The following is a 139658-nucleotide window of genomic DNA, read 5'->3' on the forward strand; positions in this document are numbered from 1 at the left end:
ACACGCAGGAAGCACAAAATAAGGAAAGTCTTGTGTGTTTTGCTTTGTTTTCCTTCCAGAATGTGCGGAGCGCTTGTGGCTGAACGCTTCTACCCCTTTCCTTCCTGCTGGTGGCTTGCTTGGTAAAAGTAGAAGCGCGCCCTCTCTTGCATTTATTTTATCAAACTGACTTGATCTCTCTGCCTCAGCCAGAGACATCTGTTTGGAATTTTTTTTTTTTTTTTTTTTTTCCGGAGCTGGGGACCGAACCCAGGGCCTTGCGCTTCCTAGGCAAGCGCTCTACCACTGAGCTAAATCCCCAGCCCCTGTTTGGAATTTTACAAGCAAAACTGACAGCAACTCACAAGCCACAGCATCCTGTCTTGTCCAGCTTAAGAACCAAAGGCCTCTAGGGCCACCCTGCAAACCACTTGTCCACTGCTAGCTTTGGTGGGTGACCTTCTAGGACTACTGGACACACCTACAGTCTGAAACCTGAAGCCACTGTATGTCCTCCTGGAGGAGCCTGGAGGTGCTTTGATCTGGCTGCTTAGCCCACACCCCACACATCCTTCCGGAGACCTAGAGTGGCAGTTCTTCCCAGTCCTGCCTCCCTTTCAGTTTCACTTCCCTTTCGGGAACTGTCCCACCCACAGGCTTTAGCAGAGGACCTAGTTCGTTAGAACGATGTCAGTTTTGAGAAAAGCAACATTATGGAGGGGATAGAAGGTACAGACACCGGCAGGTGGTGCTGGCTCTTTGAGGACCAGGTAGAGAACAGTCCAGGCACACTTCACCTGTGGAGGACGGGAGAGGACAGGCTGATGGCTAAGGGGGACTTGGATATGTCCTAGCCTTCCCGAATAGCCCCTTCCCAAGAGTCCCCTGCTCACCTCTGCAGAGGGGTTGTTCCCAAGCGTCCCTGTCAACAAACCACAAGTGCAGCCTGCAGTGGTTCTGGGTTTTGTGGTTGCTGTGTCGCTGTAGCTCTGCAGGCTAACCTTGTTGTCACCGGGCTCAGCTTGGGTGGGTCTGGAGGCTGGCCCTGGTGATCGCATTACTGGGCTGCGGACTGGCTCTGGCCTTGCACGTGATGAGAAAAAGTTTAGGTCTGTGTGGGCTGGAAACAGAATGCCTTTCTTTTGGAAGGACATGTCCTTAAGGAGAGAAACAGGGCATGGGCCAGATTCTGCTCCCCTCGAACTTTTTTTTTTTTTTTTTGGTTCTTTTTTTTCGGAGCTGGGGACCGAACCCAGGGCCTTGTGCTTCCTAGGCAAGCGCTCTACCACTGAGCTAAATCCCCAGCCCCTCCCCTCGAACTTTCTTTTTCCCTTTGTCCTCTCTGATTGTAGAAAATGTTAATAAACAGGAAACCTGGATGAAGAAAAGATGTGGGTGGTAAGCAATGGAACAGTGAGTCCAGACTGATAAAAAGACTAGAGGACTGACTGCCTCAGTTTACCTTTGCTCTTCCCTTCCCTGTCCCTCCCTCCCCCTCCCCCTCCCCCTCCCTCCCTTCCCTCCCCCTCCCTCTTTTAAAAATATATATAGTGCATGTATTTAAATTTTTAAATTTCCATTTTTAGGGTTATCTGAGACAGGATCTCTCTGCATAGACCAGCCTGTCTTGGAACGATGTAGACCAGGCTGTCCCGAAACTCAGAGATTCCCTGCTTGCTGCCTCCTGAGTGCTGCGATCACACACCTTTCTTTACATTTACCTGTATATGTGTCTATCTGCTTGTCTGTGTGTGCACCACTTGACTGCATGTACCCACGGAGGCCACAGATTCTGATCGTCTGATTCCCAGAGCTGGATTTACAGGCTGTTGGGAGCTGCCCCATGTGGATGCTGGGAACAGAATTGAGTCTTCTACAAGAGCAGCAAGTGCTTGTAACCTCTGAGTGATTTCTCCAGCCCCATTGGTCGTTCTTTTTAAGACAGAGCCTTATGTAGCCCAGACTGACCTCAAACTTACAAAGAAGTCAGAATTGGCCTCCAACTCCTGATCCTCCTACCTCAGCTGGCTGAGAACTTTGGGACCACAGGCATGCACTACAAGGCCTGCCTACAAATTACTTCAAAAGAGAGAACTATTAGAGCATATGCCTGACACTTTATGATGGGGGAGGTGTCACTCTTTAAAAGGCCAGATCCCACAGCCTGTCAGGATCAAGCCTCCCTTCAGCTCTTTGTCGGAGAGACTGTCTGGGCTGTGACTTCACATTCTCAATTTATGATACCTGGCTCCTCCAGGCTCTCTGTGACAGACTCCATGTTGAAGTAAATTCTGTGTTCTGAGACTCCCGTCAGTTCCCACAAACTCTTATTGCTGGAGGGAGTGCTCTGAAGAGGTTTCTCTGGTCTCTCTCCCCCATTCATCTCATGTAGCCTTAGCTGGTCTGGAACTTGGTATGTAGATCAGGCTGATCAAAAGCTTGCAGAGGGGCTGGAGAGGTGGCTCAGTGGTTAAGAGCACTGACTGCTCTTCCAGAGGTCCTGAGTTCAATTCCCAGCAACCACATGGTGGCTCACAACCATCTGTAATGAGATCTGATGCCCTCTTTTGCTGTGTCTGAAGACAGCTACAGCATACTTATATATAATTAACTAAATCTTAAGAGAAAGAAAGAGGGGTTGGGGATTTAGCTCAGTGGTAGAGTGCTTGCCTAGCAAGCTCCGAAAAAGAAAAAAAAAAAGAGAGAGAGAGAAAGAAAGAAAGAAAGAAAGAAAGAAAGAAAGAAAGAAAGAAAGACAGAGAAAGAAAGAAAGGAAAAAGCTCGCAGAGCTCCTCTGGCCTCTGCCTCTCAAGGGCTGGGAAATAAGGTTTGTGTTACTATGTCAGTTTTAGAACCCCCCCCGCCACACCCACTCCAGTAGAGTCTGTGTGACGTGAAGCTTTTGTGCTTCGTTTCTATCCAGAACAGAGGCCTGTGCCTAGAATGGCTCGGCCTCCTGGAGGTCCCTGGCAGTCTCCCTACAAAAAGATGATGACTAGGGTCTATGCTTGTGGTGGAGGTGCCTTCTGTGTTCTAGCCTTGGTGATCTTAGCAACTTTAAGCTGTCAACAATATCTGATTTTAAGAATATAGCAGTGTGGGAAGATGGTCACGTACCTTTAGATGTCTCAGGAACTGAAAGTTCAGAGACGGAAATGTCTCACACCATCATGATCCTGATGAACTCAACGGCTGCGATGAATTCAACTGCTGTATCCATTAGCTCCCAGTAAATAGGAGAGCAATTAATTACAGTTACTAACAACATGGCTGTTCCAGAAAAGTCTTTTCCCCCTTTTGGATAAGTTTTGATTAGCATGATTCAAAATAGTAACGATTCTTTTAGAAAGATCATAGACAAGTTCCAACAAGTTGAACAAACTTATCAAGAGTTAACTATGGTTACAAAAGTTTCCTTACTAATCTGAGGGGCCATAAATATAGAGTTTAAACTTTATTATGACAAAGATAAATGATGAAAACATACCTGGTGCCCACAAATCTGGCAGTATAACTGCAGTTTTCTAAACTATTGTTTGCAGTTGAGAACTGTTTCCTAGACTGTATGTTTAGCTTTCCTCTTTGCAAGGGACATTGGTGGGGTAATGAATAAGAGCTGGATGACTGCCAATTATGATGTACCTGTTCTAACTGCTTAAATCTACGCCAAGAAGTAAAGCTTTTTGCAGCAGCACACACCTCGAATTTGTGTCTGTCTGTCATGCCGAATCCCTTCTCTACCTGAAATCCAAGCCTTGGTCTCTCTGCTGACACACTCCCCTGGGTGGTCTGTGGCACCCCCCCATATATCACATGACTACAGTGGCATTAGATTCCCTGATGTTGGAAATAAAGGCAATCGTGAAGTCTTCCATGTAGATGCTAGGAACCACATTCTCTTCCTTTGCAAGAGCAGCAAGCGTCTTAATCTCTGAGCCATTTCTCCAGCTCCATTCCTCAGTTTTCTGAGAGATAGGTCTTCATGTAGCCCGTGGGCTTTGACTTATTGTGAATCAAGATGGCCTTGAGTTCTTGATTCTCCTGAGCTCTACCGACAATGGTGAGATTACAGGCATGTGCCAGGCTTCTTCGGGTGGAACATGGCCTCATGCACACTAGGCCTGGACTCTACAAAATCTTTCAGAAACAGAGCACACTTTCTGTGTTCTTTATTATGTTTTAATACTGATTGAGAAGTATCGATTAGCCAGGGGGTGGTAGTGCAGACCTTTAATGCCAGTGCTTTGGAAGCAGAGGCAGGCTGTGTGGTTTGAGGTCAGCTTGGTGTACAGAGGAAGTTCCAGGACAGGCAGGGCTACCCGGAGAAACCATCTTGAAAAAACAAATAAATAAGTGCATCTTTTATTATGTGTGTATGTGCCTGTCTGTGCGTGGGAATGTACACATGTGGGTACAGGGGTCTGCAGAGAGCTGGAGTTGCCTGATTGGGGTGTTGGGAAATGAATTTGGCAAAAGCAGAAAAAGTTGGCCAATCTCTTCAGCCTCGACTGATTGAGACAGGATCTCAGGTGACCCAGACTGACCTGGAACTCCATCTGTAGAGGATGTCCTTGACTCTGGTCTTTTTGCCTCTTCCTTCCTGAGTGCTGAGATTACACCTTGATTTCTTAACGTTTGAATGTGTGGAGTTTCCCAGATAGTATACTGAAGAGTTGCTGTGTTTGCTGGGTGTAGTGATGCTTGCTTGTGACCCCAGTGTTCAGGAGAGACAGGAAGGCAGACTGAACGCTGGGTGGCCAGGGTTACCCAGTGTGAGACTTTGTCTCAAAAAGCTAGTGTGTAGTCATGTCACACTTTATTTGGCCAGCAAAAGGCCATGTTTTTGTTTTGTTTTGTTTTTTTTTTTTTTTTTTGATTGTCAATTTCTTTTTTTCCTCCCATCTTTATTAACTTGGGTATTTCTTTTTTTTTTTTTTTTTTTCTTTTTCGGAGCTGGGGACTGAACCCAGGGCCTTGTGCTTGCTAGGCAAGTGCTCTACCGCTGAGCTAAATCCCCAACCCCAACTTGGGTATTTCTTATTTACCTTTCGAATGTTATTCCCTTTCCCGGTTTCCATGCCAACATCCCCCTTACTTCTCCCCCTCCCCTTGTCTATGGGCTTCCCCTTCCAATCCTCCTCCCAAGAATCCCATTCACTGGGGGTCCAGCCTTGGCAGGACCAAGAGCTTCCCCTTCCATTGGCGCCCTTACTAGGCTATTCATTGCTACCTATGCAGTTGGAGCCCAGGGTCAGTCCATGTATAGTCTTTGGGTAGTGGCTTAGTCCCTGGAAAAGGCCATGTTTTAATCAGATTTTTCTTGGATCAGTTTGTTGTATTAGGTCAGGGCTAGGTAAAGCATCCAATGCTGGGTTAAAAATTAACTATGTGGTCAGGTACAACTTGTTCAGGGCTTTCCTCATCATTGAGAGACACCGATACACTTTCTCCCATTTCTTAGATGTTTACATAATGAGCCTATTGTGTGTACTGATCAGATGATGTCAAGGGTCCTGGTGCTGTTCAGTGTAGTTCAGTGGGTAGGGTACCCACCTACCATGCCAGAGGCCCCGAGTTCCGGCACCACCTAAACTTACTCTGTGTCCTCTCCTGACTCCTTGTCCACTCCCCCACTTGCCAGGTGTCACTGCCATGGGCAAACTTCCGTTGTTCACTTACAAAGATGCACAGGAAGTTTTTGATTTTTCCTCACCTTGGCTTGTACAGCCCCTCCCACTCAGGATGTTTCTCTTCTTCCCACCCACTCTTTTTTTTTTTTTAAAGGTTTATTTATTTTATGTGTACACTGTAGCTGTCTTCATGCACACCAGAAGAGGGTGTCAGATCCCATTACTGATGGTTGTGAGCCACCATGTGGTTGAACTCAGGACCTCTGGAAGAGCAGTCAGTGCTCTTAACCACTGAGCCATCTCTCCAGCCCCCTTCCCACCCACTCTTATGCCTCTGGTTCTTCCTGTGGTTGGAAACTTCTGTGAAATTCGGAAGCCCTTGGGGTCCCACTACTAGACCATTATAGAATATCATGATTCAGAAAACAGTTCCTATTTTTTATACGTTATTCTTTCTGCATGTTTAGTGTTTTGCTTGCATGTAGTCTGTGTGAGGGTGTTGGGTCTCCTAGAATTGGAGTCATAGACAGTTGTGAACTGGCATGTGAATGCTCGGAATTGAATCTGGGTCCTCTGGAAGAGTAGGTAGTGCTCTCAACTGTTGAGCCATCTTTCCAGCCCCCCCAAAAGGTTCTTTTTTTTTTTAAAGATTTATTATATATACAATGTTCTGACTGCATGTATGCCAGACCTTATTACAGATGGTTGTGAGCCACCATGTGATTGCTGGGAATTGAACTCAGGATCTCTGGAAGAGCAGTCAGTGCTCTTAACCACTGAGCCATCTCTCCAGCCCCCCCAAAAAGTTCTTAATGCTGCTCATTTAAAAATAAATCAGGGGAGGAATCAGAAGCCCCCGGGAGGCAAGCCACTTTAATCAAGCCATCTAATCCTTTCTGTGACAAAGGAGGATCATTGGTTGAACACCTTTGGAAGTGATCTCATTTTGATACTGTCTCATAAAGTAGCCCAGGCTGACCTTGAGAATGTGGCAAATCAGGGGCTGGGGATTTAGCTCAGTGGTAGAGCGCTTGCCTAGGAAGTGCAAGGCCCTGGGTTCGGTCCCCAGCTCCGGAAAAAAAAAAAAAAAAGAAGAAGAGAATGTGGCAAATCTCCTGCCTCTGTAGACATATATTACATCTTGCCTATTTTTTTTTTTGAAGTTTTTTTTTTTCTTTTTTTTTTTGGAGCTGGGGACCGAACCCAGGGCCTTGCGCTTCCTAGGCAAGCGCTCTACCACTGAGCTAAATTCCCAACCCCTTTTTTGAAGTTTAAAATTCTCTGAATAGTATAAGATTTGAAATGCTGTGGGTTGGGGATTTGGCTCAGTGGTAGAGTGCTTGCCTAGCAAGCGCAAGGCCCTGGGTTTGGTCCCCAGCTCCAAAAAAAAAAAAAAAAAAGAAAAAGATTTGAAATGCTACTTTAGGGGGTTGGAGAGATGGCTCAGCGGTTAAGAACACCGACTGCTCTTCCTGAGGTCTTGAGTTCAAATCCCAGCAACCACATGGTGGCTCACAACCATCTGTAATGAGATCTGATACCCTCTTCTGTGTGTCTGAAGACAGTTATAGTGTACTTATACATAAAATAAATAAATATTTAAAAAAAGAAATGCTACTTTAGTGGATTATGAAGGAAAGAAAAAAAATCTAATATAGATAAAAACAGATTTAATATAGGTTATAGGCTACCAAGAATGAAGTAGGGGCTGGTGCTGGGACTCAGGGACAAAGTGTTTGCTGGGAAGGTCCTGGGCTTAGCCTCCACCATCACCACACAAAAAACCTGAAATCCTTACATAGGAGTCCCCCACCACCTTTTCAGCTACAATTAAATTGTTCAAATATCTAGAAAGAAATATGCATGTATCTGGAGGCTAAAAGAGGTTTCATTGAAATAGCTGTTTTGGAAATGTGGGAGGTTAAAAATTTCTGCCATCTTTGAAGGCGCGGATACAAACTTCAGATTTAAACAGAGAACTGGGTCTGGGTGAGAGGTCTGTATACTGAGGCAGGCTTGGGGAAGCATGGTCTGGTCGGTCTTTATCTAGAGGAGAGTCTATGGGACGAAGCAGGGAAGTGTGATCTGGTTGGTCTCCGCCTAGGAGACATTCCATAAATTATAAACAGGCCCACGTTCACAGAAAGACAAAGGAGCCAGGTGTAAAGTGAAGGCTGGGTACCAGGACTTTAAGGGTTTTTGAGACAGTGTTTCTCAGTGTTTCTCTGGGTGTCCTGAAACTCACTGGGATTAAAGGCATGTACCACCACATCTGTCAGTTTAAATTTTTTCAGGAGTATTTATTTGTGTGTGTGTGGTCATTGTGGCTCACACGTGAAGGTCAGAATGTGGGTCCTGGGGACAGGCCTTTCTCCACGCAACCCTCTCACTGACCTTTAACCTGTCTTTATATTTACTTTTTAAAAAAGTATCTATTTTGGGGTTGGGGATTTAGCTCAGTGGTAGAGTGCTTGCCTAGCAAGCGCAAAGCCCTGGGTTCCGTCCCCAGCTCCGAAAAAAAAAAAAAAGTATCTATTTTGAGACAATATCTCCTGTTCAGTCCTGTTTGGCCTGGAGCTTTTGGTAATCCTCTGGTTTCAGCTTCTTCAGTTCTGGGATAACAGGCATGAACTATCTTTTTTGAAAAATTAAGAAGGGCTGGAGAGATGGCTCAGTGGTGTTCCAGGACAGCCAGGGCTACACAGAGAAACCCTGCCTCAAAAATAAAAAAAATTTTTTTTCTTCTTTTTTTTATATATATTTTTAATGTATGAGTGCTCTTTTAATGTATGTATGTATGCTGCATATATACCCACATGCCAGAAGAGGGCATCAGATCCCATTACAGATGGTTGTGATCCACCGTGTGGTTGCTGGGAATTGAACTCAGGACCTCTGGAAGAGCAGTCAGTGCTTTTAACCACTGAGCCATCTCTCCAGACCTGTACATTTTTCTTAAGATTTATTTTATGTATATGAGCACACTGTTGCTGTCTTCAGAAACAACAGAAGAGGGCATTGGATTCCACTACAGATGGTTGTGAGTCACAATGTGGTTGCTGGGAATTGGCCTCAGGACCCTTTGGAAGAGCAGCCAGTGCTCTAAAGTCGCTCTTTGTACCTTTTTTCTTTTTGAGCAAGGCATACCTTTGTTTAGAACTGGAGACAATAGTGATAGGTTATTTTCCTGCCCCTCGTGAAATGAGCGCCAATTTAAATCAGATTAGATTAAAGGCAGGTTTATTGGGAAGTTCTGGTTGGACCAAGGACCAAGGTCATTTTAAGGGAGAGGGGCGATAGGGGAGGGAGAAAGAGAGAAAGAGGCACTAGCCCAGAGAGAGGAAGAGGAGGAGGTGAGAGACCAAAATGCTGGATTATATAGGGAGGAGCCTCTGTGGGAAGGGCAGCCCAGCCCCTGGGCTAGAAAGTTGAAGGTTGGGGCCAGGGTGTGCCAGGTAGGGACTGAGGGATGCTGGGAGAATTTGGAGGCCAGATCTGCTTTGATGTGTAAAATATGCACTTCAATCCCTTGTCCCAGGGTCCAAAACCAAACATTTAGGAATCCAGGCTGCCCATGGAGAGGTACGGCCCAGCTCTTGAAAAGATCTATGTTCTAACCATGTTTCTCTGTACTTTCAAAACTATGCTTTTTCAGTTGAAGAAATTTGTTCAAACTTTAGTTTCTCTTGTTTGCAGTTTGAAAGTCACTCCAGTTCCTTCTGAAATACAATTAACATTCTGTGAAAAGCTCTAGGTGAAGGGTGTCGGGGGAAACCAGGTGTTTCCTGTTCAACTCTTTCAGAACACACCAGGCCTATTGGTGGCAAGAAAAAAAAATTCCATGCTCTTCACGTGACTAGCACATAATAGGTCCAACCTCTCCTGAATCGGATTCAGAGGCTGCTCCTCACATGACTAGCACATGCTAGGTCCATCCTCCCCTGAATTGAATCACAGAACAGAGCACAGACTCGTACTGAACCAGCCAACTGAGGGAAGGCAGCATTTAACTAGCCTAGACAACCCGAACACGTCAAAAGAGGCCAGGCGTGGAGTCAGTGCCATCAACATTGTTGCAGAGTTAATCTACGGCAGTTACAGTTACTAACTACACAGACCTCTCATTCTTTGTGGTGATGGCTATTGCCTTCCTCATCACAATCTTTTTTTTTTTTTTAAAGATTTATTCATTTATTATATATAAGTACACTGTAGCTGTCTTCAGATACACCAGAAGAGGGCATCGGATCTCTTTACAGATGGTTGTGAGCCACCATGTGGTTGCTGGGAATTGAACTCAGGACCTCTGGAAGAGTAGTCGGGTGCTCTTAGCCGCTGAGCCATCTCTCCAGCCCCCTCATCACAATCTTATGTCTCTACAGATCCTGGAGAGAAGCAGCAAAGGTTGGGCTTCAGAAACTGTCCTTGACATTGTTACCCCAGAGGCTGGCTGTGAGATTTCACTTCTCTGGCTGGAGTAATAGTTCAAAAGGTTAGCTCTTATTTAGATAGTATAGCTCAGTGGTAGAGCGCTTGCCTAGGAAGCGCAAGGCCCTGGGTTCGGTCCCCAGCTCCGAAAAAAAAAAAAAGAACCAAAAAAAAAAAAAAAAAAAAACACTTCTGGGGCTGTAGAGATGGCTCAGCGGTTACGAGCACTGACTGCTTTTCCAGAGGTCCTGAGTTCAAGTCCCAGCAACCACATGGTGTCTCATAACCATCTGTAATGAGATCTGATGCCCTCTTCTGGTGTGTCTGAAGACAGCTACAGTGTACTTATACGTAATAAACAAATAAATAAAAGTTAAAAAAAAACTTCTGGAATAAAAGTTTAACATAAAAAGGGCAGAGTAACTGGGGGATGGGACGTCAGAGGGGGACACCTGCTGTCCGCCTACCTACAGAGCCCCTTGGAGAGGAAGCACCAGGGATGGAGGCTGGAGCTGCGCTAGAGGAGGAGGCGGTCCTCAGAGGCCTTAGTCTTCTCGCCGCGTGGGAGAGCACGAGATGGCGATGCATCCCAGCATGGCCTCGCTGCCAGCTGAACCCTCTCCGGGACTGGCCCCTCTCTCTGCACAGGCCCGGGTGCAGCGCTGCTTATGCTAGCTGGTTGCCAAGACAACGTTCCGTCTAGGTCCTGGGAGGCAGTGCTCAGCTGACCTCAGTTAAGACTTAATTTGGTGGCGCCCCCCAAACCCCCACCTAATGGCCATTCAGAAGGGGTTCTATGGATAGATGTTCTCTGAGTGAGGAGTTCAGGTCGCAGTAATCGAGGGTCAGGACACCCCATGTTCCCTGCACCATCACCTCCAACCAATAGTCCTAATACGCCCTGATGTCAGGAAGTGGGGCCAACTCTAGATTCCGTCTTCTCCCGAGGCGCGACTTAGGATATTTCAGAACCCAGAAGGGGATCCAATTTACACAGCTTGACGCCGTCTGAGGCCGCAGGGCATACCTCGTTTTGCGCACGCGCCCTCCGAAAACCCTAATTTTCTCGTTCTGCGCCTGCGCAAGAAGGCGGAGCGCGTGTATCTGAGCGCGCACTGGGGGAGGAGCCGAGACTGGCGGGCCCGCGCACGCCTCGAGTGACGCGAAGAGTAGGCGAGTCGGGAGGGCCGAAGGGTAGAGAGGCTCAACCTTCTGGTTTGTTGCAAATCGTAGGCCGCTCTGGGCTCCGGGGCTTGCGTCTCATTGTCGTGTTGGGTTCCTGGAGCGGATCCGGGGCAAGAGGGAGGAGAGCTCGGGGTCAAGGGCCGCTGCCGCCCGCACTCGGCGGGGCCGCCAGCCAGGGTAAGCAGGCTGGGTTGCCCAGGGTAGGAGCTCGAGGCGGAAGTGCCTCCGTGGCGACCCATCCTACACACGGGAACACTGAGGCTAGGGGGGCTCTTGGTCCCCTAAGTCCAGCCTGGAGGCCTAAGGAGGCGGGGGGAAGGCAAGAGGCCTCTCTGCTTGGATCTTGGGGTGCTGCAGCTTTGCGTGGCAGAGCCGCTCTCGGGTAGCCAGCAAGCTGGATGGGGTGCCGTCTGAGTTCAGGGCTGTGGCCTGGAACGCTCCAGAGGGGACCTGTTGCCATTTCTTCTAACGGGCCGCTGCTTCCTCCTTCGCCGGTCTTGCTCGGCTAAGCCTTTTGTTTAGTCTTCTGGAACAGGGAAGTGAAGCTTTTTGTTTCCCAGACGCTCTGGCGAAAACAAAACCAGACAAGTAGGAGACACTCAGCTGAACTGTCTGCAAGGCTAGCAAGGAGAGCATGTTTCTTGAGCTCTCACTTGCTTGCACTTCTTGCACTACTGCTCACCTGGGTGCACAGAGACCCTGCTCCGAAGTTTGGATAATCAGGAGCGGTTTCAATCAGGAGATTGTTTTGCTCGCTCGCATACACACACACACTCCCCCCCCCCTCTCTGTGTCTCTGTGTCTCTGTGTCTCTGTGTGTGTGAGAACACAGGGCAGGGTGTGCGTGTGTCTGTGGTGTATGTGTGTGTGTGAGAACACAGAGCAAGGTGTGTGTGTATGTATGTGAGTGTGAGAACACCTTTTGCTTTGCAGTTTCAAATGTAGCTGGATTGGGGATCAAGTTTTAAAGCCAGCCTGTGAGGCAAACATTACATGGGATCAAAATTTTCCTTTAAGGAGTTGGAGAGATCGCTTAGGTGTTGATGCACTCAACCCTTCTTTCACATACTCATAAATAAATGGAATAAAAATAAATCTTTAGAGGAGAATGCAGCCTCAACCTCTGAACCTTCCTGAAGAACTTTGAAGGATTTTTTTTTTAGGGATTAATGTTTATTAGTGTATGAATTTGCAATTAATGCCATGTGTGTTGGTGGCAAAAATAGGCCAAAAAGGTGTCAACGTTCTCTGGAGCTGGAGTTACAGGCATTTGTGAGCCAACTCACATGAGTGCTGGAAACCAAACTCTGGTCTGCAAGAGCAGCAAGTGCTCTTAACTGCTCAGCCATTACTCCAGCCCTCATTCTGCTTTAAGCTTTATTATTATTATTATTTTTTTTTTTTGTTCTTTTTTTCGGAACTGGGGATCGAACCCAGGGCCTTGTGCTTTCTAGGCAAGTGCTCTACCACTGAGCTAAATCCCCAACCCCTTTATTATTATTGTTGTTGTTGTTGTTGTTCTTGTTATTATTGGTGTACACATGTGCCAAGTTGCATCATCATCATCATCTGTGTGTACACATGTGCCAAGTTGCTCAGCTGGCTCACTGACTGGTTTAGTTTGCTTTCTTTTCTTTTAAAAACAGGGTCGCAGCTGGTTGTGGTGGTACTTGCCTTTAACCCCAGCAGTTGGAGGCTGAGGCAGTTGGATCTCCGAATCCAAGGCCTGTTTGGTGTACACGGTGAGTTCCAGCACAGCCAGGGCTACAGAGAGAAACCTGTCTCAAAGGACAAAACAGAACAGTGAAATAAAAGCAGGGTCTCCTCCAACTGGCCTGGTGACTCCTTTCTCAGCCTCCTGAGCGTGGGATTGCTGTCTTATTTCTGAGTGTATATAGCTCAGGATGCCATTTTTTTTTTAAGTCGTGAAATTCATTATTGCTCTTCTGGTTGTAACCTAAATAATGAGGTTACTTCAGGGGCTGTTATACTAATAACTGTACTTGAAAACATAGACTCACTTCATCTGAGGTATGGGAAAGAGAGGCTGAAGAAAAGAAGTGTGCTGCTTCTTAGAGCCTGGGCTCCCTGGGTGGAAAGTGGAGGAGGCTGGTTGCCTGTGTGGAGTTGCTGTTTTCTCTCTTCCCTGTGGCCAGCATGCCAAAAAGTTCACTTGCTTAGTAAAATGTGCCTTATGTGATCTCCCTTGTACGTCTGCAAAGGATCCCTTGTGGATCTATCTGAATTATAGGGTCTGAAGCCAAGGCTGATCTGGAACTTTCCAAGTTTTAGCACAGGCATCCTCTTCATTGGAAAGGATCTGCCTTTCCTGGGCTGAAATCTGCCGATCGTATCTGCACAGATTTGCTAGGGAAAGGTTTGCTGCAGGGATGACTTGTGTGTCTTTGCCAGTGTCTGCTCCTGTGTGGCTGCCCTTTACCTGATAATAATGTAACAGTAGCTTTGAAAGTGGTTGGCTTCCCGAAACAAACTCTTTCTTTAGGCAGTTTGTTTCTTTATGCCTGTGTTTTAATGGAAACAACTTTCAGCAGTCCAGGACTGACACCCACTTCCCTGCTATGTAGTTTATGGCTTGCTTAGGGAAACAAGGTTGTTGTTTTCAGTAACCAGACATGGGAAGTGACTTCAAGAGCCAGGTGCAGTGGCTCATGCTGATAGCTGCAGCACTTGGGAGGCAGAAACAGGAGGATTTTTACAAGTTCAGAGGCCGGCCTGGAGAAGTCTGGAGTAAACATTTTCTCAGTTGTCAGGAAGTTGAATTTACTGGGCATTCATTGTGAGTGAGCATCTTTCCTAGTCTCTGCTAGTTCACTTGCCAGCCTTTATTAATAAAAGAAAAACCGGAGAAGAAATGGATTGTGCCTTCAGGAGGCAGCTGCCACATGTTTCTTTATGTTGAGAGCCACCACTCAGTGTTCAGTCTCAGGGAAGCTCCTGCGAAGAATAGATTGCCTTGAGTGAACGAACGGGTCTCTTTAGAAGTAGCCAGCCCTGAGGATGGTCCTCAGTGTCTTCTGGAGTCTACTGTATGTCAGTTCTAGAGCTGGAAGACAAGGCTTTTCCTTCCTCTGGGCTTTGGAAACCCCTCACGTTCATTTACTGTTGCTGAAGTTTTCACGCATGTGCACTGCAGCTCACCTTTACCTGTCCTGTTGAGGATCCATACAGTGGGCTTCGCCTCATAAGGAAGCTCTGTGCCATTATGCACCTCTCTCCCCAGGGTTTCCCTGTATCGCTACACTGGCCTTTAACTTGTGTTTAGGGGTGTGCGTGTGTGTGTGTTTTGGGGCCAAGGATCAAGCCTGAGGTTGTTAAGCGCTATCAGAAGCCTTTTCTGTTCTGTTCATAAGTGAGCCTTTTGTGCTGGTTTGCTGTAGTGACTGGGAGCTGAGGTGATGTTGAATTTGATCCTGCTGAGTACATACTGTGGTGTGCGCCATCAGCCAGTCTGCTCCTGTTTGAATTATTTTTACTGGCCACCTCTTCTTTTTTAGTTATTTTACTTTATGTGTATAAATGTTTTGCCTACAGAATGTCTGTGTACCATGTATCTGTTTGGTGCTTGTTGGGGCCAGAGGAGGGCATCAGATCCCCTGAACCTGGAATTATGATTGAATGTAAACCACCATTTGGGTACTAGGAACTGGACCTGGGTCTTCTGTAAGAGCCACCAGTGCTTTTAACCTTGGAAGTATTTCTTCAGTCCTACCACCCTTGTATTCTTATTGTATTCTTATTATTATTAAAAAAAAAAAGAAAACAAAAAAAGGGATGGGAGGGTCTTGTGTCTACATTTTTTTTTAAAGATTTATTCATTTATTATATATAAGTACACTGTAGCTGTCTTTAGATACACCAGAAGAGGGGATCGGATCTCTTTACAGATGGTTGTGAGCCACCATGTGGTTGCTGGGAATTGAACTCAGGACCTCTGGAAGAGCAGTCAGTGCTCTTAACTGCTGAGCCATCTCTCCAGCCCCTTTTGTTTTTCAAGACAGGTTTTTCTGTGTACCCCTGGCTGTCCTGAACTTGCTTTGTAGACCAGGCTGGCCTCAAGCTCAGAGATCTATCTGCCTCCTCTGCCTCCGAGTGCTGGATTGAAGGCAAGTCCTACCACCACGCCCGGCATAACTTTCCATTTTTAATGTCCTGTTAAGGGCTCAGGTCAACAGGTAGCGTTTTCTTTGTATGGAGAGAGAACAAACTTGACAAAGGCCAGTGCAAGCACTCCATAGGTAGTGGGTGCCTAATGCACTGTTAATGAAGCTATGGTAAGGCTGGTTTGTGTGTGTGTTTTCAGGCAGGGTCTTGCTGTGTAGCTCGGGTTGACCTTGAGTGGACTCAGTATGTAGTCCACGCTGGTCTGAAACTCTGCATCCTTCTCCTGGGCCTGCTGAGTGTTAGGACCTTGTGTCCGGGTCACTGAGTCAGCCTAACACTGATGTGTTTACATCTTACACGACGATGTAAACTTACTGTGGTTTCTAAATGTCTTTAAATCTAGATTGGATCCAGTGTGGAAGATTAAATCAAGCAGAAGGGGGCTTGTTCTTTTCATAGTTGGCTCACAGTGGCTCCTCAGGTGCCTTCAGGATGCCTGCGGCACTTGTAGAAAACAGTCAGGTCATCTGTGAGGTGTGGGCCAGCAATCTTGAGGAGGAGATGCGGAAGATCCGGGAGACTGTCCTCAGCTACAGCTACATCGCCATGGTGAGTAGGCCTTCCCCACCAAAGCCAGGGAGGCTAAAATGACTGGAACCTGCATGCTTTTGTGAGTCAAGGCAGCTAGTGTCTCTGAGGAGGGCACAGCTTCTGACACAAGTTTTCGTAATATTCCTCTGATGGAAAGTTTTTATATTTTTATTTTTGCCTAGCAGGCCTTGTGCTTGTCCTCCTGCTTCTGCCTTCTTGGTGCTGAGATATGTGTGCACCATTGTGCCCAGTGTGTGTGGAGCTGGGCAAGTCCTCTAGTGTCTGACTTGCCCCAGCCCCTTAGACATAGTGAACCTGAACACGTGGTATTTATTTATTTTTTAAATTTGAAGACAGGGTTTTATGTAACACAGGCTAACCTTGAGCTTGCTGTGTTTCAAGAGGATGACCCAATTTTCTGACCCTCCTGCCTCCGTCTCCCAAGTGCTAGGATTATAGGCATGTACCAACATGCTCGGCCTGTGTTTTCAAAATATTCACACATTTTATTGCTAGCACGAACTAGGCAGGCAATGTCACACTGCAGCTCTGGCGTCTCTGGGTAAAGTGGGAAGGACTGGTATCAGTGCCTCATTTATTTTCCTGCCTGATGTCGGGTCAGGTGGTGCTTTTCTTAGGCTAGCCCCTGAGCAAGCAGGTGTTCAGTTCCACTGCAGGCTTGGCGCTTGCTACTGTCTGTCTTCAAACCCTGCCTTCACTCCTCTGTCCAAAAGAGGCACTAGCCTCACAGGCCTCCCAGCCGGTTAAGATCCTGTCATCCCAAACAGTGGGTGTGAGGGTGGGGATCAGGAGTTCAAGACCAGTGAGTATAGGCCAGTCTGAGCTTTACAAGGATAAAAAGGGTTTTATGTACACAGGGCAGTGAAATAGTCACTCAAGAAAAAGAAAGGCTGCATTTATCCTTCTTAAAAAACAAGAGACGGGGTTGGGGATTTAGCTCAGTGGTAGAGTGCTTAAGGCCCTGGGTTCAGTCCTCAACTCCAAAAAAAAAAAAAAAACAAAAAAAAAACCAAACAAGAGACCAAGGTGGGAGCTCTGAACAGTAGGCTGTCAGCCAGGCTTCTCGTGCACCGAAAGTCACAGCAGGAAGCTGGTGTGAAGGGGTGAAGCTGCTGTGAGCACCACATCTGCGTGGCTGCATTTGTGTTTAACTCGTACTGGAAGTTCCTATCTGAGGCTAGAGAGATCACTTGTTCTTCCAGAGGACCCAGCCGGGTTCAATCACAGCACACACATGACAACTCACAACTGTCCTTAACTCCAGTTCCAGGGGACCTGACACCCTCCTACAGACATACATGCAGGTAAAACACTAATGCATGTGAAATAAATGAATAAATTTTTTTTCTTTTTCTTTTTTTTTTCCCCCGGAGCTGGGGACCGAACCCAGGGCCTTGCGCTTGCTAGGCAAGCGCTCTACCACTGAGCTAAATCCCCAACCCCATAAATGAATAAATTAAAAAGTTCTACCTGACTTCACATCTCATAGTTACCCAGGCTTGTGTTGTGTTGTGGGACCTTGGGGAGCTTATCTTGGGGCTTCTGTAAACTGAAGAGCAGTTCTGCTCAGGAGTTGCTGAGCACCCACTCTTAGGTGAGACTTAATAGTGAGAGGCTTTTGTTCCCAGGACACAGAGTTTCCAGGTGTTGTTGTACGACCGATTGGTGAATTTCGAAGCTCCATAGATTACCAGTATCAGCTTTTGCGGTGCAATGTTGACCTTCTAAAAATCATCCAGCTGGGCCTTACATTCACAAATGAGAAGGGGGAGTACCCTTCTGGAATCAACACGTGGCAGTTCAACTTCAAGTTCAACCTGACGTAAGTGTCTTGAGAGACCCTTAGTGTTATTATTAGATGGCTGCATTTGAGTGCACCGATGGCCATTCATATTACTAATCCTGGTTTTTGGGGGTGAGGTGGGAGGAGACATGGTCTCTCTCTATTATGTTGCTCTGACTGTACTGCAACTTGCTTTGTTGATCAGGCTGGCCTTAAACTCAGAAATCCACCAGCATCTGCCTCCAGAATGCTGGGATTAAAGGTGTCCATGCCTGGCTAATTGTATTTTTATTTTATTGAACATAGGTGAGACAGTCAAGGGGAGTTTTTTCTTTTTTTAAAGATTTATATTATGGATATGAATACAGTGTAGCTGTCTTCAGACACACCAGAAGAGGGCATCAGATCACATTTACAGATGGTTGTGAGCCACTATGTGGTTGCTGGGAATTGAACTCAGGACCTCTGGAAGAGTAGTCAGTGCTCTCAACCACTGACCTTCCTCTTCAGCCCTGCCTTTTGTTTGTTTTAGAAATAAACTGGAGTTTTAGTTCTGTCTCAAGTTTGTTTACTGTAAATGATATAAAGAAGTATAAATATGAATGATCAAAAATTTTAAAAAAAAGGGCTGCACAGATGATAACTCAGTGGTTAATAGCACAGGCTGTTCTTCCAGAGATCCTGAGTTGAGTTCCCAGTAACCACGTGACCACTAACTGTCTGACGGGATCTGAATGCCTTCTTCTGGTGTGCAGACATACATACAAACACCCATATACATAAAATAAATAAATATTTAAAAAATTAAAACAATTAAAAAAACGTGTGGCTCGGTGGTAAGCACTGACTACCCTGGCTGCTCGATTCCCAGTGCTCAATGGTGGCTCACAGCTGTCTAGCTTATTCATTTACTTAAAACAAGCTTTAAGTGAGAGAATGTAGATTTTTGTAATTAGGAAAGACAGATCTGCTGGCTGCAGTGTTTAAGGAGTGCTGTGTTTCTGAACCCTAAGCTAGCGGTAGTATTTCTCCTGCTTTGGTCTCACTGCCACCAGCTCACAGTGACACCTTGTTTTGCAGAGAGGACATGTACTCCCAGGATTCCATAGACCTGCTAGCCAACTCAGGGCTGCAGTTCCAGAAGCACGAGGAGGAAGGGATCGATACGTTGCACTTTGCAGAGCTGCTTATGACGTCGGGAGTGGTCCTCTGTGACAACGTCAAGTGGCTTTCATTTCACAGGTCAGTCCATGGGGACTATGGCATTCCTGTCTCTTCCTCATAGCTTCCCCTTCTGACTTTAGGCTGCGCTGGGGAGGAACTAAGTCCTTGTTGATTTGGGTCCTCCTGGCTGTTTGGCGGCAGCAGTGGGAGTTGGAGGTGGTGCTGGTGCTGTCGGGTGTTAGGAGCACTTGAGCCTCTCACAGGCTTGCCCCACGTGGCCTGCAGTGCTTTAAGTGGCTGTGCAGAGTGGCAGCTCCGTCCCAGCTGGTTGGTGGCTGCTATGGGCTTGGTTATTTTCAGTCTGGTGTGGATTGTCCTTTGAATATACAGATACTCTTTCAATACTTTTGGAAGGTTTTTATTTTCAAAGGGTGTGTGTGTGTGTGTGTGTGTGTGTGTGTGTGTGTGTGTTGGGGGGGAGAGGGACAGGGAGAAGAAGATATGAATATGAATAGATATGTATGTGTGTTCGCACCAATGGAGTCCAGAAGAGGATGTTGGGCCATTGGAGGCGGAGTTGAGGCATTTGTGAGCTGTCTGACATAGCTGCTGGGATTAGAACTCTGATCCTCATAATTTCTCTTTTTGAGTTTTGATTAATCGACTTACACAAACTCTCAGGTTCTTCTGTGTTTCCCACAGTAGCTTTCCCTATGTCCTTACTGAATGTAAAGTTCAGATCACTTAGTGTTCCTCTTTGAAAGGTCCAGCCCCCAGCCCGAGGTGGTGGTTTTTTAAGCCATGAGTGGTTTAAGGCTGGGCCGAGGCTACTTTTAGCATCTGCTTCCTCCTTCCTTTAGTGGTTATGATTTTGGCTACATGGTGAAGCTGCTCACGGATTCTCGCCTGCCAGAAGAAGAGCACGAGTTTTTTCACATCCTGAATCTTTTCTTCCCATCCATTTATGATGTGAAATACCTGATGAAGAGCTGCAAAAATCTTAAGGTAACAGCCGGCATTCTCCTTAATACTAGCAATAAAACAAGCAGACTCCCAAACTCAGATTTGTTCTGTGTTAATAATGTATTCAGCATGCTTTCTTGAGGCCTGCCAGGTGCCAGACTTCTCTAAAGAGGATGTTAATCGAGCTTCTTTCTTTTTTTTTTTTTTTTCTTTTTTTGGTTCTTTTTTTCGGAGCTGGGAACTGAACCCAGGGCCTTGCGCTTCCTAGGCAAGCGCTCTACCACTGAGCTAAATCCCCAGCCCCCGAGCTTCTTTCTTAACTGTCTTTGTTGGTGACTCAGGCACCAGAAAAGCCCTATTTCTTGCATCCTGAGGCTGGCTGCCTTCCTCTTAGGCTTGAGAACCTCACAAAGTACTTGGTGACATGAAGCCACACGCAGTATGTTGTGACTGTCCCACATCCTCTGTAAGGTTCTTTTTTTTTTTTAACATTTATTTATTTATTATGTATACATCATATAGCTTTCAGTCTGCATGTATGCCTGCAGGCCAGAAGAGAGCACCAGACCTGATTATAGATGGTTATAAGCCACCATGTGGGAATTGAACTCAGGACCTCTGGAAGAGCAGTCAGTGCTCTTAACCTCTGAGCCATCTCTCCAGCCCTGAGGTTCTTAATTCTTAAAAAGTTCAAGTTGGTCTTGTGAGATGGCTTAGTGGGTAAAGATGTCTGCTGCCAAACTTAATGGACCTGAGTTTGATCTCTGTGACCCATGTGGTATGATAGAACTGACTTGTGAAACTTGTCTCATCTCTGCATGCAGCAGGGCGCATTGTTTGGGAAGAATAAGAGTGGAGGTCTGAAAAATGGCTACCGAGGCCTGTTAGGTGAATGGCCTATCCCACTGCTAAATGTTCATGTAGCCTTAGCTGAGTCCGGAACAGTGTTGGTTGTGACACCTGTTTTCTATCCCTTAGGGAGGCCTTCAGGAGGTGGCTGATCAGTTGGATTTGCAGAGGATTGGAAGGCAGCATCAAGCAGGCTCAGACTCTCTGCTGACAGGGATGGCTTTCTTCAGGATGAAAGAGGTAATGTTCCAGAGTGAGGCCTCTAAGTGCAAGGGGCTCTGAGACGACAGTTTCCAGGTGTGTGAAACCTGAGTTTCGAGGCAGTGTCCCCTTTGTTTTTTTCTGCTTTCTTCAGTAGGAATGTTATTTGTTGGTCTACCCACTTAGGCTGAGTTCTGTTAATTACTGAATATTATTTCTCTAAGGAAAAGTGAATTCGTTCTCTTCTAGGTTTTTGTTTTGTTTTTTAAGATTTATTTACTTTATATGAGTACACTGTTGTTGTCTTCAGAAACACCAGATCCCATCACAGATGGTTGTGAGCCACCATGTAGTTGCTGGGAATAGAACTCAGGACCTGTGGAAGAGCATTCAGTGCCTTAACCGCTGAGCCATCTCTCCAGCTCCTCTTTTAGTTTATGTACCTTTTCTTTTATGTTTTAAAATATATTTGAAGAGGAAGACACTTTAAACAATCAGAGTAAAAGCTGAGTGATGGTGGTGCACAACTTTGATCCCAGGACTCAGAAGGCAGAGGCAGGCAGATCTCTTAAGTTCAAGGCCAGCCTGGTCTACAATCAAATTCCAGGATAGGAAGAGAAAATAAAGAAAAAAGAAATTACTATTTTGTTCTCTCTCTCTTGCTCGCTCTCTCCCTCTCTCCTTCCCTCTCTCCCTCCTTCTCTCCCTTTATTTCTTTATTTTATGTATATAAGTATACTGTTGCTTCAGACACACCAGAAGAGGGCATCAGATCTCATTACAGATGGTTGTGAGCCCACCATGTGGTTGCTGGGAATTGAACTCAGGACCTCTGAACAGCAGTCAGTGCTCTTAACCGCTGAGCCATCTCTCCAGCCCGGTATTTTTTCTTTTAGTTTTATTTAATTATTTAGTTGTTTGCATGCTTTTTTTTTTCCCCCCAGACCGGGTTTCTCTATGTAGCCCAGGCTAGCCTTAAATTCAAAGCCTCTAGAGTGCTGAGATCAAAGGCATGAGCTACCACTGTTGGAAGATTTGTTGATCTTTTAAAGGAATGAATGTTGATATTTTTAAGGAATGAGACATGGCATGGCTCTCGTTTTAGAGTGGAGAAACTGGCAATTCAGTTTTTTAGACAGGGTCTCACTGTGTAGCCCTGGCTGGCCTTATCCTCAGTATAGAGATCTGCCTGCCCTCTGGCTCTGCCTCTTGAGTGTGGAATTAAAGGCTTGTCCTTGAATCCATGGCTCTCTCCTTGCCTCAGCCTAAGGGCTGGATTGATGATAGCTGTGAGCTGCCTGCCATGCCTGGCTAGTAGTTCTTTTTGATGCTTTAACCACTATTATGAGTTCCAGTGTTTAATTAACTAGTTTTCTGTGACCATATCAAACAAAATACCCGAGGCCAAGTTCAAAGGACCAGTTTATTTATGTTTACAGCTTGGGACATTTTAGCCAGTGGTTGGCTGGCTCTGTTGTGGCAGACCAGAGCATAGTGTCTGTTCATCATCAAGTGGTTTGGAAACAGGAGGAGGCTGAGTACAGGGCCTGGCCCTGACAACCTCAAGGTTTTTACCATTTCTCCATCCCTATCAGGTGTGCTAAGCCTTTAACACAAGGACTTGTAGGGACATTTCGATCTAAAGAGTAACAAGGGTATTAGGCCAGTCCTTGTCGTCTGGCTCATTTGCTGATGTTCGTTACACTTGGCAGAGGCCGCACTTCTGGCCAGGGCTGTGCTCAGCATCTCGAGGCGATTGCAGTGGGCAGCTCCTGCCCAGTGATGTTAAGGTTGAGTTGTTTGCTGAGTGCCTAGCGTCCATGGTCACTTTCTCCTCACGGTAGTCACTTTCTGCCTCAGCTTCGCCTATGCTAGGATTACATGTGTGTGCCCCCACACCTGGCTTACATTACTTCACAAATAAGGAACCATGATGGAAGGGAACTGAAGTGACTTGGCAGGCCGGAGTTCTTAATAACTCACTGCCTTGCTTGGCAGGGTTGTTACTCTACACAGCAGCAGCCCAGAGGTTCCAGCACCGACAAGTCATAGGAATGCCAAGTCTGTTAAGGGAACAGAGCCCAGAAGTAGAGAAAGGAGCAGAAAAAGTCTGTGAGGGAGATATTTGGTGTCTTTGCTGAGTGTCAGGACATAAAGCTGGGAGGTGGCATGACTCCTAGCCCCATTCTCAGCTGGTTTTGTCCTGTTCTGCAGCTATTCTTTGAGGACAGTATTGATGATGCCAAGTATTGTGGGCGCCTCTATGGCCTGGGCACAGGAGTGGCCCAGAAGCAGAATGAGGATGTGGACTCTGCCCAGGAGAAGATGAGCATCTTGGCCATGATCAACAACATGCAGCAGTGATGGTGCGTGCACCGTGCTGCTTGCGTTGTCTGCCCAGCCATTGACCTGCATCTGCTCCGAGCAGAGACTTTGGGGTTTTGTTTAAAGATGCCTTTATTTTAGATCCAGGAGGGGCTTTGCTCTGAATTTGTAAACAAGTCTTCCTTGTCCTCATGCCCATACCCTTCTGCTGCTTCCTGCCACCAGCATCCATAGCTCCATGGACACCTTTTTAAAGCTCCAGGATGTCTCAAACTAACCAGTAAAACGTATCTGACTCTTGTGTGTTGTCATTCTTCTTTTGGCTTTGCTGCTCTCATGAAGATGCTCAGGTGAGCTGAGACTGCCAGAGAACAAGGTGTATATTCTTGGGAAGCAGGTCTGTGCCAGCAGGCTCTTTTGCCTTGTTTGTGCTTCTTCAGGACAGAGCAGTCCTGATGATACAGTAAGTGATCCCTTGTGCTGAAGTCTGGACACAATTCTGTCTCCTTCCATGTCGTTAGGCTGGCCCAAGCCTCACCTTGTTCACCTTGGTTTTCAGATGATGAACTGTTCTAGACTAGATCATACCGCAAGTCCATCTTGTTCTCAGCAGGGTGATCTGTCCGCTGTGCTCTTAGCCTCCATTTCCCCGCCTGTATTTAGCAAGCCTGAGATGTCAACAGGTGGTAGAGCTGAGCTCTGGAACTGGAGTCTTAGGAAAGGCACAGGAGTCAACTGTGAGCAGGACAGTAGGGGATTCACCTTGGAACCCGTGGAGTCATCCCCACAGCTGTGCTTGGAAGCCTGTTGACTATTATTTTTAAGGTTAGGCATTTAGGAAGCACACTGCTTTTTAAATGTTTACAGAAGGACAACTGTAAGAAAGTAAGAACTTGTTTGGAAGGCAGAGGCAGATGGCAGCAGCTCACTTAGGCAGGAATGGTCTTACCTTTTAAAAGCTTGTGGGAAACTGAATTTGAAATAACAAAATGTCAAGTATTAAAGCTGGTATTTAAGATGCTTGTAAATATTATTTATGTTTTTAATTTTGTAAAATAAAGATTGCTTTTTAACCATTGGCATGAGGCGTGGTCTTTGCTAGCTAGAATCTGACTAATGTTTGTCAGGATTGGCTCACCCAGGAGCCCTGGAAGGTATTGAGGGAGCACACATGTACTTCACACTTAATCACTCACAGCCTGCTGGCTGTTGGGTCTTACTAGAGGACCCTGGCTGCTCAGAGTGAGTTATAGTCAGTGGAATTCTGTCAGAAACACCGAACTTGGGGTTGGGGATTTGGCTCAGTGGTAGAGCACTTGCTAGGCCCTGGGTTCAGTCCCCAGCTCTGGAAAAAAAAAAAAAAAAAAAAAGAAACACCGAACTTAAGACTTCCTGATTTAGTTTTTTTCCCCAGCCTTTTCTGTTGGCACAAAAATGTTAAGTCAAGTACTGGGGCCCTTCTAGAGTTTGAGTCAGGGCCTTGTTCCCTAGGCCAGCCCTGACCTCCAAGCCACCATCCTCAATAGCAGTGTAGGCTTCCATCACCACACCCAACAAATCTACAATTTTGGCTGGCAGCAGAGTGGCTCTCAAACTAGGCTAAAAAACTAAAAAACTAAAAAACTAGGCTTTTCTCAGACTAACCTGTCCTCTAAAGTGCCCAGTTGAAGAAAGGGACTGTCTAAGCATTACATAGTGAGGTGCTGGAGGAAGGGTGCAGGTCTGTGAGAACTGGCAGCTATTGTCACTCGAGCACACAGGGCTATGCAATGGGTGGAGAGATGATGCTAGGAGAGAATGAAGAGAACAGCTTTCATGAATGAGCCTGTGTGCTGCTGACCTTGGATACCTGTCTGCAAGGTTGGGTGTCAACCTTAGGCCTCTTGTTAGCCAATGCTGGCATGTGAGAGCCCCAATGTTTCCAAATTTCCAACAAGTTTCCTAGTTTATTCAGCCAATGAGCTTCCATTAACTACTCACTAGATACTCTAGTAGGTGCTGGGGTGAACAACAGAGAAGCCTACCTTGTTGCCAGACAGTAAATGATTTACACAAATGTAATCAGAACTGTGTAAACTCATTTGAGTTTAAAGTATAGGGATTGGGAGTGTTTCTGGTGAAAAGTTTAAGCTGAAGTTAAGTGATAAGTCAGCAGCTGGGCCAGAATTGACACAGGATATGGTGCTGACAAGAAGCCAGGAGAAGGAATGTAGGCATCGTTGGACTAGGGAGCTACTGAGCAGATCAGAGCATGAGGTAGCCAGTAGGTAAGAGGTGGACGGTGCTGCGAAGTGGTGGTGCACACTAATCCTAGTGCGAGGCAGGCTGAGAGAGGTGTATCTCCGTGAGTTCGAGGCTGCTCTAGTCAACTGAGCAAGTTCCAGGACAGTCAGGGATATGCAGAGAAACCCTGACTGGAAAACCATGGGGTCAGGGGAACTGGACTGGTGGTCTAAACCAAATTGTTGATGGTCTAGAAAGGGATGACACCCCCTAACCCCAAAAGTTGTAATACATGTTTTCTGCTGGAACCTTGAGTGAATGCCTTTGCTTCTCAGGGTCTTTGTGGTTCTTATAATTAGGGATACAGAAAATATTCGAGTCATAGCAAGTTGCTATACATTATTGGAAAGAGCAAGTAAGAGGAAGAAAACAGTTGCCATTTTAATTTTCCTATTGGGCAATTTTACTTTGGCTTTCTTGTGGGGTTAAAACCACCCAGGTCCTGTGGAAGAACAGCCAGTGCTCTTAACCCAAGCCATCTTGCTAGTCTTTTAGATTATTGACTGAGACAGGATTTTGCTTCAGTGCTCAGGGTTGACATTAATTTGAATTCCTCCTGCCTCTGGTCTTCCTCAGCAGTGAGAGGCGTGCACAGTATGCAGGATTACTCCATCAAGGACTTGCAACCACAAAGCAGAGTTTGTAGTTTACCAACTGCTCTTTACTCAAGTGGAGGGAACCAACGTTTCCCATCTCTATAGATGATGCTACTTGGGATTATACAGTCCTCCATGTAGTCATGCCCGCTTACATCTTTGTCAAGACGCTTGCTTTTAAGACCAATGCATCTTCCTTGAGTTCACATGTAAGGAAACCATGTAAGGCGTGAGACAGTCTTGGCAGGGGTTAGTTCTTAGTGACCCTGCTGGCTTTTCCCTCCACTACAGGAAGCCACTTGGGAGGCACCAGGCAGGCTCCATTGTGTGAGCGGATTCAAGCTCCACTCTCATTGTACAGTATTTCCTTTTTGGGGTGGCTTAGTATTTTTTAGACCCCAAAGCTAGGTACACACAAATGTCTCAAGATGGTGTGTCCCAAGGATTTCCAGTTGGGAAAATTTCTTGATGCCCAAAGATGAAGCCTTTACAATGGACCTCAGGGAGAAATGGGAGAAAGGGATGCTCTTCCCACCCGACCTGAGCACATCTTCTGTTCTAGAAACCAGTGATGATGGAGGCACAGGTCTCTGACCTAGCTTGCTGGGTGATAACCCAGCCAGCCCAGGACTGGCGAACAGGTAATACTTGGGGCTCCAGGGTGTAAAGTAGGACTCTATTGTTCTAGGAGACATACAAAAATCAATATGCATTGCTCTTGCTCTCCAGGCTGTGTTTTAGTCCAAAAAAAAAAAAAAAAGGGGGGGGGTTATATGACCCCCAAAAGATTAAAAACCACCAAGAGTGATTTTTTTTTCCTGAGCAGTCTGACCACTTCAGTCATGTCACAACCTGGAGGACAACAGACAGCCTCATCAGCTCTGATCTCGGAAAGCTTTATCTGCTTGTCCATGTAACCAACTCCATAAAAAATGTCACCTAATGGTCCAAGGCTAGATCCTTTCTTTAGTTTTTGAGTGGGCAGGCCCAGCTAACAAGATAATTAAGAACCTCGAACCCCAACGGTGATAGGTGTGTGTCAAGTGTACCTCCCACAGAACGAGACACTTCTGATGGTGAGGGTTTATAAAGGCAGCTGCATCTGGGGTAGACAGACTTTGGGTAAATACAAAGGCTTCTCTTTGGGGAAACCATGTAAGGCGTGAGACAGTCTTGGCAGGGGTTAGTTCTTAGTGACCCTGCTGGCTTTTCCCTCCACTACAGGAAGCCACTTGGGAGGCACCAGGCAGGCTCCATTGTGTGAGCGGATTCAAGCTGCACTCTCATCTGTCAGTTGGATCACAGCCTCCTTCCATCGAAGGTCAGGGTGAAGGCCTGGTGAGCTGAGACTGAGGTGAGAGCTGTCATGGGTTGTGTGGCACAGCTTTATGGCCTCTGGAAGTTCATGTGTGTCGAATCTGGCAGTGTCTTCTGTAAGCTCTAGTGTGGCCATACTTCTGAAGGAGCTTCTGGGCCTGTTGCTGCATCTCAGGGTTCACAGCACCAGGACACTGGGACCCGATGTGAAGTAAGACGAGACAGCACTCCAGCACATCTGGAAAGGGCCAGGCCTATACAAATGACAGGACAAGTGTCTGAGAGGTGCACACTGACCATTCTGTGGAGACAGGGATGAAACTGGCATGTCTGGGGGCATATCCACATACCACTGTTCCCAGTACTATGCCACAGCCCAATGCTCCCCCTCCCCCAGTGCTGGGCACAGGCTCTCATCTAACACCTGAGTTGAATGTGTTACCCCTCAACCATATGTAAGTCTCGTTTGGTTTTCCCCAAGACTGCGCTGAAGCCTTCTGTGTGGTTAGTATTGCTACTTCACACATCAGTTTAGGAAGCTGAGGTAGACTAGAGCCTTATTTTCCCTTTTTTTTCTAAATAGTCTTTCTGTCTAGCTTTTGTAGCCCTGACTGTCCCGGAACCCAACAGAGATCCACCCACCTCTGTCTCCCAAGTGCTGCGATTAAAGGTGTAGCCCAGCACACCTAGCTCTTGTGTCCTAGAATCGTAAATACATGCAATGGCAGTAGATGTAGATGACCTGGGTTTGTGGCAAAGCTTCTCCAAACCCCTTACCTTTACACTCTCTGGAAACTCAGCTATTCTCTCGTTTGCCTCTGTGAGCCTTCTGGTTAATTCAGGGAGAGACACCGGTGCATTTCTTTCTTCTCTGCTTAAAGTAACAATAAACTGAAGTCACATATGGCGGTCACCTCACTTTTTACCCCAGATGTTTCAATTAAAAAAACAAAAAACAAAAAACTTGGGGGCTGGAGAGATGTGGCTCAGTGATTAAGAGCACTGGGTTCAAATTCCAGTACACGTATGGCAGCTCACAGCTGTCTTAACTGCAGAATCTGACACCCTCACACAGACATATATGCAGGCAAAATACCAATGCATATGAAATAAAAATAAAATCTTTTTATTGTATGTATATCTATGCAGTCATGGTTGCACTTGCTTGCAACGGCATGCATGTATGGAGGTCAGAGGACGACGAGTTGGGAAATGGTTCGCTCTCTCCATATGGAGGATTAAGTTCATCAGGCTTGGTGGCAAGTGCCTTTACCCACAGAGCAACTGGCCCTGCGCTCATGTTTTCATTACAGTAAAAACAGTTAAACCATTTCAAGCACCTAAAACATACCTCCATTCACCACGGTGTGCAACTGTCACTACCACCCACTACTAGAGCTTTTTCTTTTTGGGAAGGGCTTAAGGGAGGGTCAGTGTCTCATTGTGTGACCCTGGCTGGCCTGGCACTTCATCTGTAAAGCAGATTAGCCCGAGTTCTGGAATTAGAGGCATCCACTACCACACCTGCTCAGGACCCAGGCTCTTGTGAGACTGGGACTTGCCCTGCCGTGGTGATGCTCGTCTCTACTCACTGCTTCCAGGCCGTCCACACTTCTTGTACCATGGAATCATTGTTAGGCTATCTACCTTATACTATACGCCATGATTTATTTCCACTGAGTGAAACATACTGGGCGGCTTCCCCACTTCAGTGCTATTATGTACAGTGCTACAGATGCTTACACACAAAGAGTGGGATTTCAACTATTTCATTATCCCTGTATTTATTTAGATAGTATTTTCTGTGTAGCCCAGAGTGGTTTCAGACTTGGAGTCCTGTTTGAAGTCTTTAGACATAGGAGTCGAATGGCAAAGAGTCTCCCTTTCTAAGTCCCAAGGACTGCTACAGTGTTCCTCTCACCATGCTGCATGCTGCAGCAGCCATAGCACACTGGGATGAGTGCTATTTCACTGCAGTTCCAGTTTAGCTTCTAAAGGCAGGATGTCATGAGGCTGGCTCTGAACTGCACTATGCAACCTTACACTCTTGATCTTCTTGCTACCTTGATCCTACCCCACCAGTACTGGGATTACAGGCATGTACCACCATGCCCATTTTTTTTTGGTGTGGCGCTGGTGATGGAATCCAAGGCTTTCTGCATGCTGGGGGCAGCCTCTCTTTATTCAACTTAAACTGTGTCTGGCGAGTGACAGTGACAGTGACTGTCTTCCTGGGTTCACTGGTCATCTGTCTGTTCTTTCCTGTATTTCCTCAGTACTTTTTCGAATTCAGCCACTTGTTATGCCCGAGTATCTCCAACTCATACATACATAGATCAAGAGAAAGCAACAAAATTGGATGAGATACACACCTACGAAGATGTAGTTTGCCACTTTACTACTTGAGAGACAGACCATAGGGCTTTAGAGGAAAAAGACAGGAACAGCATCCTGTGAGCAAAGGTAAGAGCCAATCTGAGGCTTTACAGCATTTGTCTGTAAAAGCAAACTTGGCTGGGCATGGTGGTTCCCATCTATAATCCCAGCACTTGAGAGGCTGAGATAGAAAGAAGGCTGCTACAGGGAAAGATCTTGTCTTATACATAAATACAAAGCAAACCTCATCTGCCTACAGCTGGCTGGGATCTCTAAGTTACACATCAGACAATTTTCTAATTCCTCTGGAGACAGTCCCACATTTCCTAGGTGGCCACAGACTCAGTGTGACCTTGAACTACTGCTGAAGCTCTTGCCTCTAACTCTGGAGTCTGGGATTACAGGCATGGAGTTTGGGATTACAGGCATGGAGTTCTTCAGTTTTGAAGATACATTGTTTATATGTGTGCATGTCTCTGACTGGGTATGTGCGCATAGCAGCAGTATCCATGGAAGTCAGAAAAGGGTGTTGGATTTTGGAGCTAACATTACAGGCAGTTGTGAGCCCCCCATGTGGTGCTGGGAACTGAACTCAGGTCTTCTGAAGAAGCAGGAAACCAACTATAATCTGTCTCTCCAACCCCTTAAGTTTTTAAAGTCAATATAACCTCTGTAGATTTACTGAACTTAATGGTATTTTAGATTCTAGCCCCGGGAGTGTAGTCAGGATAAAGGGTAGTGAAGCATAGTGGCGCAGCCCTCTGACCTCAGCAGTGCTGCTGCTGTCGTAATCTGTACGGCACCAAGAGGCTCTACAGAGGAATCAGCTGCCCGGCCCAGAGGCCTAGTCAGTGATGTCATGTACTTATCTGGACAACATGTAATTGTGGTTCCAGGTCTAAACTTACGTTGGGCTCGGAGGTTGGGAAGGGGCCCGCTCTGCTTGCTGGCTGGGTTCATCTCTGTTGGGGCCGTTGGCTGTGGCCTTGCAGAGCTGACTCTTTTGGTGCTGGCGGATCATCTCTGCCAGCGTCTCTTGGACTTCAGCAACAGTCCTCTGGGAGGTCTGTAGGCTGGCATGCCTCTCTGAGAAGAGCTCCTTGCAGGCACTCAGCAAACGTTCACTCTCCGCACTGAGCCTCAGGCCTGGGCCTAGAGGCTGCTCCATGTCTTCAGCACTGGCACTGTCCCCTGGCTTGCTCTGTTTATCAGAGACTGTGCTTTCAGCCGACCACACCCAGATGCTTGATTCTGAGCCAGGCCCACAGAGTGACCACCAGACTTCATACAGTTGCCCATAAATGAAAAAGGCCTCTAAGCTTTTGAAAGCCGCCATGGTAGGAGATAGGTCACCTAGTTTGTCTCGTAGGTGGTCACAGCCTAGAAGAAAAGGACCTTGGGATATGATATGCATTTCTTTAGAAACCTGGCTTCTCACCCTTATGTTCTATAACCCCAAATAAAGGGACACCCTTTTGTCCAAAGTCAAAGGAACTAATCGTTTCCTTTCCCGCCTTGGGACAATGCCATCACTGCCACAGATGGCAACACTCAGCACTGTCTCACTAAGAACTCAGGGGCTGCACTGCTGGGGTTGGGGTGTGAACCATAACTGTGCTCTGAAAATTGAGATTAATTGCAGGGACTAATTACAAAGTGAAGGAACACTGAGCTCCATGCACCTGTCATCCCCCCAACCCCCGTCCCCACCTAGGATTCCCCCTATCCTCCTGTGGTGGTAGTTGTGAGTTGAACAGGATCTCATATAGCCCAGGCTGGACTTAAACTTACCATGTAGACAAAGGTTACTCTGAAGTGCTGATCTAACTCCCTCCCCCGACCCTTCACCATTCTGGGACGATAGGGTGCATGCACCCCATGCCATCCATTTCTTTACCTCTCCAACTGAGCTTTAAAAGAGTGAGCGGGGCCAGGCAAAGAACCCAGTAAACACTTTGGCTTTGTTTTTGTCTCACATTGAAACCTCGGGAAACATGAAAATCCCTACGCAGCTCAGAATTTGTGGTGATCCTCCTGCCACAGCATCATCGCCTTTAAAGATTTTGCCACTCCCAGTCCAGTACTATTTGAGGTGGTGATGTTGTGCTATAATGGGAGGACATCAGGCAGGGGTAGAGGTAGGAGTGTGTGTGTGTGTGTGTGTGTGTGTGTGTGTGTGTGTGTGTGTGTGCGTTACTTACCGCCTGGGAGAAAGGCTGAGTAGATTTCTTGCATGAGGGTGAAATTCCCTGAGGTGTAGCTCCGAACCACAGCCTGCAGCAGTGCAGGGACAGCCTCCTCCCAGGAAGCAGCCTGCTGGCTCAGCATTGCTAAGGTTAGGTCATGGCAGACATGAAGCAGCAGCTGGAAAGAGACCAGAATCTCATTCACCTGCTAATGCCCTCCTGTGGCAGAGACTGCAAAAGCTTGGTTCCATGGCTAGAAAATGCACTAGAAACCAATCACACATCTCCCTCTGGAAAGCCTTTATCTCCTACCCATCATCCACTGTCTGCTGGTAAAGTCTGAGCATGCTGAAGAAATCTACTGACAGCTGCACTTACTAAAATCAAAAGTGAAGGCACATGGAGGTCAGAGGTACAGTGTCAAGGTGTCTTTCCCCATCCCTCTCCATTTTATTTTTGGTTTGTTTTTTTAAGACAGGGTTTCTCTGTGTAGCCCTGACTGTCCTGGAACTCTATAGATTCGGCTGTCCTCAAACTCCGAGATCTGCCTACCTCTTTGTCCAGAATACTGGGATTAAAGGCATGTTGTGGCATAAGCCATCACTACCACCTGGCTCCATTTTATCTTTTGAGGCAGGATTCTCTCTGAACCACAAGCTCACTGATTTGGCTAGACTGGCGTAAGAGCCAGCCCTTGGGCTCGACCTGCTTCTCTAGGGCTGGAACACAGGTGTAAGCTGCCCTGTTAGGGATTAAACACAGGTCTCACTCAAAGCAGCTCACCTAACTGAGGGCACCATCTGTCTAGTCCTTGGGGTATGCAGGTTGAAACATTCTGACAAGTTTAGAGCTTCCACCAAAAGGCAGGCACAGAACCTCTGTCAGTGCAAACCATTTCAGCAGCACCGTTCAGTGACTCTCCCTTCACACTCCTTACAGTTTCTTTTTGTGCCTTTTGGTATTTCTCCCTAGAATCCATGTAATAGAGTCAGTTTCAGTCTATTGGGACTGTTAGAATACTTCTGGGGCTTGCTGATAATATGCACCACAAGTCTGTTCTTCTGTCACCTGTCTGTCCAGTTTGGCTGTTGTGGACAAAACATGTGCAAGTGTTTATATGCAGGGCTCTAAGTGGCCTCTTGATTTCATTTCCGCTATGAACCACCGGGTCACTGGGCTGCCTGGGCAGGAGTATGGATCTTTTTAAGAAACTGCAAAGCGGGGCTGGGGATTTAGCTCAGTGGTAGAGCGCTTACCTAGGAAGCACAAGGCCCTGGGTTCGGTCCCCAGCTCCGAAAAAAAAAAAAAAAAAAAAAAAAAAAAAGAAACTGCAAAGCTGTTCCTATTTTGTATCCATTTGAAGAAGTCTCCTTACTCAGGAGTACAATGTCTTTGGATTTAAAAATTAAAAAGTAGACAAACTGAGGTAAGTCCACAAGATGAACACAGTGGTATAGGGTATCAGCCTGACAGCTTTGCATGAGGATAGATGACTTTGGAGGCCGGTCCTCTCTCTGGTGAGTGGGTGTGTGTGGGCAAACAGTAGCTGAGGAGGAGAACAAGACTTCAACTTTATTGAAGGTAGTAGTTTGCCTGCATGCATGTCTGTTCATTATGCGTGTGCCTGGCACCCATGCAGGCCAGAAGAGAGTGTTGGGCCCCCTAGAACTGGAATTATAGATGGTTGTTAGCTGTGAATGAGTGCTGATAACCCAACCTGGGTCTTCTATAAGAGCAGCCAGTGCTCTAAACCACTGAGCCATCACTTTAGCCCCAAACTTTCTTGTATTTTAAAATTAAACAAATAGAGTCCCAAATGAATAGACAGCTCAAGGCTTTCATCTGTGGGGTTGTCACAAGGCCTTGGCTGCCTTCTTTTTTGAGGTGCAAATTATTCTATGATTTTCCTAGAGATGAAGAATCCTACACGGCTCCTGATAAGGTTGGGGAAGTGTCGAACCTGTCTGAAGGGAGTGTTACTTGTTGCTGATGGGTACTTGACATCCTGTAGCTTCTGCAAGGCGGCCCGACACTGCTCCGGGGTGTCCACACTGAAGGCGCTGCGCCACACACCAGTTACTCTCTGCACCAAGGTTCCCTCAGAACCAGTGGCCCACTGGTGGTAAATGGAAGAGGGGCCTCTGACCTCTGGAGGCTGTTTTTCCTCCAGGTGCCGGCATAGAAGCTCAAGGAGGCAGAACACCAGTCTCTGGCCCTGGGATACAACAACAAAGAGGCGTGACATGGGAAACCATGACACAGCTTGTAAGAATTCTTCATGGGATGCCCACTGAGTTTACAATCTGTACATGGTGTACCCAAGCCTGCTGCTCCACTGGAGTCATACAAAGGGGAAACACAGCAGCCCTGCAGGTGCCACTGCAGTCCAGGAAACTGTTTCTAACACAGGATCCTAATGACACCCAGTCTCTATCCTGGAAGTCACATTCGGGTCTAACCCCCAGCCCTATACCATCAGGCTCTCCCAGCCCGACAGTGCAGTGGTGTTGGAACATACAAGCTTGGCAGACTAAGGAGCTGGGCAAGCACAGGCCATGCCCTAAAGCTCCAGAAAACCATTTCTCGTTGCTGTAAGATGGCCGGTGCCCACTTGCTGCGCTCTTCAGTTAGGCCTAGAACGGCACTGGCCTCCAGTCAAAATGCTCTCACCAGGTGGGAAGGCTAGGGGCTGCTTTAGTTTTCACTTTGTCAAGGCTGCTGCACGGGGAAAATCAGATTTGAAAGAGCTACTGGGAAAGCCTGTTCTTAGCTATGGGCAAATGACGTGCTGTAACTCATGCTCCTGTGGCACTGCCTTCCGGTCCCACAGGAAGCTAACCACCTATACACCCCCTATGACTCTAAATACTCGGCTGGGCACTGCATTAGGACTCATTCCTACACTCAGGAAACAGGGGCATAAAAACTCCATGTCAGAACTGGCTTTGTAGTTCACGCCTGGAAAGCCAACCCCAGAGCAGCTGAGGCAGTAAGATTTTGAGTTTGAGGCCATCCTGACTGTATAATACATTTATGGTAAGCCTGGCCTACAGACTAGACCTCAGTTCTCAGGTGTCAGACAACTCAATGGTGGCAGTGGAGTCTGAACATGTCAGTGAAACCTGATGCTTGCAGAACTTGTAGGGCTTGCTAACTCATTAAACTGCCATTATTATCTGAAGTGCTGGGGATGGAAACCTGGCTACCCTTGGCAGGGCAATGTGATATCCCTAGGTACATCCCAGCCCGAGTCATTTAGATGCCTGTTACCCACCATAATCTTCCAGTCAGAGGTCAACCACTCTCCCTGCAGGGAGACAATGCTAATGCAGGAAGCCTGGGCTGGGCAGACGATTTGTACAAACTTGTGAACAGTGGGCTAGCCCTTACCCCAAACACGGTAACTAGCAAGCTGTAGAATTTTGGTGGGACAGAAAAGCCACTATGGCTTTCGGACATTTCTTGAATTGGAAGTTTGTCTACTGGGGACTAGTTTGGGCAGAGAATGACCCAGGGCCCCTCCTACCCTCAGACTCCAGAGACTGACCTGCAGGCTTTCATGCAGTCCCAAGGCTTCCTGTGCACCCACCCAGTTCTTCAGCAGAAGCAGCTCTTGGGCGCACCTAAGAGCCAGGGAAGCAGCCAGCTCACTCTCTCCTGCTATGGCAGCCAGCTCTGCAGCTGTTCTAAGAGAGGCTGCATCTCCCTTTCTGGCTAGGACTTTGGCTGCATCATAGGCGGAAGTGGCTCCTAAGTAGCTGTGGCAAGAATGAAAGAAACCCAATCACCAGCCATAATTGCCTTCCCACACCCCAGAGCCTCCCATGTTCATGTGACTGCCTTCTGGTGGCCCTGCTGTCTGTCGTGAGGCCACGATGGCCACATGCTGTTGACTTGTGTGCTGTGAAACTCCATAGGAGCAGACTGGTCCAAACAGGACTCACCCCGTAATCTGATCATCTGATCATCCGATCACCTGATCAATGGAAACAGGAGTGATTTTCACGTTTGCCACTGAGCTCTAGCATGTAACCGTGGTGCACGAAGTTGGGCTGAACTGTGTCTCCCTTTTACATTTCTCGTCACAGTACCTGTTTCAACACTCAAGTCTTTTATTCTGTTGTGTCTTGGCAGATACTAAGTTGGCCTTGACCTCTCGCTGCTTACCACTTGGCTGCAATTGCATAGTGGCCATCTCTCTCCAGGATGGACCCCCAGCTGAGGTACAGGTCCTTCAGAACAGGGTCCTCAGGGCGCAGCCGAGCCTTGGCAACTGCAATAGCTTCTCTGTAGAAAAATAAGCATGTTAGCCAATCTTTAAGGGCTCTCCCACAATTGTTCCAACAACCAGTAAAAACAGTAAGTGCCCTGATGAGGTAGTCAAATAATCTCATTGATTTAATCTCATCAAAATTTAGCCCTCACCATCACGAAGTGGCAAGAATGTTTTCTTTTTTCTTTTTGGCATTATTCTCAACCATGTCAGTCACCTCTGGGAAAACCTAAGAGTGCTTTTTACTTTTAATATTTGAGCGTGTGTGCAGTGCATTCGAGTGGATGTACCTGTGCCTGTGTGCACACACACAAACACATGGAGGTCACAGAGGATGCCAGGGTATCCTCTTCTATCACTCTTCGCCTTCCTCCCCTGTCTGTCTGTGGGCAGAGGTCAGACAACCTGCAGGAGTTGGTTCTGTAAGGCTTTCCACAGCATGGGTCCACAGGCTGGGCAGCCAGAGGGAGCCCTTACCCGCTGCCTCCTCACTTCTTTAAGACAGGCTCTGCCACTGAAACAGTGAGGCTGCCTGGTCAGTGAGCTCCTGCTGGGATGCTCTTATGCTCACCTGCTGACACTGGGGTCACAGGCACAGGCACCCATACCCAGCTTTTCACTGGGTGCTGGGAACCGAATGTCTCCTGCCTGCCAAACATTCTTCTTCTTCTTCTTTTTTTTTTAAAAAGATTTAATTGATGTGAGTACACTGTAGCTATTTTCAGACACACCAGAAAAGGGTATCAGATCTCATTACAGATGGTTGGGAGCCACATGTGGTTGCATGGGAACTGAACTCAGGACCTTGGGAAGAGCAGTCAGTACTCTTAACTGCTGAGCCATCTCCAGTCCAAAGCAGACATTCAGCCGTAGCTAGCTGCTTTGTTCATGAAACCTCATTTGTCAGAAAGCACCCCCAGGCTCAGTGCGAACAGACAGATCTTGGTGTTTCAGGCTGGCTGGCCAGGTCTACTGAGTGAATTTCAGAATGGCTGAGCTAAGGTGAAACTCTGCCTCAAAAACTGAATAAAACTAACAGATAAGTTAGCTATTTTAGCCTTGGGTATTTTATAGATATTTTCTCAAAAATGAAGAGAGTAAAGCATGTCATTTTATGTTGCTAGTGATAGTTTACATCTTCCTGGAAAATGAAATTTTTGGAAAACTTGTGACTGCCATTGGGGACTCAAGAGCATTCCAAAGTTGAAAACTTTTCCAAGGAAAATGATCCAAGACTAAGAGGTGTGGCATTTTTGGTACTTCAAACCAAGCATCTCAGTATGCAGTAGGTAGGTATCTGTGGCAAACAGAATCCAAGTCACCATGAGGCTGTAGGGTGAAAAAGCAATGTAAAGAGCATTTAAAACTACCTGGGGGCTGGGTGGTGGGTGCACGGTGGTGGCAGTGCACACCTTCAATCCCAGCACTCAGGAGAGAGAGACAGGCCCATCTCTGAAATTCTTGGGGCTTTTATTTCTAAGCACAACCCTTTAATCCAAAGACACAGCACCAGAGGAGAAAGCTGTTGAGACAGAGGTGGCCAGGGCTCTGCTTGTGGGTCTCTGCCATATTGGAAACTCTGAAAGGCCGAAAAAGGAAAACCACCAGGGAGTTGGAAACTAAATGATGCCCAGATCTTGCCGAGACTTGCTCACTAAATGAGGCCTGCCACAGAGAAATCAGAAGGTAGGAGACTCACAGCAGTCTACAGTATGGATTCTCTAAATCTGCTCTTCTGAAATAAGGGAAGGGTAAACAATCCCAGCATTCCAGAAGACAACATGGCTGCAGACTTGAGGCTAACACTGTTATACTTTTTCTCTATCTTCAAAAAGATGAAGGTGAAGCACAACAAAAAGTAGCATTCTTAAGGTAGCATTCTCTAAAAGAGAACAAAACCCAGACAAGATAAGCAAAAGGACCAGCTCACATGATCACATTACTGAAAATCAGTGACAAAGAAAAGCCCAAATAGAGAAAACCCTATCCTATCTTCTCATGCCGCAGACAACAAATACACCTGGCATGAAGTGTGCACCGGAAAACAAAGTCAGGAGTTCCAGGCTAGCCTGAAATACATTACATACATTAAATGCAGAAGCAGTCAGGAGTTCCAGGCTAGCCTGAAATACATTACATACATTAAATGCAGAAGCAGTCAGGAGTTCCAGGCTAGCCTGAAATACATTACATACATTAAATGCAGAAGCAGTCAGGAGTTCCAGGCTAGCCTGAAATACATTACATACATTAAATGCAGAAGCAGTCAGGAGTTCCAGGCTAGCCTGAAATACATTACATACATTAAATGCAGAAGCAAAGTTAAAGACAGTAGTGAGAAAGTCTGCAGTGTAGGGTCCTTTTATTTTGTTTTTTTTTTTTTTATTTTTTTTTTCTTTTCTTTTTTTCAGAGCTGGGGACCGAACCCAGGGCCTTGCGCTTGCTAGGCAAGCGCTCTACCACTGAGCTAAATCCCCAACCCCAATGCAGGGTCCTTTTAGGTCCTGGCTCCTCGAGGTGCTAGCTGTATGTGTGTATACCACATCTGACATTCCTCCCGGAGCTGTGCTAAGTGTGGACCACCACAACTTGAAACCATCTACAAGTTTAAACTTGGGAAAGATCTCTTAAGATGAAGTGAGGGGCTGGAGAGATGGCTCAGCAGCTAAGAGCATTGTCTATTCTTCCAGAGGACCTAGGTTAAATTCCCAACAACCAAATGGTGGATTATAGCTGTCAGTAACTCAAGTTCTAAAGTATTGGACACCCTCACACAAATTTACATGCAGGCAAAACACCAATGCATTTGAAATAAAAATAAATAAGTTTAAAAGAGACGAAGGTAAAATTATATGCTTTCATACACAAAAGTAGTTTTGAGAATTATCACCAGTAGAATATATTTTTAAAAACCAGAACTGGGGCTGGAAAAAAGGTTAAGAGCACTAACTGCTTTTCCAGAGGACCTGGGTTCAATTCCTAGCATCCACACAGAGGCTCACAATCACCTGTAACTCTAGCTCCAGGAGACAAATGGCACTGTGCAGTCTCTTCAAGCACCAGGCACCCTTGTGGTGCAGACAAATATAGGGACAAAACAAACGTCCACACACATTACAGTAAACAAACACATTTCATGTGGGCTGGAGAGATGGCTCAGCGGTTAAGAGCACTACCTGCTCTTCCAGAGGTCCTGAGTTCAAATCCCAGCACCCACATAGTGTTTCACAACCATCTGTAATGGGATCCGATGTCCTCTTCCGGTGTGTCTGAAAACAGTGAAAGTGTACCCAGATACATGAAATAAATAAATAAATCTTAAAAAAGCATTTCAGAAGATACGGCTAGGAAGTCAAAAACAGCTGTCTCTGACCTATAACTTTTTGGAAGCTGTGTTCCTGTGCATCCTACATACCCAGGTAATATTTATTTCTCAGGTCTGTAATGGGGTTGAAGACTAATAGTTATAGTCTCATGATTAAAGTCGTTCAGCATTTAGGAAGTTTTAAATCTATCTAAAAAGATATATATTTTTTTTTTTTTTGGTTCTTTTTTTCGGAGCTGGGGACCGAACCCAGGGCCTTGCGCTTCCTAGGTAAGCGCTCTACCACTGAGCTAAATCCCCAGCCCCCTAAAAAGATATTTTAAAGTTCATTATTGCACATTAGGATGGAATTAAGAGGGTTGGGGATTTGGCTCAGTGGTAGAGCGCCTGCCTAGCAAGTGCAAGGCCCTGGGTTCAGTCCCCAGCTCCGAAGGGAAAAAAAAAAAAAAGAAAACAAACGGAAGAAGCCAAAAAGAACAAGGAAGTGAACAATGTTCCTCCATGGCTACTGATTCAGTTCCTGCCTCCAGGTTCCTGCCTTGAGTTCCTGCCCTGACTTCCCTTGGCATTGACACTTACCCTTTCTTCCCCAAGTTGCTTTTGGTCACGGTGTTTATTACAGCAATAGAAATGCTAGGACAGTTATGTTGAATTCTTCTTAAATAAAAGTTGGAGAGAGGACCGAAGAAATCACTCAGCAGTCAGGCGCACTTACTGCTCTCCTGAACAAGACCCAAGGTTGGTTCCCAACATACCAACCCATAACCTCCTGGAATTTCAGCTCCAGGGGCATCCTGTGGCCTCTGTGGGCACCTTAGGCCATGTTTAAATACCCTTTACACACACATAAAGAAAATCTTTAAGGGAGCTCTTCTCGTGAGTCATCAAGACCCCAACTAGCTTGACGCTATTTTGTTCCCATTACTTGTCAACATTTTAGATCCCAGTATGTTGGATCCTGCCTGAGGCCCACGAGGCACAGACCTGTAGAGATGGTTTGACCTGAGAAGCTCCACAGCTTCGTACACTCTGTGGATGGATAGCAGGTAGGAGGCAGCCTTGACATACTGATCCTGGAAACACAGCTGCTTGGCAAAGGCTTCCACAGCCCACAGCCACACACTGTAGCCAGCTTAAAAAAAAAGAAAAAAAGAAATCAAGGGGGTGATCAAGGGGGTGTGGGTGCAGAAAAGGAGGTACACTTGATTTTAAAATGCCTTGTTTCAGTCACTGAGCAGGCAGAACACTCAGGTACGACTTCAAATAGCACTTTTGCTCCACTTCCCTCTGCACACTCATATTCTCAAACAGGAATTGTTTCTTTGACTCTGTCATTTAAGAGGTTCAGGGAAAGCGCCCGGGTGGGAGTAGACAATCACAATGAGACAGGGTGGCCATGGCTATGCACGCCTTCTGCTGAGGGTGCTGTGCAGAGTTTCTGGATGGGTTCATGACTGGTTTAAGTGTGGCTCACTTAGCTGTTCATCACAGCATCAACAGCTCCACCTCACAGCCATAAGAGATGTGCACACAATACTCTAAGGCATTTAGTCACAAGAAGACAAGCTTTTTTTTAATAATAATAAAAAAAATTCACCCTCTCCTCTACCTCTTCCTGTACAAGGGTGGTAGGATTCCTGGTACCAGCAAACTTCCCCTGTCCACTTCAGCTTTGCTGTGTTGGTGATATGACACTTTCTGTTGTCACTTCTCACCAGCTGTTTGCTCTTTTGAGACAGGGCCTCATTACGTACCTCCAGCGTGCCTGGAACCCATGGCGAGCTGCCTGCCTCTGCTTCCTCAGAGCAGGGACCCGTATGCAATACCATACCCAGCTGGTACCCAGCTTTTTACTACATCTCTAATGAATGCCAGTATTGGTGGTAGAGGGATGATGGTCTTATTTTAAGGATCTTAGGGGGACTTATTCTCCTTGCTTCCTTGAGCTGGACCATAATTCTTCATTTCCTAACCATAGTGTACTTCATCTGCCTTCATCACTTCACCAATCTTAGATTTCTCTTTGCCCAACTTAGTCTTTCACCTCTCACAGCACTTCTTAGAAAACTGCAAAGCCAACTAGGATGTCCAGTGTTTTCTTAGGAAGACATAGACAGACATCCTGCCCTTTGGTTTCTTGGGGTCACCTTTAGCCATCCTGACTGAATGGTTCATAGTTCAGCACAGGACATAGCCCGGCTCAGTGCTCCCAGGCTCACGCTAGCTGTCTCCGTGAACGCCACCTTTATTCTTCTTGTATACTCTGGAGCTCACTCATGGTAACTATACAAGGAAGGCTGCCTCAGTCTCTGGGTACCTGTAAGGGTTTCTATTCTGTCTACATGACTGGACAGGTTGTTTACTTATGGACACGGAGGTCCTTACAGTCTTTTGTTATGTCAATGAGTAAGAGCTGAGTTTATTTTCTATCATTAGAATTACTGGGTCAAAGGTTTTAAGCATTTTCAAATTTGTCATATATGGATCAATTGTCCATGGACACGTAGTTTCTCTCCATCAATGGCTTATGGGCTAGAGGCATCTTCAGAAACTAGGGACTGGTGGATATTAATTAAAAAACAGGTCAGTGTCCCTGGATAGACAGACTGACTAGTGCTGATGTGTGGAGTCATCTAATTGCCATGAGCTGCTAGAAAGAGTAAGGCTTGGCTCAATCTGCCTCACTCGCAAGGCCAGCCTGTCCCGATTCTGGTCTCGGATGCTTGTCTCATCAAGCGGTCCCTTTTACCTACATCTGAACACTGCCATGCTGCTGACCAGGAGGCCCCTGCCACCACTGAGCGATGTGGGCTCTGGCTCCTTAGCCTCTAGAAACTATAAGCAAAAGGAAGCTCCTATTTTACAAAGTGTGAATAGCTCTTCTGTCTAGACTGTACACAATGTTCCATGTGTCCCCAGCCTTTGCCTCTACTGCAGGGTCAGCTTCTGTAGAGCCATCTGTTTGTGTGAGACCAAGCTTAAGGCAAGAGCTGCCAAGTCATCTTTCCTTGTTTTGGCCCTGAATTGGTGATTCCTCTGCCCCAGCCTTGAAGGTGTTGGCACTGCAGCTGTGCACCACCACAACACCACACAAGTGCCAAGGCATCTTTAATGGAGACGTCCTGGAGGAGACATACCTTTTTAAGTAGCACATACCTACTGGTGCCACGGCCACGAGACTGTCTGTGAGCTCGCCTCTCTCTGCTGCAGCCTGGAGAACGCCTTTCAGATCTCCCTTCCAGAGCATGAGCTGGTGAAAAAGCTCGGGGTGGCCACTTTCCAAGTGACCTTTCCCTGTTTAGAAGAGACAATGTTTGGAAGCTATGTTGACCTTTATAAAACAAGTCACATTGGAAGAGACGTATACGGTCAGCCACTTCCAGATCAGGATGCCACGCACTAAAATGACTTTTAAGGTTTAAGCTAGTGTGTTCTGAGAACTGAACTCAGGTCAGGGCTGCACTTTTACCTCATGAGCCACCCTCTGCTCCCTGGCTTTTTTTTTTAAGACAGGGTTTCTCTATGTCGTCTTGGCTGTCCTAGACTTTATAATGTAGACTAAGCTGGCCCTGAACTCAGAGATCCCCCTGCCTCTGCCTCCTAAGTGCTGGGATTAAAATTCTGTGCCCCACCACCGCGTGGCTTTTATTTTCAAAGACAAAGCCCCCTCATAGCTCAGGCTGCCCTAGAACGCAATGGATGGCCTCACTCTTGTGATGCTCCTGCTTTAGCCTCCAGAGTGCTTCAATTACAGGAAGGAACCATGGACCAAAACCAACACATACGAATGGGACTGGCACCCAGCTGTCATCAGTGGCCTTTATGTGCATCATATCTGTTAGTGGCTACTGTTTCGAGTCTGATGACCATATAAAAGACAGATGGGTGTAGCCCAGATGGCAACATGTTTGTAAACAGACCAAACTGAATGACATGGCAATGTTTGCACAGAGCCACGTGTCAAAATTAGGGACAGTGAGGATGGATGGCTAAGAAGACTGAATGGGACTCACCCTCTGTCTCCATCATCCTGTACAGAGCAGCCCTGTCTGTGAAAAGGCCCAAGTGAAATCGTTCCTCAAGGTCGGCAGACACATCTTCATGCAGTTCTGCTAATTTAAAATGGAAAAAGTCAACACAGGAAGTGCTAACATGGCTACTAATTTCTGGATACATGCTCAACACCTACACTCCGGCCCTCACGTCCTCCTTTACTGGAGACCTGCTAGTCACAGGAAGTTTAAAGTCTTTAAAACTCAGCCTGGGAAAAATCCAATGATTTCTGTTTTGTAGTTTGGGCTAACAAAGGCTTGAGAGAAAAGTGCTAAAAGATGGTTACAGATTCAGCATGTCTTAAAAATAATGTTTTAGGGGCCGGGGATTTAGCTCAGTGGTAGAGCGCTTACCTAGGAAGCGCAAGGCCCTGGGTTCGGTCCCCAGCTCCGAAAAAAAAAGAACCAAAAAAAAAAAAAAAAAAAAAAAATAATGTTTTAAAAAATAAATCGAGGGGTTGGGGATTTAGCTTAGTGGTAGAGCGCTTGCCTAGCAAGCGCAAGGCCCTGGGTTCAGTTTCTGCTCCGAAAAAAAGAAAAAAAAAAAATCGAAATTAACCAGTGTCCCAAGAATTCCTTAGAACCAGTGCTAAGCAGACAGGAGCAGGAGGGTTTCAAAAAACAAACAACCTTCCTGAGACCTATCAAAAAAGGATTCAATATTCACTCTCTATCCTTTAAATCATTCAATTATGTCTGCGTGTGACTCAACGGTGGAGGACTTGCCTAGCACATGAAGGCTCTGGGCTCCACCCAGAGTACCCACTCTATCTGAGAATAAAAAAAAAAACAAACAAACAAAAAAAAACAAACCTAATTTCCAATAAGTTTAACTACTGTTAATCAAGGATGCTCTAAGCTGCCTCAAAACTCAAAAAACAGGCCATACCTACAAAAAACAGGGGAGAAAACAGCAGCAGGCAGTGGAAAAGGAACAGGACTTCCTTTGGATTCTTTGAATTTTTATTGTGCTGTTTTTTTTAACACACTGAATTCAAAACAAAGTTGCTCAGACACCCAAATAATGGGCTGTGACACACAGAACCAGGAGCCATGTGGAAATGGAGAAATACTTAAAAATACCTGCATTGTTATGGGGCATTTCTTTTTCTTTCTTTTTTTTTTTTTTTGGTTCTTTTTTTCGGAGCTGGGGACCGAACCCAGGGCCTTGCGCTTCCTAGGTAAGCGCTCTACCACTGAGCTAAGTCCCCAGCCCCGGGGCATTTCTTGAAAGAAAACACTTTTTCCAACCTAAAGACACTGGTAGGGTGGGCTGGAGAGATGGCTCAGCGGTTAAGAGCACCCGACTGCTCTTCCAGAGGTCCTGAGTTCAATTCCCAGCAACCACATGGTGGCTCACAACCATCTGTAAAGAGATCCGATGCCCTCTTCTGGTGTATCTGAAGACAGCTACAGTGTACTTATATATAATAAATGAATAAATCTTTAAAAAAAAAAAAAAAAAAAAGACACTGGTAGGGAAGAGGAGAGCAGGTTTACACCAGTCTGTGTAGATGCCTCACTGAATGTGGCACAAAGATATCTGGGTGACAGACTGGACACGGGAGCAGTGACTACAAGACAGGCCTATGGCAGTGGGGCAGGGAGGCCAAGGATAAGGAAAGCTGGGAGAAAAGGGGAGGCAGTAGTAATCTCAGACATCTGCCTGTTTCCTCATCACCAGCACCACTATGTCCTGAGCATGTGCAAGCACAAGGGCAGGTTCGTACCTCTGGCGTGTGTTGCCGTTGCTAGAACCAAACAGTCTCGATGGAGCTCCTCTTTGGACCTGTGGTCTAAGCTGGTGCTCAGGGGGAGCATGGAGCGAGCCTTCCTCTTCTTGAGCAAGGCTTCTGAAATGCACCAACAGCACACGGTGTCAGAACGACAGGTCAGACGCACTTACCCAAAGGCTCTCTGGAGCACAGGTCTTAGGAATGTCAGTAAAGTGCACTGATAGAAGACACCAACCTGGCTTCTCTTTAGGTGGCTCCTTTTTCAGTGAGGCGACTTTACTAGTAACAGTGACTTTTGACTTTTCCAAGCCTAAGGAGACAGCAGTGCAGGAAACAGGTTCTCCACAAACTACATCAAGAGAAAAACAAAACAAAACAGAAACAGAAAAGGTTTGAGACAAGAAAGGCAGCCGAGGGCTGGAGAGATGGCTCAGCGGTTAAGAGCACCCGACTACTCTTCTAGAGATCCTGAGTTCAATTCCCAGCAACCACATGGTGGCTCACAACCATCTGTAAAGGGATCTGATGCCCTCTTCTGGTGTATCTGAAGACAGCTACAGTGTACTTATATATAATAAATGAATAAATCTTTAAAAAAAAAAAAAAAAAAAAAGGCAGCCGACATTGGGACTCACGCCTGTAACCTCAGCATTCTGGACACTGAGGCAGGGTAACTGCCATCTGAAGCCAGGCCAGGACAACCAACTATGGTTATAGAGACTCTGTCTCAAAATGTACTGTGGGATCTAGCTGTTGTCTCAAGAGTATTAGCAGGCTCAGTAATCCAGTTCCCACAACTGTGCCTCAGCCCTTCAATCTGACTGTGACTCAGGAGTGTTTAAATCTATCGCCCTGACACTGACTGGAAACTGCCCGCATGACAAGCTACCTGTCAATAAGTTATGCTGCACTGCACAAATGGGAAAAGGCCTCCCTAACAGAGCAGGCATGTCCTAAGCACACACACTGTTTTCTGACCACAGAGGCAAAGGATATTTTGTTTAGCCCTTAATGACACAACGGCATTTAAAATTATCATCACAGTATGTGCTCTATGTATATGGCGGTCAGGACAGTTCTTCGGAGTCAGGCCTCTCCTTCCGTCTTCCATGGGGGTTCCAGGATCAATCCCAGGACATTTTGATAAGGACAACATATAAACATGGTAAGCTCTGAGTCTACCCAAATTACGGGTCCACCAGCCAGTCGGGAATAGAGGTCACAGACACCTCTACTGTGACTATTTCAATCCTGCCACATGGAAATATCAGAATTAAGCATAAATCAGATTATAGTCTCTGGTATTTAATCATTTTAATAGGTGTAAACACAAGATAGTTTGGGCTAAGAAAGTTAAGCCTTCCAAACTTAAAACAGTAAGAGAACAGAAGTGCTATTTTATCTATAACAGTTGTGGTAGTTTGAATATGCTTGGCCAATGGAGTGGCACTATTAGGAGGTGTGGCCTTGTTGGGAGTATAGGTGTGTCACTGTGGGCATGAGCTTTAAGACCCTCCTCCAAGCTGCCTGGAAGCCAGTCTTCTAGCTGCCTTCATTCATTCAGATAAAGATATAGAACTCTCAGGCTGGAGAGATGGCTCAGCAGTTAAGAGCACTGATTGCTCTTCCAGAGGTCCTGAGTTCAATTCCCAGCAACCACATGGTGGTCCACAACCATCTGTAATGGAATCTGGTGCCCTCTTCCTGTGTGTATGAAGACAGCTACAGTGAACTCATATATATTAAATAAATCTTTGGAAAAAAAAATGTACAACTCTTAGCTCCTTCTGCATCATGCCTACCTGGATGCTACCATGCTCCCACCTTGAGGATCATGGACTGAACCTCTGAACCTGTAAGTCAGACACAATTAAATGTTGTCCTTCTACGAGTTACCTTGGTCATGGGTCTGTTTAGAGCAGTAAAACCCTAAGACAACAGTCATTTCTCTTCAAACATGCAAAAGATTACAATATGAGAGCTAGTGACACATGCACTCCATGACAAATGACATGGTTGAACTGACATAAAAGAACTGATCCTAGGGGTTGGGGATTTAGCTCAGTGGTAGAGTGCTTGCCTAGGAAGCGCAAGGCCCTGGGTTCGACCCCCAGCTCCGAAAAAAAAAAGAACAAAAAAAAAAAAGAACAAAAAAAAAAAAGGGGGGGGGGTTGGGGATTTGGCTCAGTGGTAGAGAGCTTGCCTAGGAAGCGCAAGGTCCTGGGTTCGATCCCCAGCCCCCCCCCAAAAAAAAAGAAAAAAAAAAAAAAACTGATCCTGTTTGAATAAGAATGGTCCCATAGGCTCATATAAGTGTGGCCTCGTTGGAGGAAGTAGGTTTCAGATGCCCACACCAGGTCCAATCTCCCCCTCTCATAATCTTCAGACCAGAATATAGATCTCAGCTACTGCTCCAGAGCCATGAGTGCTGCCATGCTCCCCCCCATGAAGATACTGGACTAAGCCTCTGAAATATAAGCAAGCTTCCAACTAAATGCTTTCTTTTAAAACACTTGTCTCGGTCATGGTTTCTCATCATGCAACAGAACAGTGACTAAGTCACCCGTCTTAGCTTTTTGCTGCTAAGAGAAGCTAAGCACGACCTCAGGTTAGACAGGGAGAACTTGCTTGCTCCATGTAAGTAGGAACATTTACGTCCAGCCACCCAAGGGACAAGGGACAGTGCTTTCTTTCATCTGTGTGTCTTCTCCATTCGTACCCCGGCTCACCTGGGCTCACACACTGCCCTGTCTACTGTGTCCAGTCTTACCCTGAGCACTGAAGCCCGTTCTGTATATTACTGTCTCCACCACAGTCATCTACCACATCACCTCTAACACTTCAAAAAGGCACTTAGAGATTTAACCTCTTAAAGAGATGAAGATATAGATCAGAAGTTAAGAGCACTGGCTGCTTTGCAAAGAATCTGGGCTCAGTTTCTAGCACCCATATGGCAGCTTGCACTTGTCCATAATTCTAGTTCTAAGGGACCCACTGCTTTCTTCTGGCTTCTATGGTACTGCACTCTTGTGGTGCAGACATAGATTCAGGCAACACTCATACATATGAAACAAAAATAAATCTTAAAAATCAAAACCAACCATACTCCCTTTAAACAATGCTAACACAGTTTGCAAAGGTTCATCTGAGACAGAAGCTCACAACTGAGGAAGGACCTGTTACAAAGACACCAATGTGAGCGGCATTTTCCAAGCACCTACCCACGGGAGAGGGAGGCAGCTCCGGCTCCTGGGCTTCCTCCTCACCATCCTGATCGGACAAGCCATTCTCAACAGGTGCCAAGTTCTCCCTCACACTCTCATCTTCATTGCCAATGGATGAATCTTGCTTTATGGGCAGTCGCAAGGTAGGTTTTTTCTTCTTTTTTAGCTTTGGCTTAAATTGAGAGAGCCGTTTTTTCTCTAATTCAATACATTTTTTCCCTACAAAGAATACAATAAAAATAAGAATAGATTAAAATACACCGTGGGATGAAGTACCCTGGCAAAATCCTCCAGAGCCCACACCACTCTTCTGACAGAGGCTTACACACCCTCCTGCACTCCCCATGATGTCAGAGCCACATCCTTCATCAGAGGTCAACCCTCCTGGAACCCATTACTTCTACTCCTGTCTTCACACTCTTCATGGGGTGCAGACTACGTTTTCAACTGGCCAGAGAAGCAAGACCACTTCTCTGGGGTACTTGGGAATTAGGAATTAGTACCTGCTTGGTTTTTTTTTTTTTTTTTTTTTGGTTATTTTAATCATACGATGAAAGTGTCCTGACAGTGTCTGCTGTCCATTACCACATTTCTGGTTCCACTTTCTTGACTGGGACGGTCACTATCCCAATCATTGGGCACTTGTAATTCACTGGTTAGAATGCACTATTGAACAGAACTGGTTCTCAGGAGAGGCCTATAACTCCAGAAGTAGTAGACTTCCTTGTGATTCTAGAACCTGAAGAGTTTGATTCTCACATACCTTGCAGTTACTAGTTCGCAGCATTAGTACTTTCTTTCTTAAAGACTTTACTGTTTGCTTAGTCATTTTTATCATATCTCAACTGCTTCTGAGATTCATAGCAGTATAACCCAGCACTCTCACCACAAATTAGATATGAAGCATCTCCTTGACCTGAGACTCCCACCTGCCTTGTAGATGCTGCTCTGCTTCCCCAGCTCCAGATTCCTGCTAATCTGTCACCTGTTCTAAATTTTCATAGAAACAGTATGTACCCTGTGCAGTCCTCTGATCCTTGCTCCTTCTGCTCATTGTGGTTTGTCAGAAACTCATCAATTCTGCTGCATTTATCAGTAGCCGCTCTTTGTCTCTGTTCTGGGGGTGTTGAACCAGGCCTTGTACATACGACATGCTCTGTACCGAGCTGCACCTCCAGGCCTTGTACATACGACATGCTCTGTACCGAGCTGCACCTCCAGGCCTTGTACATACGACATGCTCTGTACCGAGCTGCACCTCCAGCCTACGACTTCCTTATTTTGGCTACTTAGGCTCACACATTCATTAGCGTTTGAGCTGTGTCCAGGTTCTGACCACAAACACAGCTAATCTGAGTATTCTTTTACCAGACTATAAGAGGATGGAAAATGCCATCATATGAAATGTACCTCTTCATCTCTTATTTTTATTTGTTTATGGTAGGAAGACATGTCAGACATCAATTGTCAGACATCAATTAATCTTTGATAGCTGCACATGCAATTCCCGTTTAGTTTTTTAATCAAAAAATTATATTTCTAAAATTTACATTTATTTTTTTAAACTTGTGAAATTTATATATAAATTATAAACATTAGTGTGTCTGACAGACAGACAGACAGACAGACAGACAGACAGACAGAGAGAGCGCTCCATCCATCAGAGGACAGTTTGTGGGACTTGGTTCTGTTTCGTTAGAATCCTGACTAATCCCCCATCCACCTTCAGACATCTTGTTGCCCTGCCCTCTGCCCCTGGTCAACTGGCTCCCTTTTGTTTATCAAGGTCCCTGTTAAGCTGACCCCATCCTTTGATGCGTCTCTCTCAGTCCTTGAGTACATCATCTTTTCTTTCTGGCCTAAGATGTAGATTCTTTCATTTTCCAATCCTTCCTGGTGAAGAATGAGGCCTGACAGCCCTGACAGAGTTCAGCCACACGTGTTACAATTTGGCAGTGCTATCCTTGGCCCTGTAGGTTGCAGACCCACTCTACTGATGCTGGGTGGGCTCAGAGTAACAATTACTAAGGCACAGAAAAAGAAAATCAGAAAAAACTGTGTTGGCTCTCCAACTTCTTCTTGACCAACCTTGAGGAGGCCGGGAATGGTCCTGCATGGAGGTCAGCCACCTGTAGACACAGAAGTCATCTGCACCTGAGTAGATGCATTCTGGATCCACTGGGGACCACGCAACACATAACAGCCGGCCTCGATGTCCTCGGAAATTGAACAAAGGTTCTTCTCGGAGGGCATCCCACACCTAGAACCACAGCAGTGGGACAGAATGGACAATTGCTGGTTATTCAACTGTTCTGGGACATAAACTGGTCAGTTACAAATATGCTCATGACCTGCTTTTATTTTTCATGTGATTTGCATTCTTTCTAAGGCATTCATGTGATGATACCATCTCCCAGGGAGGAGCACATGAGAGGTCTTCCCACGGAAATGATCCACTGGTGCTGTGGACCACACTGCTTCAAACCAGAACTGTGTTAATATCTGTCCTGGGGAGCTGGCTCAGTGGCCCACACCTACAATCCCAACACGGAAGGTTGAAGCAAAAAGCTCAAAGCTTTGAGCATAGGATCATGAGACAGTTCAGTGGAAAAGATACTTGGTGCCAAGTCTAATGACCTGTGTTCAATCCCCAGGACCTACATGATGGGAGGAGAGCACCAATGCCCACAAATTTTTTTTCTTGGCCCCTTCAGCATGCACATAGACTCATACTATCTGCCTCTATCTCTGTCCCTCTCTCACACTTACACACACACACACACACACGCACGCACACACACACATGCACACACACGCACACACTTACACACACGCGCACGCACGCACACGCACAGACGCATGCACACACACACACACGCACACACTTACACACACACGCGCATGCACATACCTACAAAATAAATGTAATTAAAACAAAACAAAACAAAATAAAAAGAGTTTTAGAACAGCCTACCTTGCACAGCTAGACCCTGAAGCAAAGGCCCAAACAAAGAAATGCCTGCAGTTAGCTAAAATTTTGGCATTGGTTTGACTGAAAGAGACTTTTGGGCTACTTGGGTCCACTGAGAGGATTCAAAAGTCAACACATTGACTGTAAGGCAAAATGTATGACAAAACTACAAGGTCTTCTAGTTCAATCTTTAAAATTGTAGAGTACAGACAATAAAAGGGAAATGAAAACAATTCAAAACAGAGAGAAGAGGAGATTAAGTCAGACTACACGGTGAAGGACTCCTGGATCAAGGACACATAGTACCTGAGCTGTGCCATCGTAGCAAGCAGATACCAGCCTTCCATCATGATGTGGGCTCCATGCCAGACTGGTAACCTTGGCTGTGTGCCCTGAGAGGGTCCGGTAGGGCTCTGTGATGGTTATTGGAGACTCAGGATTGCTCTCTGAAGGGCAAGGGGAAGAAGTCACAACAACAGCCACAGGAAGGATGCACAGGAAGACAGAACATGGCAGGAGGCAAGGCTTTGTAAGATCTCAAAGGCGAAGAATGCAGTGGACTAGATTATAAGAGCCACAGGATCAGGAGTTTGCTGTGAGATTCTGTTTCCTTTAAAAGACCATGAAGTCTCTCATCAATATAGCTGCCCAAGCACGATGTGTACAAAGACGACACCACTAGGCACATTAATGTAGAAGGGAGAAGGCTTGAATATGCAAGGGGAAAGGCTCATGCCAACACGAGACAAAGAAATCCAGGCAACTTAGAAATACTGAAAGGGGGGTTGGGGATTTAGCTCAGCGGTAGAGCCCTTGCCTAGGGAGCGCAAGGCCCTGGGTTCGGTCCCCAGCTCCGGAAAAAAAAAAAAAAAAAAAAAATACTGAAAGGGAGAGTCTTCCCCAGGGAAGAACACATCAACTGGCTATCCAACATCAAACTGTCAGCTATGAAAACATAAACATACCAACAACACCACACAGTCTGGCAGTAAAATTACATATTTAGCAATATGTATGTGTAACAATAATTAAAGAAAAAACAGAGCCCAGGAATTTGAAAGAGAGCAAGGTGGGTACACAGAAGGGTTTGGAGGGAGAAGAGGAGGAAATGACGTGACTGTATTATAAGCTCAAAAATGAAAGAATTGTTAAAGATGAATATAGCTCTCTGAAGGCCTGACATGCAGGCTACCATATGAAGTGTGCTACATAAAGGCAGGAACACAAAAGTCCCGTACATATCTATATTCACGTAGTATTTTAGGTAGTAACAAATCATCTGAAGTCACTCGTGAGAAAACACCAGATAAAACAGCAAGAACAACAACCAAACAACTGTTCTGCGTTTCTACTCACTATCAATTCTTTTACCTGAAGAAATCCAACATTTTTTGGTAATATGGTCTGCTCTGCTGGTGAGAGAATACTTCATCTTAAAAAAGGGGGTGGAGGTGGGGTGGGGCAGCTGGAGAGATGGCTCAGCGGTTAAGAGCATTGGCTGCTTCTTCCAAAGGTCTTGAGTTCAATTCCCAGCACCCACAGGATGGCTCATGACCGTCGTAAGGGATTGATGCCCTCTTCTGGCATGCAAGTGTACATATAGCAGAACACTTATATACATAAATGAAATAAAGTCAAAAATATTAAAAACCAAAACAATAACAAAGAAAAAGAAAAAAAAAAAAACCAATGTGAAGTCTCTATACCTGTATTTTAAAGGACCTTTCCCTAGGCATAGGATCCTAGATTACAGTTGGACAGGGAAGTGTAAGGTGCAAGCCAGCACTCAGAAGGCACAGGCAGAAAGATAGCGTTCAAGGGTATAATGAGGCCAACTTGGGCAACACAAGATCCTGTCTCAAAATCCTCTATCATCCCTGCCCAGAAGTCAGTGTTACCTAGGACAGCTTTCAGGTTGTGCACGTAGATAACTGCATTGTTGGAGCCAGAAGCAAGGAGGCAGCTCAGCTCTGGACGGCTGCCATGCTCATGGTGCCAGACTATGGCGTTCACAAGCTTGTGGTGCTGCTGGATGGTGCAGAGCAGTTTCAAGTTTGGGACTTGGAATATTTCTATTGATCTGGAACAAGACAGCAGGATAAGAACAATGGCTCATCAAGTTATAATTTCACTAAGGCCCTAGCTATTCTCTCAGCCCAGGAAGGTGAGACAGAAAGCCTGGAACACTCTATTCCTGGCAGAGGTGCTGAGGGAGGAGGTGTGGGTGAGTGAATTATGAACTAACATCTGAAGGACTATGACTATAGTAACAAACAGACAATACACAGCCAGACTCCAGTAGCCAACAGGGTAGGGAGACACTGCCATTGAGCTGTAAAGATTCGAATAATTCCGTCTTCCCAAAGATGCAGAGTCCAGATCAGCTGAGGATATCCACAGTGAATCCTTCCACAGAACACAACAGGGCTACCCCAGGGCACTGCAGAAACCCTTGACTAGCCAGGGAATGCTGCAATCAAGAACTTTGTGTAAAGGATGCACTCACCCATCTTCATTTCCAAGAGCCATGACTTTGCCATCTCCTTTCCAGCTGATCTCTGTGTGCACAGGCAGCTTGTACTAGAAAGCAAACAGGCTAGGCATGGGTATAAGCATCTTCTTCCCACTCTTCATCTTACCAACAATGACATTGAGAGGGAAAAGACAATACTGGGGTTAAAACATGCTCTGATAATTAACGGCACTTTTCTGGACCAACATCACACTCAGCCAAAGTGACGACAAGTATCTAAGCACTGTCTGCAGCCTTCAGCCCTGCAGGCGGAAACAAAAGGTTCCTTCTGCCTCGACAGTCCCTTAGCAAAGGGCACACTCGCCAGCATCTTCCCACGCTTCTACTTTCACAAGCAGATCAGCTCTTCCTCAGGATCCTGTTAAATTATGTCTTATGTGTATATGTAGTTCATGAGCATGGGCACATGCCCTTGCGTGCGTGTGCGCATGTGCGTGCATGCATGTGTGTGTGAGTGTGTGCGTTTGCAGTCAGAGCTCAGGTGGTCAGGTGTGGCGACAAGCACTTTACCTGCTGAGCTACTTCACTGGCCCCACCAGCTGATTTTCTTATTGGTTTCTTTTATCTACTCCATCTATGCCCACAGCTTCTTCTAAACCATTTATGTAAAGAGATTAAAAATTTATATTTCCTGGGCAGAATTCTTTTTTTTTTTTAAAGATTTTATTTTATTGTATATGAGTACACTGTAGCTGTCTTCAGACACACCAGAAGAAGGCATCAGATCTTATTACAGATGGTTGTGAGCCACCATGTGGTTGCTGGGATTAGAACTCAGGACCTCTGGAAGAGTAGTCAGTGCTCTTAACCACTGAGCCATCTCTCCAGCCCCCCTGGGCAAAATTCTTAAGTGAACTCTGATACAGAAATTTGGCTGCCACTCAACTAAAATAGTGTCAGGACAAGAAATCTGTTACCAGATGTTAATATATAAACAACATTGAAGAAAATGAAAAAATACAATCAAGTATGATTTATGATTATATTACCTTGTGGTAACTATAAAAAAATAATACATGGGGTTGGAGAGATGGCTTAGAGGTTAAGAGCCCTGACTGCTCTTCCAGAGGTCCTGAGTTCAATTCCTGGCAACCATATGGTGGCTCACAACCATCTGTAATGGGATCTGATGCCCTCTTCTGGTGTGTCTGAAGACAGCTACAGTGTACTCACATACATAAAATAAATAAAATCTCAAAAAAGAAAAAAAACATCTCAACACTTATGATCTAACTTAAGGACAGTTGTGGAAGCCAGCCACTGTGGTGCACAACTAGAATCCTAGCACATGGGAGGTAGAGGCAGGAACCAAGCTTGAAGCTAGTCTGACGTACGGTAGATCCTGTCACAGAAAGAGAGAGGGCAGGGGTGATGGTGAGGGGAGGGAGAGAACAAACCTAGTCAAGTCATTCAAATCCACTGACACAAAGTTAAAACAAATGTAATTCAATGTGTGGGCCTAGGCAGAAGACCCAAGAGTTCTCTGTATTGCTGGGCTTGTGTATTGCTCAGCACTTGGGAGGCTGAGGAGGAGGATCAGGAAACTGAAGCCAGCCTGGGCTTCGAAAGAAAAGAGCAGATGAGGCCTGAGCACAACCACACACTGTCACTGTCAGCAGAGCACTCTAGTTGAAAGGGGAAGCTTCAAAAGGACGCTTGTCTTTACTCCCAGCGCTTAGGAAGCAAAGGCAGGCTAATCTCTGAATTTGAGGCCAGCTACCTACATAGTGAGTCCCATGCCATCCATGACTACATACGGTGAACCCTGTCTCAAAAAGAAACATCTAAAAAGAAAACAAAAAGGCCACTTTACAGTGAAGATACATAAGATTTTTTTTATCATCATTGCAATTAAGCTGCTCCCCTCCACTTAATTCTTTGCTCTACTCAATGATAATGACTTGTAAGGGAGAGCAGGCAGCCCACAAATTCCCCAGTAGCTCAATCAACTGTCTGAGAAGTCTGGCTGAGCATGATGGGCATCATTACAGATGGCCTTGAAACACCAAAGGAGGTTGAGTGGGCTTCAGCCCACTGGAACTTACTCTAATGGAGTTGGTGTCTCTCATGAGTTTGTTGATGTCAAAGGCCTCTCCACTGAGCTTCCAGGGATTATGCTGCAGCACAATGCCTTCCCCTCCACAGCTGTACAAGGTGAGGGAAGGCCTGTCTCCTTCCCCTCCTATGAAAGAAAAACTCTTGAGTGAAGTGTCTCGCTTCACCACACCGCTTCCACAGCACGTCGTTAACACAGTGCAGCATTGTGAACACGAATACGGCTTAGTGTGGGAAGTGATCCAGCACGATGGGACAAAGCCACCCTCCTACCAATCTAGACAGGGTGGGCAGATGAAAAGGTATCATTAACTTCTGAGATACTGTGTTCACTGTACAGGCTTTCTGACATTCAGGAGCAGTGACACTAAAGATGTGACCAGAGGAAACGTCATGGTCTCAAATGACCAAGTCGTTTTTCTTCCAGAAATGATTCTTAATGTTTGTACAGACATAGAATGCAGAACTTCCCACAACTAGGGAGAGGTCTCAAGGCACAGCCCTTAGTTATGAGCTGTCCTATTTGCAAGGCAACTCTCTGCATAAGACTACAGCTAAGGAATCCAGCCACTTCAGCACAGTAAGCCAGAGTGTGGAAACTTCTGACTCATTTTAAAGATAAGAAAGTCATACTATGTTAGGGAAAGGAGCAGTGGCCAGGGTGGGAAAAGGAGAGGCAGGGCTACAGAAGAGAAAGATACAGGCCTCAGCAATGACAGAGGCCAGCACCTAGCCTCAGGTTACTCTGAACCGTGGAAGACCCAGCTCAAAGAGAAAAGCAATACTTCAGAGTTGAGGGAGGCACGAGTCAAGGCTTTCCTTTAGCCATCAAGACCACCTATGTCTGATACTCTCTCTCTCTCTCTCTCTCTCTCACACACACACACACACACACACACACACACACACACACACACACACACACACACACACACAGAGTGATTATACTAGAACATCTATGACCTCAGCTTTCAGGCTTTAGAATTAAAGTGGAAAAATATACTCATGTTTGTTAAGAATGACTCAAACACTTACCAAGTGACATGGGGGGCACTGGTGGCCCCCAAGCCAACCTATATACGGTCTTCTTATGATATGTGCTTGAAATCTGTGGAGGTCTGTGGATGGAGAAAAACAGGATGATCTGAAGAAAGAGGCCCACTAGAAAACAGACCATCTTCCTCTGAAAGGTCTTTCCTATACATGTGGTTGTTTATATTAGAGAAAAACAGTTTACCTTTGTCCAAAATAGTTAGTTCTAAAAAGCAAGCACTTAACTTACCATATAATAATGTCCACTCCTGGGGCTGGGGATTTAGCTCAGTGGTAGAGCGCTTACCTAGGAAGCGCAAGGCCCTGGGTTCGGTCCCCAGCTCCGAAAAAAAGAACCCCCCCCCCAAAAAAAATAATGTCCACTCCCAAAACAAGTCCCTAGTGCATTACCCACCCAGGGGGCCACCTAGAATGATTTTTCTGTCTAGCCCATAGCAAAGCAATGTCAAAGTACAGAGGCTGTGACAACCACAAGCACCCAACCTCAGGCTGAAGATGAGAGGCCACTTCACCTCCATGCTTTGCCATTTGCTCCCCTCACTCTTTCTGAGACAGGGTCTCGCTATGTAGATCTGGCTGTCCTGCAAGTCACAGAGGTCCACCTGCCTCTGTCTTCTGAATGCTGGGATTAGAGGTATACACCACCAAGCCAACTAGCCAGCATCACACTATTACACTGCATAAAATCTGAAGACAACTAAAGCCTTTTACTGTCTTTCAGGGGCTCTTGCTCTTAGGGGTGTCTAGGGAGATGGACTTGTTAGGAAAAGGCAGTGCTGTTATGACTTAGTGTCAATCTTAGTCTAGGCATGGATTCAGAACTCCAGAACTGTGGCTGACAGAGCTATGCTACTACTGAAGAATTGGATACACTTAGAACACTCTGAGAGATGGTACTAATCTTTCTGGCTCAAACAAACAAACAAACAAACAAACAAACAAACAAACAAACAAACCAACCAACCAAAACCCCCCAGCTTGACGACCTAACAGTGCTATCTTCCACCTTAACGCACACCTTAACTAGCAGTAGGATGACTAGTCAGCCTATGGGGTGATTTAGTCCTACTTAAATCAATACAATTTTGTTTCATTACATATCCCTTTGAAATAGCTTTTAAGCAAAAAGGGAGAAAGTTAAGGTTCTACACAAACACTTAAAGCACTGCATACAGACCTGGGGATTTTACTTGGATTATTAGCACCCATGGAACTTTCTGACGGTCTGAATGAGAGTGGTCCCATAGGCTATGAATTCTATGTGGAACTGTCTAGGAAGGTGTGGCCTTGATGAAGGTGTGTCACTGGGGGTGAGCTTTGCGGCTTCAAAAGCCAGCACCATTTCCAGTTAGCTCTCTCTGCCTCATGTTTGCGGGTCAAGATGTGAGCTCTCGGTTACTGTTTCAGTGCCGTGCCTGACTGCCTGCTACCATGCTGGTCATGAACTCACCCTCTGGAACTGAGAATCCCAAGTTAAACTCTCTCTTGTAAGTTAACGTGGTCATGTGTCTACATCAGTAGAAAACTATGATAGATCCCTAGCACAGCAAGGAAAAGTGACCGAGAGAGGTAAGGCAGAGGGAGGGAAGACATGCAAAGAGGGCAGTGCTGCAGTAGAATGGCTCTCGAGCCCTTTTCATAAGGGACAGCGAGCAGGTCAGGGTGCTGCAGTGGTGTGGAGGCAGCGGGCAGGTGCAGTCAGTGAGTACGATGAGCTCCTCCAGGTTTATTTACACACGGAGATCTGCACTCTGCTTCTTCTATGCCATGGATACTGAACCCACCCTACTTCCACTTTCAGAAAGCAGCCTCCTGAGCCACACATCACTCTTGTGGTCTGAAATGTGGCCAGTATAAATGGAGACCTGTATTTCTAGATGCATGCAATTCCAATTACTTCCAGTCATGTGTGGCAAGGGGCTGCTGCACTGAGCAAGTCTAATCTGTAACCAGGGCCCCAATGTGACTTAAACTAGGCAAGCGCTCTACCACTGAGCTAAATCCCCAGCCCCCATCCACATGCATTTGTATACCAGATGTGTGCCTGGTGCCCATGGAAGCCAGAAGAGAGCATCAGATCCTCTGGAAAGGTCTGGACAGCTATGAGCCACCATGTGGGTGCAGGTCCCAGAAGCCTAGGTCCTCTGAAGAGCAGCCACTGCTCTTAACCCCTAAGCCATCTCTCTAGCCCTATTTTATACTTTCAAAGACACTAAGACTTTCCAGGACACATACAGCAGTTCACATCTGAGTTCAAGGCTCTTCCACAATTTAACACCCAGGCTCTTGTGCTAAAAGGAGTGCAGAGAGACAAAGCACCTTCCTTGCTCAGTAACTTGCAGGCAGAAGAAAAACTGGCATCAGGAGAGGCATTCCAAGTTAAAAGTAAACAGTCAGACAAGTACAAGATGAGGTTTAGAAAATGCAGTTCAGACTTGGGAATGCACGACACACGTGGCCTTGACCTCATCTTCACACTGCCCAAGCTCTGGTTTGTACTGTTGCTGTCATGCATGCACCCACCGTCACTACGTCCTTGGTCCTGCAACCGATTTACACGAGACATCAAGAACCACAGATAAAACAGAAAGGCACAGGTATGTTTCTACATGAGTCGTTCACCTAGATGCGGGTCTGGGAATGTTTGTATAAAATTCCACTAGTTTATCTTAGTGTTTCTTAAATACCAGGCAGGCTACATTGTCATCAACTGAAAAACTAATTCTTTTTCTTTCTTTCTTCTTGTGTAGACAGGGTCTCTTGTGTAGACTGGGCTGAGCGTAACTCTTGGATCTTTCTGCCTTTACCTCTGAAATGCTGGAATCACAGATGTGCACCTGCCTCCCAGTTTATGAGGTCTTGGGTATCAAACCCAGGACTTCACACACTAGTCAAGGTCTCTACCACTGACCTGAGCTATGTCCTTAGTACCTCAAAAACTTTTTAAACAAAATTCTGAGTTCTGAACCGCAGTATCTCAGCTAAGACTTTACTCTAGAACCACTTTATTATGTTCCAGGGTTATGAACTGCAAGTTAAATCTGGTCATTAAGCTGAAGGAGCATCACCGGACTTACTTGTTGGAGCAGGTGTCATACAATCCCACTTTTCCGTCATCGGTCCCAAAGGCTAAGCAGCCCTCCTTGTTTGGATGCCAGCATAGCTACAAGAAAAGTTTCCAGATAAGAGTATGTCAGGCACACAGAAAGGAGCCGTGTGCAGTCCTCAGTGCTCCATGGGAAATGCTCTTGCTCTCCGCTTAATTCTCAGTGTTTAATAAGGAAAAGAAGGATTAAACAGATTACGGCCACTAATAGATCAACAGGTAGTACTTGTCTCCAAGCCTTCTACCTGCTAAGACCTAAGAACTGGCTTCCCCTCCTCCATGCTGTACAGACAGACAGACAGACAGACAGACAGACAGACACACACACACACACACACACACACACAAATACACAGCAAGAAAAACAGAAAGTTAAAATCACTGCATTCTCACAGTTCAGCACAACTCCCAGCTGATACCTCAAACATTTAAGCGAGGTGCACAGCACTCTGTGAAGTGAAGAAAGATTCTAGAACATTTAGAGCTTTGACAATAATAAACATCCATTGATTTCCAACAGAATTCACAGAAATAGGCAGTGTCTAAGAAGAATTTGAGCAAATCTTCTAGAAGGGCCCTTACCGCCGTGACCTTGGACTTGACTCCTTGCCAGAAGTTTTTCACATCGTAGTTGTTCTTTATGGAGAGTGTATTCCATACCCGGATCATGCCGTCCCCAACACCTATGGCCAGGGAGCCCACGTCCACAGGTGAAAAGGCCAGGCTGTAGGCAAAACCTCCAAGAGAAGGTAATGTCCAGCAACACTCCAGGGTGGCCATGTCCCAACATTTTACCTAAGAAAAGTAAAGATTAGAAAAAGCAAAAAAAATGGGGTTAGGAATTATTTCTTTTCTTTGTTTTGAGACAGGGTTTATCTGTATAGCTCTGGCTGTCCTTGAACTTGAAGTCCAGCTGCCTCTGCCTCCGAAGTGCTGGGAAGTGACACCACTGCCCAGCTAGAATTAAGTATTTCAAAGGGGATTTAACTCTTTTAGAGGAAACTAGAAGAAGCTTCAGGAAAGAAATCTGCCCTATATCAAAGCTCAAAGTAATGTGGGAGCACATTCACTTCCGGGAATGTTTAATGAATTCAGCATCCTGCTTTCGGATCCATGCTAGAGAACACAGGCTTGCCATCTCCCCTCTACCTCTCAACTCTGGAAGGATGCACAGGGTCTCCACAGGGAATATCAAGAACTGAGGCCTGACAAGCCATGGACTTCACGCCCAGGGGAAAATGAGGCCCTGAATCAGAGGCTAGGGCCACAGCTCAGTTGGTAGACAGAGCACCTGCGACCATGCAGCCATGGCGTCAACCCCAGTACCACATAAACCACATTTGGTGGCTCGCACCTGTCACTTCAGCAGGTGGAAGGTGGAACCAAAAGGGTCAAAAGTTCAAGATAAAGGGAGACTAAAGCCAGACTGTTAGAGACGGACTCCAAAAAACTGTCTCTAGCAGCCTTTGACAGCCCTGCTGGTAACACCCTCCTCAGTGCACTTGCTAGCAGGAGCTCTCAACTGGATGGCAGAGATGTGCATGAGGACAGACACCTTCTAGCCTGACCTTTGTGACACACTACTTCTCTGAGCAAAGCTGGAAACCAGTTCTTACATCTCTGTCCATGGACGTGGACAATAGCAGCTGTTTGCCATCCTCAGTCTTCAAAGGACACAAGTTGAAGACAATTCTGGAGTGATTGTGCCCTTCCGCTGAGGTGCTGAAGAGCGTGTACTTCCGTCTCCATGACTGGGTGAGGTCCCACAGCAGCAGCTCACCTCTGAAAGAACAAGAGCACATCTCTGACCAGCTAGCCAGACTGTGGCTGTCTAGCCAGGCCTGGAGCCTGCTAAATGCTTGCTTGGTAACTTGAAAGTCCAAAAGACTGGTAGGGTTAAGAGAAACTAAATCCTCTTGTTAGCACCAGAGGCTCCCTGACAGGAAGCGGAATGCCACATAGCTCTCACAAGGAGAACAGAATCTGCCACAGGGAATGATCTTAGAATCTAACAGTGGGCTGATCAATTTCTGACAGAATTTACAATCACCTTAAACTGTTGGTCTCAACTGCTGGTCTGGTCCTGTCTTGGGCCCACAGCATGACCCCTTCCTTGATGGCCACACCTTATGCCCCAATAGAACCCTTTTTTTGGCCAGGTGGTAGTGTCACATGCCTCTAATTCCAGCTAATCCCAGCACTGGGGAAGTAGAGGCAGGTGGATTTCTGTGGATTGAGGCCATCCTGATCCACACAGCAAGTTCGAGGAATACAGAGAAACCCTATCTTGAAAAACCAACCAACCACCACTACCAAAATCAACAGGAAAACATTTTTGAGCTAGATATGGCAGTGTGAACTCAGGTACTGGGAAGGCAGAGGTGGAATATTATAAATTCAAGTACAGCTCTACTACAAAGTGAGCGCTCCCTCCTCGAAATTAAGCCACATGTGGTGGTGCATACCCAGCACTTGGAAGGCAGATGCAGGTGGATTTCTGAGTTTGAGAACATACTAATCTATATAGTTCCAGGAAAACCACAACTATATAGTGATGTACTTTTCCAACAACAAACAAACGTCAACAACAACAATAAACAAAGGGGCTGGTGGTGTGGCTTGGTGGGTAAAGCACTTGCCTCCAAACCTGAGCTGAGTCCGATCTCTGGAATCCACGTGATGGAAATAGAGAACCAATCCCTTAAAGTTGTCCCCTCAACCCCACATATATGCCATGGCATGTGTGTGCAAACACATACAATAAACAAACAAACAAACAAGTCTTTGAAAAAAAGATTTTAAAAATTTTATTTGTGGGGCTGGAGAGATGGCTCAGTGGTTAAGAGTACCGATTGCTCTTCCAGAGGTCCTGAGTTCAATTCCCAGCAACCACATGGTGCTCACAATTATCTGTGATGAGATAGTGTGCATAATTAAAAAAAATTTTTTTAAGGGGTTGGGGATTTAGCTCAGTGGTAGAGCGCTTGCCTAGTAAGCACAAGGCCCTGGGTTCAGTCCTCAGCTCCAAAAAGAAGAACAAAAAAAAAAAACAAAAACAAAAAAAAAATTTTTTTTTTTTAAAGCTTTTTGAGATAGGAGTCTTGGGACGTATTCCAGGCTGGCCTGGAACTCTCTATGTTGCCCAGGATAATTTTAAGATCCTCCTGCCTCAGCCTCTGAAGGACTCGTTATTTTAGGCATGAGCTACCATATCCATGAACTATCTTTTAAATACATTTCTTTGATTTATAAAAGTCAACTATAACTTGCAACGTTCAAAATGTATCTTCTTTAGGTAGAAGTAGTCAGGAGGGGATGGGGCTAACATTCTGGGCAATCTGTATATCTGTATGTGCTTTTCTGTACTGTCTATTTTAAAGCAGGGACCTGGCCCATGGAATTCTCAGTGTCCTGGCAAACGAGGCAGCCTGACACTGTGGTACACGTTTGGCCTTGGCTCTTTTCTGGCATGTGTCTCTGCAGCAGTATCTTTCTGCATGCTGATAGGTGTAGTCTCTAGGTAGCTTCAAGATGTGGACGAGTTACTCAGCAGACCCAGGCGGGATAAGGGTGTGACTTGTGGTCCCAGTTCATCTTAAGGATAGAGGGGTCAAGATAAGCTGGTCACCGATGGCCAAAGATGACATCAATCACATGTCTATAATGATGATCTCATAAAACCTACAGAGGGTACAGGAAGGCTGTCTGTCTCCTCATGCTCTGAACATCTCTCAGCTGCACCCTTGAATGTCCTTATTCATAGGTGAGGTTTGTGAGTGGCTCCTGCCAGTGAACTAAACCAGAGGATGAGGTTGTGGAAATTCTAGTTTACAGAGCAGATCAAGTTGACCACCTCAGGTTTTCAACTAGTATGTGTAGTGGTGGTGGGTGGGGGCATGGCACAGCCTATAAAGACGGCCCAAGGAGCCATTCTTGGTAGTAAATAGCACAGGTCTCCTGAATCTCCCCATTCATTACTTCATTTATCATGCTAAGATGGCTGGGCAAAGTAAGACGCTTGAGAGGCTGAGGCAGGAGGACCTTTCCAATCCTCCATGGATTGTGCTAGGTCAATCTTTGCCTGAAGTGAGGCTATGTCTTTAAAAAAGAAGAAAGATGAATAACAACGACAGCATAAGTCTTGGTTATTTCTCTATTTTCTGAACACATAAGCGTAGAATTTCTGAATCTGAACAGGGAGACAGTATTTATTAGAAAATACGGCCACAATACTTACCCAAAACAACTGGATACCAGCTGTGTTGGTTGGTTCTTGGGCCAATGAAGTGTCAACCAAAGACGTTCTTTAACTGTTGGGTCCACACCCCCACTTCTTCTCTTCAGAAAGGGCAATTTCAAAACCATTACACCTGTAGATTAAAGTCAATTCACTCTCAAGACAGTGAAACAGTATCATGCCCCTCCCAGCAATCCTCAATTCTGTGGGTTACAAACGGTTTGGCTGATTAGTAGTAGAACCTTGGGGGCTAGAGTAATGAAACTGCTTGCCACAAAAGCATGAGAACCTCAGCTTAGGCCCCAGCACCCACTGAAAAAGCAGCAGCAGCCTGGTGCAGTGGGGTACACCTATCACCCATTGCCACGGCTGGGCACAGAGACAGGCTGTTGGAGCTGCTGACCAGTTGCTGGTCTAGCCTCATCACTGAGCAGCAGATTCAGCTAAAACCTGTCTCACAAAACAAGGCTGACAAAAAAAACAAACACGAAGGACTAAGGAAGACTTGCAACATCACCTCTACATACATGTGCACACAGAAGAAAGAACACGTCATTTTATTATGGAGACATTACTCTGATAGAGGTTAACGCCAGTCTTGCCAGTTTAGGCCAAACAAACCTTTTCAGGCTATCTTTGAAACTTGAAGAATTTTATCTTTGTCTGGGATAGGCTTGGGAGACACTGTAGCTTGTAAAGTGCTGGCCTTGTAAGCATTAGGATTTGAGTTTGATCCGAAAGACCCATATGTGAAACCAGGCATGGTAATATGCTCGTCCAATTGCTAGGGAGGTGAAACAGGGCTCTCCGGCTAACTCTCCAGCTTAGCTGGCTTGTCAAGCTCCAAATCTTGTCTGTAATGGAACCTAAGTAATGGCACCAAAGGTTGTTTGGTCTGCAGATGCATGAACATGCCAGTACCTCTGTGTGGGAAATTGAGCTCCTTATTAGAATGAAAGCCTTTAACAACTAACTGCAGGACAATAGATTCTAGTTAACTCCTCCTTCTCGTTCAATGATTCTCAACCTTCCTAGTGTTGCAACCCTTTAATACAGTTCCTCATGTTGTCATAACCCCCAACCATAAAATTATTCCTGTTGCTACTTTATAACTTATTTTACAGTTATAAATCATAATATAAATAACTGATCTGCAGGCTATCTGATATGAAACCCCTAGGAAGGGTGCTTAACCCTCAAAGGGAAACCGTCACCAGCACTGACCCAATCATTTGTACTGGCCATCAGAACCACAAGAACAGCTTTAAAAACATACATGGCAGCTGGGTGTGCTGGAGCACAGCTTTAATCCCAGCATTCAGGAGGCAGATAGAGGTACATCTCTGAGTTCAAGGCCTGATCTACAAAGCAACTTCCAGAATAGCCAAGACTTCACAGAGAAACCGGTCTCAAACAAAACAAAGCAACACGTACATGTCCAGAGATGTGCTTCAGGATATTCCAAATAGAATACAGAAAACAGCATTTTCTCAGTATTCTCCAGCAGATCTGCTATGCAAGGAGAATGCAAGGCTACTGTGGACAGCCTTCATGTTCACGGATTCTCAGACAGGTGTCTTTGCAGGGAGGGACTGTTCAGCCCAATTTGAAAGAAGTAATGGTTCTGTGAGGTGATCTGGCTTGAAAAGAGCGCTCACCACCCGAGTCAGACCCCACACCCACATAAAGGTGATGCGCACCTGCACGCACACACAGCCCCTCCACAGCGATAAATGAAAATTGAAGACAATGTAAGCACAGCAAGCTTGTTTACGGCTCAATGTGCACGCTGAGTCTGTATCACTGTGTTTCCATTCAGACACAACAGAACAGAGAGGTCTGACCAGGCTATGGGGCACAGCAACTTTCTAGTAAGCAAGATTTTGGACAGATGATATTCTTGGAATGAGATGAAGGAAACAAGTAGATAATTCTACCATAATGCTACAGTATTTGCCACCGAAGAGACACTGTGACAAAACAGAAAACCTGGGAGAGTCTCATGAGGGTTATCTAGATTAAGTTTGTCCTCTGAGGGGTGACTGTCTTGCCTGTCAACTGACACAAGAGGGCCCAGCTGGCTATGGGGTGTATCATTCCTTGCGTAGGCAGTCCCAGGCTATCCAAAGGAGCCAGCTGAGTGTAAGCCAGGGAGTGAGCCAGCACATGGCATCCCTCCATTGGATGGTTTCTGCTTCAAGTTCCCACCCTGACTTCCCTCAGTGATAAACTGTAACTTAGAAGCTGAAACTAACCCCCCACACTCCATGTTTCTTTTGGTCTGTTTTCTCAGAGCAGCAGAAAGGAGCTAGAGCACAGGCTGCAGACAGTGGTGCCGTTCTGCGGGTTAAGGTCCTAAACTGCTAAGAGCAGAGGCATGCGATCCCACTCCACTCCTAACTGTGGAAGAGACAGACTGTTTCATTCTGACTACTCTAAACAATGGACTGCAGGGCAGTGGAGAAAAATGGCTCATCAGTTAAGAGGACTTCCTGCTCTTCTACAAGAGCTAGATTCGGTTTCTAGCACCCACATGGTCACCAATAACAGTTTATGACTCCAGTTCCTAGAGAAGCCAGTGCACTTTCCTGGCCTCCATAAGCACACACATAGTACACAGACATATGTCTATGCAAAATACCCATACACAAAATAAAAGCAAATCAATCCTTTAAACTCTAGGCATCAACCTTACCCCGGCCTCGGGAACAGCTCCAGATTCGAATGGTCTGATCCTTGCTTCCTGTAGCTAAGTAGCAGCCTTTTGTGATGGGGGTTTCTGCTATAAGCTTCCCATTGGGAATGTCAGGTTCTTCTAGGAAAAAGATGGATATTTTATTTTTTAAAGATTTATTGCATACACACACACACACACACACACACACACACACACACACACAACCAGAAGAGGGAATCAGACCTTGCAGATGGCTGTGAGCTACCATGTGGTTACTGGGAATTGAACTCAGGATCTCTGGAAGAGCAGCTAATAACTGCTTATTTTTAATTTACACTGAACATGCACTTGTGGTTAAAAAGTAACTCCCCAAACTGAGCTCCTCCCCTTTTCCTAGTTTGATCTGTGAGGCTGCCTTAAGAGTATAATTCAGAAGCTGCAATTTAACACTTAGTTCTTTAGGTCTGAAAAGAGCAGAGTTCTCCTTCCATCATCTTACCTGAGTTTTCCTCTTGGTTTATAGATAAGCAGTCTTCACCAGACAAAGGACACCAGGCTATGGAGTGGATTTCATCGTCGTGCCCTCGAAGCCTGTGAACAACTTCTCCCTTTTTACTGATGTCAATGATAATCACTATGCCGTCTTTGTAGCTGAAAAGTAAGTTAGAAATATTTCAGGGGCCCGCAGATTCACACTGCCAAACCCTCACCTGTCTGAGCTCTAGCCCAAGCAGCACAACTTCGCTTTTTCTTCCTTTCTGTCTGTTTAGATACCAGCTCAAATCCTACATATGTTTACCCTGAGACTCTAGACTCTACTCTTTCTCTGAAGACTCCCTTTCCACCATGCCACACCTCCTTTTATAGCTGTTTCCAGACCTCCAGGGCAGACCTTGACAAAAAGACAAGGCTTTCCTCCTCTCCTCTACCTACCTCTCCCAGTACCCACTAAGTTTACAGATTGTCTGCATTGTGATACCCTGAAAGCGGAATTTAGCAATAAAAAGTTAACTAATAAACCTTTTTTTTTGAGACAGCTTTACGAATTGCAGACTGGCCGCAAACCTACTATGTACCAAGAAGGATCATGAACTTCATTCGCCTCCCAAGGGCTGAGACCACAGGCATGAGTCAACATATTTGCTTTAGACAGTACTGGGAACTGAACCCAGGCCTTTGTATGTGCTAGACAAGCACTCTGCCAGAGGAGCTACAGCCTTAGCTCCACAAATGATACTGCTTTCCAACTACAAACTTAACAAGAACCATTAAACTGTAGCTTAGAACTGTATTAGTCCTCAGTGTCAATCTATGAATTCAGCAGAAACGGAGAGATTTAATAGCTCTTTAAAAAGCGAATTATTTTGAACACATTAAAAAGTATTTACTGGGAGCCAGAGAGAGTTCAGCACTGAGGAGCAGTGGCTGCTCTTCTAGAGGAACCAAAGTCCCAGTGTTCATGACGTAGATCACAACCATCTGTCACTCCAGTCCCTGAGGATATGGTGCCCTCTTCTGGTCTCCTAGGGCACTGCAAGCACATGGTACACAAAACACATATGCAAGCAAATAACTGGTAGAAAGACAACCAACCAAAAAAAAATCCCAACCAACCATCCAAAAAACCCTTGAACTTTAAAGCCTAAAGTGTCTTATACTTAGCTTAAGGGAAAAACAAAACAAAACAAAAAACAACCCTACCAGAACAGCTTATATCAACTCCTACCAAATTTCTGCCTTGATCTCCTAGTGGTAGCTAATATTTCTTAGTTATAATCAAGCATCCCTGGCCTTTCTTTATAAATGTTCCCAAGTAAGACACAAACTATTCTGTACATCCAAACAAAGACTTCATAGACGGTTATCATGAACCTGGCTTTCTTTGTCCTATTTGTGAGGTACACGTTGGGATACACATAGCCCTAGTTCAGGTACATGAAGCAGTCACCTGACACTCTACAGTTAATGCCACATGCAAGTCTAAGTCAGCCAAGAGTGAAAGGCATTTCTAACTTTTGAAGGGTGGCTGGAAAAACTGGACAGAAAGAGGGCAGAAAGCAAGTATCATAGAAAGAGGGGGAGCAGAGAAAAGCCTGGATTGAGAGATCACAGGAACATATGATACCCCGGGCTGCAGTCCGTCCTCTGAGGACTAAGGCACACAAAGCAGGGGCATGAAAAGCAGGACCATAAATTAAGACAAACCATCAGCAGACAGCGCAGTGCTCAGTACTCACCCAATGGCTACTAGATTTTCGTGATGAGGTGAACAGGTCAGACAGAATATGGCCCTGGGCTCTGTGAAGAGGTGCTGGCTGTCACTTCTGTTAAGCCAGTAACAGAAAACAACTCCTTTTTCATCCCCAGAGACTATTAAGTCCTTAACTGTCGGAGACCAATGCAGTGCTGATATTGTATGCTTCAAACAAAGCAAAGCCAGATGAGTCTCATTTGTTAACCAGCCTAATATTGGGTACACATTACAGGCACTTACAAAATATGCTATAACTACCCGTACAGCAATACAGTAAATCTACAGTTAGAACTTTTTGTGTGGTTCTGAGACAGTCTCACTTTGTAATCCAGGCTGGCCTGGAACTCAAGGCAATCCTCCTGTCTGTCTTCTGAGTACTAGAATTACAGCCATGTACCATCATGCCCTAGGACATAGACATGGATGCACAGGCACACACGGACAGACAGATAGACAGACACACGCACGTACGCACGCACAGAGTCTCTCTCTCCCCCCTCCTCCCTCCCCAAATATACACACTACATACACACTCTACACACACACAGACACACATTTTTACTAATGTATTTGTGCAAACACATGCCATGTGTGTATACGGAGGCCAGGAGAGGACAGTGAATTCCCAGAGCTGGAGTAGGTTATAAGGATGATGGGAACAGTCCTTTGGGACAGTAGGAGGCACTCGTAACCGATGAACCATCTCTCCAGCCCCTAAATTTATTTATTGTGTTGGGGGAGCATGTGCCCAGCTGAGCATGTGAAAGCTGGAAGACTCTGTGGAGCCAGTTCTCTCCTACTTTCATGTGGACTCCAGAGAGTAATGGAGGCTTGGGGAGGCCACACAGTAGCTAAGAGCACTGCTGCTCTTGCAAAGCTTTGGTTCCCACACCCACATGGTGACCAATGATCACCAATAACTTCACTTTCACCTCTTCTCACCACACAGACACCAGGCATACAGGCAAAATATTCATTCATACACACACACACACACACACACACACACAATTCAATTAAAGAAAACAAAATAAAATCAGGTCATCATGCTGATAGGACAAGCACTTGGACCTGGAAAGTCTTCTCGTCAGCCCGGGGGTTTATTTTACATGGACCTACTGGCTCTGTTAAGATTCTGTAGGCTATGCTCTCTGTGGCTGTTCAACATGAAAACAGCCAGAATCTCACTACGGGCTGGAGAATGGCTCAGGGGCTAAAGGCACTGGCTATGCATCCAGAGGTCCAAGGCTCAATACCCAGAGCTCTCATGGTAGTTTTTAAGTCTATAATGGGATCTGAATGTCCCCTTCTGGTGTGCAGACATACATTAGAAAAACTGCTCATGGGGTTGGGGATTTGGCTCAGTGGTAGAGCGCTTGCCTAGGAAGCGCAAGGTCCTGGGTTCAATCCCCAGCCCCGAAAAAAGAAAGAAAAAAAAAAGAAAGAAAAACTGCTCATACATATAAAAGACTGACTATATAGCCAAACTTTAATGTTACTTTCACAAATAGGCAGCTTAGTTAACGTGTGTTTTCTCTCTTTTTTGGAGATCTCCTGTAGCCCAAGCTGGCCTTGAACTCCCAATCTTTCAGCCTCCATTTCTCAATGCTTCGATTACAGGTGTGCACCACCATGCCCATTTATGCAGTTCTGGGGACTGAGCCCAGGGCTCTGAAGATGCTAGCCAAGCACTCTACTGACTGAGTTATTATCCCCTACCAATAACTCTGCTTTCTAAACAAAACATGTCTTTCCAACACATCTAACTAATCAACACAAGCTACTAGCATTCCTCCACATGGATGAGAGAAACTAAAAACATTCTCAGGATGCACATTACCTGATGGAGCGCGTGTTCTGTCACTACAGCCTTGGTCTCTACATCCCAAATCTTCACAGTCCCATCATCTGAGCTGGTGGCACAGAGGTTGTATTGTCCAGGGTGATGAGAAAAAGTGAAACCAGATACTCTTTCAGTGTGTCCCACCAACTCTCCTACAACTGCAAGCAGAACCAGCCTTGGTTAACTAAACCACTATCCAGACAATTAGACTGCATGTTGCTGCACGAACAACAAGCAGTCGAACAGGTGTCGCTTAACACACACGGAACAGAAACATCCATGGACTAATAACAGAAACGCTGGGTACCAGTAATTGGGTCTTCTTACAGGGTCATTTTCTTTGAACTTCAGTATTCTCATCTACAAAGCAATGTTCATGTCCTTTGTCGAGCCAGGTTCACAGGCTGAGGACCAGTCCTAGCTCACCGGTGAACGTGAAAGACACATATTTACTTAACTTTGTCTTGAGTTAGGATCTTGCTATGGAGCCCTTGCTTGGCCTGGAACTCACTTTACGTAGCCTAGGGCTGGCTTCGAACGCGCGGCAATCCTCTAGCCTCAGCCTCCCAAGTATTTGGGATCACGGACAAGCATCATCGCGTCTGGCGCAAATTCAGACTCACCCCACTCATCCTACAGAAACCAGCACCTCGTAATTGCCCAGCGAGAGCTGAGAACAGAGAACAGCTCCCACCCCAGGGGCGTCCTGGGGCCGGCAGGGCCTTGGCAAAGTAGGAAGGCCAGGAGTGCGGTACATGCCGGGTCTAGGCTGGGTCAGCCTCTCCAAGCCTGAGGGGCCACGTGCGCGGGCCGCCGGAGCCGGGGACTTACAGACCCCCAAGAGGAGGGCGGGAAGGATCGCGCCCGCCCGTGGGGGGCTCACCTCGAAACGGGGGCGCCCCTGGGCTCGCGCCGGCGCCCGGGCCCACGCGGACGAGGAAGACGGAGGTCCGCGCAGCGAAGCCAAAGATGCCTCCGGGCGCCGCGTCGCTGCAGCGCGCGCAGTACCAGTTGGGGGACGGCGGAAGCGTCCGCGGCTCTGGTTTCATCTCCGCGGCCGCCGAGGCTCAGCCGAGGAGCTCCGGTACGGTGGTTCGCAACCGCGGCGTGTAGCGGGAGGGGGCGGGATCGAGTTAAACCCCGCCCCTGAGGGCGGGCGCTACGGAGCGCGCCAAGGCCCAAGCCGCGCCTCTCACTCTAGTGCGCCGCCTGGGACTAAATTCTAAGCCCCGAGGTTAAACATTTTCTTTAATTAAAGATTTAGACCTGTAGAACCGGCCAACCAGCCACTGAGGTTTAATCTTCAAGGCAGTTCATTTTTTTTTCTAATGCTACGTATCGGTATTCTTTGTCAATTTTGGGAGGTGTTTTAAAGACAATTGCAAGAATGTATTAAACTAAAATACTAAAAGGATGAATCTGATCTTTGGCTCAACACTCGGGAAGCTGAGGCAGGAGGATTGCCCTGAGCTCCAGGCCAGGCAGCCTAGGCTATCGTGTGAAAGCCTGTCAAAATAAATTAAAAAAAAAAAAGAAATGAGTCAGGAATTAGAGAGGACAGGAAGAGATTCTGTAGTTGGGAGGGAATTCTGACTCTGGGTTCTTGGTGTTCAAAAATTAAAGAGCAGAGGTTTGACATTGTGCCTCCTGCTTAATGGAGTGCCAATGCTGAGAGAACTGGTTAGTGGCATGAGAAAAAAAGAATTGGACTTCGCTTACAACTCAAACATGAGCAACTTGCTCAGATCCGACTATACTTCTGTATTGCTGTTTGCCCTTCCTGAATGTGGCGTATGAAAACTTACAATGTCTATCATCAATAGAGAGCCCTTACCTATGCTAGCATAGCCTATGGGCACTAAATTCAGAGTCACCTGTTTCCACATTGATCACTAGTTTTGCCAGGAACTTAGGTCCAATCTGTCCAGATGTTTCTCACTTCTTAATATTTGCCTTGCTGGATTGCTGGATGAAATAAGGAGATTTAGTAAAATCCAGGTATCTATGGCAGTAAATGCACACTAATGTATTAGCTCATCTCTTAGTCAACCTTGAGGTTGGTAGAAACAGGGTATTGCACATCAGGTTGGTCTTGGTCTTTATTTAGTGTGATGTGTGTGTGGCGTGTGTGTGGCGTGTGTGTGGTGTGTGTGTGGTGTGTGTGTGGGGTGTGTGTGTGTGTGTGTGTGTGTGTGTGTGTGTGCGCGCTCATATTTCACAGTGTGTGTGCATGGAGGTCAGGGAGTTGGTTCTCTCTTTCCATGACATGGGGCCTGAAGACTGAATTCAGCTAGTCAGGCTTGGTAGAAAACTTCCTGACCAGCTGAACCACCCGTCCCTGTTGGTTTTTATTTTGGGACAGGATCTCACTTTATGCTCTGACTAGCCTGGAACCTGCTTTGTAGACCAAACTTCATTGACTTCACAGAGATCTACCTGCTTCTGTCCTGCTGAGTGCTGGGATTAAAGGCATGGGCCACCGTGCCAGGCAATTTGGTTTCTGAAAGAGTTTTCTTAATAATGTTCACAAATTTGTGTAAGTAGAGTGATCTTTCTTTCCTCTCTCTCTCTTTTTTCCTCCCCTTCAAGAAACTGTGTAGATCTAAATGGCCTGGAATTTGCAGCCTCAAACTTGTGGAGATCTTCCTGCTTCAGCCTCTCCTATGCTGCGATTATGAACATATGCCAGCCACGACCCTGGGCGTCTTTTGAGGCAGAGCCTGGTTTGTGTGTCACGGTGTCTCCTGATGTTGGTAGTTCCTAACAAGAACCCTGAGGCCCACTGAGAACATAGTTTGATGAATCAGTCTGTCTGCATTTTAGGCTTAAACACTATCTTATAGTAAAGACAAACTAGATCCATTCTTGTTTGTGATTAATCCTCTGTTTCTCACTGATTGGGCTATGCCCCACTGGTACCCTTAACTACAAATGGTTTTATGTGTTCCAAGAAATGGCAACTATGTTTTCGATTTAAAACCATCTTGTTAACCCTACTTTTGTTTCAAAAGGTTTTTCTGTATGACTACCTTCTTTTTTTTTTTTTTTTTTTTGGTTCTTTTTTTCGGAGCTGGGGACAGAACCCAGGGCCTTGCACTTCCTAGGTAAGCGCTCTACCACTGAGCTAAATCCCCAGCCCCTTATGACTACCTTCTTAAGACCACCTTGCAATCATGACTTTGTCTCAGGAGGTCATTAGGAACTAACTTATTAGTCTGCTCCAATTATAGTTCTGCTCCTGTAACCCCACCTGGTAAATCCATTTGGAACACCCCTCCTACCCCCTGAGCTATAAAAACCTTGTCTTCATGTCCAATGCTGCCTTCCCAAATGCTGCCTTAGGGGAAGGCAGCTCCTGTACACGAATAAAAAAGCTTGCTTCAATTAACTGATTGCTTTAATTAATTTGGCCATGACGACTTGGATCAGTGGTCTTTCTCATTATCTTTGGCCTCAAATATTTGGGATTTACAGGTTCCCCTACCCTTTTCAGGCTGCTATGGTGTGAGACCACAATTTTTCTAATTTTCAATCTTTATGAGGTCATTCTCTACAAAACAAGGCTGGTCTGACTAGACTTTCCACAGGACGACGCATTCCTGGTCTCCATGACAACGCACTCGGACTTTCCGGGTCCGAAAGGCAAGCCTCGGACTGCGCATGCGTGCAGGCAGCCGGCGTTTGAACTCCGAGGCTTCCGTAGGGCCAAGGATGGCGGCCGCACTGCTGCGAGAGTTGGGTAAGTCTTATGGCTTTCTCAGAATTTAGGGTTGAAGCGGTAGTGAGAATCAAAGTTGACAGCTCGTACTCGTGTTGCAGGTGCACTGTGGGTACCTAACCTGAGGATCTGGACAACTCAGATGCTGCGGTAAGTGTTCTGCCACGAAAATTCTAGCAAGCTGTGTCTGGTCTGCATCCCTCAGAGTGCCCTTGTGTGCCAAGCGGTGCTTTAGGCCTCAGGTAGAGGGCGGTCCGGCCCAAGAGTGCTTTGTAACCCTGTGAGGACTGTTGGCTCCGAGGGCTCCTCTCAGTGTTTTCTGAACAGCCTCTCCCCATTCCATGGCCACAGTTCGACTCTTCCACGTTGTGTGATATACCAACAAATAAACATTCCTAGTTATTTCTCTGTTCACTTACCGTGGTCAAGGACTGTTTGGAAACTCGACGCTTGCCTGACATTGTATACTCTACGGTGTTGTTTCTCAGCGCCTCAGACAACTGTTTTGAACCTTTTGCTCTGTAGAGCATTATGGAGCCTCTCGAGAAAACTGTTTGAGTCTCTTGACATAGGTCAGTCTGACTTCCGCTTACCAATCAGATTCTGGGATCCCAGGCCATGCAACGTGCTAGGAGACAAGCGGCCCTGTATAGAGATTAAGGAATACAGTTGAGTTGGCCTGGATCCATAGGGTACATAGGGAGTTTGGATTGCATATATAGCACTTGCAAATTAATTGCTTCGTTTGGAGTAATATTTTGATTTAATTTAATTATGGCAGTCTGGTATTTGCTTGATTCAGTTTAAGACCCATTTCAGTCTTGAGTATTCCTAAAACCTGTAACTATTCATAAAACTGTCACCACTAGTTCTGGGCATACTTATTTTATCAAACATCACATTAATTGCCAAATCTGTATTGGGGTTTTGAGAAATGCAAGGCACGGGGTTGGGGATTTAGCTCAGTGGTAGAGCGCTTGCCTAGCAAGCGCAAGGCCCTGGGTTCGGTCCCCAGTTCCGAAAAAAAAAGAAAAGAGAAATGCAAGGCACTGCTGCATAAGGGCTGATAGTCAGACAGACAGACACACAGACAGTATGTACTTCGGAAGAAATCTCATTTAATAGTTTGTCATAGTGACTTAGGATCGAAGTCAAAGCTCGTGGTTCTGTCATCCTGCTGTGAGTGATGATATACAACGATGTTAGAGGCCTTAGAGACGTGGTCTCTTTCCTCTTTCTTACATATATGAAAACCAAGGCCCAAAGAAGTGACAGTGAGCCCACTGGCTTTAACTGTGTAGAAACGTACACACGCATGACTCAGACTGGAGAAGAAAGGTCTGGAGACCACTGGCATGTTTGGAGGGGAGACAAGACAGATAACTGTTCAGTGGGTCTCATTTTCAATAACACTAGCCGTCCGGGCTATGCAGTGTTAGATACTGCAGGGTGCGGAGTACTAATTAGTCATCCAACAGCAGAATGAAGCTCATTTTGCTCTCATACTACATGTAATTATATCTGAAGTTTATTGAGAGTCGGAAGCGTCGGGCTAAAGATTTTACTAAGTATCTCATTTGTCCTATTTCCCTAAAAGGGTTTCCCTATTTAACTTTCCTTAAATTTATCTGATAGGTTTAGTTATCGAAGGCGATACCATGACGGTATTATCTTTACTAATAGTTGGGTTGTCTCTTTTTGGCCTGTGGGACTATCTATAGGTGGCTCCCAAGTACCTTTTGTGGGCTTCTGTGGTCTAGCTTACTTGGTTTGTGCTCTGGAAAACCCTATCTTGCCTGTCTTGCATGCTTTCTGCTTTGGATCTTGTGACCAGCCATTTCCTCCAGAAGTTTGGTTCTTTTCAGTAGAAATATTCAAGAACATAGTCTTTGGACTGGAGTGGTCATCACTTCCAGCTGGGTCACTTTTTACAGGTTTCATTTAGGATAGGAAATTTCAGTTCTCTTACTCTGTAGGTATCTGCTAAGGCCCTCAGTTGTCAATGAGACTGAGAAATAGAGTTATAGATAAAAGCTGGATAATCACGGGGTCAGGAGAGATGGCTTAGCCATCTGGTTGCCCTTCTAGAGGCTCTGGGTCCAATTCCCAGAACCACAAGTTGGCTAACAACGGTCTGTAACTCCAATTCCAGGGCATCCAATACTCTGTTCTCTCTTCCAAGAGTAATGCATATCCATGGTGCTTACAGGCAGAATACCCAAATGCATACAATGAAAGTAAGTCTTTATAGTATATTAATAGGAAACTGGGTTGGTGGTGTGCATCTTTGATTCCAGCGCTCGGGATGCAGAGGCAGGTGGATGTCTATGCACCAGCCTAGTCTATAGAGAGCTCCAGGACAGTCAGGAAAGGGTTTCAGCTGAAGGAAAACATGAGCATCCTTGTTTCAGAAGGGGCTCCATGAAGTGCTCAGGCACAGCAAGAGGGGTCGGAATTTGGTGAGATGATGGGAGAGGCTACCGTTGTAGTTGTGGAAGATGGCAGTCCTGAACTAGGGTGGTGGCAATAAGGAAGGAGATGAGGCCTAACATTTGAGAGAGTTCTTGGTAGCATTGATAATACTTGGTGTCTGGCTCTGACAGGGAAGTCGAAGATACACAGTAGAACATCCAGGGGTTGGGGATTTAGCTCAGTGGTAGAGCGCTTGCCTAGCAAACGCAAGGCCCTGGGTTCGGTCCCCAGCTCTGAAAAAAAGAAAAGAAAAAAAAATCCAAGGAAGGTTTATTTAGAGATGTAGAAGATGGCTGCCACTGGGGAAGACAGGAGGATAACTGGACATGTGGGGTGTGGAGGCCATGGAGTAGTGAATTTAAGGTCTTTTCAACTTCCACTTACCTCTCCGATGGCTTCAATACTTGACATTCAGTGAAAGCACCGACCTCTCCTGTTCTCAGCTCTGTCCCTTTGCACAGGTGATAAGGACCTCTGTCATCTGTGGGGTGTGTCTTCATCCTCTGCTAGGTGAATCTTTTTTTTTTTTTAAATATTTATTTTATTTATTATATATGAGTACACTGTAGCTGTCCTCAGACACACCAGATCTCTTTATAGATGGTTGTGAGCCTAGGTGAATCTTTTTTAAGAGCCATCTTTCCAGACGTGGTGGCTCATACCTTTAATCTCAGCACTCGGGAGGCAGAGGCGGCAGATCTCTGTGAGTTTGAGGCTAACCTGGTCTACATCATGAGTTCCAGGACAGCCAGGGTTATATTTGAGACCCTGTCTCAAATCCATCCCCTCTAAAAAAAATTGCCTGAAGCCACTCTGCAGTCCTCTGCTGCCTGTCCTGTGCTTTAGTTTTACTCTGCCTTCTGGTTCTCTTCCTTCTTTGTCTTGTGTATTTATCAAGGTTGGGCCAGATAAGGAGTAAGTCCATTGTATCTTTCAGTCTTTTTTAGGACTAAACTGACTTACCACATTCACCCGTCAGTCAGGGCAGAGTGTGGGTTAATCCCAGCTCCCGTTTGCCTTAGAGTTGCTGGCATTCACTCTTAGCCTCCAGTAAACCAGCTCTGATGTGTCTGATGGTACATTGTAAATGAACTTCTGATTGAGAGCCTGAACTTGTCAAGGTGGTGGTGATGTGGCTCCCGGAACTGCAGCTAAGTTCCGAGTTCCTGTTGTCTTAATGGCTTCCTCCCTTTCAGAGTTTTACCGCAGTCGTGTATCCACACAAGCACTTCTCTTGACATTTCTCGAAGATGGGAGAAGAAGAATAAGATTGTTTACCCGCCTCAGCTGCCTGGCGAGCCTCGGAGACCAGCAGTGAGTTTATGGGTGAAGTAATCCCCTAATTTTTAAATTTACTTTTATTTTCTTTTGAGTCAGGTCTTGACGCTGCTTTTGAATTCAATACTTAGCCCAAGCTGGTTTTGAACTCATAGAACTCTGCCTGCCTCTGCTTCCCAAGTGCCAGGATTGACGGTGTGCACCACCATGCCCTGCCCGACCAGTACTCATGTTCTTATGTTCCAAGCAGTGAGTTTTTTGTTCCGGGTTAAAGGGCATTGTGAAATAATGTACATGTTGTAATTAACTGACCTAACGGTACCAGATTGCCTCTGCATCTTACGTTGCCCATGGCTTGTTTGCTTGCCTTTACCTAGCCCCTAAACCGACCTAAGGGTTTGAAATGCTGATTTTGATGACATGAGGCTTGTTGGTGACAATCACCACCACCACCACCACCACCACCACCATCATCTCATCATCATTGGGCTTTTTTTGAGACAGAATCCATGTAGCCCTGGTTGTTCTCACTATATGGCCCAGGCTGCCATTACACTCACAGAGTGTGTACCTCTGCATCCTGCGACTGGGAGTAAAGTCGTGTGCCAGCACGCCCAGCTGGTAACTTACTGATAGTGAAGCACGACCAGTTGGAAATGTTGCTCTAACCATTGTGAATTTGAATTTAGGCACAGTGACAGTTTTGTTTCCTTTAAACCTCAGGTTTGCATTGCATCATTGGATGCCTACCACAGATGTATCTTAGTTTTAGCTGCTCAGTTAAAACTGCTTACATTGAGGGGCTGGGGATTTAGCTCAGTGGTAGAGCGCTTACCTAGGAAGCGCAAGGCCCTGGGTTCGGTCCCCAGCTCTGAAAAAATGAACCAAAAAAAAAAACAAAACAAAAAAAAAAAAAAACTGCTTACATTGCATACTTGAGACTGTTGGAGATTAGTCTAGGGACATGTTGTAAAGCAAAGTCCAGCTCGAAGTGAATTTGTGGAGGCATGCATACACAACTGCTAAAAGGTTTGGGAATTACACCTGAGCAGTACTACATCCAGTGTATGCAGAGGTATGGCTCAAAGCCAGGGCTAGGCAAACATTCTAACGGCTGAGCCACAACTCCAGCTATGTATTAAAAAAATACTTTTAGTAAAAAAATTAAAAAAATATAGTTTTTAAGTGGTAGACGGGCCAATAGTGGGAAGAAGGTGGACTTTGAGAGTCTGTGGAGAGCTTTGGGAGTGTCTTATTAGGGTTTCTATGACTGTGAAAAGTCACTGTGACCATGACAATGCTTATAAAGGAAAATATTTAATTGGGCCTGGCTTACAGTTCAGAGGTTTAGTCTGTTATTGCCATGGTAGGCAGCATGGTGGTGTGCAGGCAGACAGATGTGGAAGAGGAAGCTGAGACTTCTCCATCCAGATCTGCAGACAACAGGGAGAGACAAAGCAGCACTGGGCCTGACCTGAGCTTCTGGAACCTCAAGGGTCACCCACACTGACACACTTCCTCTACCAAGGCCACATGCACTGTAACAAGGCCACGTCATGTCCCAGTCCTTTCAAATAACACCACTCCCTGTCCACCTATGGGGGCCATTTTCATTCAAACCACCACAGGAAGCACCCATGTTAGACCTGGATCCTCCCATGCCTGGCTGTTCCTCTGATCACAGGTTTTTAGGTCTTGATCAGACCACTTAGTTTGTCAGTTTCAGTTTATGAAAGGATTATAAGACAGTTCCTCTCTCAACTGAACTTACTAAAAAGTGCTTTGTGAATTGTGAATTACTCAATATCTACTTGGTTAAAAAATTATAGTTTCAGGACTTGAGAGGTAGCTTAGAGGTTAAGAACACTTGTTCTTGCAGAGGGCCTGAGTTCAATTCCCAGTACCCATATGTAACCCCAGTTCTAGGGGAATTAGTGCCTTCTGACCTGCAAGAGTACCAGGCATGCACCTGATGCACATCTGTGCAGACAAAACATACATACATATAAAGTAAATAAATTTGAAAAGATTATTGTTTCAGTTTCTTTCTTACTAATCTTTTTTTTAACATAATGAGACTGAAAAAAGGCAAATTTGTCTGAAGGTTTTGTCTAGAGTCTTTGTAGTATTTTGTTTTATTTCCTGTGACGATAGTTTTGTCATTAGGCATAGAGTGTGGGAAGTAAAAGCTATGTCACTGTCACTTTGATGAACCTGCTGAAACAGGTTTTTCTCTTTTTCCTATTTGCAAGGAAATTTACCATTGTCGGAGACAGATAAAATACAGCAAGGACAAGATGTGGTACCTGGCAAAATTGGTAAGCTAACATGACTACTCCTGTGTGATACCCAGGAAAAGAAGCCGTGGCTCCTCCTGAGGACTGCAGTATGAATGGTTTTTATCCCAGTGTTCCCAGGGAGTAGGGAGTGTCACTGTGTGTCCAGTGACCCGCAGGTTATCAAGAGAGACACTAAATACATTTGAAGCCAGGGCAGCAGAAATGCGGGCAGCCAGAGGACTGGGGCACCTGCTTGCTCACCTGGAGTAGTTTTAATATCGTAACACAGTGGGTTCTTAAGTGTTTATCTTGGTGAAGAAGGGAGAGATAACCCAGGACAAAGAGGTTTAACCTCAGGATGCTGTTGGTTCTTGTGTGTTCTTAGTGAGGAGCAGAGAGAAATGCAGCAGGTACAGAATCATTTATCCCATGTGAGATGGAGGAGTGTGGTTGGTGTCACATTGTCTTTCAGTCATGTCTGCCTTAATAGTTCTGAAATGGTTACACAGAAAGCTGTTGGTTTTATCTTGCAGCACTTAAAGTTTGGTTTTAACTAAGAGGTAGGATCCCTTTCAAACCTCTGTTTTTCTATTTTGCTTGGGTTTAACTCAACAGTTTCCAGAATTGTACTGTAAGGCTCTCGCCGTCACTGAAATATTCCTTCTGAGTTTGTTCATTCATCTGACCTTCTTTAGATACGAGGCATGTCCATTGATCAGGCTTTGGCTCAGCTGGAGTTCAATGATAAAAAGGGGGCTCAAATAATTAAAGAGGTAAGACTTGGTAGTTGGGAGGGATGGGCATGCAGCCATCTTTAACCCCAAATCCTGGGTTTCTGAAATTCATGGTGTACATGTATTTTTTTAGTGAGATATGGACTTGTTGCTCCCGGGTTTATGAAGTCTCTCACATTCCTTGTTCCTGAGATGCTCTTCACTTTTCACCTGGGTTTCCTCAGGTGCCTTTACCTCATGTACCAGACACTGTTTAAATTGTTGGTGGGATGATTAGAAGCCTTTTCTTTTTTTTTTTTTTTTTTTTTTTTGGTTCTTTTTTTCGGAGCTGGGGACCGTACCCAGGGCCTTGCGCTTCCTAGGTAAGCGCTCTACCACTGAGCTAAATCCCCAACCCCTAGAAGCCTTTTCTAAACAATGACTTGGGGCTTATTCTGAGGGTGGTACTGAAGATAAAACTCAGGGCCTCGTGTTTGCCAGGGAGGCCCTCTACCAATAAGCTGCACGTCCATCCCAGACATGGTATGGTTTTGGTTTTGGTTTTGAAGAGAGTCCTTTCTGAGGGTGGGGAGCCAACTTCCACAATGAGAGCTTATGATGTTATGTGAGTAATTAAATGGAGGAAGCCATGGCATGGCACATAAAACTGGGAGTCATGCTGTCCCTAACACTTCTTTTGTGGTCGTGGGTTTGGATTTGTACATAGGTGGGCCCTAGGGTTGCCATGCCTCACTGGGTACAGTACTAATGTGCAGGCACATGACTGATCTCCTTTTAGAATCCTGGAGTCCCTGACTCAGATTGAGTGTTCTTTACCAATGGCATGACCTAGGGGTGTGGGCTGTCCTCCCTTCCCTTAGAGAGCCTCCAAGGCTCCATTGTAGCTCTTAATTCATTCTGAGGAAGGAATTCTCACTGTACCATTTTCCTTGATACAACCAGCAATCAAAGTTCATCATGGCTATGTGTAGTTATAAATGCCTTTAATCCCACACTCTTGGGAGACAGAAGTAGGCCAATCTCTGTGAGTTCCAAGGTATCGAGATCTATAAAGTGATAACTTGTCTAAAAAACAAAACAAAACCCATCAATAAATAAATAAAGTTCACTGTGAAGTGTAGGCTTGAATTGGTATATTTTAGGCAACAAAAGATGAGATATTTAATCACACTTTAGTTTAGAATCAGCTATATGAGCGGGCTTCTTTTGTCATTTAAGGTTCTCTTAGAAGCACAAGACATGGCAGTGAGAGACCATAATGTGGAATTCAGATCCAACTTACACATAGGTAAGACTTCTTCCATCTCTAGCACCTGCGATGTCTCTGGTATCTGAACACTTAGACCTCCATTAGCGTTTAGCACCGCAGGGTCAGTATGCCGGGAGTGGTACACTTGCTAGCCTCTCACTGCCTGTTGTAAAAGGGGCTGAGGTGGGGAAGTCTCTCTCAGCAGTGGTTGTTACCCAAGGATCAGAACTGGCTCACGTTGCCACCCTTTATTCACAACAAAACCGAGAATCACCACAAATTACCTAAAAGCTAGATTAATCTTTAGTCGTGGAGCACACGCTTTAATCCTAGCACTTAGGAGGCAGAAGCAGATGGCTCTCTGTGAGTTCAAGGCCAGTCTGGTCTACATAGCAAGCTTTAGGACAGTCAGAGCTATGTAGATTATTGGGGGCAGAGGTGGGTGGACAGAAAAGATAGATGAATTGTCAAGTGGAAGGAGGGGATACAGGTTCACATGTAAACTTTAAGGGTCAGTTTTGGTTTGTTTTGAAGATTTATTTATTTATGTGTATGAATGCTCCATTTGCATGTACACCTGCATGCCAGAAGAGGGCATCAGATCCCATTACAGATAGCTGTGAGCCACCATGTGGTTGCTGGAAATTGAACTCAGGACCTCTGGAAGAGCAGTCAGTGCTCTTAACCACTGAGCCATCTCTCCAGCCCCTGATGGTTGATTTATAATGTGTTTCTGTCATTAAAATGACTGAAATGGAGCCTTCTAGTGATCAGGCTGAAGGACCTGCTGATCTGTAGAAGAGAGAGAAACACTGAATCATCCAATCAGTGATCAGGCAAATGAATTACATAATTCTTTTTTTTTTTTTTTTTTTGGTTTTTTTTTTTTGGAGCTGGGGACCGAACCCAGGGCCTTGCGCTTCCTAGGCAAGTGCTCTACCACTGAGCTAAATCCCCAACCCCGAATTACATAATTCTTAAGAGAATAATATAAAATATATGAAAAAAGTTCAGCATCCTCAGCCAGGTTGGGCAGTGAGACCCTTAAACACTCAGAAACTAAGACTAGACCGAGCGAATGGTGCAGCTACGCCATCCTTAGCACACACCCACCCAAAGGGCTCTGAGTCGGCATACCATAGACCCCTGCACAGCCATGTTCCTGGGGTACTGTTGAAAATATCCAAGGTAGTACACATGCACAGAGCACACTGTGCACCGTAGGGGGTCACATCTCTTCGCACCTTTATGTGGGTAGATTCCAAGGGCAAACTCATGTTGTCAGGCTTGCATGGTCGCTGCTTTATGTGCTGAGCGTTTGCAGTCCCATTCCTGCCTTGTCTGCCTGGGTGCTGGGGATGGGATTTCCCTTTGCCTGCAGGACCATATATAATCTGTCCCCATGCTCACCTCATCTCGTGTTTGTGTGCCCCATCGTCTGCCTAAGCAAGTCCAGCGTGCCCGCATCAGGAACAGGGATGGGGAGATCCTGGTCGGGTCAGGCTTCTCTCTCTCAGCGATGACTCTTATTTCTATTTCTGAGACTTAGTCTCATGTATCTGAACTGACCTCAGACTTGCTGTATGGTTAAGGATGACCTTGAAATCCCGATCCTCCTGCCCTTCCTGGATACAGGTGCCAGCACCACGCCTAGTCTCAGGGGTGCCTCTTGGCATCCCTTCCATCCTGTCAGTCTGTCAGATTTGTCAGATTCAGGAAACTCGCCGTTAATCGAAGCTATTACTACATTCCCTTTCCTCTGCCCGATGGAATGTGGCAGTAGGGTCCATGCGTCATGCGTCATCTAGAGCAGTGCCTGGCTCCTCGTTAGTGCTCAGAGACGTGTGCTTGACATGACTGTGTGCTAGCCCACCAGCAAACTCCCGTACTCTTAGGATCTACTGAAAGGTGGGGGACCTGCTCAGCTGCTGCAGAGGCAGTCCTGTAGATAGCAGATGTTTCCCATAATTCTCTTTCCTTCCTCTGTAGCTGAGTCTACCTCAGGTCGAGGCCAGTGCCTGAAGCGCATCCGTTACCATGGCCGAGGTCGCTTTGGCATCATGGAGAAGGTCTACTGCCACTACTTTGTGAAGCTGGTGGAAGGACCGCCACCCCGACCCGAAGCACCGAGGACAGCAGTTGACCACGCCAAGGAGTATATTCAGCAGCTGCGCAGCCGGACCATCATCCACACGCTATGAGCTGTGACGGCCATTCTGGTCCGCAGTGTATATACCTTACATTTATTTTAAAAGTAAAAACAAATGATTTTTATGCTTTTTCATTGAATTATTGAAGTGTAGTGTATAACTACAAAGTTTTGTGTGGGGGGGTGAGGGTGTGGGTGGTTTGTATGTTTCCTGGTGAGCATGTGCTGGGCCAGAGGATTTTTCCAGAGGATTGGAAGCAACCTTACCACTGCATTCTAAACCAGACAGTAGGTGGCACTCTCCTCATGGCAACCATCAGTTTCCAAAGTACTAGTGAGACTCTCACAGATCCCTCCTTCCCTCCCTCCCTCCCTCCCTCCCTCCCTCCCTGAACAGTGGCATTGGTGTTTTGAGGTGGATTGCTTGAATCTGTATGTTACCCAAGCAAAAGACTCAATTCCAGGCTCTTTTTTTTTTTTTTTTTTTTTTTTTTTCCGGAGCTGGGGACCGAACCCAGGGCCTTGCGGTTGCTAGGCAAGCACTCTGCTGCTGAGCTAAATCCCCAACCTCTCCAGGCTCTTCTTATTTTGTTGTTGTTTGTTTGTTTTTGGCTTTTTGAGGCAGGATTTCTCTGGGTAGCCCTGGCTGTCCTGGAACTTGCCATACTTCTTTTTTTTTTTTTTTTTCTCTTTTTCGGAGTTGGGGACCGAACCCAGGGCCTTGCGCTTGCTAAGCAAGCGCTCTACCACTGAGCTAAATCCCCAACCCCTTGCCATACTTCTTAATCCTTCCAAAACAGTTCAACTAGTTGGGGGGCCAAATAATGTAATATATGAGCCTATGGGGACATTCTTATTCAAATTACCTTTTTTTTTCATTTAATTTTATTTTATGTGTATGGATGTTTTTCCTGTATATGTGTCTGTGCACTATGTTTGTTCAGTGCTTGCAGAAATTAGAAGAGGGCTTCAGATCTCCCAGAACTGGAGTTACAAGTAGTTGTCAGCTGTCATGTGGGTGCTGGGAATTGAACCTAGGAGCTCCTCAAGAGCACAAGTGCTCTTAACTGCTGTGCTTTCTCTCCAGCCTGTAAACATTCTTGACAAAGGTGCGAGAAGCGAAGAGAAATGACAGGTAGGGTGGTGCTAGGGGTATGCACACACAGGAGAATAAAATGTCCGTCTCTCTGCCACTGCAAACCACACCTCAGAATAGATCAAAGATCCAAGTGCAGCTAGAAATGGGGAGAAAGAGAAAACAAACTTCTCGGCACTGGTAAAGAAGAGGCCACACATGGCTCTGTCTAGCTAATAATATCCAACCAGCAGGGGCCGCTGGTACGCAGAGTCTCTGGTGAGAGAAGAGGGCAGGATCCACATCCACAGGAGCTGAACAGAATCCAATTTCAGCCCATTGAGAAACTGAAACTTATCCCAGCACTCAGGAGGTAGAGACAGGTGGGCCTCTGACTTTGAGGCCAGCCTGGTTTACATACTGAGTTCTAGGCTAACCAGGGCCACATAGTGAGATCCTGTCTCAAAAACAAAACAAAACAAAAAGCCCAGTGTTTAAAATAAGCAGATGATGTGAGCATCCTTTGGGAAAAGTAGCCCAAAGGTAGATGAGCACCAGTGTCATTAGGACTGTGCTCAGGTCCGACCCTGCCACTCTCGGGGAGACTCAGGGGTGTCTGAACATGATAACTCACACTGTTCATACTTGCAGAGGAGAGGAGGTCACTCTTCACATAGGAACAAGATGAACAAGATCCTGTGTACAGCAAGGTGGGTGGAAGTCTCTAATGAGAGACTGTGACAAAGTGAACTGTCGCACAGGAGGAAACCAGATGAACTGACAGTGATCATGGGAGGCGGTGGGGAGTCTGGTGGGCAGTCAGGGTGCTCTAGCCCAAATGCATGCTGTCATTAAGTATGGGAATGCCATACTGAGTGCTGGTCAAGTGAAGACAAAGTGGCAGTGGCACTAAACGTGATCAAATATATAACACACATGCCCGCAATGTCAGGAAACCACTGCACAATTAGAATATGCTAGTACAATTAACGGGAAAACATGTACAATTGATAATGTGTCGATAAAATGAAAAAGAAAATAATGGATTCTTTTTAAAACTCTGGATGGTACTCCATGCTAAAATAAGAAGTGCAGGGCTGCGGGGCACTTGAGTGCCAGGCAGCTGCATGCTGAGCTGCTGGGGTGGGCAGCAGGCCTGCGCTGGCTGCAGAGCTCAGAGCTCTGAGCCCCTCCTGGCCCACCCTCAGGACTCATTCCCCACAGGTGTTTTAAAGTGCATTCTCTGGGTCAGTAGGGGTCTAGTCAGGAAGAGGACGACTTTAGGAATTTTCCCCAGGATTGCTATGTTGGTGATGGATTAAATAAGGAAGTAAAAGGGAATCAGTAGAAAGTCTGGTTCTCCACATTAAAACAGAAAACTACTGCCACTTAGGTGAGACGTGAAAAGAAAGACCTGCCAGAGCTGAGGGTTTGGGGCTTACTGCTACAAGCTGGAACCAGGAAGAGCTGTTCTGTGGTATGAGGCTCTCAAAAAAGCCTCTATGGTGGGCTGGCCAGTTCTGAAACCCTCAGTGAAACCGCCTGGCCTGCGAGAAGTCTGCAGCTTCCTTGGTAAAAGGGTTTGTGTGTGTGTGTGTGTGGGTGTGTGTGTGTGTGAGTGATTTCAAAGTTATTTTTGTGAAGAGTTTGCCCATTTTGTCGCCAAGTTTGCCAGCATACATCTATGTGAATATACCGTGTTTGCAATAGTCAAGATAACGCAACACACCCTTTCCCCAAAAGACATGTGCATCTTCATCCCCAGAATACTGAATTCCCTAGGAGTGTGCAAGGTCACTAGGGGATGTAAACCTACCAGGGAAGCTAAAGTGCTTGGTGTGTTAGGAGATTTGTCCTGTTTGCCTACTGATCATAGTTTTCAAACTGGAGGAAGGAGGCAGAAGGAAAAACCGCAGGGAGGCGTAGTCACCCAGGAGTGGTCAGTGGAGGGCAGTTTTGCTGGCTTTGAGAACCAAAGGAGTTGGTTCTGAGGAATCTGAGAAGCATCTAGAACTAGCAAAGCAAACATTCTCCTATGGTCTCTAGAAAATAATACAGCAGATGTCTTTTTTTTTCTTTCTTCCTCCCCTACTTCTTTTCTTTCTTGAGATGGTCTCTGGTAGCCCAGACTAACCTTGAACTACCTTGACCAAATGCTGGGATAACAGGCATGAGCCACTGTGCCTGTTTTCTGCAGTGCTGGGAATAGAACTATGGCACTCTACCGACTGGGTTGCGTTCTCAGGCCAGCCCTGCAGATAGATGCCTTGGTTTTAGCCTGCTGGAACTCTTTCTGAATGTAACTGCAACACCATGCCGAGTTTGCACTATCCGGATTGTTACAGCAGCAATGGGCTGTTGGATGTTTAATACAGCAATACTGTTTTTATTTCAATATTGGAATTTTTTTTCTGGATTAACATAACTCAACTAGGTCTATCCCTCTCTCCCATTTAGAGGGCCACTTACCAGTGTGTTACTGGTATGTAGCAGGTAGATGCTCCTAGTTAACCCTGACAGCTCCTCTCCTAATGAGTGTCACCTGTTAGAAGGAACCTAGGGGCTCCTCTCCTAATGAATGTCACCTGTTAGAAGGAACCTAGGGACATAATCCAGCCTAATCTCAGGATTATAAAGCTCTCAAGCCTCACGAGTGATGAATGTGTCAATATTCTTGGAGGAGTACGTACCCTGATTTCAGGGAGGAAGAGAGGGATGCTCTGTGCTCCCTCCTAGACCTGCCGTATATGTTCTCTTTGCAATAAAACTAAAGTAGTAAGTCTAGCACTTTCTGAGTGCCAAGAACACTAGGCTAACCAGGGTTACGGAGGGTCACTCAGCATGTGACTAGCAAATTACTGAGTTTGAGCGAACGTTTATTTTTATTTTCTATGTGGGATCTCAAGGTTTGCTGGGAGCCCACAGTGAGTAAATGAGGAAACTCAGAGAGTTTCAGAAAGTCTGCACCCAGGTCAAGAGGTCTAAAGTAAACATATCATATTATCCCCATGGAGTCTAATTGTGCAGATGGGGAGCAAGGCCACTATGGGTTTGTGGGCTCTGAGTTCTGGCTCAGCTCTTTGATGGCATGAAGACAGTCTGGGGTCTAGATGAAACTTCCCCTCCTCAGTCACTCCATCTTCCTGCCTGGATCCCTGCACCCTCGACACCATGCCAATAGCATGCTGACCAACCGATGCAACCTATGGCCCTGGCGGCTTTCAGGGTTTTTTTTTTTTTTTTTTTTTTTTTTTTTGGAGCTGGGGACCGAAGCCAGGGCCTTGCGCTTCCTAGGCAAGCGCTCTACCACTGAGCTAAATCCCCAGCCCTGGCTTTCGGGTTTTTATGCCTAGAAATGTCTTTGTTGTGAGAAGTCTACTTTCAGTTTCACATTACTGGAAGTTCCTGTACTGCATTGTTGAGTGTTCCCCTCCGTCCAGTTGGCTGGATTCCTGTGAGGGCAGAGCAGCAGTTAGGGATAAATCTCAGAGCTCTGTGTACACAGTACAGCACACTTGGACTTCCAAGCAAAGACGGATCTGTACATGTATGTGTGTACCTGCTGTGCCTGGTGCCGAGGGAAGCTCTTCGCCGGACTGGACTCTTCCACCGGAAATCGCCTTTTCTCAAAGGAGCTGGTGAGCTGATATATATATGCTTTTAAAAAATTAACATAGGTTTACAAACAGGATTATAGGTGTGGGGGTGGAAGTGCAGGCAAGCTTGATGGGCTTGGGGATGCCATGGGCTTAGGCCGAGAGGCAGGATGGGTGGAGGACAGCTAAAAGCCATTCAGAGAACTTCACATCTGGGATAGTTTTAGGAAGCAGTCATATCCAGGCTATGGAAACGACAGGGATATTTGATGGATAGGGGTTGCACTGGAAGTCACCTGACACCAGACTATCTAATGTGCATATTAGATATCTAATATCTAATCTGTCTTTTACCTGGAAGACAAGTAACATTATCTGAGCACAAACTCAGGAGTCCATGTGTCTCCCTGAACTCATTCCTCCACCAAACTGTAGGCTTGTCCCTGGTGAAGGCACTGGACACGCTTGGTGACTTGAATGCAGTCTCCAGGCCCCACGTGGCAGAGGGAGAGAACCAACTCTCACAGGGTATTTTACCCCCGCCTGTGCACCCCATCCCCATACACACGCACAATAAATAAAATGTAATTTTAAAGAATTTCATTAATATCCCAAAGGGTTGTCTTTTCTTCACCATTTGCTGGTTTTTTTTTGTTTTTTGTTTTTTTATTTTTCAATTAAGATTTTACTTTTAAAGAGAAGTTTTAGTTCCACAGAGGAAAAAGAAAAGGTAGTGACTTATACTGCTGCCCTCCACATGCCTGGTCTCTCTCACCCATCACCAGTATCCCCCACCAGAATGATGAACTATCTCTGACGCTCTGTGTTCAGACAAGGTCCAAAGACTGTATGACTGTTTCCCCCAGGTCCTGTGCATCCGAGATGCATCTCAGCAAACACCCAGTTATGGTGTCACACACGTATTTCCACTACCTTCTACCCTGTCTTTTCACTTGGGCCCCTACAACTCGTGGCAGCCACTGTCTTGTTTTTTTTTTTTTTTTGTTTTTTTTGTTTTTTTGTTGTTGTTGTTGTTTCCATAATTTTGCTGTCTACGGAGGGTCACTCAGCGTGTGTGACATGCTGCCAGAGTCGTGTTGCCTCTGCAGTCTTTTCGTGGCTTAACAGTTCGGCTCTTGTACTTCTGAACAGTATGTGGTGGTCTCGGAGATTCCGTAACTGTTTAGTTCATTCAGCCTACAAAGGGCACCCTGGCTACTTCCAAAGGTTTGGGATTATGAATAAACCCTTTGGAAACATTCGGGTGCAGGTTTGTGTGGGAACAAACACAGGACTGTCAAGAAGCACGCATGTTGACTGTGTTTAATTTAGTGCTGAAGAAACGGCCATGCCTGCGGCCCCCGTGGCTGCTGCCACCACTGCTGCTCCTGCAGCTGCTTGCTGCTGCCCCAGCCAAGGCCGAAGCAAAGGAAGAGTCGGAGGAATCAGATGAGGACGTGGGATTCGGACTCTTTGACTAACTCCCTCACACCAAGTCAGCCTGATTAATTTGAGAAAGATGGAAATAAAGGCTTACTTCTCTTAAAAAAAAAAAAAGGAAAGGAAAGAAAGAGAGAAAGAAAGAAACTGCCATGCAGTCTTCCAAAGAGAGAAGATTCTTTTATTTTTTCATATTCATTCATTCATTCATTCATTCATTCATTTTTGATAGTGTGCCTCTGGTTAGCCCTGGCTGTCTTGGAACTTACTCTATAGACCAGGCTAACCTCAGACCCAGAAGTCTGCCTGCCTCTGCCTCCCGAGTGCTGGGATTAAAGGTGTCACCAGCACTGCCTGGTGCTGTTTGTTCTTACTATTCAGTTTCAAGAGCTCTTCATACATCTTTGGGTCACAGTCATTTTATTGGATGTGACCTTTGCAACTGTTTTCTCGCAATCTGTGATTATCTTGTCCGTGCCCTGGTACCACAGTCTTTTATAGAGAAGTAGTAGGGTTTATATCTCAGGTTTATTTCATTTTTTTTAGCCATATATATGTGTGTTTGTCCTCGTGCGGATTTGTGCATGTGAGTGCAGGTGCCGCCAGAGTCCAGAAGAGGGCGTCAGGTCCCCTGGAGCTGTAGCCATGGTGATTCTGAGCCACTTGATCTGGATAGTGGGCATTGAACGTGGTTCCACATGAGAGCAGCAAGCACCCTTACTGACTTGCTGGGTGGTCTCTCCAGTGGGACTCGGTTTTACATGGTTGTGTTTGTTTCCTCCCTCCTTCAGCAACCCACACTGCCTTACAACTTTGTAGTAAGCTGCGACTGTTGTGTCTATGTGGCCGTGGGGATTGAACCTTGGACCCAGGGCAAGCTAGGTAAACCGAGTGCCTGTGCGTTAGACCCTCACTCTCAAAGTCAGGGACTGTCATAGCACAAATGGGCTGCAGTGTGTGTGTGGCATTTCTCCTTTTGCTTATTAAGTGGTGCTGTGCCCTAACTTTTCTTTTTTCAAAATAATCAAAATTTAAAAAGATGAAAAATGATATAGTCTAGAAAGTTTGACTTGAGAAATCAGATTTTGCAGTTAATGAACAACCTTTTGAGAGAGCAAAGCAGCCAAGTCCTAGAAACATTAATGAATTGAGCAGGCAAATGTTCCCAGACCTGGGGTTAAGTTTGGAGAGCAGCTTCTGCCCTACCTGCAGAGTTGAGGGCTTCCATGATGTCCTAACCTTTGACCTTCTTTCCCACTTCTGCCTTCCCTCCAGTGTCCTGTGCACTTACAGCCATGGGTCAGTCTTCTTCTAAACCTGATGCAAAGGCCCATAATATGGCCTCCAGCTTTAATGAGTTCTTCAAGAGTTTCAAAATGGAAAGTAAAATCCTTTCTGAGGAGACCATCAATTCAATTCAGTCGTGTGTGCAAGAAGGAGACATACAGAAGGGAATTTCTATAATCAATGCTGCCTTGGCAGACATTGAGAAGGCCCCCCTGAACATCGCAGTGACAGGGGAGACGGGGGCAGGAAAGTCCACTTTCATTAATGCCCTGAGGGGAGTAGGGCATGAAGAGAGTGAGTCAGCTAAGATTGGAGCAGTGGAGACAACCATGGATAAGTTCCCTAAGTTCCCTAACGTGACCATCTGGGACCTCCCTGGGGTCGGGACATGTAACTTCAAACCAGAAGAATATCTGAAGAAGCTGCGGTTCCAGGAGTATGACTTCTTCCTTATCATCTCAGCTACTCGCTTTAGAGAGAATGATGCCCAGCTGGCCAAAGCAATCAAAAAAATGAAAAAGAACTTCTATTTTGTTCGAACAAAAATTGACAGTGATTTGTGGAATCAGAAGAAGTGTAAACCCAAGTCCTACAATAAGGAAAAAATCCTGGAGGAAATTCGCAAAGACTGTGTGGAGAAGCTGCAGAACGCTCGGGTGGCCTCTGCTCGCGTCTTCTTAGTCTCCAGCGTTGAGGTAGCACAGTTTGACTTTCCTGAGCTGGAGTCCACCCTTTTGGAAGAGCTGCCAGCGCACAAGCGTCATGTCTTCATGCAGTGCCTCCCTAGCATTACCGAGAGGGCTATTGACCGCAGGAGAGATGCCCTGAGACAGAAGATCTGGTTGGAGGCTCTGAAGTATGGCGCGTCGGCCACCATCCCCATGATGTGTTTCTTCAATGATGACATCGAGGAGCTTGAGAAGATCCTGACCCACTACAGGGGTAGCTTTGGGCTGGATGACGAGTCGCTGAAAAACATGGCCAGTGAGTGGTCCATGTCTGTGGAGGAGCTGAAGTCCTTCATTAACTCACCCCATTTGCTGTCATGTGAGATGAATGAATCTGTGTCAGACAAGATGGTGAAAATCATGGAGAAAATTTTTGCTGTCACTGGTGGACTCATAGCCACTGGCCTTTACTTTAGAAAGAGTTACTACATGCAAAATTATTTTCTTGACACAGTGTCCGAGGATGCTAAAATTCTACTTAAGAAAAAAGTCTTTTTGCAGGGCAGTGAGGACTCTGAGTAAGGCTCTAACGATGGAGAGGATGAGGCAGCTGGCCTGGGACTTAGGTGACTGTACTGTTTTCAGGACACTGGAGAGACGACTTAGGGTGTTCTGAAGCACCCTAGCCAGGCTGCGATGTCTCTTAGGCTTTGTGACCCTTGGGAAAGTAGAGGTATCAGAATTATGTCACATGGTGGTAATGTCACGCCCAGCATGAGTCTTGGACAATGTGCCAGTACAAACCTTCTGGGCACAGAGTTTCCAGAAATGATTTTGTTTTGTTTTTAGATAGGATTTTTCTATAACTCTCCTGGATCTTCTCCTCTTCAGAAGTAGATCAGGCTGGCCTCGAACTCAGACAGAAATTCTCCTGCCTCTTGAGTTCTGGGATTAAAGGTATACACTACCATTCCTGGAAGAAATGATTAAACAAAATGCATATCTCCACCATGTGACTTGGCTTTGTGCCCCTCTGCTGAGAGCGCACCCCGGCTGACAGACATCATAGTTCCCTTTTATGGCTGTCATATATATGGTTCACATAACAGAGTGTAACAGAAAACAAAGAGGAGCCATCGCCTGAGTCTCAGTGTGTGCGGCATTTCTGCAGAGGTGTCATTACACAAGACAAGGACGCAGTCTGAGGTTTGCACACTTGAGAGTCCTCACTTGTTAACAGAGGACGCTTCGTGCAAGAATCATGAGGTTAGGAAATTAGAGGAAAGGCACTAGTGATCCAAGAGGAGACCCCCAAAATACAGAAGTGTCTTTTTTTTTTTTTTTTGGTTCTTTTTTTCGGAGCTGGGGACTGAACCAAAGGCCTTGCGCTTGCTAGGCAAGCGCTCTACCACTGAGCTAAATCCCCAACCCCCAGAAGTGTCTTAATCATGCACAAAGATACTCAGTCTCTCATCCAGAGGCTGAAATGTAAATTAGCAGCTGTGCTACTTTGAGGAAGTTGAATTTGCAAGTGAGATTGTAGATAAGCAATTTCTGTGGTGCGTTGTTGCGGTCAACACAAAAATCGTGACACAGCCCGTGGTGTGGGCAGTGGTATGACCTCTGTGGAAATTACACACGCAGTTACTCTTTGACTCTCTTTAAACATGGCGAAACAGTGCAAACAGGTATACTGTGTTTTGGGTTATTAACTGTGAGACTTTAAGGTTGATTGCATCTAGGGATTGGAGAGATGACTCAGAGGTTTAAGAGCACATACTATCCTCTTGTAGGACTAGAGTTTCGTTCCCAGCACCATTGCCAGCCAGCTCACAATCTCCTGTAACTCCAGCTCCAGGGCAATCTGATGCCCTCTTCTGGCTACCAAGAACACCTGCACTCACAAGCACATACACACAGAGACACACAATTCAACGTGAAAGCAACTCCTTCAGAAACATGGACAAGCCTATAAACAATTCGAATGTTCCTTGATAGGGGGTGGAGCACCCAGGCTGCTGCCTGACAACCAGACAGAAGATGAGGGATAGCACCTACGTCTCTGTAGTCTCCTTTTTAGATGCAGAGCCCTAGATGTAGACTCAGTGTGCGCCGTGAGCCACTGCTAATCTATGTAAGTTCAAGAGTAAAGGACATTTTGGTACATATCCTAAGGAATGCAATTCGATTATTTTTAGGTAGAGTTGTAGGGCTGCACAGAGGAGTAGAACAAACAGTAGATTTTACTGAATATGCGGCACAACTGGGGCTGTGCCAAGGGAAGTGGGACACAGCTTGAGACTGTTTCTGCTGAACAAATGAACACGGGACTGATTTGAGATCCATGTGTGTGACAAGTGTGGGGGAAACCAAAATGTTAGATAAAACCAACAATGCCATAGTAAAACTAAGATGGCATGGCTAACTCTGAAGTACAGTGAGGAAACCGCGAGAGGAAATCAGTGCACCGCTCACTGTCATCGAAGTGTTTGGCTTGCCTTACTTGTATAGATTATACAGTAAAATAAAGGTTGAAGGGAGGGGCTAGGGAGATGGCTCAGTGGTTAAGAGCACTGGTTGCTCTTCCAGAGGTCCTGAGCTCAATTCCCAGCAACCACAGGGTGGCTCACAACCATCTGTAATGGGATCTGATGACCTCTTCTGGTGTGCAGGGGTATATGCAGCTAGAGCATTCATAAACATAAAATTAAAAAAAATTTAAAGTTGAAAATTTCTCTCTTTCCTTTTGTCTGTCTGTCTGTCTATCTGTCTGTCTTTCTTTCCTTTCTTTTCTTTTTTTGAGACAGGGTCTCACTGTGTAGACTTGGCTGTCCTGGAACTCCTCGAACTCACAGGCCTGTGTCTGCCTCCTGAGTGCTGGGATTAAAGCTGCCACTACCCTGACAAAGGGAGGTTTTACCTTGTATGAAATTTCCGTCAATAATTTGGACTGTACAGACCCCCGAAGGGGAAAAATAAAAAAAGAAATTAAAAAGGAGGCCATGACTGCTCCTAGGTATGGCAGAGGAGAAGGTTTATTGTAGACATGACAGAGAGCAGAGCCAGAAAGGGACATCTAGGAGAGTCCAGAGTGAACATGACCCTGAGCTGGACCATGTGAGGACAGTGGGGAGGGGAGAGAGGAGAGTTAGGAGACCAGGAGACCAAAAGGCCAGGAGGGTAAAGGATAGACAAAAAGACTGGATTACCAGTTGTTTTTATATAGGGAAGGGCAGTTATACCATGACGCAGGTGTGGACTGAGGGATGCTGGGAGAACCTGGCAGCCAGGTTCACTTTGACTTGTTAAATAGGTACTTCACTTAGTTAGCCATTGGTCCCAGGTTTGAGACCTTCTCCCCACCCCCACCCATGCACTGTTTGTTCAATGTAAATCATTTGGGTTCATGACTCTCTCTATATATATTTTCCATAGCTAATCACAAATACTGTCTTTCAAGGTCTAGATGACCCCACCCCTGATGAACCCTAGCCCAGAGGACCACACCCTTAAGGATTCAGCCAATGATAACTTTGCAGAAGGAAAGACACAATTAAAATATTAGCACTTTGCAGAGCTTAAAGAACAAACTTAGATGTGTATCCACCAAACCCTGTATTTTTTTTAAAATTTTTTTCTGATGTCAACTATGTCTCAATAAAGTTCAAGAAAATGGAAATGGGTCTAGACGGTGATTCGTTGCTTGTCTGTTAGCTTTCTGTTGGGGTCCCTGGTAGTATGGGTCACCAGAGATAGAGGTTGACAGGGCTGTGGTCACCACAAATGGAGGTAGGCCCTCCGGGGTGAGGCCACCAGGGATGGAGTCACCAGGTATTGCAGTACTCAGGGTTGGAGGTTCTCAGGGGTGGGCTACTTAGGAGTGGGGTCCTCAGGGCTAGGGATCATCAGGGGTGGGAGTTCTTATGGGTGGGGTTGTATTAATCTCAACAAACAATATTTGCTTTGTGATTAACTATGAAAAACGCACAGAGACATCAGCCCAGCAGTCTAGAGTGAACACTGCATGGTTCTCCATGGGAGACCTTGTAAGGATCTGGAACGATCTAAACATTCCTTTAACTCTGTAGCAAATCAGCAAGCATCTTCAGACCCCGCTCTATGGAAAGATGGTGGCCTGACTCCGGGCCTGTCTGGTAGTGCTGTCCCCAGTGCTCTAAGCACAAAATGCCACCCTCTCTCCCTGCACGTCCAAAGGGTTTTCTTTTCTATTTTTTTTTTTTGTATTTTTGACTACATTTTATTCATTTATTTTCCCTCCCTGTGGGGAGCACAAATGTGTGCCATCACCCACATTCAGAGAACAACTCTGGAACTGTTGGGTTGTTTTTTTTGGGGGGGGGCGTTATTTTTGTCTCTGTGTGGGACCCAGGAATTGAACTCAGGTCGTCAGGCCTGACAGCTTTTACCCCGAGCTAGGGATCTGTCCATCATTCCTGTACCCTGAGCCTTCTCCTTGGCCTTCAAAGGCTTCTCACTGGCCAAATCCATAAAGGAAGGAAAGGAAAACAAAAACAAAAACAAACAAACAAACAACTAACCAACCAAAAACCCTTCTGGCACCAACTAGATCCAAATTTAAAGATTTCACTGCAACAGTGGAAAATGCAGAGGCTCTTGAAGTGGTCACTGCAGTACAGGGCTCCACAAACATCCCACAACTATGTCCTCCACAGAAAAGCACACACTCCTGGGTCAGCATAGAAAGCAGGGAAAGGAGAATAAAAGAGGCCCCTGGGATGAGAGACACTGGAATGGGGCTGGAAGAAAGGCCTGGGACGGTCTCTGGCTTGTGTCCTTCTATCAGGAGGGCGCTGGCTGGTTGAGAATCATGTTCACAAACATCAAAAATGAAACCAAGCAGGCAAGCGTTGATTTCTTGCTGGGCAGTCCAAGCATTTCCAGGAAAAGAAAACCGATCTTGGGATTTTAGGACCCTGAGATTTAGAGGAGGACCCGAACTTGGGACTGACTTGCAGGCAGTTAGCTAAAGTACGTGGATAATGTATAACCACAGGGCATCAATAAGGAACAGCTTCCAGAACACAAGACAAAACCCACAGGGAGATAAGGACCACCCAAAGTGATGCAGGACACCAGAGGGACAAAGGTTGAATTGAAACTGGGTTGCCGATTACCACCCACAGAACCACAAAGCACCTTTAGGTCTCTGGAGCTTAAGATCCTGATTGAGAGCAATTATAACACACGCTTTGCAGGGAATGTGTTTCAAGTGGATGCACCTGTCAGTAGCTGGGCCTCTGTAGTCACCCCTGTGCTCACCCTTCCTGACCCACAGTGCATGTGGGTGGTCCAGGCTTTACCTTTGGGGGCAGGGGAATAAAGGAAGAATACATAACTGTCACAACTGCAGACCAGTTTGGGAGATACGTTTTTCTTTCTTGTGAAATACACAGCACAGTAGCAACCTGAGTGTTACATACTAAGCCCTTATTTCTTGGAAGAAAGAGAAAGTGATTGCCTGTTAGTCTGGGAAACATGGCTCTATTTGTAGAGCAGGGACAAAGAGCTTGAGTCATGGTGTGATTTCAATGCTCACTGGCAGAACAGGCTTGCACAGGCAAACCGGAATGCATCAGAGAACGCCAGAAGGCCCTTGTTTGTGGGTCGTTCCTTGCCTTGTTGTTGTTGTTCTTATTTTTCCTGTTCCGAAGCTTGCATTATTCACTTTTTTTTTTCTTTTCTTTTTTTTCTTTTTTTTCGGAGCTGGGGACCGAACCCAGGGCCTTGCGCATGCTAGGCAAGCGCTCTACCGCTGAGCTAAATCCCCAACCCGCATTATTCACTTTTAATGGGGACATTGCTTTATCTTGAATACTTTCATTAGCAAATTGAATTGCCTATTTTCTCACTCAGGTTGTTTTAATTTTAAAGATTTTATTTATTTTTAATTTTGTGTATATGTGTTGCGGGGGTTAGGGGGGTGGGGTTTGTACTCCATGTGCCTGTGGAGCTCACAGTCATTGGATTCCTTGGCTGAGTTGTAGGTGGTTGTAAATTGCATGACGTGGGTGCTGGGCACCCAATTCCAGTGCTCCTCAAGAGGCATGTTGACAGCTGAGCCATCTCTCTACCACATGATTTTAGAAGGTTTAAAAATGTTGTGTCTCTAACTGAGTTTTTTGCACGTGTCAAGCAAAAAGAGCATAGAACAGATAGTAACTGACAAACACATGAGAAAAATCCGTTTCGGAACTTGGCACCATCTATCAGCAAAAGTAACACGGTCTCTTAGTTTCTAGGAACTTTCTGTGTGTGAGGGTTGGGTAGTGTGGACAGATCCGAGATTTTCGCCCGTAACTGTCAATCAGAGGCATGCTCCCTGGAAAACAAGCTGAGCTCCTGCTTCTTCAGGTGAAACCCTACCGGGCAGAGCTCTACCGGGTCACTATCCCCCAGCATAGAGCTGCCATCCAGGATAGGACCTGGACAGGGTACAGCACGGTGTAGAACTGGGCAGCCTGGACTTACGGAACACACTTGGCAAATTTTTTCTGAAACTGGGTTTTTCTCTTTAAGCTAATCTATCTCTTAGAGCTTGGGAAAGGGTTTGAAACTGGGCTCAAAACAAAACAAGATTTTCAAAATCCAGCCAGTGGCCCAGCTTCTCTTTGGGGTGTGTGGCCTTGTCCTCTCCCCCTTCCTCCTAATTACCTGAACCCTGTCAGTCCTAGAGAGCCAGGGGTCAGATTGCCTCTGAGTGACTATCTGGTGGAGCTAGGGATCAAGGTCAGAACAGGAGGGAAGAGAGGAGGCACAGGCAGGCAATGGTCCAGAGCTCTCAGGTTGGACCACTGCCAACTGGCTTCAGGCCCACTTTGTGTAGAAAACCCTTCTAAGCAGATACCTTATTGGGGTAACCTTGCTGAAAGATTGGGGTTCTTTCTGATCCTTTAAAGTTCTAAAAAGTCTTCAGTGGGTATATTACACACGTTGGATGCTAGCCTCAGCTCATGGAGAATTGAGTGTGGCTATATTGGGCAATGGCCCAATGAAAAATGCCTTCGTTCCAGCTTGTTCATTCTGCTTCATCAGCAGAGACCCTGGTCTCAAAAACAACCCACCTTGTTCACAGTCAAATCACACACACACACACACACACACACACACACACACACACACACACACACACAATATAGCTGGACAAACCTCTGAAAATGTAAATTCCCTTTCAGCAAGCCACACCGACACTCAGGAAGGTCATGCAGGTGAGCAGAGAATTCCTGGGTTTTGAGGGGAGGACGGCTCAGAAGGACGTTGAGTCTGTGTCCCTTAACGCAATCTGTGTCACTTCTAGCTCCTGCAAGCCACCCGATCACCAGCACATAGGTAGATGGAGATCTATTGTTTTCAACAAGAGCAACACAAAGTTTCTTTTGGCTAAATTACACCCCATATTATTGAGAACATGGCTGACTGCTCCAAGGGGCTGTCAGGGTGCAGAGACGTGCTCACCAGTTTTACAGCGCACACTTCTGGGTCATTATCTAATCTGAGGGTAGAGACAGGAGGAAGAGAGCTTATCTTTGGACTTCACCAGGAACTTTTCTCTTACTTTGAATTGGGGAGCAGCTGGCTTTATGATAACTGGGGTCCTGATTCTGGTACTTTGGCAGAGTGCAGAGAGTCACCTTTGTCCCAGGACAGCAGGAGACCAAGGAGGCAATTCCCTCAGAGCCACAGAAAGTCTCCATGTCACAGGGAGACAACTGGGGTGTGAGTCAGGGTCACATGTAGGAACCATGTCAACGAGACAGCAAATCTGTTCAATCTGGAGCTCAGACCTCCCTCCCCCACCTCAGTCTCCGAGAGACACCAGGATCCTTTCTTTGGTTTCAAAGGAAATGACAGGTGACTTTGTTAACGTGGGCCACCAGAAAGGGAAGGCTATCTATGTCTGCCTGAGCATCGGCACATGCATGTGTGTACCCATGCATGGCTTTCATGTGTGACACATATCCCAGAGCATGTAGCTTCACACAAACACCTGGGAGTAGGACAGCACCCACATCCTTGGGAAGTGTCAGCGATGCTCAGTGTGCAGGACGGCAGAGCACACAGTCCGGCTGAGCACACAGTCCGGCTGACAAGCCAGATCTTCACACTGATTTACACAGCGATTCACACCGGAGCCTCTTCTCATCTGAGTGAAGGCAGCAAGTAAGAGGTGATGGATTTTGAGGTGACTAGTTCCCGTGCTCTGACGGATTTTGACATGATTAGTCCCTGTACTTCTGTGAGGAGATAATGTGCAAATGTAGCTCCTATATGGGTAACCATGTGCAGGAGGTACACAGTCCTGGTTCCGGGATGAAACCCGAACTTCAGACTGCCCCAGCTGGAAGTTGATTTCTGGGTAAATGGCTTTTTCAAGAACATGGTGCATGGGCTCTGGGTACCCTGTGTCCACACCCTGAGTCCCTTTACCATGAACTTTTATCTGGTGCCAAATCCATAAATACAGTCTGCCTTGCCAGCCAGAGTCCCTCCCAGAGATTACTGACTGACTCTACTTGGCTCATGCAGACACTACATTTAGAACAGGACTTGGAATCCGTTAGTGCCAGAGACTGATTGTGTAACTGTTTATAGCAGCCCTGTTTCTTTAGGCTTCCAGAGGGAGCAGAGGGGGAGCACAGGGGGCAGGGCCTCTAGCTGCTCCTTAAAAATCACATATACGGGGGGGGGGGGGGGGGGGGTTGGGGATTTGGCTCAGTGGTAGAGCGCTTGCCTAGGAAGCGCAAGGTCCTGGGTTCGGTCCCCAGCCCCGGAAAAAAAAAAAAAAAGATAAAAATCACATATACAGCAATTGGGGCATGAAAGTGGGCCACAATTGATCTCCTCCTTCATTCCTTCCTTCTTTCCTTCCTTCTTTTCTTCCTTCTCTCTTTTTTGGGACAGGATTTTTGCTTTTGAGGTGTGTGTGTGTGTGTGTGTGTGTGTGTGTGTGTGTGTGTGTAGCTCTAGCTGTCCTGGAACTTGATCTTTAGACCAGGCTGGCCTGGAACTCAGAGATCCTCCTGACTCTGCCTCCTGAGTGCTGGGAGTAGAGGTGGCTGCCACCGTGCCTGTTTTGTTTAGATTCTTAGGACACTGACATCTCCCTGTGGCCCAGCAGGGACAGTAGTCTGCTTGCTCTTGCTCTGGTGATAGAATCAGAGACCAGCTAGCTGCACTTGCAGAGGACAGAACTCATAGGGGATCTCTGTGGATACTAGGCACCCACATGCTACACACACATACATGCAAGCAAAACATTTAAACACACAAAATAAGTAAATCTTCTTTTGACATAGGGTTTCTCTGTGTAGCCCCTGCTGTCCTGGAACTCGCTTTGCAGACCAGGCTAGCCTTGAATCACAGAGATCAGCCTGCTTCTGCCTCCCAAGTGCTAGGATCAAAGGCATGCACCACCATGCTGCCCCCCCCCCAAATAAATAAGTCTTTTAAAAGTATTTTATTGTTATTATTTTTAAGAAGAATGAGGCTATGACATTAATGCCACCTGGCCAGTGGTGCCCATTCTGGGGACTCACGCCCCCACTTTGCTTTGCTCATATTTTCAGGTGACCCAGTTAACATGGTGCAGATCTTGGCCCCAGTGCAGAACTAAGCACTGGGCCCCGGCAGGGATTTCCGAGGCCGCAACTCACAGCATAGACACCAAGAAAGCAACTAAAATGGGGTGCGGTGGCCAGAAACCTGCTCCATGAAGGAAAAAGGGCAGAGAATCAACAAGCAGCTAGGATACAGAGGCTTAGCCACACCATGCACTACGGTGCCGCCATGAGGACCCCTGCTCTTCTGGTGCGCCTAAAGGGAGTTGTGATTCAGAAACATGGAGAAGGGGCTGGAGCTGTTGTTCTTGCTGAGGACCCAAGTAAGAGTGGTTTCCAGCTTCCACGTGACAGCTTACAACTGCCTGTAACTCCAGCTGCAGGGGCTCCAACAACCTCCTCTGACCTCTGAGGCTCATGCTCGCACAGGGTGCACAAATACTGAAAGAAGGGGTGGGGGAGGGAGGGAGATGTCAGGGACAGTGAGTGAAACTGAGAAGCCAGAGCAGCCCAGACCGCAAGGGCTGAGCGTGCACACTACCCATCAGCCACTGCGTCTTAACCTGCTCAACAGCAGCACAAGGAAACTAGCCCGTTCCTCTCTACCTGAGCACTCAGTGGTCCAGGGCATCACTGTGCACAAAGATGTTGCCCAAAAACGTGGCAACTGAGCATACAGAGAAGGAGAGTGTGTTTTTTTTTGGTTTTTGTTTTGTTTGTTAAATTTTTCCCCTGAACTCAGAGAAACCCACCGGCAGGAGACCTCTTAAAGGTGGCATATTCTGTTGGGGGGACCGCATGCCTTGATCCTGGCTAGCTGACAGGATTAGAGCAAGGCAGAGAGGTTTCCTCAGAGGTGGGATTACTGCCCCTGGGCTGAGTGGGCGGGAGGGAGCGAGTAGACCACGGAGAAGGGACAAAAGCCCCAAGGAGTAGCATTGAAGAGCAAGTAGTTCTCCAAGGACCAGTCTCACCTGGTCTCAACATGGTGCCATTATCGAGAGGGGCTCCAGGAAGGGAAGCAGCAGGGTCAGACCAGGCAGCTCTGACTGCAGCTCTGGATGGCAGTGCTCCCAGGGAGACTTTTGACCTCCAGGCCCCAGCAGCCCCCCCCCCCCTTCCTGAAGAATGTAGAGTCTGAGCCTCAAAATCCCGAAAACCAGTCACTTCCAGGAACCGAAACTGAAAGCAGTTCTGGCAGCCGGCCCCTCCCCTCGGGGAGGAGGGGTGCGGCGGGGCTGGGGGGGCGGCAGGCAGGGCTCATGCCTAAAAGTTGAGGAACTGCATCAGGGCCAAGATAGAGCAGGGTCTGAGAGGTAACCCAGGAGCTCAGGCTGGCCTTCGGAAGCTCCAGGCTCTTCTAGTCGCTCTTCCCCACAGGACCCTGCCCCTTCAAACTTCTGTTTTCTTCCTCCTGGCTGTCCTGGGCCCGGATTGCAGTTTTGTAAGGCTTCTGAACAGGTAGGTGAGGGGCTCCTGCTTGGCCTAACAACCTGCTTAGGGCAGGGGAGTCTGGGGTCAGGTGTTTTTCTGGGGGACTCTGTGCTGCAGGCACCCTCCCTCACTGTCTTCAGGACCAGAGTGCCTGGTGTTTTGGGTGTTTTGGCTGAATCAAGCCCTTCCAACCAACTAACAGAGAGAGGCAATGTAGCCCCTTTTACCTGCATATCCCTGGGTTTGTGGGTCTTCTGATGGGGCCTAGTTTAAAGAAAGCAGGTGGGTTGTCTAGCAAGCGCAAGGCCTTGGGTTCGGTCCTCAGCTCCGAAAAAAAGAAAAAAGAAAAAAAAAGAAAGAAAGAAAGCAGGTGGGATTTTATTCATCTTCTCTTGGCCACTGTTTGATGTTCCCTCTGGGACCAGAGTCCAGGATCAGACCATCCCACAGGCAGTGTTAGAACGCCCTGGAATTGTGTACCATGCACCTGTTGGTCATGTGGAACATGCAGGGACTAGGACTCCCGGCTTGGAGGGCTGGGTCCGTAAGGGAACTTTTTGCCTAACTCAGTTGGGCATTTTTAATCTGCATTGGAGAAGCTGGCTTTTCGTCAGGCTATCAGCATTTCAGTCTTTTGGAAGAGAATATAATAAAACACAACCCGACAGAACATAGGGCAGACCAAAGGGCCTCCGGGTAAACTGCATACATGACCTTTTTGTGCAGCTGTGAGACTATTGCGCGCGCGCGCGCGTGTGTGTGTGTGTGTGTGTGTGTGCGCACATGCCTGTGAGTCTGCTTGCCAGTACCTGTGTGTATGTGTGTGTAATACAGAGGCTGACTTCAGGATGTCTTCCTCAGACTCTCTCCAACTTATTTTATTTATTTATTTATTTATTTATTTATTTATTTATTTATTTTTGAAATAGAATCTCTCAGTGAACCTCTTGGCTAGACTGGCTGGCCAGTAAGCCCTCTGGGGTCCTTTTCTTTCCACCCCTCCACCCCCCGGAGCTGGGGACCAAACCCAGGGCCTTGCGCTTCCTAGGTAAGGGCTCTACCACTGAGCTAAATCCCCAGCCCCGTCCTTTGGCTTTTTGTTTACGTCTTATATCTCTAGAAAAAGAGTCCCAGGGTTTCCTCTCCTGTGTGTTTTCGTCTTGCTTCTTCACGGTCTAGTACAATGAAGTCACACTGACAGGGTGGAAGCAGATTGTTCGGCCATTTCTCTAGGTGCCTGTGCTGCCCATCAAATCCCGGGCTGATCAATCCGCACTTGTTCAGCCTGCCTCTGGGCTCCACCGTGGTCCCAGCCCTGTGATCATCAGTGATTTAAAATCTGCTGATGGCACCTATGCCTCATCTTCTCCGTTACGACCTGAACGATGCCTGGGCAGCATGGCCTGATGAGGGCCTGGGGCTTGCCTCTCCTCTCGGCATTGCTGCTGCTCTTGAAAGCACCTGCCAGGGCCATCACGCACACCACCGCCAGCCAGCACAAGGAAAGATGGGACAAAGAGCTCCTTGTGTATTTCTAACAATGTGTTTCCCCATCTGCCATCAGTTGTTGTAATATCGTTTTTCTAATAGGTTCTGAAGAAGAGTAAAGATCACAAGGCCTGTAACAGACCCACGGGTTCAGGTCCACGGGTATAGACCTTCATACTCCATTAAGTCGAAGGGAGAAGGAAGAACCAGAGGAACACCAGCTCAGCCATTTGAGTTAAGACTACAGAGTGTTCACACAGACAGCAGAGAGCTGTGTAGAGAGCGTCCCATGGATTTAGTCATGAAGTTGCCACAAATGATACGGAAGGTGGGTAGCATGGCTTGCCCCATCAGAAAACAGAGACTCGAGAAATTTGTTGGGCTTGCAAGGAGCCGGGTGAGTCTTCAAACAGGTTGGGGCTCTTGGCTGATCCCCTCCATGCTGACCCTTCCACGGGTCATGTCCTGGCCCAGCCACTGTGTAAGTAGCATGTTTGGGGAGTAGAGCTGGACTCACCTCAGGAAGGGAACAAAGAAAGGAAGCATCCCAGGAGAGGACTGAGGAGAGAGGCCACCCCAGGAGAGGACAAGAAAGGAGAGAAACTACCTCAGGGGAGAATTGGGTGGGGTCACCACAGAGAATTAATCAACACTCAGAAGTTGTTCCCTGGAAGTGGTCCCTCAGGTAGAATGGTGGGCCTTATGGGGCTCTTCAGTGTAAGGACTTGGAATCCTGCGTGGGATTCTAAGGGGTGGATCTGGCTGGGAGCTCTTCATGTAACAGGTGCACACTACGTGAATCAAAGAGATGGTCTTGAGTTTGGGAGTTTTAATGTATTTATTTGTTTGTTTATTTTTTTGTTTATTTTTAAATTTATTTTTGAGACAGGGTTTCACTGTGTAGTCCTGACTGTCCTGGAACTCTGTAGATCAGACTGGTCTTGAACTGAGAGATTTGCCTGCCTCTGCTGGAATAAACCAGCACATCTGGCTGATGTGAAGTTTTAAAATGTTGATGGCAATGCACACAGAAAGGGTTGTTTATTTGTTTTTTCGAGACAGGGTCTCATGTAGTCCAGGCTAGCTTCAAACATACAGTGTAGGCGAGGAGGCCTTTAATTTTCTTATCCTTCTGCTTCCAACTCCTAGGTTCTCAGAATACATGTGGATGACACATGTCCAGGTTTCTGTGTCACTAGGGACTGAACTCATCCCTTCATGGGTGCTAGGCAAACACTCTTTATCAACTGAGTAACACCTCTTGGGGTGTGTCTGCCTCTCTCTCTCTCTCTCTCTCTCTCTCTCTCTCTCAATAAGAAGTTGCTTATCCTGGAGCCATTTTGAGTTTTCATGGCCTAGGAATAGAAATTTAGGTTGCCCACATTTGTGTTCTAATGTGAAAGCTTCAGGAAGTTTTTTTATAGTTTTACACAACAGCAGCAACAACAACAGATCCTAAATCAAGATAACTTTAAAATACACTAGTAGATATATCAGAGAGGCAAGATGGGGGAAGCTTTTCTATTGGCCCAAGATGTCATCTGATCATTTCAATAGATAGAATTTTCCTTTTCCTTTCCTTTTCTTAAGGAAATAAGAGATAGTTTGTTCCAGAGCTGTTTTGATCATGGTTCAGGAAGATGGATTTAGGCTGCCCCAATTTCTACGTTCCAACAATCCCTGTTAATGGTGGCATTGTGAAGAAGTCCTGTTGAAATAATTAATTAATGAGTTTGCTACTTGCTACAATGGTTTATGTTCCCAAATGAAAGACATGGGGTTGGGGATTTAGCTCAGTGGTAGAGCACTTGCCTAGCAAGCGTAAGGCCCTGGGTTCGGTCCCCAGCTCCGGAAAAAAAAAAAAAAGAAAGACACACACACACACACACACACACACACACACACAGAGCTTTCTATTTTAATATTCATTAATCAGAACAATAGCTGGGTCACTGCCTAACCTGCTCCACTGCTGATAGACTCTATTTTGGCTGCTCTGGACCCAGGGGGCTGCCCAGCTGGGCTATGTTCTCCTCCCCACCCCTTCCAACTCCTTCACATGGTGGCCATGCTTCACTGTCCCACACTCTTCTCAGGTTTAGTGTCTCCTTCACACTCCTAGCTTGGCTGATCCCCGCCCCTGGACTTCCCCTCCCTAACCTTCCCCCCACCAAGCCTGGGAAATTCCAAACACGGCCTCTGTCTGTCCTTCCCAGCTATTGGCTGTTGGCATTTTTATTCACCAATCAGAACCAATTGGTGGCAGGTTCCTAGAAGCTACTCTCCAGTAAGAAGTTTTGGGGACCCAGATTAACATTAGAACACAAGCAACATAGGCCAAACCCACTACAAAGGCCTGTCACCTAGGGACAGCATGGGCGTCTTTTATCTTCAATTCAATCCTCAATCAGCTTACCCAATTCTCATTACAATGGAGGCTCACAATGCTTTGATCTCGTGATAAGGATTGAGCCTACCCATTTGCACAATAGCCGGAATTCTTATATTAGTGCCATTGTCAACACGCAGGGACACTCAAATCTTAGTGTTTATGAACAATCAGATTGGGGCTGGAGAGAAGGCTCAGCTGTTAATCAGACTGGTTGCTCTTGCAGAAGACCTGGGTTCTATTCCCAGCATCCACATTGTGCCTCAATTTTGTGTCTGTAATTCCTGCCTCAGGGGATCTGATGCTCTCTTTCAGTTTTTGAGGGCACATATGGTATATAGACATGGGTGTAGGCAAAACACACATACATACAAATGAATCTAAAAAGCAAACAAGGAGAAAGCCTCACCAGGTGGTTTGGGAAGTTCGGTTTGAGTGTCTGCTGAAGTTGATGGGTTACAGGTATTTGCCATTGCAGGTAATTATTGGTCTATATCATTGCGAATTTCATAGTGTGATTACAAATAGTAAATTTATCCAGGTTGGTAAGAGAGTACACAAGGACCTGAGTTCAGTCCCCAGAATCCACATGAAAAAAGCTGGATACATCTGTGTAGTAGCACACACCTTTAATCCCAGCATTCAGAGGCAGAGGCAGTTGGTTTTCTGAGTTCGAGGCCAGCCTGGTCTAAAGAGTGAGTTCCAGGGCAGCTAAGGCTACACAGAGAAACCCTGTCTCAAAAACAAACAAACAAACAAACAAACAAACAAATGAAAGGAAAAAGAAGAAAGACCATGGTCCATGCAGTGAGTTCCAGCACATCAGGACTACCTATTAAGACCCTGTCTAGAAAAAAAAAAAAAAAAAAAAAAAGAGCTGGGTGTGGTAAAATGGGTTTGTAATCCCAGTGCTGGGAGGTGGAGACAGTCAGATCTCGGGGGCTCCCTGGCCCGCCAAATCTAACCTCATCAGTGGACCACAGGTTCCTGTGAGAAACCCTGTCCTAATAAATAAGTGCTGAAGAGAAGCCTCAGCTATTAAGAGCACAGGCCGCTCTTCCTGAGGACCAGGCTTCAATTCCTGTGACCTTGTTCTGGTTTCCAAAAGTGTCAGATACACGTGTGGTACACAGATGCACACATAAGCAAAAACACCCACCCACATAAAAGGTAAAGGAAAAGCAAGCCAGATGAGAGGCTCCAGAGGAACGGCAGCCAAGGTTGACCCTTGGTCTTCACACACACACACACACACACACGCAAACACACACACGCAAACACACACACACACGCAAACACACACACACACACAAACACACACGTGCAAACACACACACACGCAAACACACAGAGGCACACGCCAACATACATACGCACACACAGATGGGTGTTTGCACATGTGTGTATAGGCAGACACATACAAATACACAAAATCAATCTCTTTTTGGAGGCAGGGTCTTACTACATAGTTCTGGTTGGCCAGACTGACCTTGAACTCACAGAAATCCACCTGCTTCTGCCTCCTAAGAGCTGAGACTGAAGGTGTGTGCTACCACATCCAGCTGAATATTTGATTTTCTTTTGGAGACTTATTTACTTTAGGTGTATGAGTGCTTCTATTTGCATGTGTATCTGTGTGCCGGAAGAGGACAGCAGATCCCATTACAGATGGTCGTGAACCACCATATGGTTGCTGGGGATTGAATCCAGGATCTCTGGAAGAGCAGTCAGTGCTCTTAGCCCCTGAACCATCTCTCCAGCCCTTGAATATTTGGTTCTTAAAGGAGAAGCGCAATGGGCCGTGGTGCGGAAAGCTGTGGTCAGCCCTGCCTGCCCATTTTCTCACTGAAGAACCCAGCTGCAGTTTTGCAGCTCAGGTTCAGACATCTTCAGTCCTGCCGTGAGGTGAGCAGTATGAAGAGCTATGCACCTAGAGAGCAGCCCCGTCCCAGAGGAGGTGCCATGCTCTGTTCAAGTGAGGGCCTTGGCTGTCTCTGGCGGCAGATTTGAAAGCCACGGCTGGGGTGTGTGCGTCCTGTGGATTTCTGTGTCATCTTGAGTCTGACTCTCTGCTCTTCCCCTCTGCAGGTTTTTACCCCTTTCATAAACATGGCGAAACCTCTCAAGCCGCCATTGTTTAAATCCATCACTGCTGGTGAGTCATCCTATAGCAGCCAGAACTCTTCTTCTCCAGAAGTCATTGAGAAGGTCGGTAAGGCTGTGGCAGAGGGGGATTTACAGAAAGTGATATACACAGTCAAAGAGGAAATGCAGAGTAAGTCTAGATACACGGTAAAAATCGCCGTGACTGGGGACTCTGGCAATGGCATGTCATCTTTCGTCAACGCCCTTAGGCTCATTGGACATGAGGAGGAGGATTCAGCTCCCACTGGGGTGGTGAGGACCACCCAGAAACCAGCCTGTTACTCCTCTTTCCACTTTCCCTATGTGGAGCTGTGGGACCTGCCTGGCACCGGGGTCACAGCCCAGAGCATGGAGAGCTACCTGGATGAGATGCAGTTCAGCGCATATGACCTTATCATCATCATTGCTTCTGAGCAGTTCAGCTCGAATCATGTGAAGCTGGCCGAAGCCATGCAGAGGATGAGAAAGAGGTTCTATGTCGTCTGGACCAAGCTGGACAGGGACATCAGCACAAGTACCTTCCCTGAACCCCAGCTCCTGCAGAGTATCCAAAAGAATATCAGGGAGAATCTCCAGAAGGCTCAGGTGAGGGACCCCCCCATATTTCTGGTCTCCTGCTTTAGTCCATCTTTTCACGACTTCCTAGACCTTAGAGAGACACTGCGAAAAGACATCCACAACATCAGGTACAGAGATCCCTTAGAGACCCTTTCTCAAGTCTGCGACAAGTGCATCAACAATAAGGCGCTCTCTCTGAAGGAGGACCTGATGTTCACGAAACACCTGGAGGCAGCTGTCAGCCCCCCGTATGATATTGCTGACCTGGAGAGGAGTCTGGACACCTACCAGAAGCTCTTTGGTGTGGATAATGAGTCACTTAGGAGGGTAGCTCAGAGTACAGGGAGACCAGAGATGAGCACCAGGGCCTTGCAGTTCCAGGACTTGATCAAGATGGACAGGAGACTGAGGTTGATGATGTGTTTTGTCGTGAACATACTCCTCAGGGTTCTTGGAAGTCCATGGTGGTTCGGCTTGTGGGATGTCGTTACCCGATACTTCAGACACCAGAGACAGAAGCGCATCATTGAAATAGTTGCTAAGAACACCAAGACCTCCTTGAGGAGAGCTCTAGAGGACTATACACTTCCTCCTGAAATCCTTTGTGAAGGGTCTGGCGTACCCTCAAGTGGAATCCAGGCTGCCTCAGGGTCTTTTTGCATAGAGCCCTAGCTATTCGCCAGAAAACAAGAACTGCAGCAACACCTTGTAACAATGCTTAATAAATTTAGAGGACTTCAGGAAACCGCTCTCCTTCCTGTCTTCAATTCTAATACCCTGTTCCTTCAAAGTGTCAAGTACTTGCCGAGACAATCAGCCAAGCCTTGTTAGCTCGGTACTTAGATTCTTATGCTTTCAGTCTTCTTGGTAACGCATGTTTAAATCAAATCTTTTCCCTCGGGCTGGAGAGATGGCTTAGTAGTTAAGAGTAATGGCTCCTCTTCCAGGGGTCCTGAGTTCAATTCCCAGCAACCACGTGGTGGCTCACAACCATCTGTAATGGGATCTGATGCCCTCTTCTGATCTATCTGAAGACACAGTGTGTTCATATATAAAAATAAATAAATAAATGAATCTTTAAAAAAAATCTTTTCCCTCCTAAACCATTAAAGTTGTCTTCATCGATACTGTTTTATTCTTAGCTTTATCGTTCTCCGGATAACCCTGGTGGCGACTCAACTGGCACAGAATTAGAAATTTGGAGGGAGGAGTGGGGTGGTGGCAACTGTCCCTTAAGGTCTACTGCTTGTTGGGTCTGTGTGTATGCACCGGTGAGTGCAGGTATGTGGTTGTGTGCTTCCCCACAGCACGTAGAGTTAGTGTCCTCCTCTCACCATGTAGGTTCTGGGGACTGAAGTCACATCATCAGGCATGGCAGCAAGCACCTTCACCCACTGAGCCATATTGCTGGCCTGCCAAAGATGTCTCTGAAACATGTGATCAGTGTTCAAGGAGCTCAGCAAGGGAGTCGAGCTCTGTGCCAGCACAGGGAAGAGAGGTTTCCTCGAGGTCTGGACATCAACTTCTTAGTCTATTTTCTGGCGTTCCAACAAAACACAATCTGAGTTTAGGGAGTATAAAAGCAAATATGGTTTATTAACTCATAGTTCTGGAACCTGGGGGGCTCCTCATGGAAGGATCCATCAAGTTAGCCTCTAGTGGCCCCATCACAATGGCAGGCATTCATGTGGAAGAGACCAGAAGCACAAAAGATCCAGAGACGAGGCTGCACCTTAAGGGAAGCAGCTGAACCACTGAGAACATGATTGGTCCCTTCCTAAAGCAATGACAGCATGACCTAATTATCTCTCATAAGGGCACATCTCGTGCGTGTGCGTGTGTGTGTGTGTGCGCGCGCGTGTTACATGTGGGTGGAGACTGTAACAAGACCCCAGACCTTAACACAGGACTTCATGATGAAAGCACCTTCTAGGCTGTAAAACCCAGCAGGTTGATAGTGCCAAAGTGAAAACTAAGACCTACTCCATCAAAGTCCACAGTTCTGGCAGCATCTCTAAATGCACTAACCTTGCCTTGTGGCTTCTGTGGTTCCACTTCTGGCTAACTGCTCTCGCTAACTGAAGTATGTCAACCCAGGACACAGTTTTTGGGCTCAAAGCTCCATCCCGAAAAGGCTGCAGGATACACTGGGATCCTGAACATCCAGTGCAGTTACTATCGGGCTAGTCGGCTATGGAGGACATAGAAGTTGGAAAGGTTTCAACTCTGCTCCCACGTGTCCTTGGCTAGGCTGTCCCGGATGTGTTCTTCAGTTAGAAGCATTCAGAAGTTGCTTTTCTTCTTCTTTTTTGCTGCTGCTGCTTTGAGACAGGGTCTCACTATGTAACCCTGGCTATCCTGGAACTTGCTATATAGACCAGGCTGGCCTTGAACTAAACAAGATACATCTGTCTCTGTCTCCTAAGTGCTGACATTGAAGGCATGCACCACCCCATTCTGCCAGTGATTACATTCTTTTTTTAAAGATTTATTTATTTATTATATGTAAGTACATTGTTGCTGTCTTTAGACACACCAGAAGAGGGCATCAGATCTCATCACAGATGGTTGTGAGCCACCATGTGGTTGTCGAGATTTGAACTCAGGACCTCTGGAAGAAGCTATTGGTGCTCTTAACTGCTGAGCCATCTCTCCAGCCCCAGCAATTACATTCTTTTTTTTTTTTTTTTTTTTTTTCTTTTTTTCGGAGCTGGGGACCGAACCCAGGGCCTTGCGCTTCCTAGGCAAGCACTCTACCACTGAGCCAAATCCCCAACCCCTAGCAATTACATTGTTAATGCCCCTTTGTGACCTGTGTGCTGACCTTAGAGGAGGTTCCACTCTGCCTCAGAGGGGATAGGAAACACCTCAGTCCAACAGCCTGGTTGCTATCTGCAACCTGTCAACTGGAATCCCTCACATTCTTCTGTTGCTGATGGATGCCTGGAGCTGACTCATGACTGCTGAAGGAACCACATTCAGAGAGCATTCTCATGCCCTTGAAACCAACTTCTGAGAGGTTCTGCTGTGTGTTTAGTTTTGAAAATGATGCTTTCTATGGGTTAGGTCTACTCTTCTAGACAATAAACTTAGTCTCTCTCTCAATGTGTGAGTGCATGTGCGTGTGCACACAGGGGCCAGAAGAAAGTGCTGGACCCTCTAGAACTAGAGTTACAAACAGCTGTGAGTTGCCTAAGGTGGGTACTGGCAATTAAACTCTATAGTCTTCTGGAAGAGCACCAGATGACATTAATCACCAAGTCATCTCTCCAGGCTTGTGGATAGTCAACTTTTGATTTTTCTCAATTTTTCCTGAAGAGATTGGAGACTATGTCTTTGAGGTCCATAATGTGCTGGTTTGAATATGCTTAGCCCAGGGAGTGACACTATTGGGAGGTGTGACCTTGTTGGAGTGGCATTGTTGGAGGAAGTGTGTCACTGTAGGGGTGGGCTTTGCGATCCTCTTCCTAGCTGCCTGGAAGACAGCAGTTTTCTCCCGTTCACCTTTGGAACACAGAGCCATGCCTACCTGGATGCTGCCATGCTTCTGGCCTTGCCTGAACCTCTGAACCTGTAAGCTAGCTCTGATTAAATGCTGTCCTTTTTAAGAGTTGCCTTGGTCATGGTGTCTCTTCACAGCAATGGAAATCTTAACTAAGACAACGAGTCACAAACTATGTGGTTTGATCCAGTGAGAGTACTAGAAAGTCTGAATCCAGTTTGTCCCAGGACAAGGCAGGGAACACTTATCCACCCTCTGGTCTCATCCCTCACCGAAAGTCCACAGTCCAGCCTGCAGGTCTACCCTGACTTGCTGTCCATGAGGTGTAGTGACTGAGAGGGACTTGCCCAGGGGGAATCTCTGTTCCTCACGTGTTACCAGAGCACATTTAGCAACCTGGGCTGGTTTGTTCTTTTCTAACTTTGTCTCTCAGCTGTTTGGTCACACAGGCAGGAAGGTTTTCCTAATTCCTTATTGGCAACTGCAGTTTCCCCTCAAAGCAGCTGAAAGTTAACTGCTGAGGTCACCCTGTTAGCTTTCTGGGTTATTTTTATTTATGTCTCTCAGCTATAAACTGTTCTCTTGACCTTCTCCTGGCCACAAGTGCCCTACTTAGTGTCGAAAGCCTTTTCCGGACATTCAAGTAACTGAGGAAAGTGGTGGGGTACGGCGTCTGCCTTGGGGCCAAAAGCTGATGACTTCAGCAATCCAACTGTCTCTTGCTATTCTGGAGCCAAATGGCTTCTAGCTGCTTAAATCTCTCTTGCTATTCAGGGGCCAAGAGGTGGGTGGCTTCCGGCAATTTCGTGCTGATAGCAGCAGGGGATTAGAAAAAGAAACCCAGTTACTTGGGCTCTTTCTCTCACTGCCTGATAGAATTGGGTTAACTCTTTGTGAGCCAGTGAGAAAGGAGAAAAAAGTAAGTCAGGCACACAGATGAGCGCACACTGGATGATTCAGAAATGGCTACACTGAAACTCAATTGTTGCTTTCAGCTTTTTATAGACTTTTAGACAGAAAGTTCCCTGTGTAAGAAAAGTTACATCATAGATAAAATGTTACACGAAAGGGTAGTTACAGAAGGATGTCGATAGTAAGTTCAAAGAATATGGAATGTAGAATATAATTTCATTCTATAAAATCTTTTTTTTAAAGATTTATTCATTTATTATATATAAATACACTGTAGCTGTCTTCAGATACACCAGAAGAGGGAATCGGATCTCTTTACAGATGGTTGTGAGCCACCATGTGGTTGCTGGGAATTGAACTCATGACCTCTGGAAGAGCAGTCGGGTGCTCTTAACCACTGAGCCATCTCTCCAGCCCCATTCTATAAAATCTTAAGTTCAAAGCAACAGTTTCAATATGGCCTTGCTTTATCATAGTGCACACCTGTGGTTCATCCTGGGCCCTGACCTAGAATGAATGTTTTTCCTTGATCACAAATCGGTCCTAAGTCTCTTTCTCTTCTTACTGTAATTTATGAAAGCTCATTGCATTCCTTATTATGAAGCCTTTACTTACTATTCTCTGAGGTGGGGGGTGGTATTCCATTCTTGATTCTAACTTTATTACATCTTTCTGGCAAAACAACTAAAACCGGTGAGCTCCAGGCTGAGCGGTGCTGGCCACACGCGCTCCGCGCTCCTCTCTCTCTCTCTCTCTCTCTCTCTCTCTCTCTCTCTCTCTCTCTCTCTCACCCAAGCGCAGGGCGGCGCCCCCGCTCCCCGCACCCGCCGGGCCTCCATGCGCCCAGCAAATGGCTCTTCTGCTTGTCTACCTCAAACTTTGGTCTTGCCTAGTTTAAAAAAAAAAAAAAGGAGCAGCAGAAAGATTAGGGTTTCTTTAATTAAAAATTTAAAAAAAAAAGTTTTCAAAAAAAAAAAACCAACTAAAACCATCTCCTTAAACTTTCCTCCTAAAATTATTTGAATCAAATCAGGAACTCTATAAAGTCATTAATTCATCTGAACAGCATTAATTCGTGAAAGTTCATCTTTATGTTGATCTGTAGGAAACTTGCCCAATAGGGTGGCTATCACCCAGGAATTAATCGCAACAGGCTATAGGCAGTGAGGGCGTTCCGGCGTCCACTCACACCACACCACATAAACGAGGAGTATGGCAATGACCTACATGAGACAGCATGTCAGTAGCAAGAAGCAATCCTGGGATGCAGTCTCTGGGGCTGTGCCTCACCAGAACATACCTATCACAGCCATGCGAGATGGTGGGCCGGCTCCAGTCTCCAGGGAGCTCACTTGCCCACTGCAGCTCTTCCTGCCTGGCATCCACTAACATAGATTTTTAAAAAGAAGACTTATTTTATTTTTGCATATATGTCCATGTATGCTATGTGTGTGTGTTGGGGGGTGGGGGGGAGGATGCCTTCAGAGGCCATCTGGGAATTATAGGCAGGCGGGAGCTGCCTGGCATGATTGCCGAGAAGTGAACTCAGGGTCTCTGCAAGAGCGAGTGCTCTTACCGCTGAGGCACCTCCAACCCCAGGTGAAGGGTGTGTGTGTGTGTGTGTCTGTGTGTGTGTATGTGTGTGTCTGTGTGTGTGTCTGTGTGTGTATGTGTGTGTGTATGTGTGTACATGTGTGTCTGTGTGTGTCTGTGTGTGTGTGTGTCTGTGTGTTTGCTCGTGCACACGTGTGCATAGGCCAGGCTGGCCAGCTGACTGTGTAGTCACAAATGGTCCTGAACTCCTGACCCTTCTGCCTCTACATCCTCATCTGTGCGGAAATGAGAAACATGCACCCCCTTCCCCAGTGGATTCAGTTGCTCTTGTTGCTTTTGAGACTTGGTCTTTCTGTGTAGCCTTTGTTATGTAGACCAAGCTGTTTTAAAACTCACCGAGACTTACCTGCTTCTGCCTCCAGAGTGCTGGGACTAAAGGCATGTACACAGTTTAACGTGGTGCTGGGCATAACCTGTGGCCTGTGAATGCTGGCTAAGTTCTTTGACAACTAAGGCATATCCATCCCTAATTATTAATATGCATTAGATGCAAAAATTAATATCATTCACTGTGAAGTATCCCCAAGTGCGTGGTCATGCCCACCTGCTGCTCCCAGATTAGAAAGAGGGCAGGGGATCTGTGGAGAGGTTAGAGTGCTTAGGGAGTAGTAACCACTTGCAGTCTCTAGCCTCTGCTTCTAATATTTTCTGCTGACTCAGTTGACATACTTTGGATCCAAGACATGTACATAGAGGTGAACTATTTGGGTAGGTGTGAAGTAGGAGCTGCTGACCTGCATAAGCAAAAGAGCCACAGACCCTCAGTGCTGGGCTGGGTGCTCCAGAGGCTGTGCTCTTCTGGAAATGGGAAACCAGGCATCAAGGGAATTGTTAACAGCGTCCTGGGACAGTGCAGCTGTCTCATCGAGACCACCCCAGGATGAAGGCTGGAGGGGAGGATGATGTTGTATGGCTCTGGGAAGTACTTCTCCATCTGTTGGAATATCGAAGCAGGGGCTTGGAGGAGCTGAGAGCAGCCCAGGCACTGAGAGTGAGGGAAGAGGAAGCCAGTGTCTGATAGAGAGTAGTCTTGCCACATGAGTCCACAGGATACCCTCGGGATTTGGCATTGATGGGTTCTTTAATGAGCCTTGCCCCAAACTGCCCCCAGACCTGTTCAGGCTGTTGTGTGAAATACAGACACTAGCTAAGCAGTTAACAGTCCTCTATCCCCAAGGACATCAATCAAGAACGCAGGACAAGGGTGAGTCGGGTACTGTGTCTCCTGAGCTCTGAGGAATCCCGAGCGAGAAGAGACCACACTGGAGATAGGGTAGACTGACAGAGTAGATGAGAAGGGCTCCCTGGTGGGAGGGAACGAGTGAATGACTGAGCAAGGAGAGCAGACAGGAGGGCAGCCTCATGAAGACTCTGCTGCTCTTGAGAGGTTCGCTAAGAAATGAGAACCTTGGGAATAAAAAATTTCGGTTCCCCCAGGGAAGCACACTGGGCTCCTGGGAGGAAGCCACTGACAATAAGCCTTCATCAGTGCTGGCCCCCGACTTGGGGAGGGTAAGTCAGGAGCTGAGTCTGCTCCTGGAACACTTAGCTGGAGGAGAAAACAAGGCCAGGGCTGAGCTGGTGTCTGACATTCTTCAAGGTCTCACCAAATACAATGAAACTAACATGGTAACCAATCAAAATTGTTCTAATGTTTTACCCCTACTGATCATATTAGAGGTTACCTAACCCTTCTGGAAAATTCTCCTAGCCCTGCATAAAAGCCCTTCGGGCTGCCACCATTTTGATGAATGGTTGGAGTCTGGGGTCTTTCTTCAGCGATTCTCAGACCCAATCACTCTCTAACTGGAACTCTCTAGCTGGAACTCACTGGGTCTGAAGACGGTCATCTCCCAGGGTTAGGGGCATCTGAGCAAGGGGGCTCCAGGAAGGGAGGCAGCAGGGTCAGACCAGGCAGCTTTAACTGCAGCTCTGGATGGCAGGGTTCTCGGGGAGACTTCTGACCTCCAGGTCTGGCCATCCCCAGCAAGGCTCCCCCCCCCTCTCTGAAAAAGAATGTAGAGTCTCTAAATCTCGAAAACCAGCGGTTTCTAGGAACCGAAACTGAAAGCTGTTCTGGCAGCCGGCCCCTCCCGTCCGGGGGCGGGGAGGCAGGACTTAAGCTTGGAAGTTGAAGAGTTGCGTTAAGGGCCAGGGTGCAGCAGTGTCTGAGTGGGAACCCAGGAACTCAGGCTGCCCTTCAGAAGCTCCAGGCTCTTCTAGTCGCTCTTCCCCACAGGACCCTGTCCCTTCAAACTTCTGTTCTCTTCCTCCTGGCTGTCCTGGGCCCGGATTGCAGTTCTGTAAGGCTTCTGAGCAGGTAGGTGAGGGGCTCCTGCTTGGCCTAACAACCTGCTTAGGGCAGGGGAGTCTGGGGTCAGGTGTTTTTCTGGGGGACTCTGTGCTGCAGGCACCCTCCCTCACTGTCTTCAGGACCAGAGCGCCTGGTGTCTGGCTGAATTGCGTTCTTCCCATGCACCAGCAGAGAAGCCTTTTACCTGCATATCCCTGGGTTTGTGGGTCTTCGGAGGGGGCCTGGTTAAGAGAAAACAGGGTGGATTTTACTCTTAGCTACTGACCAGCGTCCAGGATCAAAACCTCTCACAGGCAATGTCTGTATGTCCCAGAACTATATAAACACAGTGGCTCTTTATTCGGAGCAAATGGAGACTGGGACTTGAAACACTGAGTTCCCAAGGAAACGTTCTGTGTAATTCTCAGTTCAACTATTTTATAACATGTTTATTTAGTGTGTGTGCCCGTGTGTATGTGACGGTCAGAGGACAACCCCCAGAGCTGATTCTCTCCTTCCACAGCCGAACTCACACAGTCCCTGAACTCACATGGTGGCAAGTCTGCTTACTTGTTGAGCCTTCTCACGGGCCCTTTTAAAACAAACTAACAAAACCGAACCAACCAACCAATCAAACGAACAAAACCAAAAAAACCAGAAACCAAAACCACTTAAATAAATAAATAATAAATAGACACAAGATAATACCAGTTTAAGTATTTCATCTGCTTTAGAAAACCTGGCATACTGCAGGCACCAGATCAGTCCTTCATAGAATATTACGGTGTGTTTGTGTGTGCAGGGGGAGGGGGCACTTTAAACACCACCTCGCCAAAGCATGCTGGGTTCAAGGCTGCTCCCACTGACCATGGGGCGGATCCTTACTCTTTCCTGGAATCAGTTGCGCCTGGAAATTCCCAGTGTCCCCCACAATGGTGAAGCGATAGCAACGTGGGGTCGAGACTCCAATAGAGTGTGTGTTCACAACAGTCCTTGACCTCTCAGATCCACAACTAGTTTAGGCTGGTTCCCACATCTCTGGGAGACCCTCTCATGGAGGTTCAGGGTTGCTGGATGAGGAATGAACTGTGCGGAGTACTTTATAGGCAATCTCTTCATAAGTGTGAGTTTTCAACGTTGGCATAATTGAGCTCGGCGAGGTGGCTCACACTTGTAAGCATAGGACTTAGGAATTGGGGGCAGAAGATTGAGTTCAAGTTTCCATAGCGAGTTTTAGACTGGCATGGGTTATATTAGACTGATCTACATTTTTAAATGCATGCGATTTATTAGTCTATAATAATTGCATAGAAGAATGGGCTGTGGGCCAGTGAGCTGGCTTAGTGGGTGAAAGTGATTTGTTTCTAAGCCTGAAAAACCCAAGTTTGACCCCAACAATGCACATGATGGAAAGAACCAGCTCCTGGAACTGGAGAGATGGCTCAGTGGTTAAGAGCACTGACTACTCTTCCAGAGGTCCTGAGTTCAATTCCCAGCAAGCCCATGGGGGTTCACGACCATCAGTAATGGGATCTGGAGCTCTCTTCTGGTGTGTCTGAAGACAGCTACAGTGTACTCACATATATAAAATAGAGAAAAAAGAGAACCAACTCCCACAAGGTTCTTTTAACCTCTGCAAGTGTACCCATTTGACACATCTCCAGCACATTTAAATATGTATATATAAACAATATATACATATAAGTATATATTTGTTAACATTTTAAGTAAATATTTTAAAATGCTTAATAGATTAATAACAAATGAATACATTTTTAATAGCTAGTTAATAACAGGTTGTATCATGGCATATCCACATATGGTTAAGGTTAGTCTTCATTATCTTTCTCTTTGCTGTGATAAAATCCCTTAGGGGAAGCAACTTCAAGGAAGAAGGGTTTGTTGGCTTGTGGTTAGACAGGATACAGCCCTCTACAGTAGGGAAGGTGTGGCCTCAGAGGCGTTCCTCAGCTCAGCTCAGGTATGCACAGTCTGGACAGAGAGAGGCGAATGCTGGCACTTAACTTTATTTCATTCCTTTGTCTTTTTATACTAGTTCTGGACCCCAGCCGGCAAGACGGTGAAGTCTACATCCAGGGTGAGTCTTGTCCCCTCAGGTAATCCTCTCTGGAAACACCCTGACACGTATACTTATCCGTGAGCCTCACAGATGCCCTGGGCATGTCATGATACAATGAAGCTGACACCTGAAATTGGCCGTCATGGATGCTCATGTGATATCACTCCCCCTGTCACCCATAGTTTTTAGTTTGCTTTACTTAAGGCACGGAATTTTGGTGAGTTATGGAATCGGAATAAATACAATAAAACACAGGTCCCTGGGAAGGGTGGCACACGCCGTTTGTCCCAGCCCTCGGGAAGAAGAGGCAGGTAGATCTGTGTGAGCCTGGTCTACAGAGTGAGTTCCAGAACAGCCATAGCTATGTAGAGAGACTCTTATCTCAAAAATAAATTAAAAAAAAATAAATTAAACGTTTCAGTCAGCTGAATCTGTAGAGTAACATTGTAACCTTGGTGAATCATATGGCACAGCACTTGTGAGTGTACATGTGAATGCGTGTGTTCATGCATGAACACGTATGTGAGCTTGCCCTGGCTTCTGTGAAGTCCACCTCTTTCTGTGAGTACCTTAGATTTCTGAGTCATGGCTCACATGGTCTGGCTCTCCTCCCAGCCCTGGCTGTCCCTCTCTGGTGAGTTTCCTTGTGGGGGGTCCCTTCAGAAGCCAGGGGGGGTCTGCTCCTCTTCTCATGGATGTCTGACCCTTGTGCCAAGAGGTAAACCAGCAGCAGCACAGGTATAAACTGGACAGGGCCCTCAAATAGGGAAGTGTGAGGCTACTTGAACTCCAGGCCAAAATGCTGACCAGCTCACGAAGGAAGCCTTGTCTGCTGAGGCTGTCCACAGCTGACTCTTCCTCCTGGTATTTTGTCAGAGGGATGAGAAAAGCAACTGATCTGGTAATCTGCAGGAAACTAGGGACTTAGGAAGTTGCCCACAACTCACCCAGCCAGCGCTCTGGAGACTCAGGAGGAGGTGTCGGCCCACTCTTTCCATGTGGAGACTGGAGCTGGGCCCCCAGGGTTGAGGAGCATGGGGAGCAGTGCTGGGCTGAAGGCAGGACAGCCTATCAAAAAAGGTGAGCAAGTGGGGCAGAGGATGCTCCCACTGAGAATATGGAGGACAAAAAAAACTGTACCAGAAGACTTAAGGGTGCTCGAGAAGCACCTTCCAGACTGAAGAGCCCTGGATTTCTCAGGTGGATACCTAGTAATTTCATGGGACCCCATGAGTAAATCAGGAAGGGAGCTCCTTTGGGGTAGGGGATTAGTGTTTTTGGTGGTGGTGGTGGTTTTGTTGTTGTTGTTGTTGTTGTTGTTTTTTTTTTTTTTTTTTTTGAGGCAGGGTTTTACTGTGTAGCCCTGACTGTCCTAGAACTCACTCTAGACTAGGCTAGTCTCCAACTCAGAGATCTGCTTACCTCTGCCTCCCAAATGCTGGGATTAAAGGTGTGTACCACCACCACCACCACCACAACCTGGCTGGCAGAGAGCTCCTTAAAGGACAGAAGAGCTATGTGAGACTCAGGAAATATATGGTGCTGAGTTTCAAATGCATAGACACACAAACCAAGAAAATAAAACTGGGAGGGAAAGGAGCCACAGCAGTCACTCGTGAGTGGGGTTAAAGACACTGGTCCCACCCAGGGCCTTCCCCCTAGAATGGTGGGCTAAGGTGTTCGCCGTTGTCTTGCTTCTTGAGAGGTGGTGTGATCCTGTGTAATGTTTGGAGTCCTGTCCTCACACTTATATGTCCACACCAGAAGGCCAACACTGTAGTCTGTGGAAGGTGTTTTGTTTTTTTTTTTTTTTTTGCTTACCTGTAAGTGCCATGTGTAGTTTCTGCACTTCGTATTCTCCATCTTTAAAAAAGTTCTTTTTAGACAAATTCAGTCCCCACCCTGCCATGGTGGGAACTGGCCTAGATGGCTGCCAAAACAAGTTCTGCTGCTCATGGGCTCTGGGTCCCCTAACCTGGGACCTGGGGATAAGTTTGGCTGCAGACACTGTACTCTAAACATAGGGGTTCTCAGGGCAGACAAAAGGCAAGTCCTGGTGTTTCAGCTCAGGCCCAGTTGCTTTAAAAACAAAATTTAAAGAGATTCATTAGACTCTTTGCTAGTGATCTGATGCTTACTAGGCTGTGGGAGGTATGCTGTATTTTCAGCAGTGGTGAGCTATATAGCGTCAGGCCTTTCCTGACTTTCTTTTGGGTCCTATAAAAAAAAATAAAAAAAAAAAAAAAAAAAAAAGTTCTTTTTGAGAAAGTGTAGCCCTCACTGTTGGGCCTGGAGTTCATAGATCCTCTTGTGCTTCTGCCCCCTAGTGCTGAGATTAAAGGAATGTACTACCATGCCCAGCTTCTCATTGTTATGTGTCTACGTGTGTGTGTGTGTGTGTGTGTGTGTGTATGTGTGTGTGTGTGTGTGTGTTGGGGATATGTACATTGTGTACTGCCCCAGGAGACCAGGAGACGCTGGCAGGTCCCCTGGAGCTGGAGTTACAAGAGGTTGTGAGCCATCTGGTATGGGTGCTGGGAATCAAACCTTATGATATCTTATGAAAGAGCAGTCAGTGCTTTTGATCCCTGAGTGGCACATTCTCCATCCTGCCCCACAAAATACATTCAATCTCATATCAAAGATTTAGTCAAGAACAGAAACATGGTTGAATGCCCATTATGTTGGGACATCTATATTTCCATATCAACCTCTCCATGGCTCAAGGATCTCTTAGAAGGCATGGGAAGCATGTAAAAACTGTAGGATGTCCTGGTGTGCATGCGCGCGCACTTGTGTGTGTGAAATGCTGAATTCTGGACATAACGTGGCTGTTGTGCTTTTGAAATTATTGTAGCTGTGCAATATCACCACGTGACTGGGCCTGCGGGCACGGGGTTGGTCTGGTAAGGTCACATGCCTCCCTGAGGATTTTCACACAGTTGATGGGTGATAAAGGAAAGAGGGACATTTCCTTGAGTCCCTGTAGCTAGTGATACAGTGCACATGATCAGTCACAGTTTTGTAAAGAGTCAAAGGAACCTCAGAAGAAAACAAAAACAAAAACAAAAACAAACGCAGAAAGCTAAAAGCAAACCTATACAAGTGGGACAGTTGGGAAGGGGAAAGAGATCACTTGGACCAGGAGGAAGTCTAGACAGGTTAACAGGGGTGGGGGAGAGTATAATAAAAATGCATGACGTACAAGGATGCAAATGCCACAATAAATAATGATACAGCATGTGTATCATTAACATACACTAAAACTGCTGAGTGTGGTGGTGCACATCTTTAATCCCGGCATTAAGGAGGCAGAGGCAGGCAGATCTCTGAGTGTAGGGCCAGCCTAGTCTATAGAGCAAGTTCCTGGACAGCCAGGGTTACATAGAGAAACCCTGACTCAAAACAAACAGATAAACAAAAATACGTATGCTAATAAGAACAAAACAGGAAGATGTTCACAGAAGAACTTCACTCTGTATTTTAATAAGGATAGCAGCAGTGGTAACAGACAGCCCACATGCTGACTTAAGACTGATGGAATTACTTTTTTTAAAGATTTACTTTATGTGTATGCATTCCTCAGTGTCTGTATGTGCACATGCGCATATAAATACTCTCGGAGTCTGGAAGAGGGTTTTGGAATCCCTGAAATTGGAGTTACAGGTGGTTGTGAGCCACTGTGTGGGTGCTGGGAACCAAGCCCAGGTCTCTTGCAAGAACAGCCAGTGCTCTTACCTGCTGAGCTGTCCCCTCTCCAGGCCCTAGTGAGATCATTTGGAAACCATGTGGCTTTGCTGTTGAAGCTGATAGGTAGCCCTGTATTCCTTGTGCCATTTGTCTTAGGGTTTTACTGCTGTGAACAGACACCATGACCAAGGCAAGTCTTATCAAGGACAACATTTAATTGGGGCTGGCTTACACATTCAGAGGTTCAGTCCATTATCCTCAAGGTGGGAGCAGGGCAGCATCCAGGCAGGCATGGTACAGGAGGAGCTGAGAGTTCTACGTCTTCCTCTGTAGGCTGCTAGCAGAAGACTGGCTCCCAGGGAGCTAGGATGAGGGTCTCAAAGCCCATACCCATAGCGACACTGACACTTCTACTCCTACAGGGCCTCACCCTCTAATAGTGCCACTCCCTGGGCCATGCCTATACAGACCATCACACCACTGCTACTGAATGTCACTGGGGAAAGGAAGAACACTTTTCACAGTGCAACTAGAACACATAGTCACTGATGGAGAAGTTTGTGTGAACCGAAGACTTGCTGGGTCCTCTGGGTGGGAGCTGGCCTAGACTGCCCCCTGCTCTGAATACACTTCCTCTGGGTAGCCCAAGCAACCAGGAGCAAGGACATTGGTACCCAGTGAGAGTCCTGCCTGACATCCCAGTGTTTCGCTTTGGGGTTTAGTGCTGCAGTAACAGCTGTAGAGCTATCCATGCTCCCCAAGAATGTGCTCATGCCCAGGAAGGCTCAGCTGGCTCTGTAACAGCAGGTTTTGGCGTAGGATAGGCTATGGATCTGAAAGTCTTGCCAAGGAACAGTGTTTCCTGTGTGTGCCTGTCTTCACAGCGTCCCAACTCCCTTTCCTTTGCAGGTTGCTCCATTGCTCACCAGCATGGAAGAAGCAGTCGGGTTGCCCGAGGATAAACAGTTTGCATGCTTATCCGACGCTGTATTCATTTCCAAAGACAACAGTATTTTATCTGTAGAAGTCATCAAGAGTATTCAGGCTGCTGTGGCGGGAGGGAACGGGGTGGAAGTGGTCTCTATAGTTAAAGAGATTGTGCAGAAAGTATCCAGAACCACAATGAAAATCGCTGTGACTGGGGACTCTGGCAATGGCATGTCATCTTTCGTCAACGCCCTTAGGCTCATTGGACATGAGGAGGAGGATTCAGCTCCCACTGGGGTGGTGAGGACCACCCAGAAACCAGCCTGTTACTCCTCTTCCCACTTTCCCTATGTGGAGCTGTGGGACCTGCCTGGCATAGGGACCACAGCCCAGAGCATGGAGAGCTACCTGGATGAGATGCAGTTCAGCGCATATGACCTTATCATCATCATTGCTTCTGAGCAGTTCAGCTCGAATCATGTGAAGCTGGCCGAAGCCATGCAGAGGATGAGAAAGAAGTTCTATGTCGTCTGGACCAAGCTGGACAGGGACATCAGCACAAGTACCTTCCCTGAACCCCAGCTCCTGCAGAGTATCCAAAAGAATATTAGGGAGAATCTCCAGAAGGGGAAAGTGAAGGAGCCCCCCATATTCCTGGTATCTATCATGAAGCCTTTATTACATGACTTCGAAAGGCTTAGGGAGACCCTACGGAAAGACCTCTCTGACATCAAGTACCATGGTCTCTTAGAAACCCTTTACCAAATTTGTGAGAATACTATTAATGAGAGAGTAGAGTCCATTAAAAAGATCATAGATGAAAATAACCTACAAAGAGAGTTTGGAATCTTGACTCCAGACAACCTGACAGAGACTCGGAAAGTCTTCCAAGAAATCTTTGGTGTGGATGACCAATCTCTCAGCCAGGTGTCTCGGAGTATGGAAAAGCCAGATACACATTACAAGGCTAGCATAGAGTCCCAGGAGATACAGGGGTACCAACAAGATGGCTGGCCATTGGTTTGGTTGCATCGCCCTGTAATCCAGTTTTTCTCTACAGGCCTTGACCGCGTGCCATGCTGTTTTTACTCTCCTCACCATAGATACACGCAACAGAAAGGTGTACTTGATGAAACTGCTGGCAAAACCAAGAATTTTCTGTGGAAAATCCTGAAAGACTCCATTTCTCATCTTCAAAAGACCTAGACAACTGAGGTCTTCTCCCCAGCCCTGCACCTCACATGTACCCCCAGTTGAGCTAATCCCTGCCCCAGGGGTTCCAAGTTCCTTGAGGTTAATAGGCTGACTCTCCTAATGGTGCCTCATGAGGCACTATAATGGACTTTGGTCTGTACCATTTGTTTGGTTTTACTAATTGAACTATCAGGATCCCACTGTAAGAGAAATTTCCCTTTTCTAATTGCTCAGAATTTCACATTTGACACAAGCTCACCTTAGCGCCTATGATTAATATAGTTCCTCTTAGAGGCCTCTTGGTTTGCTCATATCTCTTTCCTACTTTTCTTCCCTGACTCTGGAGATGGAGTATCCCTTAAGGAATGGGGAAGACCATGGCCAGCAGAGGCCTGTTCTCTGACCCCCTCCTCTGATCTGTAAAGAGGAAAAGGGAGTTAACTCTGGTCCTACTGGTAATGGGATTTGCACAGTGCTGAACAGAAGGGTTCTTGGTGCCCTACACTACCCTCGATGATGTCAGTGGTACCATGACTAGTCATGGCCCCTCACACTCTTGTGCTCCCAGTTTTATATTGGACCTCAACTTCTTCAGCTGCCCCTAACTCTGCAGGCCGCACCCCCATCCACATACACACAGGCCCTTCTCCCGTTTCGTTCTGTTTGTGTGGCTTTGTGTTTCCTTAAGACAGGTGCCACTCCGGGTTCTGTCATGTTCCTTTCTCTCAGCCCGGCTTTCAGTAGACATCAGTACTGTCAGCCCTTCTCAGTCTCAGACCTTTCTCTGTCTTTCCCTTTCATCTCTTTGACAGATCACTAAATGCTTTCCCACTGCCAACTGTTACCAGCCTCACCCCGGAGTGTTTAGTTTGGGCTCATAGTTTGCCAGGACAGCCCATCACAGCTGAAAGTCATCACAATAGGGGCACGGAGCAGCTGGTCCCATGTGTCCTCGGTCAGGAAGCAGAGAGAGATGAATAGGTCTCTTTAGTACAGGTTTGCCTTTTCATTCAGCACAAGACCCCAGCCTATAGAACGATACCATCCACGTTCAAAGTGGGTCTCCCAACTTTCAGGTGTAGTTTCACACATGTGTAGGGAACTGTGGTTTCAGTTTCCAAGTGTAGAAACTCCCTCTAGACATGCCCAAAGGTCCCTTTCCATAGTGATTCTAGATCCTGCCAAATTGACAACCAATATTAACCACACAGGCACTGCGGGTATACAGGGGTTTTATTGGTTAATAGTGGGAAGAAGGTTAGGTGTGGCAGGGGTTTTATTGGTTAATAGTGGGAAGAAGGTTAGGTGTGGCTTAGTTGTACAGTGTTTTCCTAGCACATGGAAGGCTATGGTTTTGATACCCAGAAAGAAATAATATCTGTTTTGAGATGGAAAGAAAACACCAATTGTTATTTGTTGGGGGGGGGGGAATATGCACCAACCATACCCTCTTGCTGGCACAGGTACTTTATGAAAAAGCATCACTTAAATGTAAAAGGTGGGTTTACTTTATATGTTGTGGGTAAGGATAGGTTGAACTGAGAAGTCTCACGGCAGTGGGATTGGGGGTGAACCAAGTTCTGCTAAGACTCCCCTTCTGCCTGCTCGTTCTTTTGTTAACGTGGTTCCATGGACTCACAGGAAAGGTCTGCAATGAAATCAGAGGTTTTGTTTCCCATCCTTATGATGTACATGGGTATTCAGAAATAATTCTTGAGGTCACGTTTATAGCACAGATCCCGCTCCAGTAGGTTGACTGTGAGAAAGCAAGCGTGTTTTCTTAAAGCTCTTCTAAGGTTGTATGTGTTGGTTACAGGGACTCTAACCTGGCCCCAGCACTCAGGAAACTGACTGTGATCTCACTGTTAGCCTGGCTGGAGAAGTAGGGTGTGAATTCTGTGTCTTAGGTCACAGATGTAGATTTTCTCTTTGCTGGTTGTATGTACAGATACAGAAATATATGTCCAGGGGTATTATATAGTCATCATACACATTATTCTGTATTGTATGTAACATACATGTGATCTTAATCTCTATGATGGAATAAATCATCACAGTTATTATAGGAATAGATGTGTTATTTTTGTTCTTTATTTTTGATAACTTCATACATGAACACTGTGTTTACATCACCCTACCCTTCTCTTCCCCCATAAAACTACTCCTGCATTCCCTCAAATGTTTTTAATAATGGATTTTAAAAAGATTTTATGCATAGCATTTTAAAATTTTAATGGATTTAAAAATATTTTATGACATATATATGATATCTCTATCTATCTATATCTCTATCTTTCTATGTATCTTTCTATGTATCTTTCTATCTTTCTTCCTATCTATCTTCCTATCTCTCTCTCTCTCTCTCTCTCTCTCTCTCTCTCTCTCTCTCTCTCTTATGTGTGTGTTTCAAGATAGGGTTTCTCTGTATATCTACCCTGGCTGACTTTGAACTCACAGAGATCTGCCTACCTCTGTCTCTCAAGTGCTAGGATTAATGGTATGCACTACCACTGCCTGGGAATATATTTTGTTTTTAAGTGTCTGTTTGTGTGCATGTAAGTAATGATGCCTAGGGAGGCCAAAAGCATTGGATTCCCTTCAGGTGGAGTTAGAGGCAGTTGTGACCCATCTGATGTAGTTTCTGGGAACAGTACTTGGGTCCTCTGCAAGAGCAGTAGATGCACACTCTCAAATCTGAAATCTTTTTCCAGCTCCTAATAATGGGTTTTTAAGGTTAAAGTTTCAGGGGTTGGGGAGATGGCTCAAAGGGACAAATACCACTGCACAAACATGAGGAAGGACCTAAGTTTGAATCGATAGCACTTATGTGACACAAACAAACAAACAAACAAACAGTCTTAGGGTTTCTATTCCTGCACAGACATCATGACCAAGAAGCAAGTTGGGGAAGAAAAGGGTTTATTCAGCTTACACTTCCACATTGCTGTTGTTCATCATCCAAGGGAGTCAGGACAGAATTCAAGCAGGTCAGGAAGCAGGACCTGATGCAGAGGCCATAGAGGGGTGTTACTTACTGGCTTGCTTCCCCTACTTTGTTCAGCTTGCTCTCTTATAGAACCCAGGACTACCAGCCCAGGGATGGCACCACCCACAATGGGCCCTCCCACCTTTGGTCACTAATTGAGAAAATGCCTTATAGCTGGATCTCATGGAGGCATTTCCTCAAGGGAGGCTCCTTTCTCTGTGGTAACTCCAGCTTGTGTCAAGTTGGCACACAAAACCAGCCAGTACAATTGACCCCTTGTCAACTTGACACACAAACACATCACTATTAAGCCTTAACCCCTACTTTCTTATTCATCCCCAAGATCTAAATAACTTTAAAAGTCCCACAGTCTTTACATATTAAAATTGCAATCCCTATAAAATATCTAATATCTTTTAAAATTCAAAGTCATTTTACAATTCAATGTCTCTTAACTGTGGGCTCCACTAAAATACTTTCTTACTTCAAGAGGGAAAAATATCAGGGTACAGTCACAAAAGCAAAATCAAACTCGAACTGTCCAATGTTTGAACCATCCAATGTCTAGGATCCACTCAAGATCTTCTGGGTTCCTCCAAGGGCTTGGGTCACTTCTCCAGCTCTACATTTTGTAGCACACAGCTTGTTTTCTAGGGTACAGCTGCCTATTCTCCACTGCTACTGCTGTTCTTGGTGATCATCTCATGGCACTAGCATCTCCAAAACACTGCTGTCTTCCACTGCAACTAGGCTTCACCAATAGCCTCTCATAGGCTCTCTTCATGGTGCCAAGCCTCAACTCCTTTGCATGACCTCTTCAGTCCTGGGCCATCAATTGCAACTGAGGCTGGACCTTTACCAGTGGCCTTCCATGGCCTCTCACAATGCCAAGCCTTGCTGCTCTTCATGACCCTTTCATGCCTTCAAAACCAGTACACCTGGGTGACTCTTACACATTACCAAGTCTAGTTGAAGCACGAGGTACAACCTTGGCTCTCTCTGGAACACAGCTACTTGGTGCTTTCAGAAAACACTTCCCAGAAGCTTTCACCTCAATGATGCTGGTCTCTTCTTAATCACCACTAATTTCTTAGTTCCAGCTGCCCAGCATCAATAGTCCCAGTAATGCAGTGGTTTCACTGTAGTAGTTCTGGTATCTTGTTAATCACAGCCGATTCTTCAGCCCCAGCTAACCAAAACCACAGAATCTTCACAGTCAAAACAGCAACGGCCCTGATAAGAGTTTTTAATTTTCCCTCTGAAATTTCACAAGCCAGGCCCCCATTGTTTGCGCTGTTCACAACATTATCTTCCAAGCTTCTACAGAACATCCCACAGAGCTCTTAACATCCAATGGCTCTTCTAGCCAAAGTTCCAAAGTCCTTCCACAGTCCTCCCCAAAACATGGTCAGGCTGTCACAGGAATACCCCACTATGCTGGTACCGATTTGTCTTAGTCAGAGTTTCTATCTCTGCACAAACATTAAGACCAAGAAGCAAGCTGGGGAGGAAGGGGTTTATTCAGCTTACACCTCCACATTGCTGTTCATCACCAAAGGAGGTCAGGACTGGAACTCAAGCAGGTCAGGAAGCAGGAGCTGATTCAGAGGCCATGGAGGGGTGTTTCTTACTGGCTTGCTTCCCCTGCCTTGCTCAGCTTGCTTTCTTATAGAACCCAGGACTATAAGAACCACCCACAATGGACCCTCCCACTATTGATCACTACTTGAGAAAATGCCTTACAGCTGGGTCTCATGCAGGCATTTCCTCAAGGGAGGCTCCTCTCTCTGTGATAACTCCAGCTTGTGTCAAGTTGGCACACAAAACAGGTCAGTACACAAACCAAAAAAGCAGAATCCCTTCTGTAAGAAGAGGCCTGGAGATGGAGACGGGTAGATCCTGGGAGCCTGCTGGTCAGCTAGTCTAGCCAAAATGGCAACATCCAGGTTCAGTGAGAGAGCTTGTCTCTGAAAATAAGATGGCAAGCTATAGAGGAAGACACATGCCATTGACCTCTGAACTCTACATGCACAGGCTAACCTGGTACATAGACATGCACACCTGCGCACAGACACAGACACAGACACAGAGACACAGACAGACAGACAGAGACAGATACAGACACACACACACACACACACACACACACACACACACACACACACAGAGAGAGAGAGAGAGAGAGAGAGAGAGAGAGAGAGAGTTTTCTAATTTAATTTCACTTGTTGCATCAAAAGTGTCAAAACCTGTTGTCACAGCCATGAGGTTCCTCCAAATAGTAGACTTTCCTTTCCCCACAGTGAATCCTAGGGTCCTCTCTATCTTTATTTCCCAGGGGAAAACTGACACAAAGAAACTGGTCAATCTGAGGGCAGGAGGCTCAGGTAGTCCAGAGTGTAAATATTTGCATCCAGGGTGTAAATATTTGAGTGCACCCTCAGGCGGTACCTGCTGGGAAAGGACTGCTGTACTTAGGCATGAACCAGCAGCTTCTTTCCGTATATTGCTCCAAGTAGATGACAGAGAGACAGAGAAAGCGTCTGATTGCCCGGGAGCCAGAAGGCTGCTGAGTGACAGACAAGCTTTCACTTGAGAGCTTAGGAAGGGGGTTCTGCTTCTAGTACAGTGACTGATTGTGGAGTAGTTATTTCCGCAGAATTGACACATCCCCTCCTGGGAATGCTCAGGTTCAAGAAGTAAACCGCATTTACACGGGCCTCTCTGCACGAGGTTATAATAAGCAATATGACTCAGATCAGTGGAGTTGCTGGGCAACTCCAGAGATACAGATTTCGTGACCTCTGACCCACGCTGGGGTGGGTTTTTCAGTGATGTAGCCTCTGAGACACCTCGCTTCTGTAAGTAGCCCTTTGCCTGTGTTCCTGTAACCCCGATAAACCCACTAGTTCAGTAAACTAGACTTTGGTGGGATTGCTTCTCTGGGCTGCTAGTGGTGCCCTATCTGGGATGAACAGACATTTGTTCAGGTCTCCCTAGGAACAGTCACACGACGCTGGTTCTCACTCACGGTCATGTAATGAGCGTTCACTGTGGCAAGAAAGCCTAAAAGAGTGGTCTGAAGCATAACTGTGAGAACGTAACATTGGAACCTTGCTGCTGCTGCTCAGGCCGCGGCACTCTTCTCACTGCGTCCTGCAGACAGACTCCCAGGCGCCAGAGTGTCTATATCACCTGTTGAAGTGAGGTGGCCTCAAAGACTTCCCGCCCACTTCCCTGACTTCTGGGAATCAGACATCCTGGCTTCACCCTTGTGGTGTGAAACCTACCTGATCCTCAGAAAGGTGTAAGAGACTCCCCTCCCCCATCCCATAAGACCTGATTTCTTCTCATCAGCAGTCCAGCCACACTGTTGTCTGTCTGTCTGTCTGTCTGTCCATGGGGTTAATAACTCTTCTGTCAAACTTCTTATCCTTAACAATCCACCTCCGCCAATGACCGCCTTGAGTCCCCAGCTGAGAACTTTCGCTAATAAGGAATAGCTCGTTCTCGCTGAAAGAACGGGGGTGAGGAGCTTTCAAATGTTGTGAGCCAGGTCTTCTTTTTTTTTTTTTTTTTTTTTTTTTTCCCTTTTCTTTTTTTCGGAGCTGGGGACCGAACCCAGGGCCTTGCGCTTGCTAGACAAGCGCTCTACCACTGAGCTAAATCCCCAACCCCGAGCCAGGTCTTCTTTGTAGCAACCTTCAGTTGCTGAGCAACGATATGCCTAGAGCACTGACAGAAGAAAGCTGGAGTGAACGTCTGTGAAGCCCTGGCAGCCGCAAAGCACTAACATGGCATACACTTTCCTTCCGAGGAAGGCATTTAGGAGCAGCCTAGCTCCTTCAATGATGAAGAGATCTGCTCTAACGCGCACTCATTCCGTGGTTCCTGCCTGACAAAATGCTCTGCACTAAGAAGTCTTGAAAGGAGAGCTCCGTGTCATCAGGCTGTTAGCCTGGGACCCAGTGGCATTCACTGAAAGGAGCGTGGGAAGTACACATCTGCCCACTACCGCACAAGTGCTGCTTTCCCAACCGCGTGCACTGCAGCTCACACTAGAACTAAATGAACGATGCTAAGACCTAAGACTTGTAAAAACAGTCCTGCGCTGCAAGGTGGTGGCACACGTCTTTGAGCTCAGGGCTCGGAAGGCAGACACCAGTGATCTCTGTGAGTTTGAGGCCAGGTTGGTCTACAGAGTTAGTTCCAGGATAGCCAGGGTTAGAACAAACTCATTTGATAACTAAAGAAACTCCATTTTTATGCGAGGCATCCATATTGGTACCCCCTGGCCATTCGTCTTCGACTTCAGTCCCTGGAGGATAAGTTCTAAGTGGCCTTGACTCTTGTGACACCCCACCCCCACCCCATCCAGAAATGTATAGCTGTGACCATCTACTTGCTATGATCTGACTAACTGCTTTTTGGTTTCTGTAACTAGGTTAGAAGTACATTCCGGGACTATTCTGAGATTGCCTCACTACCTAACCTTGGCAGAGTAGGGTAGCCTTTGCTCGCTTGTGTACACGTTCAAAGTCTTCTTGTGGTTTTTACCTTTCACAAGCCTTCCCTTGCGGCAACCTCATTTGCCTCAGAGACTGTTGTCCTGCTGGCAGTAATCAATAAATCTTTTAATTATGAACAGATTGAGTCTATGGACTTTTCCCAGGGGTTACGAACTCCACCACACTTGGAAATCACAGATGACTCCAGACTCAGGGCCAGGGGTCTGCGATAGACTTGGAAGTCTGGGGAGCCTGAGACCACGGCTGCCACAGACTGAAGGTGGATAGTAGGGAATGGGCCCCAGAGGGGCGAATGTAAGGTGGACACGAGAGGCTCCAGGGAGCCCAGACAGCTACCAACTTTCATCTCAAACTTGGACGGAGTCCTAGTTGTTCTGTTCTATCTGGGAGTCTGGACATTTGTAGCAACACAGGGGAGATCAGATACAATCATAGGCCCAGTCTCTGGGACCGAGGAGACAGCCTTCTGTCCTGGTTCTAGTATATGAATGGAGGTGGCTACCACATGTCTGTGTTTCCTCTCTGTCTTCTTCTGTTGCTTGATTTTGTTTGATGGGTCTTCGTTTTGCTGTGCACACATGAGGGTCAGACTGAGGGCCAGACCGAGGGCCACTGCCTCCTCCAGCTCCCTTCTGGAGGGCACTCTGGAGTGCTGTCTGTGGCTCACCAGAACCTGCATCCTAAGTCCTCTCTGCTCGATGCAGTCCCTCCCTCTGGTCACTGGATCTCGGATTTTCAGGGATTCGGGTGCCCTCTGAGTGTGGATAATATCGAGGGATTGTTTTATGTCATCTACTTTGCTGAGAAGCTGGCTCTGGGTTTTACCCGCCCCTCCTCCCCAAGCTTGTGTAAAAGTTTCTTTGCCAACATCTCTGTCTCGTCGGACAGGCCATCTGACTGGACAGGGAAAGGGAAGTTTTTGCACAGCAGGACAGCCCAGGGGAAAAACACTGCGTGCTTTAAAGCCGCTTTACGAAGCAGACTATTCCCAGTCCCAACTACTGTGGTTTACCTCATACTCTGGTTCTGGGCTTTGTTTAACTCTTTAAAACTTCTGTTAAAATATAAAATTTCTGGAACTTAAGATTTGTAAGCATGTTAAATGTGACCAAAAATACGTAAAGAAAACAAAGACGACCTGATGCCAACATTTTTCTCAGTTCCCGTAGATGTCTAGGGTTTTTTTTTTTCTTCTATTGAGTGGCCCCTCCATGACTTATAGATACTTATACAATAATATAGATACTTACATTATTCTGCAACTTAATGGCTTTATAAGAAAAAAAAGAACAATACTTATTAGGCTTTTCAGGTTGCCGGCCTCCGTCTGCAGACACTCACAAACTGGTTATGAGAGGAAATGAAACCCTCTGGCTAAAATCTCCCGACAATAACTCCAGGTACCCCTGCTTAGAATAACCAGAGCTGGGCTTGTTAAAAGTTAATATTCCTTCAGAAATTAGCTATGTGAGGTCATCAGACCTCCAGTTGCTCCTCCAAGCTGGCCGTATGCTAAAGTTCTCAACTACAGATGCTGCTTTCAGTCACACTTACCCCAGTGCCCTTAACAGACCTAACCGCACTGTGCTAATAAAGGTTTTTAAGGATTCCCGACACTCGGTTAGCCACCTCCCTTAAATCCAGGGTGGGCAGCTGGGGGATGCACTGTCTTTCAGTTACTATGAACAAATTCCTCCCATTACATAAATATAATGTGTGGTTCATAATAGGACAGAATTCACCCTGCTAACTGTGCTAGCCAGTTTTTGTCCATTCAACACAAGCTACGGTAGTTTGGGAAGCGGGAACCTTGACTGAGAAGCTGCCACCGTCAGCTGGTTTGTAGGAAGCCTGTGTGGCATTGTCTTGATTGATGATCGAAGTGAATGGGCGCAGCCCACTGTGGCCAGAGTCATCCCCCGGCTTGTGGTCTTAGGATGCACAGGAAAGCAGGCTGAACATGCTTCAAGGCGTGAGCCAGTAAGCAGCCTTGCTCTATGGCCTCTGCTTCAGTTCCTTCTTGAGTTCCTGCCCTGACTTCCCTCAGTGATTGTGATCAAAATGTGTAAGCCAAATAAACCCTTTCCTTCCCAAGTTGCTTTTGGTCTTGGTCATGGTCTTTGTCATGGCGTAGGGAAGAAACTAGGGCAGATCTCAAATGGCTGACACAATCTTGAGTAGAAAGATCAAAGCTAAGAACTGCAAGGCGTCCAATACCAGATCTCAAGTTAAACTCAAGTTAAATGACGGAGCCATCACATAGCATGGCACAGACGTAAAGACAGGCAGAGACTGATAGCATAGAATACAGGACCCAGAAAAAAAGCACAGCTACAGTCCTGTGGTTTTCTATGCTTCAAACACACAAGGTGAAGCAGTTATAATAAACAAGCTGGGAAACTTGGTGGTTTCCTGCACACAAGTCAATACAAAATGGGTCGAAGACCTTAACATGAGGCCTTAAACTGTGAGAAAAGCGAAGAAAACATGTCAAGACACAGACAAGGATTTCCTGGGTGGCAGAAGCCAGACTTTAACCTGTGGGAATGTCCATGTTTTGCAAATGGAGTTCCTTGTGGCAAGGTCCATGGAGATACTCAGGCCTCTTGGCAAGGACCTGTGGAGGCGACATTGTGGACTCCTGTGGATCTCTGTGGACCCCCACAGACACCCCCATCCTCATCCTACACCCCTCCCCCCACAACCCTCCTTTCCCCTCCCCCCCAGGACCTCTGCTCCAGATCCTGGGAAGCGCACCCTCTTGGCTTTCTCTGTGTTTACCCTTACGGTAATTTTCAGTTTCACTTTCTTAGTCAAGATTACTCAATTTATGATAAACTTGGAGGTTTTTTTCTTAAAACACAGAACTGATTCTCCCCAATCTCCTTGGCTGCCTCTGCAGTCATCCTGAGGAAGCAGGAGGACTTCAGCCAGGTTAATGATTCTTGCTTACTTAACTGTTCTAAAAAAGAGATAACTATATTCCAAGAATTTAGAAGTTCTTAAAAGATGACATTAAGAACTTATAGAACAACCTAGAATTGCTCCTGTCTAAAGAAAACATGGGGACAAAGTATGGAGCAGAGGCTGAAGGAAAGGCCATCCAGAGACTGCCTCACCTGGGGATCCATCCCATTTACAGACACCAAACCCAGACACTATTGCGAATGCCAAGAAGTGCATGCTGACAGGAGCCTGATATAGCTGTCTCCTGAGAGGATCTGCCAGAGCATGGCAAATACAGATGTGGATGCAGCCAACCATTGGACTAAGCACTAAGCAGGGGGACCTCAAGGGAGGAGTTAGGGAAAGGACTGAAGGAGCTGAAGGGGTTTGCAACCTCATAGGAAGAACAATATCAACCAACCAGACCCAGAGCTCCCAGAGACTAAAACACCATCCAAAGAGTACAGACGGACTGACCCAAAGCTCCAGCTGCATATGTAGCAGAGGATGGCTTTGTCGGACATCAGTGGGAGGAGAGGTCCTTGGTCCTGTGAAGGCTCGATGCCCCAGTGTAGGGGAATGTTAGAGTGGGGAGGTGAGAGGGAGTGTGGGTGGGTGGGGGAACCCTCATAGAAGCAGGGGGAGGGGGAATTGGATAGGGGTTTTGTGGAGGGGCAACAGAAAAAAGGATAACATTTGAAATGTAAATAAGGGGTTGGGGATTTAGCTCAGTGGTAGAGCGCTTGCCTAGGAAGCGCAAGGCCCTGGGTTGGTCCCCAGCTCCGAAAAAAAGAATCAAAAAAAAAAAAAAAAAAGAAATGTAAATAAATAAAATATCCAATAAAAAATAAAAAAATAAAATGCATTGCACGCGTGTGCACACGCGCATGCATACATACACACACACACACACACACACACACAGAGCTTATACAACATATAAGGAAGAAATAATTGCCATAAAAAGTCAGACATTCCTCCAATGCTAGAAAATCAACAAAGGAATCTATATGTCCCTTGGGTGTAAAAGTACATGTAGAAACTGCTAGAAAGAGTAGGAACTTGGTCCCAGCAGTTGAGGATTAGGTATTAGTCATTACCATCTGAGAATGTGTGAATAGACCACAGCTGCTGTCCACACAAATGATAAACAGGCCTTAGACATTAGACTTATACCTGGAAAAAAATTGTTCTAGGTAGGGTGTCTTACTCTCCGCTGACTACAAACAGATTAAAGCAACACGCTGTTAAAGATTAACCACAGGACTTGCTTGTTTGTTTCTGTAACTGCGTGTCTGCTACCAGCCTAGGCACAGTACGAGTAAGAGAAGCCTGTTAGTATAAGCATCTGGCTTGCAGTGTAGAATTCATGTTTAACTAGGAAGTACAGTCTCACGAATGCTAAGATATGGGGTAAAGGTCAATTGATGATGATATGGGAAAGGGGGAAAGAAACCAAATGTTAGTGGTTCTCATCAAACGATTAAAGAGAAATGAATTGAAACCGCATGTGCCTGAATGCATTGGAACTTATATAAAGATGGCTCAAGCTGTTTGGGGCTGTCTGTTTGAAAGTCAAACAGTGCTGGAGATGGTTCAGTGGTTAAGAGCACTGATTGCTCTTCCAGAGATCCTGAGTTCAACTCCCAGCCACCACCCACAACCATCTGTGATGTGATCTTGGTGCCCTCTTCTGACATACAGGTATATGCAGATAAATGTATACATAAGAAATAAATCTTTAAAAATAAAGTCAAACAGTGATCAGACTCCTTCTTTTCGATGATGTCACACATCTGTCTTCTGGCTCAGAACCCTGGCTGGTGCTGGACTCAGGCAGGATGGTGTGGATGAGGAGGGTGCCTGGCGGACAAGACAATCAAAGAATAAAGAGACACAGAGAGAATGGGAGAAAATCTTCACCAGGTGTACATGTGAAGAAGGTCATTGGCTTATCCAGGGGTCATCAGATTACAAAGAGGAACGAGCATGCACACACACACACACACACACACACACACACACACACACACACACACACCTGGAAGGCCCATAAGAAACACACAAGTAATGTTTTTCCGAGTATAGGCTGCTG

At 46.3% G+C, this 139658-nt stretch overlaps 7 protein-coding genes, 2 long non-coding RNA genes and 2 other non-coding genes across 33 annotated transcripts in view; 7 read left to right on the forward strand and 4 right to left on the reverse strand.

The window, feature by feature from the left end:
* Faxdc2 (fatty acid hydroxylase domain containing 2) overlaps positions 1-1270 on the reverse strand; it is a 24834-nt gene extending 23564 nt beyond the window's left edge. The window contains exon 1 of one of the 5 annotated variants that reach the window (XM_039087211.2): positions 873-1270. In XM_039087211.2, the coding sequence (XP_038943139.1) occupies positions 873-1133 (261 nt within the window). In that variant the 5' untranslated portion in view covers positions 1134-1270. The remainder of the gene's footprint in view (positions 1-872) is intronic. The other 4 variants (XM_017597634.3, XM_039087209.2, XM_039087212.2 and 1 more) reach the window with 4 other exon arrangements.
* Positions 1271-1287: 17 nt separating this feature from the next.
* LOC134480692 (uncharacterized) lies at positions 1288-3674 on the forward strand. The gene is made up of 2 exons (XR_010055367.1): positions 1288-1377; positions 1566-3674. It is a non-coding gene; the product is annotated as an uncharacterized LOC134480692 (long non-coding RNA).
* A 7481-nt stretch (positions 3675-11155) lies between these two features.
* On the forward strand, positions 11156-24321 carry Cnot8 (CCR4-NOT transcription complex, subunit 8). Of its 4 annotated transcripts, none has more exons than XM_039086465.2 (8): positions 11156-11399; positions 12843-12964; positions 15748-15953; positions 17585-17778; positions 18820-18981; positions 19764-19908; positions 20845-20955; positions 23131-24319. In XM_039086465.2, exons 3-8 carry the CDS (start codon positions 15837-15839, stop codon positions 23278-23280), a joined length of 879 nt encoding a protein of 292 aa, XP_038942393.1. In that variant the 5' UTR covers positions 11156-11399; positions 12843-12964; positions 15748-15836; the 3' UTR covers positions 23281-24319. The 4 variants fall into 4 exon arrangements, with proteins under 4 accessions (XP_038942393.1, XP_006246454.1, NP_001008383.1 ...); NM_001008382.1 differs by having other exon boundaries at positions 11360-11399; positions 12869-12964; positions 23131-24321; XM_063269507.1 differs by lacking the exon at positions 11156-11399 and adding an exon at positions 11416-11541 and having other exon boundaries at positions 12869-12964.
* On the reverse strand, positions 12635-12708 carry Trnas-aga43 (transfer RNA serine (anticodon AGA) 43). The gene has a single exon. It is a non-coding gene; the product is annotated as a tRNA-Ser (tRNA).
* Positions 24322-27088: 2767 nt separating the features above from the next.
* On the reverse strand, positions 27089-72470 carry Gemin5 (gem (nuclear organelle) associated protein 5). 10 transcript variants are annotated; one of them, NM_001172089.1, is made up of 28 exons: positions 72222-72470; positions 71336-71496; positions 69479-69660; positions 67741-67892; positions 67260-67379; positions 64565-64697; positions 61944-62109; positions 60910-61122; positions 60299-60384; positions 57204-57286; positions 56159-56295; positions 54087-54160; positions 53479-53660; positions 51887-52026; positions 50698-50869; positions 48607-48828; positions 45621-45734; positions 45380-45502; positions 43611-43709; positions 42754-42891; positions 40582-40729; positions 36167-36286; positions 35547-35757; positions 33960-34214; positions 32015-32177; positions 30722-31193; positions 28215-28308; positions 27089-27691 (listed from the first exon to the last, which is right to left on the reverse strand). In NM_001172089.1, the coding sequence occupies exons 1-28, from the start codon at positions 72385-72387 to the stop codon at positions 27524-27526; spliced, it is 4494 nt and encodes a 1497-aa protein (NP_001165560.1). In that variant the 5' UTR covers positions 72388-72470; the 3' UTR covers positions 27089-27523. The 10 variants fall into 10 exon arrangements, with proteins under 10 accessions (NP_001165560.1, XP_006246462.1, XP_006246461.1 ...); XM_006246400.4 differs by having other exon boundaries at positions 27192-27691; positions 28215-28311; positions 43611-43706; positions 67260-67376; positions 72222-72387; XM_006246399.4 differs by having other exon boundaries at positions 27192-27691; positions 67260-67376; positions 72222-72387.
* On the forward strand, positions 72279-85357 carry Mrpl22 (mitochondrial ribosomal protein L22). 5 transcript variants are annotated; one of them, XM_063268592.1, is made up of 9 exons: positions 72279-72422; positions 73928-74061; positions 74926-75077; positions 75158-75206; positions 78725-78842; positions 81059-81124; positions 81781-81858; positions 83038-83107; positions 85058-85342. In XM_063268592.1, the coding sequence occupies exons 3-9, from the start codon at positions 74999-75001 to the stop codon at positions 85267-85269; spliced, it is 672 nt and encodes a 223-aa protein (XP_063124662.1). In that variant the 5' UTR covers positions 72279-72422; positions 73928-74061; positions 74926-74998; the 3' UTR covers positions 85270-85342. The 5 variants fall into 5 exon arrangements, with proteins under 5 accessions (XP_063124662.1, XP_063124663.1, XP_063124664.1 ...); XM_063268593.1 differs by having other exon boundaries at positions 72289-72422; positions 73928-74442; XM_063268594.1 differs by having other exon boundaries at positions 72347-72422; positions 73939-74061.
* Positions 85358-89236: 3879 nt separating this feature from the next.
* Igtpl1 (interferon gamma induced GTPase like 1) lies at positions 89237-96962 on the forward strand. Its single transcript, XM_006246415.5, has 2 exons — positions 89237-89930; positions 92604-96962. The coding sequence occupies exon 2, from the start codon at positions 92624-92626 to the stop codon at positions 93863-93865; it is 1242 nt and encodes a 413-aa protein (XP_006246477.3). The 5' UTR covers positions 89237-89930; positions 92604-92623; the 3' UTR covers positions 93866-96962.
* Positions 96963-102764: 5802 nt separating this feature from the next.
* On the reverse strand, positions 102765-103992 carry LOC134480693 (uncharacterized). The gene is made up of 2 exons (XR_010055368.1): positions 103854-103992; positions 102765-103320 (listed from the first exon to the last, which is right to left on the reverse strand). It is a non-coding gene; the product is annotated as an uncharacterized LOC134480693 (long non-coding RNA).
* A 168-nt stretch (positions 103993-104160) lies between these two features.
* Positions 104161-111980, forward strand: Igtp (interferon gamma induced GTPase). The gene is made up of 3 exons (NM_001008765.1): positions 104161-104340; positions 105904-106129; positions 110279-111980. The coding sequence occupies exons 2-3, from the start codon at positions 106091-106093 to the stop codon at positions 111563-111565; spliced, it is 1326 nt and encodes a 441-aa protein (NP_001008765.1). The 5' UTR covers positions 104161-104340; positions 105904-106090; the 3' UTR covers positions 111566-111980.
* A 7052-nt stretch (positions 111981-119032) lies between these two features.
* Irgm2 (immunity-related GTPase family M member 2) lies at positions 119033-129174 on the forward strand. Of its 3 annotated transcripts, XR_010055117.1 has the most exons (4): positions 119035-119241; positions 121271-121312; positions 125894-128362; positions 128406-129174. XR_010055117.1 is itself a non-coding variant. In XM_039087216.2 (3 exons), exon 3 carries the CDS (start codon positions 125915-125917, stop codon positions 127115-127117), a length of 1203 nt encoding a protein of 400 aa, XP_038943144.1. In that variant the 5' UTR covers positions 119033-119241; positions 121271-121331; positions 125894-125914; the 3' UTR covers positions 127118-129174. The 3 variants fall into 3 exon arrangements, 2 of the variants coding, with proteins under 2 accessions (XP_038943144.1, NP_001395677.1); XM_039087216.2 differs by having other exon boundaries at positions 119033-119241; positions 121271-121331; positions 125894-129174; NM_001408748.1 differs by having other exon boundaries at positions 119084-119241; positions 125894-129174.
* Positions 123169-123304, forward strand: LOC120095409 (small nucleolar RNA SNORA5). The gene has a single exon (XR_005490883.1). It is a non-coding gene; the product is annotated as a small nucleolar RNA SNORA5 (small nucleolar RNA).
* Positions 129175-139658: the final 10484 nt, after the last annotated feature.

Source organism: Rattus norvegicus, chromosome 10 (assembly GCF_036323735.1).
Source record: "Rattus norvegicus strain BN/NHsdMcwi chromosome 10, GRCr8, whole genome shotgun sequence".
NCBI lineage: Eukaryota > Metazoa > Chordata > Mammalia > Rodentia > Muridae > Rattus > Rattus norvegicus.

Excerpts from the sequence above, each read along its gene's own strand:
- Mrpl22 (XM_063268592.1), top strand. The coding sequence starts at position 74,999 with ATGCGTGCAGGCAGCCGGCGTTTGAACTCCGAGGCTTCCGTAGGGCCA. Across the intron at positions 75,207-78,724 it reads TGGACAACTCAGATGCTGCG|AGTTTTACCGCAGTCGTGTA; the intron begins GTAAGTGTTCTG and ends CCTCCCTTTCAG. Across the intron at positions 81,859-83,037 it reads GGGCTCAAATAATTAAAGAG|GTTCTCTTAGAAGCACAAGA; the intron begins GTAAGACTTGGT and ends TTGTCATTTAAG.
- Cnot8 (XM_039086465.2), top strand. The coding sequence starts at position 15,837 with ATGCCTGCGGCACTTGTAGAAAACAGTCAGGTCATCTGTGAGGTGTGG. Across the intron at positions 18,982-19,763 it reads AAGTGGCTTTCATTTCACAG|TGGTTATGATTTTGGCTACA; the intron begins GTCAGTCCATGG and ends TCCTTCCTTTAG. Across the intron at positions 19,909-20,844 it reads AGAGCTGCAAAAATCTTAAG|GGAGGCCTTCAGGAGGTGGC; the intron begins GTAACAGCCGGC and ends TCTATCCCTTAG.
- Igtp (NM_001008765.1), top strand. The coding sequence starts at position 106,091 with ATGGATTTAGTCATGAAGTTGCCACAAATGATACGGAAG. Across the intron at positions 106,130-110,278 it reads TGCCACAAATGATACGGAAG|GTTTTTACCCCTTTCATAAA; the intron begins GTGGGTAGCATG and ends TCCCCTCTGCAG.
- Igtpl1 (XM_006246415.5), top strand. The coding sequence starts at position 92,624 with ATGGGTCAGTCTTCTTCTAAACCTGATGCAAAGGCCCATAATATGGCC.
- Gemin5 (XM_006246396.4), bottom strand. The coding sequence starts at position 72,387 with ATGAAACCAGAGCCGCGGACGCTTCCGCCGTCCCCCAACTGGTACTGC. Across the intron at positions 54,161-56,158 it reads GAGACACCAACTCCATTAGA|TACAAGCTGCCTGTGCACAC; the intron begins GTAAGTTCCAGT and ends TTTGCTTTCTAG. Across the intron at positions 35,758-36,166 it reads TATGCAATTGCAGCCAAGTG|CTACTTAGGAGCCACTTCCG; the intron begins GTAAGCAGCGAG and ends TTCTTGCCACAG.
- Irgm2 (XM_039087216.2), top strand. The coding sequence starts at position 125,915 with ATGGAAGAAGCAGTCGGGTTGCCCGAGGATAAACAGTTTGCATGCTTA.